The sequence below is a fragment of the Microtus oregoni genome, unplaced genomic scaffold (genome assembly GCF_018167655.1).
Source record: "Microtus oregoni isolate MIOR12 unplaced genomic scaffold, Mior012 000014F_ref0000157, whole genome shotgun sequence".
Taxonomy (NCBI): domain Eukaryota; kingdom Metazoa; phylum Chordata; class Mammalia; order Rodentia; family Cricetidae; genus Microtus; species Microtus oregoni.
Window position 1 is genome coordinate 50594139 of NW_024543073.1, and position 116603 is coordinate 50710741.

At 52.0% G+C, this 116603-nt stretch overlaps 5 protein-coding genes across 13 annotated transcripts; 2 read left to right on the forward strand and 3 right to left on the reverse strand.

Moving 5' to 3' along the window:
- Positions 1 to 2370: 2370 nt before the first annotated feature.
- On the forward strand, positions 2371 to 9789 carry Podnl1 (podocan like 1). Its single transcript, XM_041663338.1, has 10 exons — positions 2371 to 2415; positions 2551 to 2769; positions 3402 to 3495; positions 3774 to 3838; positions 3953 to 4062; positions 5084 to 5240; positions 5497 to 5612; positions 7132 to 7789; positions 9332 to 9480; positions 9552 to 9789. The coding sequence occupies exons 1-10, from the start codon at positions 2371 to 2373 to the stop codon at positions 9697 to 9699; spliced, it is 1761 nt and encodes a 586-aa protein (XP_041519272.1). The 3' UTR covers positions 9700 to 9789.
- A 405-nt stretch (positions 9790 to 10194) lies between these two features.
- Positions 10195 to 28277, reverse strand: Cc2d1a (coiled-coil and C2 domain containing 1A). Of its 5 annotated transcripts, none has more exons than XM_041663377.1 (29): positions 27996 to 28277; positions 26452 to 26559; positions 24765 to 24877; positions 24608 to 24673; positions 24231 to 24365; positions 23923 to 24136; positions 19591 to 19709; positions 19339 to 19411; positions 18144 to 18260; positions 17922 to 18052; positions 17780 to 17852; positions 16777 to 16910; positions 16233 to 16344; positions 15973 to 16145; positions 14517 to 14639; positions 14376 to 14434; positions 14180 to 14296; positions 13334 to 13407; positions 13196 to 13254; positions 13030 to 13081; positions 12483 to 12582; positions 12310 to 12400; positions 12053 to 12190; positions 11907 to 11968; positions 11229 to 11292; positions 11021 to 11147; positions 10813 to 10889; positions 10669 to 10716; positions 10195 to 10603 (listed from the first exon to the last, which is right to left on the reverse strand). In XM_041663377.1, exons 2-29 carry the CDS (start codon positions 26549 to 26551, stop codon positions 10583 to 10585), a joined length of 2772 nt encoding a protein of 923 aa, XP_041519311.1. In that variant the 5' UTR covers positions 26552 to 26559; positions 27996 to 28277; the 3' UTR covers positions 10195 to 10582. The 5 variants fall into 5 exon arrangements, with proteins under 5 accessions (XP_041519311.1, XP_041519309.1, XP_041519310.1 ...); XM_041663375.1 differs by having other exon boundaries at positions 26452 to 26587; XM_041663376.1 differs by having other exon boundaries at positions 18144 to 18215; positions 26452 to 26587; positions 27996 to 28276.
- Positions 28278 to 28392: 115 nt separating this feature from the next.
- Positions 28393 to 88445, forward strand: Brme1 (break repair meiotic recombinase recruitment factor 1). 4 transcript variants are annotated; one of them, XM_041663553.1, is made up of 9 exons: positions 28393 to 28729; positions 29159 to 29212; positions 37193 to 37367; positions 40516 to 40594; positions 43450 to 43551; positions 46261 to 47373; positions 50115 to 50212; positions 51677 to 51769; positions 52051 to 52436. In XM_041663553.1, the coding sequence occupies exons 2-9, from the start codon at positions 29179 to 29181 to the stop codon at positions 52175 to 52177; spliced, it is 1821 nt and encodes a 606-aa protein (XP_041519487.1). In that variant the 5' UTR covers positions 28393 to 28729; positions 29159 to 29178; the 3' UTR covers positions 52178 to 52436. The 4 variants fall into 4 exon arrangements, with proteins under 4 accessions (XP_041519487.1, XP_041519488.1, XP_041519490.1 ...); XM_041663554.1 differs by lacking the exons at positions 51677 to 51769; positions 52051 to 52436 and adding an exon at positions 87396 to 88445; XM_041663556.1 differs by lacking the exon at positions 51677 to 51769.
- Nanos3 (nanos C2HC-type zinc finger 3) lies at positions 53609 to 57218 on the reverse strand. Its single transcript, XM_041663558.1, is given in 2 exon segments — positions 53609 to 53676; positions 56570 to 57218. Coding segments are annotated over 2 exon segments (537 nt in total). The 5' UTR covers positions 57039 to 57218.
- A 1254-nt stretch (positions 88446 to 89699) lies between the features above and the next one.
- On the reverse strand, positions 89700 to 114208 carry Zswim4 (zinc finger SWIM-type containing 4). Of its 2 annotated transcripts, none has more exons than XM_041663163.1 (14): positions 114041 to 114208; positions 112181 to 112279; positions 109442 to 109798; positions 107760 to 107908; positions 107533 to 107683; positions 106283 to 106450; positions 105349 to 105702; positions 103287 to 103424; positions 102771 to 103025; positions 102282 to 102417; positions 99182 to 99336; positions 96478 to 96641; positions 92639 to 92720; positions 89700 to 91478 (listed from the first exon to the last, which is right to left on the reverse strand). In XM_041663163.1, exons 3-14 carry the CDS (start codon positions 109569 to 109571, stop codon positions 90619 to 90621), a joined length of 2742 nt encoding a protein of 913 aa, XP_041519097.1. In that variant the 5' UTR covers positions 109572 to 109798; positions 112181 to 112279; positions 114041 to 114208; the 3' UTR covers positions 89700 to 90618. The 2 variants fall into 2 exon arrangements, with proteins under 2 accessions (XP_041519097.1, XP_041519096.1); XM_041663162.1 differs by having other exon boundaries at positions 112181 to 112382.
- Positions 114209 to 116603: the final 2395 nt, after the last annotated feature.

Consider the following 116603-nt stretch of genomic DNA (forward strand, 5'->3'; position numbering starts at 1 on the left):
ATTATCAGGCCTGACAGTAAGTGCCTTAACCCACTGAACCATCTTGCCAACCTGGTGTGTTTTTTGTTTGCTTGTTTTGTTTTGTTTTAGTTGGGGTCTCATGTAGCTCAGAGTAGTCTGAAACTCATGATTCCCCTGCTTCCTCCTCTTGTGCTGGGCTCACAGGTGCTATCACAGAACGCTTCCCCATGTTTCTGGTCACAAGATGCATTCCAGAAGACAGCTGTCAGCACGTCCCAGTGACGTGGGTTTAGATGGAAATTACAGCAGTGTACAGTATGGCAGACCACACTTTCTGTCCTCTGAATCACTAACCAGATACGGAAAACAGGCCCAGGGCACAATAGAAAAAGCACATGGAATTAGAAATTATGTAACCCAATGTCTTGGTTAAGGCTTCTATTGCTGTGATAAAACACCACGATCGAAAAGCAACTTTAGAAAGTATTTCATCTTACAACTATCAGGTCGCATTCCATCACTGAGAGAATTCAGCACAGGAACTCAGGGCAGGAACCTGGAGGCAGGAACTGGTATAGGGTCCATGGAGAATGCTGCTTCCTAACCCAAGCCTCAGGTTTGCTCAGCTCCTGCTTCCTAACCTAAGCCTCAGGTTTGCTCAGCTGTTTTCTCATATATCCTACAGCCTCCTCCCCAGGTTGGAACCACCATCAGCTGGCTTCAGCTTCCCCTTTTGTCAAGGTTGTTCCAGAAACGCTGTAGAGTTCAATAAGCTCGTACAGCTAGGTGGGCGCCGTATAGCACAGCCCACTGTCCCAGCTGAGGGAGACTAAGGCAGAAAGATCATAGTTGAGGCCAATGCCTGCTGCATAAGGCCCTGCCTCAAAAACAAGCAAGGTGTCAAAAGTATGTAAAAAAGACCCCTTCCTCAAAGGGCTGGCAAATAAAACAGCCAAGTTAGAGAGCTGGTTCAGAGCTCTTGATGTTCGCCCAGAGGACAGACCACGGTTCCAAGAACTCATGGAACACCTGGAGATCTGAGCAGGTGGGGAAGCTTGAGCCAGTCAGAGAGGAGGCTAGCACACAGCCTTCTCCTGCACGCAGCCTTCCTCTGCACGCAGCCCCTGCGAGTGTCTGCCCCACTGTCCCTCAGTAGCAGGACTGTGAGCTACAAGTGTTAGACGAAATGAACCTTTTTCTGCCGTAAATAGCGTTGGTCAGTGATAGAAAAGAAACTAGAACTCCCAAGCAGCTCTAAAGGTGCTGTGGGGTATTTGTACACTGTGTGAAAATGTATTGCTGTGATTGGTGGAATAAAGAGCTGAATGGCCAATAGCTAGGCAGGAGAAGATAGGCCAATTTTTGGGGAGAAAGAGAAGGAGAAGTCCAGGTGCACAGATTCTCCAGCAGACTCGGATGAAGTCGGATGTGCCTTACTAAGAAGAGGTCACAGAGTTACATCGTGGAACATAGGTAAAAAATATGGGTTCGTTAAGTTGGGGGAAAGCCTAAGTTAATGCCAAGCTTTCATAATTAAAAGTAAGTCTCTGGGTCGTTATTGGGGAGCTGATGGCCCCATAAAATATAGTCCTACAAGAAAGTTTGCTATGTAAAGGAAGCTCTTTGAGATTCAGAAGTTGGCTGAGCAGTGGTGGTGCACGCCTTTAATCCCAGGACTTGGGAGGCAGAGGCAGGTGGATCTCACTGAGTTCGAGGCCAGCCTGATCTACAAAGCTAGTTCCAGGACAGCTAGGGCTGTTGCACAAAGAAACGCTGTCTTAAAAAAAAAAAAAAAAAAAAAAAAAAAAACCTCAACAACAACAAAAAGGGAAGTTGAGGCCAGAAACCCGGTTCAAACAGGCTGACCAGCCGCTGGCTCACACGGGGCTTTACTATGCAGTGAAGGATGACCTCAGCCTCTGCTTCCCTTACATTTATTTCCCTCCAAGGGCCATGACTGTTTCGGGGGTGGGCTGTAGCTGCCAGCCAGGCATGAGAAGGGAAGCCCAAGCCTCCCTTGAGACCCCCTGGTTGACTTCATCTCCTTGGGGACCCTCCACTGCCTCCCCCATCCACTGGCACCCCACAACCTGCCTGTGGTCAGCCCAAATACCAGATAGGGTGAGTCTCAGCCATTCTCAAACATTCCTCATCACTGTGGCTCAATTTAGGCTGGCTGAGGTTATGAAAATAGAGCGGGGCGGTTGGAGCAGGAGGGAACCGGAGGGATGGGTTAGATGAGCCTTGCCACCCTATCCAGCCCTCTGCCTGCCCTGTTCAGGGAGGGGATGGTCATCCCCTCAGGCCCTGTGGTGTAGCTGTGTGTGCATGTGTGTGTGTGCGCGTGCGCGTGTCCTATGTTGAGAGATGGAGGGCAGCTGTAGTCACAGGGGAAGTTGGAGGAAGTGAATGCTGGACCGGAGCTTGAGGAGAGGCAGCACTGAGCTGATTATGGTAAGATGGGCAGGGAGGGTCTGAAGTGGTCTGCCCACCCCTGACTGGCTCTGGTTGCTGGTTAGGTGGCCAAGCCTACCCAGCATGGGGGAACCCCTCACCAGACTGGCCTGTTGATCCCTTGCTTTACCCCAGAGGCCTCAAGAGCTGCTGCTGCTCCTGATGCTGAGGTGGGCTATAGCATACATGGAAGACCCTGCCTTCCCACACTTGGGTAACAGCTCACAGCCCCTGCCGAGAGCCTGTCCTTGGCGCTGCTCGTGTCCCCGAGATGACACAGTGGACTGTGCTGGCCTGGGTCTGAGTGTATTCCCAGACAATATCACCAAGGCTGCTAGGCACCTGTCCTTGCAGGTGAGGGCCCAGGTAGGATCCAGATGGGAGGTCCACATGTCAGAGCTGAGCCTGGCCTTGCTCTGGGTCTGCTAAGCCAGGCCAAGGCCAGACATAGAAGCACTGTGTCCCAAGAGCTGAGTTCAGGGTCCGCATCTCAGAAGGAGTAAAGTTGTTTTGATCAAAACACTGAGTTCTGAGTCAACCATTGTGATGTTGGGAGTACTTTGGGAAGATCTGGGGCAAGATCTGGGAAGATCTGTTGGTAAGGATTCTGAGGCAGGAGGATGGACACGAGTCTGAGGTCATCCTTCACTGCATAGTAAAGCCCCTGTGTCGGGGAAAAATGGCTAGGGAAGTGTCAGAGGCCAGGTTGGAAATTAGCAGCCTGTGGGGCGTGGGGACTCAGGGTAATTGTATTGATTGAGGTGTAGTAAGGGGCCCAGTGCCTTGCAAATCTCAAGGTTGTTTGGGGTCAAGGAAAGGGATGTCTTTTTTTTTCTCCTCCTCTTCTTGCTTTTGGAGACATTAGGGATTAACCCCAGGGTCTGCGGATGCTAAGCAAGGGCTCTGCTGCCGGGCCACACCTCTAGGTTACTGTTGGAGGAGTAAGTGGCAGGCCTTGGTGTGAATGTCTTTACTCCACTCTGCAGAACAACCAGCTGCAGGAGCTCCCCTATAACGAGTTGTCTCGCCTCAGTGGCTTGCGCACCCTGGACCTGCACAGCAACCTCATCTCCTCAGAGGGTGAGGACCTAGAGCTTGGAACAACCAGGTCCCAGCCCCTCTCCACATCCGCTGTTTGCCAGTTGTGGCCAGCTCTTTGGGGGTTTCCACAACTGCTGAGCACGGTGGAATTTCAAGGGTTGGGGGATGGTAGTGGCTGTGGCTTTTGAATAAGGACAGGATGTGTACAGGGGGGGGGTGGGCCAAAGCCTGGGAACCTCTGCTAGTCCCGAGCCTTCGGAGTTGGGCTGCTAGATATACCGGTTCCCTCATACATTGCCCACCGTGCTCTCACCCAGGTCTGCCTGATGAGGCCTTTGAGTCCCTCACCCAGCTAGAGCACTTCTACGTGGCTCACAACAAGGTGAGCCTGTGAGGGGGTGCATCCTGGCTGGGGTCACCCAGCATGCAGGACCTGGGTGTGGGGCTGGGGAGGCGGGAAACCCGGCCCCGGGACCAGATGCTGTTGCTGTTGCAGCTCTCTGTTGCACCCCAGTTCCTGCCACCCTCCCTGCGTGTCGCCGATCTGGCTGCCAATGAAGTGGTGGAAATCTTTCCCCTCACCTTTGGGGAGAAGCCTGAACTCCGGTAGCCTTAGCGCTGGCTCCGCCCCCATCCTCTGATTCCAGGATCCTGCCCCGCCCCCAGAGGCCAGGGAGAAAGAGGCCTGCTCTGGGAAGCGTGCACACGGCTTTGCTTAAGGAAAAACAGAGGGCAGCCCTGTTTTGGAGGGTCTGAGGCACGGCTCTGCACTGCGGGTGGGGAGTCAGAGAAGGCTGGGTTCTGTTCTTGGAATCTTGGGACAGGGCTCTGCGCTTGGTGGCAGGGAGGAGGGCGGGTGTCAGGGAGGACTCAGATCAGTTTTTTTTTGTTTTGTTTTGTTTTTTTTGATTTTCGAGACAGGGTTTCTCCGTAGCTTTTGGTTCCTGTCCTGGAACTAGCTCTTCTAGACCAGGCTGGCCTCAAACTCACAGAGATCCGCCTGTCTCTGCCTCCCGAGTGCTGGGATTAAAGGCGTGCGCCACCACTGCCCTGCTCAGATCAGTTATGGAGGGTCTCGGGCCCTCAGCTCAGTTTGTGGAAATATGTCCCTAAACCCCAAGTCAGATGGGCATCAACTTTGTTTGGGGAGTCTAGGGTTGTGGCCCTGCAGTGGATGGGGGTGGGGGGAGCTTGAATGGTAAAATAGGGTCCCATACACTGTATCAAAAGTCTAGACTAAGCCCGGCAGTAGTGTCTCAGGACTTTAATCCCAGCCCTTGGGAGGCAGAGGCAGGTGGATCTCTGAGTTCGAGGCCAGTCTAGTTTTTCAAAGTGAGTTCCAGGATAATCAGGGCTACACCGAGAAACCCTGCCGCAAAAAAAAAAAAAAAAAAAAAAAAGTCTAGACTAGGACAAATACCATCTACTTCAGCAGACACATACACACTAGGACAAATGCCATCTACTTCAGCAGACACACACACACACTTGCACACTCGCCCTGTCTCTAGCCTCTCAGACAGAAGCTGAGGGCAACTCCAGCAGCAGTTGAGGGGCAGCAGTGGCAGCGTTGGGAAGGGTGGTGTGTGCATGCCTGGGCTGGTAGCCGCAGCCTTACCCTTCTCAGGTCTGTATACCTCCACGACAACCGACTGAACAACACTGGTTTGCCACCTAACACCTTCCTCGGTTCGGAGGCCATTACCACCCTAAGTCTCTCCAGCAACCAGCTCAGCTACCTACCACCCAGTCTGCCATCCTCCCTGGAGCGGCTTCACCTGCAGGTACCCTGCCCACCACACACACACATGCCTGGGCCCAGGTCTCTCAACGGCAGCCTGCGGGATTTCTTTGCCTGCTCCTTTCCCATCCTTTCAACTGCTCCCCAGAATCCCAGCTGTTAGAACAATAATTTAGAAAGAAGCAAAACTTGGCTGCCTTGCACAAACAAGACAAGTTCTCAAACCCTTCTCTCAAGAGCCACCTGTGGCTGCCCTAGCTGTCCAGCCAGATCTCCACTTCACTCTCTCCTTCCTCCAGAACAATCTTATCTCCAAGGTGCCCAGAGGAGCCCTGAGCCTCCAGACGCGACTCCGGGAGCTGTACCTCCAGCACAATCAGTTGACAGACAGTGGCCTGGATGCAACCACCTTCAGGTAGGCACACAGCAGTTCTGTGCTGACAGCTGCCCCCACCGGGGACTTCAGTGAGTACCAGTGCACCCCCAGCTTCCATGAAAGGTACTAGTTTGGCGGTGTCTCTGTCTCCTGCTACCGGTTCTTGAGATTCTATTACCTAATAGTTGTGTTTTCTTTTTCTGTGTGTGTGGGGGGAGATGGAATACAGGGTTTTCTTTCTTTTTCTTTTTTTTCCTTTTGAGATAGGACTTCTCTGTGTAACAATCCTGGCTGTTCTTGGAACTTGCTTTATAGACCAGGCTGGCCTCTAACTCATTGAGTTCCTCCTGCCTCTGTCTCCCAAGTGCTGGGATTAAAGGCGTGCACCCAGCTGGAATCCAGGTCCTTGTATATGCTAGGAAACAAAACAAGTCTTCCATCTACACCACCACCATCACCACCACCCCTGCCACACCCACCCCCCCCCACACACACGTTCTAGACAGGTCGACAGCCGTACCTCAGCTTTTGTTTTGCTTGCTTTTTGTTGCTTTTGTTTTGTTTTTTGAAACAGGGTTTCTCTGTAGCTTTGGAGCCTGTTTTAGATTTTATTTATTTATTTATTTATTATGTATACAATATTCTGTCTGTGTGCATGTCTGCAGGCCGGAAGAGGGCACCAGACCTCTTTACAGATGGTTGTGAGCCACCATGTGGTTGCCGGGAATTGAACTCAGGACCTTTGGAAGAGCAGGCAATGCTCTTAACCACTGAGCCATCTCTCCAGCCCCCGATTTTTTTTTTTTTTGACAGGGTCTCTCTGTGTAGCCACGGCTGTCCTGGAACCCTCTATAGACCAGGCTGACCTCCAACTCATTTAGCTCTGCCTTCCTCTGCCTCTTGATTGCTGGGACTAAGGATGCATGCCACAATGTCCAACTTAATTTATCTTTATGTGTATGGGTGTTTTGCCTGCATGGACGTCTGTGCATGTACGCAATGCTTGAAGAGCTGTAGGGGGGTGGCAGATCTCCCAGGACTGGAGTTCAGGCAGTCGACAGCCGCTGTGTGGTGCTGGGATCCTAACACTGGTTCTCTGGAGGAGCAGCCAGTGCTCTTAACTGCTGAGCCATCTCTCCAGTCCAGCCCTAGATTTTTTGAAAGAGTCTGGTTAAATGCAATCCAGGCTGGCATGGAACTCACAATCCTCATGAGTGCTGGGATTCCATACCTACACCCATGGGCATTCTGGCCTTCCATATGTATTTCTGTATCATATCAATCACTCTCAACCTGAAATCTCCAGTTTAACGGAATTCTAAAACCATTCCCTTACTTTCTGGTAAGATCTATAGGGGTTCCCCCGCGCCCCCACCCCACTCTTTTTTTTTTTTTTTTTTGAGACAGGATTTCTGTCCTGGAACTTGATAGATCAGGCTGGCCTTGATCTATTTGCCTCTACCTCCCAAGTGCTGGGATTAAAGGCATGAGAGCCAACAATGCCCAGCAGGGGTCTCTTTCTTGAAGTGACCATTCCATCACCCCTCTCTTCCATCAGCAAACTAAGCAGCCTTGAGTATCTGGACCTGTCCCACAACCAGCTGACCACAGTGCCTGAGGGTCTACCCGAAAACCTGACCATACTGCACCTGGGTCGCAACTGCATCCGGCAGGTGGAAGCGGTGAGACTACACAGAGCGAGGGGCCTGCGCTACCTGTTGCTGCAGCACAATGAGCTGGGGGCCTCAGCGCTGCCCGCCGGGACGCTGAGGCCTCTGCGGGCCCTGCACACGCTGCACCTCTACGGCAACAGGCTGGAGCGCGTGCCCCCAGCACTGCCCCGCCATCTGAAGGCCCTGGTGATGCCCCATAACCGCGTGGCCGTGCTAGGTGCCCGGGATCTGGTTTCCGCGCGAGCCCTGGCGGAGCTCAACCTGGCCTACAACCGCCTGGCCAGCGAGCGCGTGCATCCGGGCGCCTTCCGCCGCCTGCGCGCCCTGCGCAGCTTGGACCTGGCCGGTAACCAGCTGAGTCGGCTGCCGGAGGGCCTGCCCCCAAGTCTGCGCTCTCTGAAACTGCAACGCAACCAACTGCGGGCCCTGGAGCCAGAGCTGCTGGCTGGCCTGAAGAAGCTGCGGGAACTGAGTCTGGCGCACAACCGGCTCCGCGTGGGCGACATCGAGCCGGGCACCTGGCACGAGCTGCAGGCACTGCAGGTCAGGGGTTAACTACAATATGGTTATCTCCGCCCCACTGTTGGCCCAGCTACTCCCCAGTTCTGAGCCCAGGCATGCCACAGAGCCCCATGGGGGCAGCCTGAATGGCTAAAATAGACCCTGTTTGAGTTGTTGCTTGTATGTCCCCACCTCCTCTATTCTACCCAGCTTGGTACAAGACAGGACCCATATGTAAGCATTGCGGCTCAGATGGAAAGGGATTCTGGCATTCGGGAGCCAAGGAATACTGAGTACTACAGATCAGATGGAAGCGTGCTCTGGCAGTCAGGAGCCAGGGCACAGGGCACAGGGCACAGTAAGCTTAGCAGCTTGCAGCCCTGCTCTAGGGAGGGTTTCCCCAGTGTAACAGCTCTGCTGGGGCAAGAGAGGGCTTCCCCAGCCAAGTTGTTACAGCTCCGCTGCTCAGCTCCATTCTCCATGTAACAACTCTGCTCTGCTAGGGGAAGGTTTCCCCAGCAAAAGTGTTACAGCCCTGCTCCAATCCCTAGTCTCTGGCTTCCCCCACAAAGTTGTAACAACTTCTCAGCTCTGGCAGAAGGTCTTCACTCAAACCTTACTCAAGAGATTTATTGGGAAGGAAGAGCCCAGGAGAGTGGCTGCCTCTGCCAGAGTGCAAGAAGGGCAGCAGCAACCAGAGTGTGAGCAGGGCTTATACAGGGCTTCCGGAGGGCGCAGTGTTTCCAGGGAGATTTTCAGGGTGGGAACTGGTCAGATTCCCTAGCTCAGATTGGCTAGATCTCTGTTCAAGGATTGGTTTGTTTCTCTGCACAGGGTTTGGGGCTAAAGCATTGGGTTTCAGGGCCAGGGTGGGTTTCTTTGGCTGGCTCCTTTCCCCTACACCTTATCTCTTTCTGACCCTAAGCATCCTAGTTAGGGCAAAGGCCGTCTAGGCAATCAGTGTGATAGAAGGAAAGGAGCATGGCCAGATACGGGGACTGCACCTGGATCCACAGCTCAGGGAAGGCTGAAGTAGGAGGGGTGAAGCCAGCTGAGGCTACAGAAAGAAGAAAAGGAAGGGGAGGTGGGAGAGGTCTGGAGGAAGGGAAAGGAAGGGAAGAAAAAGCAAGGGTGTGAGTGAGGAGGATGTGAAGGTCCACCATCCTCAGATCCTTGTGTCTTGTTGAAATCAGCTGGTGGGGACCACATCTACCTGCACATCTCATAAATATAACAAATAGATCAGGCTCAGCAGATCTCTATGAAGGGAAGGAATTTGGCAACCATTATCAAATAAGAATCTGGAGGAAGGCCGGGCGGTGGTGGCGCACGCCTTTAATCCCAGCACTTGGGAGGCAGAGGCAGGTGGATCTCTGTGAGTTCGAGACCAGCCTGGTCTACAAGAGCTAGTTCCAGGACAGGCTCCAAAACCACAGAGAAACCCTGTCTTGAAAAAAAAAAAAAAAGAATCTGGAGGAAGCCTAGCTGGGCATGGAAGAGGCAGAGGACTGGGGAAGAGGGCTGGAAGCTCTTTGGCTGTGAGACCCAGGTCCTGAGCCTGCCATGGTGCTGTCTGCCTGTCAGGTGCTGGACCTCAGCCACAATGAGCTATCATTCGTGCCCCCTGACCTCCCTGAGGCCTTGGAGGAGCTGCACCTGCAAGCTAACCGTATCAGCCACGTGGGCCCAGAGGCCTTCCTCAGCACACCCCACCTGCGTGCCCTCTTCCTGAGGTGAGAACGGGAGTCTGGATAAGATAGTAGCTCTTCCATCACTGTCCTGACATCCCTGCCTCTCTGCACAGGGCCAACAGGCTTCATATGACAAGCATTGCGGCCGAGGCCTTCCTGGGGCTTGTACACCTACGTGTGGTAGACACCGCAGAAAACCCAGAACAGGTCCTGGTCCAGCTGCCACCCAAGAACAAGGGGGCCCTGAGCCCCAAGGGCTAGCCCTGAGCGCTGATGTACTGTGGACTAAGGAAATTCTCAGTTGGGGCCTTGGAGGCTGGGCCTGTTCTGCCCAGAGCTGGCCAAAGCACTAGGAACAGGTGTCTACTAGGGGTGGGGGGTGGGGGCTGAAGCAGGAAGCATGCTGACTTGAATATTCTGGGGAGCAGACTATGGTGATGGGGAAAATAAACTGGACCCCTTTCCATGTTCACACGAACTCAGTGTCCTCTGGGACCCATCTCTTCCATACACCTCAAAGGACTGCCCTTTCGTCCCTGAGACCAAGTTGGAGGACAAGACTCTAGAATTTGAAGTCAGTCAGTTTGGTCCCACGGCCAATGACTGATATGGATGACCTGAGACAGGTAATTAAACCCAAAAGGCCCAAGCCACAGGCTCACCCAGGCCTTTCCAGGGAACTGGGCTGAGTGGGGAGGCCCAGGCCAGCCACTGAGTGAGTCACATCAGGGAAAAAAAGACAGAGCTGAGATGGGTATGGCCTTGGCTGTTTATTCTGTGTTGGCCCTGGGGGGGATCCCAACTGGGTCAGCACAGCCCCTGGAGAGTCAGCTGAGTTTGACAGCCACAGTGGCATCTTTGGAGAGGGCTGTGGGGTTCAGACTGGGGAGGGGCAGGAAGTAAAGTGCTTGCAGGGCCCTCTGGGCTTGTGTCCCAGCCACCCTCTGCTCCAGATGCTCCTGGATGTGCAAACAGGATTCTCCAAGGCCTGCCCAGCCACACGGGATGAGGGTGCTGTCGCGATGTCCCTGGGGCCGGCCTGGACAGGGTGAGTCCAGAACCAACTGTCCGCTGATTGTCTGCTCGGTGGCCCTGGAGCTCTGCCTGGCACTGGACTTTGGGGCCCGTAGTCCAGAGATGAGCCTCACCTGCGGAGTCGCTGCAGCTGGGGGAGACATAGAGGGTCAGGAGACCATCATCACATATGCCCCCAGCCCTCTGGCCACTCACCTCGCTCTCCACCAGATTCCGCCGGTACAATGCCTCCTTCGCAGCCTCCTAGAGGAAGAGACCATTAGCTGACAGTCCAGTTAATATAAAATAGGGGCAGAGTCTACCCCATACCTGAGCATCCACCACACGGGGCCGGCTTACCCTGCTTCCGTCATAGCCCAAGCGCCGGGCGGCCTCTGTATAGAAGTGCAGCTGGCGCTCCAGATGGGTTGCATACTCTTGAGAAGTGGCAGTGGGGTCAGGGTCAGGCAGCTGCTTCTCCCCACTTGTGTCTCTGTCCCATTCCATGGGGATCCTCAGTTCCCTACCCCCTGCACACGGGTCTCCCCAGCCCCACTCCTGCTCCTACCCTTGCGGATGGCAGCACCCCCCTGCTCCAGCTGTGCCCTCTGCCACTGGCTGCGCTGCACCACGTCCTGGTACTGCTGGGCCACTTCTGGAGGCACCGGCCGGCGTGCCTGCCTCAAGGCTAGGATCTGGAGGGTACAAAGGGGACTCTGAGCCAATCTGAAGTCCACTCCTAAGCCCACCACACTGAGCCCAGGCCAGGCACCCACCTTCCTTTCTAGCCGCTCTTGGTCAAAGGCCAGCACACTCAGGCTGTGTAGGGGACGTGCTGACCTGCAGGGCAGAGAGGAATGACAGGCTACAGAGGAAGTGGTGGGGATCCAAAGGAGTCAGCTGGGCAGGGGATCTCAGAGGGGCCTTAGAGTCCAGACCAGGGAAAAGCAGACCTGGTGCTAGAGGTTCTGGGGCATGCTGTCGCCCAGCACTCAGGCAGGGGGATCATGAATGAGTGAGACCTGCTAGAGGGAGACGACAGAAGTGGACATGTCTGAGAGGAGGACAGAGTGAAGAAAGAGGGGCTGAGTATGCTGACAATGGGCAAATCACAAAAGGACACGTAGGCCGGGCGGTGGTGGCGCATGCCTTTAATCCCAGCACTTGGGAGGCAGAGGCAGGTGGATCTCTGTGAGTTCGAGGCCAGCTTGGTCTACAAGAGCTAGTTCCAGGACAGGCTCCAAAGCTACAGAGAAACCCTGTCTTGAAAATCAAAAAAAAAAAAAAAAAAAAAAAAAAAAAGACACGTAGAGGATTCTAAACCCAATTCCCCAAGGGGAGGATTCCAGACCTGCTCTGAAGCCAGACAGGACATGGTCTGATGGGCCATGGAAGCCAAGGAAGGAGCTGAGAGACAGGAGCATTCACCTCAGTGTGACCTCGCCCAGACTCACCTGTTCCCTGAGTCCCTCCAAGAGGTAGCGATGGGAGGCACCTTTGCTTTGGGACCAGTGACCTGTTTCAGTACAGAGAGCCAGTCTAATGAGTACTGAGGCCCTGAGCCCAGCCCTCTTCTCAGGGGTGGCTGAGCAGGACTCACCGTGGGCACAGCTGCTGGGAGGTGGTCAATGACCAGCCACCTCTCCGTTGTAGTCTCCAACTGCTGGGCTGTCAGTGGCTCCCGGATCCGGACCATCACTTCAAGCCGCCCCCCAGTGGGCCGGCGTCCATCCAAAACCTAGGTAGGAATAAGAAGGGGTGCTATGGGCAAAAGCAGCGATCTTACACAGGAGCTGGGGTGACACTGGTGACAGCAGACCAGCGTGCTCCAAGTCTACATGCACTCACTGCCCTCACCTCCAGGATCTCATGGACTTCACACGCTGTCTCCAGCATATCCAGTTTTAGCTGGGCTGTGCCCAGCACCCTGTCAGTCTTGAACAGCCCCCTGTGTGGGAAGGTGCAGGAAGCTGTGAGGCAGGCAGGCTGCTCCACAGCCCTGAACCTAGAACCTGCCATCTCTGGCTTACCCCTTGTGGACCACTTCGAACTTGATGCCCTTGGTTTGGATGGCCCTTCGGAAGCCACGGTGGCCACGGTTGATGCAGAGTTTGAACTGTTCTTTAAATTCTATGCAGGGAAGGAGGGAAGGATGAGAAGAAACTGGCTGTGTGGGAGTGTGCACTGGTTGTGGTGTGTATGTGTGTTACTGTAGTGGTCAAAGCACCACCTCAGGTGTCAGCCTTCACCATCAGCCTTGTTTGAGACAATGTTTCATTTGTGCACCCCAGCCTAAGTGGCCCACAGGCTCCCTTGTCCTCACCTCACCATAGGAGTGTGGGATTACAGAGGCATGTTACTGAGCCACCTTTAAGTTGGATCTGGAGATTCTAATTCACACACTTCAGCTTGTACTGCAATTGCTTTACCTACTGAGCCATCTTTCCGTGGGTTTTTTTTTTTTTTTCCTTTTTCTCTGAGGATGCTGGGACCTGGGACTTGTGCATATACACCTAAGCTACAACCCCACTCTGGCCCCAATTCCAGGTCGTCTTCTACAGCAGACCGGTGACTCACCAGGGGAGTCTGTATTTTTGATCACACTGGTCTTGTCTTTTTGAGCTTCTTCCTGTATCAGGGAGGAGGAACGAATGATCAGATCCGAATGATCAGATCCGTGCTATACCTGGACTTCCTGCTTGTCTTGCTTCCTGGTCCCCACCCACTCAGAGATTGCACCTACCACATTGGGATAAGGGAAGTCAAACCGGACAAAGGCATCCAGGTCACTAGGGGACAGTCCTGCAGGGAAACAAGGGTCAGACCTTGGGAAAGAGACCAGCCCACCCTTGCTTCTGAGCAGAGCCTCCGCCACCCTTACCTGTGGGTGTGGGCAAGTTGATGCCCTTCACAATAAATAGAAGCATGTCATTGTTGCTCAGGTCCGGAAAGATCCTTTCAGTAAGCAGGGAAACAGAGGCGGCACTTCAGCTTCGGCCTGTAGCTCTCATTTCCCTCTAGATTGTGGGGGTGTCACTCTAGGGTTCAGGCTGTGGAGTTAGGCATTCCCTTACCTGATTTCTGGGCTCTGTTCAGTGCTCATACATTTATTTGATACTCACTTCTATTTATGTTTCTGTATTTATTGTGTTTATATACATGTGCATGTGTTCGTGTGCATGCATGCAGGAATGCTATGTCATACATGTGAAGGTTGGAGAAGAAGCTTTGAGAGTTCTCTTTTTCTTTGAACTCTTGGCGGCAGGTCCTGTACTTACCTACTGACCCACTTCACTGGCCCTCGTTCGCCAGTGTTATTTGTGCACCTGCTGTGCACATGCAGTGTCTTAGCTGGGCCATGTACTCTGTATTCCTGGACCAGCCAGGATTCCAGCTGCTGTGTAGCACAGGCTGGCCAAAAATTCACTATGTAGCCAATGATGGCCTTGAATTCCTGATCCTCCTACAGGTACTTCTGGTAGCTCATTCTACCGACAGAGCTACACACCCAGCCTCTTCCTCTCATTTAATAATCATTGTCTGAGTGTCTCCAAGTGTCAGCTGGGGACCCAGTCAATGCAGCACTGCATGCGTGCCCAGAGCCTTGGCATGTCTGTGCTCCTACCGTGCATTTACTCTTGCCCAGAGTTGAGTCCTGCAATAGCTTGCAGAAGTGTAGATAGATCCCTCCCCAGCAGTACCCCAGCCAGGGGGCTTTGGGCCCTACTTGATAACACTGAAGGTCCTCTGCTCAAAGCGGGCAGCAGGTGTGGGCAGACTGCGGGCAAAGGCTTGCTTTAGGGTATCCATGCTCCGCTTACAGTCTTCTGCCAGCTTCTCGAACCTGCAGGAAAAGGTATTGCTTGGGGCCCTGGTCAGCTGGGCTGCCAGCGCAGGTACCTGTGAGGTAGGTAGGCACTTACTTGATAGTTTCAGCAATGTTACCCAGATGGGTGAACTGTGTGGCGTGGTTCAGACACATCTGTGGGGAAAGCGTTGAATATGGATGGAAGGCCAGGAGGAACAGTAAAGGGGACGGGATAGGGTCATGGGTGGGACCTCACTTCATGTTGCTGTCTCAGGAGTTTGGTAAGCTCCCCATAGCGCCGCACAGCCTCCTGAGACAGGCCTGGGCCAGGCCGCTGCACCAGCACAAAGTCGTCCTTGTTGACAGGAGCGGGTGGCACCTGTGGAGGATGAGGCTGGTAGGCAAGGGGCTGCTGGTCCACGAGGAGCAGCCTGTCTGGGGATCTGTCCTCTTCCCTGCCCCTCTATCTCTGGTGTCTGGGGTCTCCCTTCAGTTCCTACACTACCTGATGTAAGAAAGCCATCCTCTGGGCATCCAAGCCCTTGTCTGGGCAGCCCCGTACACGTGAGGTCCTGCTCTGTGGCTGGGGGACTAGGGATGCAGCAGTGAATAGAGACAGCCAAGCACGGTGGCACACCAGTGATTTTAACAGAGACTGGGCCAAGAGCATAGGAAGGTGGAGGACAGCATGGGCTACACAGTGAGTTCAAGGCCTCCTGTGTACAGTACAGAGACCCTATCTTTATTATTATTTTTTTTAAATCCGAACTAGAAATATATGAAGAGGGAGTTAGTCCAACAACTGTCCAGCTTGGGGTGCGTTCCAGGGTGAGAGGGCAGGTGGGAAGGCCCTGAGGCTGGAGTGGGGCTGGGGTCTGAGACGGAGGAAGTGAAGGGTAAGGCAGATCATGCAGAACCATGGACCACAGGAAAGCTCTGGATTTACCTGTGTGCCGCTGTGGTCTCCCTAGCTAGCATGTGTGGCTCACAAGGGTGGGAATAGTGGTCTGTTTGGTTCAGCATTAGGGTCCCAGGACCCAGGGTGTGCTCCGTACAGATTTCCTGTCATGGATGCTGCTGTCTATCATAAAGGTATTCGGAGATCCTGCCCGATTTTCAGGTGGGAATCAGTCTTCAGGTCTCCGAAGACTAAAACAATGTTCTGAGTGAACAGGGCTACCTCTGGCAGAATCTGTTAACTGTCTCCCAGAGATTCGAGTCTCTTCCCTAGTGATGGCATATAGCATTGCTCCAAGCCCCAGAAACCTTTGCAGTTCAGTATGGCCACATGGCTAGCTCTGGCCAATGGGAGATAAGCAAAAGACCTGGGTTCTGGAGGCAGCAGGGGTGTTTTGCTGTAGAGGAATAGAGGTCAGGGCGGCGGTCCTGGGGCCTGCAATAACTCCTTTAAGCCACTCTGTCCTTTTACTCCACCCTTTCCATGGGCAGAAGGCAATGGGTCGGTGATCCATAGGGATAAGACCCTAGGAAGATGAAAAGCCTGGAAGCCATAAAGGGGGCCCGGGCCCCTCAGGCACCCTGTTATAGAGCCTAGCTTGTCCTAAGCTTACATGCAAGAAATAACTGTATCCTTTCAACTACTGTCTTCCAGGGCCTATTTGTCACAGCAGCTTAGAGGATGACTAATACTTTCTAGGTCACATAGTTGCTAAGGGGCCCACAGGCGGTATGTGTGAGTATAGAGGTCTCACCTTGGCAATGTCCACAGGCAGCCCGCTGCGAGAGGCCTCTAGCATGGGCTCTAGCCCTTTGGCCTGGCGCAGATGCATCTTGGCGCCCTCTACGTCATTCTTTTGCTTGGCACGCAGTGCAGCCTGCAGGAGCTGCTTCTTACGACCTTCCAGGAAGGCCAGTTGCTGCTGGGCTGTAGGTGGGGAAGCTTCAGCGGGGGCTGCCCAGCCCATGGGAGTCAGGTTGGCCTGGGTGTAGCCAGGGCAGGTGGGGTACTTACCCCTGGTGGATGTACCCTTGGGAACTGCTTTGCCTGTTGTTGCTGGTCCTGATGCGGGCGCTTTGGAGGGTGAGGACTTCAGCTGGGTTGTGGGGGCAGCAGGGGTATTTTGCTGCAGAGGGATAGATAGAGGTTGGGGTATTCCCAGGGCCTGCAATGACTCAAAACCAAGGACCTGTCTCTGTGTCCTCAACAGGGTGGCCTCAAACTCATTATGTAGCCGAAGCTGGCTTTGAACTCCTCTCCAGGGCTGAGATTCCAGGTATGACCCACCGTGCCTGGCTCAGTCTCAGCACTGTCCACATCTACAGTCCTCCTACTACCTACTCTCTGCAGTGGCTCTGCATAGGGCGGCTACTCTGCACCCATGCTGTAGATGAAAGGACTAAGGCTCAGGGAGCAGAATGGTCTGCCCACAGCCCCATAACCCCACAGCCAAGAAGGGGCAGGCCTATGGTGTGGGGCTGCCTCACTCCTACTTGGGCCCAGGCCTCCCTGGGTTGTGTCCTGTTGTCACACTCCACCTCAGCCCTGACCCTTGCACCTTTTTAGGAGCCTCATCCTCTTCCTCCTCTGAGCCTTCATCATGGTTAGCAAGCTTCATGGCAGTTTCCAGAACCCCTGCCAGGCTCTGCTGGGTGGGCTCTGCATTCTCCAAGCCCTGAATTGGGGGGAAGCCTGGAGAGCAGAGTGACCTGGTCAATGCGTTCCAACTATTGTGAGGGTGCCATCAATCCCTCCTCCCCTAAGGAACCCAGGCCTTTCTTTTTGTTGGTTTTCTGAAACAGCCTCACTATGTAGCTTGGGTTGGCCATGAACTTGCAATCCTCCTGCCTTAGCCTCCCAGTACTAGCATTATAGGTGTGTGCCATGCCAGTCTTCCTGCTTTCTGCATACCAAAGATGGACTCTGGGGCTTTGTGCATGCTAGTGTCCGACCACCGCTGGACTATCCAGCCCGCCCTGAGACGGAGTGGAGGAGTGTGGGGTCCTCTAAGTGCCGGACTCCTCCGTCCTTCCCATGGTACTTCCTTCTCTTGCTGAACCTCCAGGTTTCAGGCAGGTTCTAAGAGACTCTGTCGAATGGGCCTCAGCTGGGAGAGGGCTCCCAGAAGTGGAAGATGACTTTCCATAGGTGACAGGTGGGCAGCTGACAACTTAAGAGGTTTCTACTCTGAGGACTGGCGGGAGGCTGAGGGAGGTTTTGGAAAGTCAAAGCCTGCAGCTTGGCGGGGTGAATGGAATGAAGTGGGGGGGGGGGGGGAAGACAGCTGGAAGACAGAATAGGCTCCAAAACAACCTCTTGACTTTTGAGAACTTTCCGGTTTCCCTGATATAAACATTTTTGTCATGACTCACTTCATTCTGGTTAAGAGGCTTGCAAAGCTCCCGAGTGCACAGCCATGGCTATATGAAGCAGCCTGCAGGCAGGAACAGACCAGCAAAGGCCCAGCGGTAGAGGGTGTGGGATGGGGGGACTACCTTGGGATAGACCTTACCTGGGGGGAAACGTACTTGGGGTAGGGCCTTCCTAGAGGTGTAGCCTACCTGGGGGTACTGGCAGCTCGGTCACATCCACAGCTCGGCCTGCCTTGTGGGCTCGAATGGCATCTTGGTATTGCTACAAAGCACAGAGGTGTTAGGAGGACCTGAGAGAAGTCCCAGGAGCACTCATTGGACCCCTACACACCTTGACAATGCGTTCGTGCATGCGTGCCTTCCGCTGATCACCCTTGGCCTTGGCCTGGGCTGCAGCCACATGGTACCGCTCCATTCGCTGCTCCAGCGCCTCCAGGAGGCTCCTGGGAGGTTGGGGAACCTCTGGGCCAGAGGAGGTGGCAAGCAGATTAAGGGTGGAAGGAAGTGGAGCACAGACCCCGTCTGCCCACCTCCAAGGATCTCAGCAGCCTACCTGGTCTGATGGGTGCTGAGGCAGGGGTCAAAGGTTGTGCTGCTGGCAAAGGGGGCTCTGGAGACAGCTGGTCTGGAGACAGAGAGGCCCAGCCCATTGAGAGGCTTGCTTGGAGATCTCGGGCAGCACCAAGATGAAAAGTAGGAGTAGGAGGGGGCATGGGCGGATAGGGTCCTCACCAGGAGGAGGAGGGGGCACGGGAGGATAGGGTCCTCACCAGGAGGAGGAGGGGGCACGGGAGGATAGGGTCCTCACCAGGAGGAGGAGGGGGCACGGGATAGGATCCTCACCAGGAGGAGGAGGCACGGGATAGGGTCCTCACCAGGAGGAGGAGGGGGCATGGGATAGGGTCCTCACCGGGTGGAGGGGGCACGGGATAGGGCCCTCACCAGGAGGAGGAGGGGGCACAGGAGGATAGGGTCCTCACCAGGAGGAGGAGGGGGCACGGGATAGGATCCTCACCAGGAGGAGGAGGGGGCACAGGAGGATAGGGTCCTCACCAGGAGGAGGAGGGGGCACGGGAGGATAGGGTCCTCACCAGGAGGAGGAGGGGGCACGGGATAGGATCCTCACCAGGAGGAGGAGGCACGGGATAGGGTCCTCACCAGGAGGAGGAGGAGGCACGGGATAGGGTCCTCACCAGGAGGAGGAGGGGGCACAGGAGGATAGGGTCCTCACCAGGAGGAGGAGGGGGCACGGGATAGGGTCCTCACCAGGAGGAGGAGGGGGCATGGGATAGGATCCTCACCAGGAGGAGGAGGGGGCACAGGAGGATAGGGTCCTCACCAGGAGGAGGAGGGGGCACGGGAGGATAGGGTCCTCACCAGGAGGAGGAGGGGGCACGGGAGGATAGGGTCCTCACCAGGAGGAGGAGGGGGCACGGAAGGATAGGGTCCTCACCAGGAGGAGGAGGGGGCACGGGATAGGGTCCTCACCAGGAGGAGGAGGGGGCACGGGATAGGGTCTTCACCAGGAGGAGGAGGGGGCACGGGAGGATAGGGTCCTCACCAGGAGGAGGAGGGGGCACGGGAGGATAGGGTCCTCACCAGGAGGAGGAGGGGGCACGGGAGGATAGGGTCCTCACCAGGAGGAGGAGGGGGCACGGGAGGATAGGGTCCTCACCAGGAGGAGGAGGGGGCACGGGAGGATAGGGTCCTCACCAGGAGGAGGAGGGGGCATGGGATAGGGTCCTCACCAGGTGGAGGGGGCAGGCGGGAAAGGTCCACCAGTTCCCCACGGCTTAGAGCCTCCAGGACAGGGTCGAAACTCTGAAAGAAAGAATGAGATGGGTGGGGAAGGGGCTACCAGGATCCCAGGGGATGTTCTATGCCCTGCCTCTCCCTGGGGTCACCCTCTAATGCCCTCCAATACTGAGACATGATTCCGGGCAGAGAGGAAGGCAGCGGACTAGAGGAGCTAGTAGCCCCACCTGAGGGTTGGAACACACCTTGGCTACCCTCAAGTGTCTGGTGGCCGCAGCAGTGTCGCCCTGATGCTTGGCATGGAGGGCAGCCAGTTTGTACTCATGCTGGAGGCTCTGCAACTGGGCGAGGGGGCTGCAGGGACCTAGAAAGAAGAGGAACACTGACCATCAAAATCCCAGCAAAATTCTTACAGACCTTGAAAGAACGGTACTCAGCTTCACATGGAAAAGCAAAAAACCCAAAACAATCCTGTACAATAAAAGAACTTCTGGAGGCATCACAATCCCCGACTACAAACTCTACTACAGAGCTACAGTACTGAAAACAGCCTGGTATTGGCATAAGAACAGACAGGAGGACCAATGGAACTGAATAGAAGATGTGGATATTAATCCACACATCTTTGAACACTTGATTTTTGACAAAGAAGCAAAAAAATATCAAATGGAAAAAAGAAAGCATATTTAACAAGTGGTGCTGGCATAACTGGATATCAACATGTAGAAGAATGAAAATAGACCCATATCGATCACCATGCACAAAACTCAAGTCCAAAAGGATCAAAGACCTCAACATAAAGCCAGCCGCACTGAATCTTATAGAAGAGAAAGTGGGAAGTACACTTGAATGCATTGGCACAGGGAACCACTTCCTAAATAAAACCCCAGCAGCACTGACACTGAGAGAAACAATTAATAAATGGGACCTCCTGAAACTGAAAAGCTTCTGTAAAGCAAAGGACACAGTCAACAAGACAAAATGACAGCGACAGAATGGAAAAAGATCTAACTAACCCCACATCAGACAGGGGTCTGATTTCCAAAATATACAAAGAACTCAAGAAATTGAACACCAAAAGATCACTTAATCCAATAAAAAAAATGGAGTACAGACCTAAACAGCGAACTCTCAACAGAAGAATCTAAAATGGCTGAAAGACACTTATGGAAATGTTCAACATCCTTTGTCATCAGAGAAATGCAAATCAAAACAACTCTGAGATTCCATCTTACACCTGTAAGAATGGCCAAGATCAAAAACACTGATGACAACTTATGCTGGAGAGGTTGTGGAGAACACTCCTGCATTGCTGGTGGGAGTGCAAGCTGGTACAACCTCTTTGGATGTCAGTGTGGTGATTTCTCAGATAATTAGGAAACAACCTTCCTCAACACCCAGTAATACCACTTTTGGGTATATATCCAAAGGATGCTCAATCGTGCCACAAGGATGTGTGCTCAACTATGATCACAGCAGCTTTGTTTGTCATAGCCAGAATCTGGAAACAACCTAAATGCCCCTTGACCAAAGAATGGATAAGAAAAATGTGGTACATTTACACAGTGGAGTACTACACAGCAGAAAAATATAACATCTTGAATTTTGCAGGAAGATGGGTGGAGCTAGAAAACATTATTTTGAGTGAGGTAACCCAGAACAGAAAGACAATTATTACATGTACTCACACTCATAGGTGGTTTTTAAACATAAAGCAAAGAAAGCCAGCCTACAAATCACAATTCCAGAGAATTTAGACAATAATGCGGACACTAAGAGAGACTTACATAGATCTAATCTACATGGGAAGTAAGAATTGAGTAAATTGGGAGCATGGGGACCTTGAGGGAGGGTTGAAGCGGGGAAGGAAGAGGCAGGGAGGGAAGCAGAGAAAAATGTAGGGCTCAATAAAAACCAGAAGAAGGAGGAAGAAGAAGAAGGAGGAGGAGGAGGAGACAACGACGACACAGAAGACCAGGCCAAGCTCACCTCACACTGTCTTATTTGATTCTCACCACTGAGTTTTGAGCCCATTATATAGATGGACACCTGAGGCTTAGAGAGGGCATGCTTTCTGCCAACATCACTCGGCTTTCAGGTGGCATGAGGGACATTCAATCCTAGACCTGGAGGTTCTGAGCAGTAGAGTTTCTCCCCCCAGAATTCTTTTTATTTATTTATTTATTTATTTTTGAGACAGGGTTTCTCCGTAGCTTTTTTGGTTCCTGTCCTGGAACTAGCTCTTGTAGACCAGGCTGGCCTCGAACTCACAGAGATCCACCTGCCTCTGCCTCCAGAGTGCTGGGATTAAAGGCGTGCACCACCACCGCCTGGCTCCCCCAGAATTCTTTAAAACCTGCTATAAAAGTTGGCAGTGGTGCACGCCTTTAATCCCCACACTCGAGAGGCAGAGGCAGGCAGATCTCTATGAGTTCGAAGCCAACCTGGTCCACAAAGTGCGTTCCAGGACAGGGCCCAAAGCCACAGAGACACCCTGTCTCGAAAAAAGAAAAACAAAAAACCCTGCTATATCCCCTTTTAATCTGTCAGAGATCTTCTTAAAGTTTAAAAGTAGCCAAAACTATTAAAGTACCTTAAAACTATGAGCATTATAGAGATGACTGCAACTGCGTGCCTTTTCCTGCTTTGTGGCATCTGGTGTTTTCAGGGCTGATGGTGGAGTGCAGGGCCTCCCACGTGCTAGGCTAACTATACCATTGGCTCCAGTCTTTCTGACCAGGAAATGCAGCAGGTAAAGGCATCTGCTACCACCTGGTGGCCTCAGTTTGAACCCTGGAGTCCACATGGTGGGAGGAGAGAACTGACTCACAAGGATTATCCTCTGATCTTTGCCAAGCATTCTGTGGCATGGACAACCCCACCCCCAATTAAAAAATGAAAATTTAGCCAGGCAGTGGTGGTGCACGCCTTCAATTCTAGCACTTGAGAGGCAGAGCCAGGCAAATCTCTGAGTTCGAGGCCAGCCTGGTCTACAGAGTAAGTTCCAGGACAGCCAAGACTGATTCACAGAGAAACCCTGTCTCAAAAAAACCAAAATAAATAAAGTGAATTTAAAAGTGATTGGAAACTCAACAACATTTACTTTAATGAACATGTTTAGATTCATTTGTTTCACGTGTACGAGTGCTTTGCCTGCAGACGTGTGTGCGCCACATGAGTGCCTGGTGCCCTTGGAGGCCAGAGAGGGCCTCAGTTCCTTTGAACCTGGAGTTACAGACAGTTGTGAGCCACATGTGGGAACTGGGAACTAAACCTGGGTCCTCTTCAAGAGCAAAAATGCTCTTAACTGCTGAGCCATCTCTCCAGGGGTGGTGAGACGAGGTCTTATAAAGCCCTTGCTGGTCTGGCCTTGAACCCAAAGTGATCTGCCTCCAAAGCACCAGGACTAAAAGGTGTGTGTCAGCATGCCAGGCTCTACTTATTTTTCAAATTAGAGTAAAATACATAACACTCACTTAAAATTTTATACTTTTCTTTTTGGGTAGGGGGGTAGGAAAAGTGGCGGACACCTTTAATCTCAGAGCTCAGGAGGCAGAGGCAGTTATATCTCAGTGAGTTCACAGCCAGGTCTATGCCATGACTCCCAGGCCAGTCAGAGCTACACAGTGAGACCCTGACTCAAAATAAATAACTAAAAAATTTTAAAAAAGCTTTCAAAAATTCTTATACTGTCATGTGGTGGTCAGCTGACAATTTTGTGTACTTGGTTCTCTTTCCACCTCTTCTGGGCCTCAGCCTTTATCCACTTCCCAGGTCTCTCTTCCTCCTGCTGAGGTGGGTCTTCCTATAGCACCAGCTGTCCTCCAAGTGCGATCCTCCTGCATCAGGTTTCTTAGTCCTGAACTGATACGTATGTGACAACATGCCTGGCTCATTGTGTCTTCCTCAGCTGCTTTCTGAGACAGTCTCTCATTGAACTTGGAGCTCACCAACTGGCCAGACTGGCTGGCCAGAAGCCCCAAGCATCCTCCTGTCTCTGCTTCTCACTGCTGGGACTGTAAGACATAGCACCATGTCCCTTCCTACACAGGCACTGGGATCTGGAATCATAACCTCATTCTTATACAGCAGGGACTTTACCTGCTGACAGCCATCTCCCTACCTATTAACTACCTTTTTTAAAGACAGGACTTCTCTGTGTAACAGCCCTGGCTGTCCTGGAACTCTTTAGTGCATAGTCTGGTGGCCTTATACACATCCACAAAATAGTGCAGTCACCCCCACCAACTCTATAACATATTTCTCCAAACTAAAACTCCACCTCCGTTAAACACTCCCTCCTGATCTCCCCCCAGCATGCCACCTGCCATTCCACTTCCTGTGCTCATGGGTCTGACAACCCTGGGGCCTTCCTGGGGATGGGATTAGTGTCCTGTCTTCTATAGCATCTTCACTCAACATCATGTCCTAATGGCTCTTCCATGTGAGAGCACGCTAAAAAAGTATGACATTCCCCTTTATGGTCAAATAATATTGTAAGCACAGCCCATGTTCTGAGGTCTCTCAAGAGCCCACATAGACCCTGCTGTATTACCCTGGCCCTTCCCACCATTTACCGGGAGGGTTGGCAGGGGTTTGTGTGGTGGTAGATGTGGTCTCCAAGGTGACGCTGGACTCTGCGGCTGGCAGGTTCACAGGAGCCAGGTGGGGAGTAGCATGGGTGTGGCTGTGCCCGGCTGCTGGTCCCTTCCCCAGTGTGACAAGTGGTGGGATGTCTGCTTCATTGATGATGTTGCCCTTCCTGGAAGAGGCCAGCAGGTTTTCCAGTGTCTGAAACAGGGTGTGGGCATGAGTGAGAGGAATTCGGAGCTCAGCGCTCCTGGGTCCAGACAGAGTCCTAGCACCCTGCCCTTGGCCTGCTCACCTTGAGCCCCCGGTCATAGCGTCGCATCTTGGCACTGTCCCCAGCTTGCCTGGCACTCTCCACTGCAGACTGGTAGAGGGCTAGCCTCTCCTGCAACATGGCCTCTACTCCTGGGTTGGAACCTGAAGGCTTTGGCTACAGGAAGATTGGGGTTCAATCTGGGTGGTAACCCCAATTAGACCACCTTAACCGGCCCCTCATAGTATGAACACATGTTTCCCCTGGAACAATCTTTCCTACCCCTAATGGTGGAGACACCACAGTTCAGAGGTTCAGAGGTAGCATGTCACCTGTGCCCAAGGTCACATGTAGAAGGGGGGAGAGGTGAGCCTTTAAACACAGTGTGTGTGTGTATGTGTGACTTAGGGAAGACATACCTGGGCCACAGACTTCAGGGGCTCCACAGCCTTCTGTTCCTCCCCAAGGACCTCGTTTAGCTCTGCCTGCAGGGATACATGGCCAGGGTAGGAGGAAGAGGTTGCTGGCCAGGGCACTGGGATGGTAAACTGCCACGTGTCCTGGCCCTGTGCTCACCAGCAGGTCCTCATCAGCCTCCACATCATCCTCATCAGTACCCTCTTCATCCTCATCCAGGTCTCTCATGCAGAGCCGGGCCATCTTCTCAATAGCCTCCATTGGCAAGGGACCTGGAGGCAAGAAAAAGCCTCAGCTAGAGCAGGATCCTCCCAGAGCCTCAGCCAGCCACCCCACACTCAGGGCCCTGAAGAACAGACCCCTTTCCCTGAGCACCGTGGCGTACCACCATTGCGGAGCCCTTCGAGACTGCCGCCACCTGCCGCCTGCCAACCCCAACCTCCAAGCATTCGTTTCTTCCCTGTCCAGTCTCAGCTATGCTGTCAGGCACCCGAGTTCGAACCTCAGCTCTGTAATGCTCTCACTGTATGACCTTGAGCGGTTACTTCACTTCCCTGGGCTTCAGGAGAGCAATAACCTAACAGTAGACTGTGGGAACTAAAGGTGAATTAAATTCTGGGAGCAGAAAAGCCTACACCGCCCCTGCCTCATCCGCAGAGAGCAGCACCTTCCTCTCAAGGCTTGCACATTCTTGTGCTTGGGATATGATCAAGTAAAATAAAGGCTTCCATGCAGCTCGTCGGACAGGCTGGACAGCCACACGATAGCTAGCAGGTCACCTGTGTGGCAGATACAACATGGATACACTAGACAGAATGACACTCATCCTGGAGAAGGCAGCTCAGATGTTATCCTGGCATCCAGAGCATCATGCAATTTGGATGTAGGTAGGTGAAAACACAGAAAACAAAAGCACCAGTCAAGCAGGCTTTTGTTGGTGTGGTGCGTATGTTTAAGGAAACAGTACTCTGTACAGTTCTGTAAGAGAGTGTTTTGGCAAATACCGGGAAATACTACTAAGGTTGGATTTTATATTTATTTAGCTTGCATGTACACATGCATATGTGCAAATATTGTGCCACAGCGCATGTGTAGAAGTCAGAGGACAATTTTCCAGGGTCATTTCTTTCCTTCTACCAGATGGGTCCTGGAGACTGAACCCCCAGGACTGAGCACAGGGCTGTCAGGCTTGGGGAAAGCTTCTTTACCCACTGAGCCATCTTGTTGGCCCTCTGCCCATTGTTTATTAACCAGTAACCCACAACCTTGCCGTCTGTGTGCTTCTATCTAAAGATTTACTGTATGTTGACCAGTGCACACACCTAAACGGGTGACCAACAGACCTGCAGCTCCCAGCTAACACGCATGTTACTTCCCAAAGGAACAGGGTTACCACCCCAGCTTCGAAACACCCAGCAACACTGTGCTTAGGGCCACTGTGAATACTGAAGTTACTCAGGGCTGGGAAGATGTCTTGGGGTACGAGTGCATACTGCCCTTGCAGAGGACCTGAGTTTGGCTCCCAGCACCCACACGGGGTGGCTCACGACTACTTGTAACCTCAGCTCTGAGAATTTGACACTCTCTGCCACCTCTCGTGTATGTCTGTCTGCACACATGTGGTATACTCATAAAGACTCACAAAAAATTCTTAAAAAGGAAAGTTGTGGCAGAAAACAGATTGGATAAGGCTCAGCTGCATCCACAACTGACCCTGTCACCTAGACCCCAGACTCCAGGAAGCGGGGGATGTCTTGTTTTTCTCCCCCATTTCTAACCCAGTGCCCAGCTCCAAGTGCTGTCCACAGCAGAAGTTCCAAGTTCTCAAGTGTGTTGAGCATCTCACCTTTGCCTCTGAGTTTCTCCAGGGCCTGGGGCTGGTCCCCCACCAAAGCCAAGAACTCAGCCTCCAGTTCCTCATCATTTACCCCATCCTCAGGGATCATCAGGCCGTCTGGGGAAAAATCAACCAGCAGGCCGAGCTGTGGGTATAACCATTGTCCAGTTAGACCTTCCATACACTATTCAGCCCCAGGTAGCCAGGACGGATCCAGAGAGTCCCCACGGAAGGTAGGAACCAAATCTCTAAAAGTAAACTGTTTCTTGGGGAGACTAGGAGGCTGAGACACACAGACCAAACCACAGTGATTAAGCGCAAGGCTCGGCAGCAGAGAACCTGCCTAGAATGGACCAGAGTGGGGCTGGTAGATGCACTCATCAATAAAGTGCTAATTCTAACCCTAGCATGTGCAAAGCCTTGGGTTCCATTCCCAGCATGGCAAGGGAAAAAAAATAAATAAAAATGAAAGCCCTGACCACAGCATTGAAACTGGATCTTTTCTAGAGACCTGCCTTTCTGTTTTGGCTAATGACCAATAGAATATGATGAGTTACATAAAATTACCCTTGCCGGGTGGTGGTGACACACACCTTTAATCCCAGCACTTGGGAGGCAGAGGCAGGCAGATCTCTGTGAGTTCGAGACCAGCCTGGTCTACAAGAGCGAGTTCCAGGACAGGCTCCAAAACCACAGAGAAACCCTGTCTCGAAAAACCAAAAAAAAAAAAAAAAATTAAAAAAAAATTACCCTTTCTATAGGTCCAAATTGGCCAAATACTAGCAATTATGTATGGCTCCACCTACTGGGAATAATGATTAACATACTATGTCCTAGCATTTTCCATAGATATCTCAATAAGTCTTTACAACTGTCATGCCATTTAAGGACTCTTCCAGGCCTCCATTCCACAGGTGGGAAGACTGAGGCTCAGAGTTACAAATATATCTGTCAAGCGTACCAAGGCCAGGAGGGAACCGGTAGTCAGAGAGATTCAGACCTGAACACTGAGTTAGGCCCTGGGCTCTCTGGTTCAAAGTTGGGACAAATCAAAATCTCACAGGCTCTGTCTGGATCTGGGAGCATGACGTTGGGCCAAAGTCCTGGAGGTTTTCCTGTACGCCTCTGGACCGACATTTCTGTCTGGCCAGCCTGTTCATTCTTCCGACCTTGGTTAGATGACTTCGTCTCCCTGAGTCGCGGTGTACTCATCTATACAATGGGAGTAAGGAGTGTGGCCTGGCCCAGCTGATTCAAAGGCTTGAAAAGCTGGTCTTATTGCTGTCTCTTCCAGGCTGAAACTGCTGCAGCAACAGGTGTTCCCTGTAACCAGGGTGGGGAGCCAGAAGCTGGATGGCCCAGGCCAGTAGGCCCTACAGTAGGGAGCGAGCCTCACCTCGGGGGGGCGGGGACCTAGGCTCACCTGGTGGCGAGAATCAGGCTTTTCTGGGGGTGGGGCACTCCCTGCGGGTGTGAAGAAGGATGAGGAGAGACCTTGAGGAAGGGTGGGAGGAGACCGCCTCCCCCAGGTGGGCAGAGGGGCGCACACTCACCTGGCGGGCGGTGACAGCGCCTCGGCCCGGGGGTGCCGGGGGTCCATTCCTCTTGTGCATCTTCCCGGGTAGAAGCCCGTTCTACCAGCCCCTGATCCTTGGCCTTGCCCTGCCTCTTCCCTGAAGCTGTGTCTCTGAGCTCGCCGCGTTCCTGAGCTCGGAATCCCTCCTCCGAGCCCGGCCCCCGGGATTCGCGAGTTCAGGCAGTCCGGCTTCCGCCTTGGCCTTCAGGACACGGCCGCAGGATTCGCGGGATCTCAGTCACTAAACTACAATCCCCGGCAGGCAGTACGGGGACACGCATGCGCCTGATATGAGGCGCGCGCGGAGAGGAGGAGGAGCATGCGTAAGGCGCGGTGAGGGTGCTGCGCGTGCGTGGGGCGGGAAAGAGGTGGAGGGCTGCAGGTGTGAGGGCGCGGCGGCGTGACGGGCGTGACCGGCGGAGGGCCGTGGCTCTCGCCGCTGTGCCCTGTTCTGTCTCGCTTTGTGGGAGTGCGGGGGGTGTTACTGCTATCGGTCACTTGGGGCAGGTCGCGGGGAGCGCTGCGTCCACGGTGCCGGACCTCAGGCCTTTGGGTCCCCCAGCGCCATTCGGCCACACGATCCCGTGTCTGACAATGTGGTCATTTTCTCAAAATGTCACGCAAGTAATTTAGGCGATTTATTCCCCGTCAGATGCAAGCTGATCTCGTCCCTACTAAGGACAGAGTGACTTCGTCTCTGCTGTGGCCCAGGTTGGTTCTGGCTTGCCTCGAGTCCCACAGCCCGAAGACCAGAAGTGACACCCCTGCCTCAGGTGGCCCTGGTTAAAGTCACTTTGGTGGTTCACCAGTGGTCTCTCAAAAGCTTCCAAGTACCCCACACCCCAGATACATAACTTTGGGCACTGTGGGGGTGGGGTGGAGCACAGTCGTCTCTATCCCAGAGACTAGAGTCCCGAGGAGGACAAAGATAGTTCCTTCACACAGGGAAAGGGTGGGAATTCCTACCTGACCATTGCCCAAGATGGCTATGACCTGGTGCCCCAGTCCGCGTCCTGCAGGAATTAAGCTGACTCCCCTCATCGGGCCGCCAGATGGGCCCTGTGGAAGAGGGAGACCACTGGGTACACGCGGGAACATAAAGTGCTGGCAACAGCTATAGAATTTGTTTGTTGCTTTCAGATTTCTCAGGGAAAGATAAAATGTATAAGAAGAAGAAGAAGCAGCGGGACTCAGGTATTTGGTTTATTAAAATTGGCATTATTATTTTATTATGTTTCATTTTGCTTCATTGACACAGGGTTTCTTTGTGTAGCCCTGGCTGTCTTGGAACATGCTCTGTAGACCAGGTTGTCCTCAGATTCATGGAGATGCAGTAGTTGCCTCTGCCATCACTACCCAGGACACCACCATTGTCTGCCTTCAAATTGGCTTGTTAGTATTCATTTATTTGAGGTACTGGGCCTAGAACATAGACCTTCCTACATGATAAATACTCTGCCATGAAACTACATCTCTGTCCCAAGTTGACCGTTTTATTTTTGATGTGTGTTTTTGATGTGTATTTTTGATGTGTGTTTTTGAGATGGGGGTGGATTCTTGCCATGTGTGCTGTTTTATGTCATTGTGTCTCAAGCTGGAGTCATTTGGGAAAAGGTACTCTCGACTGAGAAAATGCTTCCAAAAGATTTGCCTGTAGCTAAGTTTGTAGTACATTTTCTTGATTAATGCTGAGTATGGGTGGGCCCAGCTCAGTGGGGGGGACATAGTGCATGGGGGAAGGCAAGTAGTCCTGAGTTAGATAATAAAGCCAGGAGGCTGCTTCCCTCCACAGCCAAGTGCTTCAACTCCTGCCTCCCTTTGATGACGGACTATGATGTAGAAGTGTAATAAACCCTTTCTTCCTTTCTCCCTCCATTTTGCTTTTGCTCACAGTAATAGAAATTCTAACTAATATATCTTGTAGCCCAGGCTGGCTTTGAACTTATCTTCCTGCCTTAGCTTACTGTGCACTGGGATAAAGGCCTGTAGACCAAGCCCAGGTGTTTTGCTGTTTCTTTTTTGTTTGTTTGTTTTTGTTTTTGTTTTTTCGAGACAGGGTTTCTCTGTAGCTTTGGTGCCTGTCCCGGAACTAGCTCTCGAAGACCAGGCTGGCCTCGAACTCCTAGAGATCCGCCTGCCTCTGCCTCCCGGGTGCTGGGATTAAAGGTGTGTGCCACCACCACCCGGCTGTGTTTTGCTGTTTTATAAATAGAAAAGTTCTCACTCTGGGGCTGCAAAGGTGGCTCAGTAAAATGCCTGCCAACAAAGCAAGAGGAGCCCAATCTCCAAACTCATTTTTAAAATAGCAGGCATGGTGGCCTGTGCTTGTGGTCCCAGTGACTTGCTAGCCAGCCAGTCCAGCCTCCTAGGCGAGTTCCACATCAGTGAGAGACCCTCATAAAACAATGTGGGCTGAGCAGTTGGCTCAGTGACTGACACACATGCTGTGCCAGCACGAGGACCTGGGTCTGGATTCCTAACATTCACACAGAAGCTGGATATAATGGCGCCTGTCTGTGACCCCAGCACTAGAGGGGGAGGAGACAGCTAGTCTAGACACAACAGGGAACCCTAGGTTCAGGGAGAGAGTAACCCCAGCACTAGAGGGGAGGAGACAGCTAGTCTAGACACAACAGGGAACCCTGGGTTCAGGGAGAGAGTAACCCCAGCACTAGAGGGGAGGAGACAGCTAGTCTAGACACAACAGGGAACCCTGGGTTCAGGGAGAGAGTAACCCCAGCACTAGATGGTGTGGGGGGGAGTGGAGACAGCTAGTCTAAACACAACAGAGAACTCTAGGTTCAGGAAGAGATCTTATTTCAAAAAAAATAAGATGTAGGACTAGAGAGATGGCTGCTTTTCCAGAGAACCCAAGTTCAGTTCCCAGAACCCACATGGAAGCTCACAACCAACTGTATGTAAACCCTGTTCCACACCCTCTTCTGGTCTCCAAGAGCATGCATGTGGTAGTGGTGCATAGACTTACGTGCGGGCAAAATACCCAAACAAGTAAAATGTAAACATTTTAGAAGTTAGAAAGGAAGACCCCTAATACTGACCTGTGACCTCCACATACTCACTTGTGATATTTTATTTGTTTTTTTTTAAATATTTATTTATTATGTATACAATATTCTGTCTGTGTGTATGCCTGCTGGCCAGAAGAGGGCGCCAGATCTCATTACAGATGGTTGTAAGCCACCATGTGGTTGCTGGGAATTGAACTCAGGACCTTTGGAAGAGCAGGCACTGCTCTTAACCTCTGAGCCATCTCTCCAGCCCCGTGATATTTTATTTGTATTTTAATAAATGAAGCTTGCCTGAAGACCAGAACACAAAACAGCCACACAGGCCAGGCAGTGGTGGCACACACCTATAATCCCAGCACTAGAGAGGAACATAAAGAGGGATGAGACAGGAACTCGCTCTCTTCCAGTCTGAAGATTTCACGGAGGTAAGAGCTCTCTAGTGGATTGGCTGCTTTTCTGATCTCCAGCTTGAACCCTAGTATCTGTCTCTAGGTTTTTATTATTCGTGCTACTCTCACTCACACCCAGGCAAGGGCACTGGCACACATGTAGGTAACACACAAAGGTAGAGAAGGCTCTTGAAGAATGACGCCTGGCATTGTGTTCTGGCCTATGCACCTGTACTCCCTCCCACACACTATCTGGCTGAATCTGGTCCTGAACTCCTCTGGGTTCGGGTAACCCTCCTATCTTAGTTTTCTGAGTAGTTGGGACCACACATACCACCACCATACCCAGCTCTCGATAACACTTAATTGTTGCTTTTCACCAGGATGCTAATACAATGACCTTAAGCTCCTGAAAAGATGGTGAAGTTTTAGTACGGGCAAGTAAGAATAACAGGAATTACGGAGGCCGTACAGTAGAGCGAAAGTTCTCTAGCATCTCCTCTAGCCACTGGTCCTAAGGCCAGGGGACCAAGAGGTCTTTCCCACTTCATTCCGGTTTCAGGACGATTCCTGCACAGGGCCAATGCCAGATCAACTGCTGTGTGGCTGTTTGTAATCTAGATTTCAAAAGATTGGCTGGTGGGGCTCTGCTCCCCTCACTGTGGGTAAAGTAGTCTGTGCCTCAGTTCCCAGTCACATAAACGGGTTACAGGAAATGCAGCTGCCTTGATTTGTGTTTGCAGTGCTGGGGATGCACCAGGGCCTCGTGCTGCCAGCCAAATGCTCTACCACTCTGATTACCGCTAGCATAAAAGCCAGATAAAGGTATCCCTCGGTCTTCTGACTGGCCCTGGGTATGTCTTTGGGTGTCAACTGCTGACCCCCACTCATGGCAACTGTGACAGTGTCATCAAGGTTAGCCATCTCATGACCTGTTGACCTTGCCCTGTCTAAATAATAAAACCCACCTGTCGACAGTGCAGTTCCCTGCTAGAGGCCACCAAGCAGCCACTACTTGACTCCACCATCTGTGTGCCTTCATGAGAGAAAAGGGACCCTCTTGGTTCCTGATGTCCTAAACTATCATGCGTATGTATATTTGTGGGTGGAATTTTTTGTTGTTTTTGTTTATTGTGCACCTGAGTATTTTGTAGGGAAATACCGTGAATGGTAATGAGAAAAATATGCATTTCCCCCTTCAAACTAAAAACTTAAGTCTACCATTTCTTGATTGCACTGAAAAAATAACTACCTAGACTTGTGGTTTTCCCATTGCTAGCCCATCCTCCACCAAGTCCTTGCTCTTCCACACCTCTCTCCTGGTTCCTCTCCCTGGATTCTCAGTTTTAAGGAACCCAGGATCTGTCTCCCTTCCCCCTAGTGTGAGAGGCCACCATTCCCCACACTGACTGGTCTAGCAAAGTTCCAGTGGGACCTTGAAACCGATGAGTGTAACACGACTAATAAAAAGCCCAGAGACAGCCTGGCGGTGGTGGTGCACGCCTTTAATCCCAGCACTCGGGAGGCAGAGGCAGGTGGATCTATGTGAGTTCGAGACCAGCCTGGTCTACAAGAGCTAGTTCCAGGGTAGGCTCCAAAACCACAGAGAAACCCTGTCTCGAAAAACCAAAAAAAAAGCCCAGAGACAGATACAGGGGTTCAAGCTGAAAGATCAGAGAAGCAAAGCAGCCAACCACTAAAGAGCTCTTACCTCTGTGAAATCTTTAGACTGGAAGAGAGCGAGTTCCTGTCTCATCCCGCCTTATAGTCCTCTCTAGTGCTGGGATTAAAGGCATGTGCCACCACGGCCCAGCCTCTATGACTAACTAGTGTGGCTGCTGGGATTATAGGTGTGTGCCACCATCCTGGCTTGTATGACTGACTGGTGTGGCTACCTTTGCACTTTGATCTTAAGACAAGGTTTATTTATTAGATTATAAGCAAAATATCACCACAGGTAAGGCTGGGACATGGAGATTTTGAGAGGATGTTATAATTCCAGTATAGCTAATAGTTGGTTGCAGACTTTTTTCAAAAAGTAAATGAATTTTCCATGATTAAATATCATAAAATTTATGACAGAATATAAGATGTTAACATATTTTAAGTCAATAAATAAGGTAAAATCCAGTTTCCAGGCATTGAGGGATGGTTCAGTTGATAAAGTGCTTGCCTTGTAACCATGAAGACATGAGTTCAGTCCCCACACCCATATAAATGCTAGGTATGGTGACACGTGCTTGTATTCCCAGTAGTGGAGTGGAGGAGCAGAGACAGGTCCATTACTGGAGCTTTTGGCCAGCCAGCCTAGCCTTCTAGGTAAGTTCCAGGTGAGTGAGAGACTCTCTAAAGCAAGGGACAAAACCTGTCTTAGCTACTGTTCTGTTGCTGTGGGAGACACCATCACCAAGGCAACTTAGAGAGCACTTGATTGGGGGCTTGCTTACAGTTTCAACGGGTGACTTCAAGACCATCAGGGTGAGGGTGTAGCAGTAGCTGAGAGCTTACATCTTCCACATGTAGCAGGCCCAGAGGAGGTGGCAGGGAGAGGAGAGAGAAAGACTGAAACTAGACCTGCTGCGGGCTTTTGAAATCTCCAACAAGACCACACCTCCTAATCCTTACCAAAACGGTTTTGTCACCTAACCAGTGCACAAAGGCAGAAGTAGTTTACTTTTGAGTTCAAGGCCAGCCTGGTCTACAGAGTGAGTTCTAGTACCTCCAGGAGCTACGTAGAGAAACCTTGTCTTGAAAAAACAAAACAAACTAATCTTCTCTCTTTTCTGTGCTGAGTATGAACCCAGGCCTGCCCATACCAAGCAAGCTGCTGTTTGTGAGCAATCTCAGGCAACCAGACAAAGCTATTTATTTTTGTCTTTTGTGGCGGAGAAACATAAGGAATTCCTGAGCCCACAGCGCTGGTTGGAGAGCATGGGCAGTGGTGTGGACAGAGGATGGACACGTGCAGGGTCTTAGTGAGGGCGCTGCTCCGCAGATGCACAGCAGCCGAGCAGAAGGAAGGGCTGGAGGGCTGGGGCATGGCTTAGCAGTAGAACACTTGGCTAGCATACCTCAGGTCCCCAGTTCCATCCTGTCCCTATAGTACGTTCACGTTCATGCAATAGGTGTAGTGCGTGTGCCTCTGTGTAGAGGTCAGTGTCGGGTGTTTCCTCAGTCACTCTTTGCTTTGAGTCAGGGTCTCACCAAATGGGCCAACAAGATCCAGGGATTTGTCTTTCTCTGACGCTACAAAGTAGGGACTACAGTCTTAGGCCACCATTCCTGGCTCTTTTTTTTTTTTTTTTTTTTTAGACAGGGTTTCCCTATAGCTTTGGAGCCTTTGTAGACCAGACTGGTCTCGAACTCTCAGAGATTTGCCTGCCTCTGCCTCCTGAGTGCTGGGATTAAAGGCATGTGCCACCACTGCTTGGCAGACTTTTTTTTTTTTTTAAAGACAGGGTTTCTCTGTCTGTACAGCCCTAACTGTCCTGGAACTAGTTTTTATAGATCAGGTTGGCCTCGAACTCACAGAGATTTGCCTACCCTCCTGAGTGCTAGGGTTAAAGGTGTGTGCCACCACCACCCAACTCTGTTCCTGGCTCTTACATGCATATTGTAGATCTAACTCAGGTTCTCATACTTGAATTGTGTAGCAAGTCTGACTGAATTCCAGAAAGAAAATATTCCGGTTTGGTTTTTCTATTTTGTTGTAGGAAGAAGCCCAGTATGCAGTAGGTGCTCTATAAATGTCCAAAGGACTCTTATAACAAGCGTTCTTTTGGAACACTAACCAGCTCCCAAGTCATGACACAGAAACTTGTTATTAGTTATGAATGTTCAGCCTTATCTTGGCTCTTGTTTTAATCTGATTCTCTTTATCTACATTTTGCCTGAGGGCTTTTTAACCTTCTTCTTTCTGTGTATCTTACTTCCCTGTTTCCTGTGGCTGCCTGGCTGGTGGCTGCCTGGCTTCTGACCCAGGTGTCTCCCTTTCTTTCTCCCTTATTCCTTGAACCTAGACTTCTCCTCCTCCTCATTCTCTCTGCCCACCAACCCCGCCTATCTACTGCCTAACTATTGGCCATTCAGTTATGTTTTTTATTAGAACAGTCAGGAGCCTTAGGCAGGCAAGGTGAAACAGCAACCTGTCTTTACTTAATTAAACAACTGCCATTGGGTTTTTATTGTTGTTGTTGTTTGTTTGTTTGAAAAATGGTCTCATGTAATCCAGGCTGGCCTCAAACTCTCAATCCTTCTATCTTAGTCTCGCAAGTGCTAGAACTAAAGGCATGCACCGCCACCTGACTTCTGTGTGCTCAGCGCTTTAGACTACTGAACACTAGTGCTGACTTGTACATTCCTCTAGTCAAAACAGGAAGAAAGAGAAGGACAAGCTCAGCTTGTGTGTGGCTCAGTCATAGGGGAACAGGTATAAAAAGCCGAATGATCCTGTTCTGTCCTGTAGCGCCCGTGCCACTACAAGACAGTACGGTACGTGAGCCAGGAACTAAGCTGGAGACTTAAAAACACAGAGACACAGACAAAGCCAAGGACATGGGTCATTCTTGATATGAGAATGCCTAGAATGCCCAGTTTATGTGCTCAGGGGAAGCTTATATAGGGATCCTTAGCCACGCCCAGCTCTCGGGATCTTTCAGCTGTGGGTCTCATCAGCCTGCCATCAAGGTCTCAGAGCAGCTGCAGGCAAAGAAAGTCAAGGGGCCAGGGCTCTATAGTTCCCAACATACAGGAGATGACCTGACGCCTTCCAGAGGCTAGCAGAAGTACTGTCACTGTCAAGTGAAAAGGAAAGCCATGGGTAAAAACGGGAGGGTGGTAGGGACCTCAGACATGGTTCCACCATTTGAACTGAGACCTGCCTCACTTCTCCCAGAGGAGAGGGGTCTTGGTCCCACTTGTCCCATGTGGTTTGGAGCCAAGGTGCTTCAAGATGTAATCTCAGGAGCCGGAGGATGCTCTATTCTTTCATAGGACCTGAGCTCAGTTCCCATCTCCCACATGAGACTCACAACTGTCTGTAATTTCAGTTGCAGAAGCTCTGATGCCCTCTTTGGCCCCTGTAGGTTCCACATATGGACATGAAACACAGACATACATGCAGATGAAATACCCATATACATAAAATAAAATTTTAAAAATAATGTAAATAACAGATTCTATAACAGTCATGGCCAAATTAATAGATTAAAGCTGAGGTGATGGTTCAGTGGTGAGGTGGCACACTTGTAATCCCAGCACTGGGGAGGCAGAGGCAGAGTGTTCCCTGGGCCTAGCCGTTGTCTCAAACAATAAACTGAGTGACTCCAGGAAATTACACTATATGTTCACCCCTGGCCCCCATGCACATGCACATGCACAGACAGGTACATTTGCACATGGACACATAAAGCTCTTGAATCAGCTTCCAAAATGCAGACTACCTATCATTCCTGCATTTTGGAAGCTGGGGCAGCAGAACAGAGAGTTAGTTCATGGACAGCCTGGGATACAGGTAAGATCCTGTCTCACCGGAAAAAAAAAGAATCTAATTGTATGACCACATGAGAGAATGGGTCCTGGGTCTTGAATGGGGCTCCCTCCCATCTCCCCATCACCAGGTTAGCACCAAAACTGGCCTTCCTGCCCTCAACACGGACCCACTCACCTATAGTCTAACTGTGGCCCTCCTGTGCTAAACTGACAACCGTGCTATGCCTGATCTGCATCCCTGCCCCTCACTTCCCTCTCCAAACCAGGGGACAGCCTCCCTTCCTCAAAACCATCTAAGAACCCACGGCTGAAAGACCCCCAGGGAAGTCCCCAGAGCTCCATGCTGATGCAGTCACACCATTCCAGAGAGTCGGAAGACAGCCCAGAACCTGCTGCCTCTGTAGAGCCAAGTGGGGAGGAATCACAACCCACAGCTTCCAGGTAGGTGGCGCAGAACTGGCCCAGCTCGGTTACAGTTAACACCGATCCAGGCTGGGAGGAAGCTCAGTTGGAAAGGCACTTCTTTTCACAAGCACGAAGACCGGAGTTCCACCTCCAGAACCCATGTGAAAACATCTCAGCATGGTACTGAGGAGGGAGGACAGGTGGACCCCTGGGGCTCACTGTCCAGCCAGTATAGCCTAATTGGTGAGTTTCAGACCTGAGGTTGACCTCTGGGTGCATGCATGTTCATGCACACGCATAAAAACAGGCCAGTTATGACGACACACACCTTTAATCCCAGCACATGGGAAGCAGAGGCAGGTAGATACCTATTAGTTTGAGGCCAGCCTGGGTTACATAATGAGACCGCATTTCCAAAAGAAACGAAGAGATGAAGAAGGGAAGGAAGGAAAGGAAGGAAGGAAGGAAAGAAGGAGAGAGAAAAGTGGAATTAGGAGGAGCAAAATGACTGGTAACTGATGTCTTTGAGGAAGACAGTGTGGGCTAGGTGACCACATTTACTGAGTTAAGAATATTGAGGCTGAATTAAAAATATTGAGGCTTGGAGCTGGAGAGATGGCTCAGTGGTTAAGAGCCCTGACTGTTTCAGAGCACCCGAGTTCAATTCCCAGCACCCACATAGCAGCTAGCAACTGTCTATACCTCCAAGCTCTTACATAGACATACATGCAGGCAAAACGCCAATGCAAAAAAAAAAAAATAAATAAAAGTAAAATAAAAAAAAAATATTGAGGCTTGTGCTCAGCCCAGTATAAGTTCTCCATGTATGTCTGTCTGATTTCAGGTCACAGCAGACTTGCTAACAGTGGCACCATGAAGCCACAGGTGTTGGCTCTGCAGACTTGTGTGAGCCACACATCACCTAATCCTCCCTCCCAGAAGGTCACAGAGATTTAATCCTCTGCTAAGCCAGTGGGGATACACTGCTGTGAGGCCTCCCAGTCTACAAACATAGGGGAAGGGACAAGAATTCTATCCATCTTGTGTTATTTTTTTTTAATGTTCACTAAGAAATAGCACCTATGGGGCTGAATAGATGGCTCAGTGATTAAGAGCACAGGCCTTCCAGAGGTCTTGAGTTCAATTCTCAGCAACCACATGGTGGCTCAAAACCATCTATAGTGGGATCTGATGCCCTCTCTGCGATAACAGTGTACATGCAGAAAGAACACTCATATACATAAAAAAATAAATCTCTCTTTAAAAAAAGAAGAAATACCACATATAGAGAAAAAGACAAAAAGAAAACCAATATAAAACAAACAGCAAAATGTGGAGAAAAATCTTGCTGGTGCTCCAGAAGCCACACAAATGACCTCAGTGGGACAATGAGGACTACTGAGAACTCAAGAACAATGGCAATGGGTTTTTTTTTTTTTTTTGAGACAGGGTTTCTCTGTGGCTTTGGAGCCTGTCCTGGAACTAGCTCTGTAGACCAGGCTGGTCTCGAACTCACAAAGATCCGCCTGCCTCTGCCTCCCGAGTGCTGGGATTAAAGGCGTGCGCCACCATCGCCCGGCGGCAATGGGTTTTTGATCCTACTGCACGTACTGGCTTTGGGGGAGCCTAGGCAGTTTGGATGCTCACCTTACTAAACCTGGATGGAGGTGGGCGGTCCTTGGACTTCCCACAGGTCAGGCAACCCTGATTGCTGATGAGGGAGAGGGACTTGATGGGGGAGGGGGAGGGAAATGGGAGGCGGTGGCGGGGAGGAGGCAGAAATCCTTAATAAATAAATAAATTAAAAAAAAAAAACAAATGACCTCAGTGTAAAACTTGTTATTCCCTCTGCAGTGCTGGGATGGAATCCAGCCTCTTATCCGTGTTCTACCGAGCTACCCCAGCACCTAAAAATATTTTTAAAAATATTTGTTTTGAAGCCAGGCGGTGGTGGCGCACACCTTTAATCCCAGCACTTGGGAGGCAGAGACAGGTGGATCTCTGTGAGTTTGAGGCCAGCCTGGTCTACAAGAGCTAGTTCCAGGGCAGGCTCCAAAGCCACGGAGAAAGCCTGTCTCAAAAAACCAAAAAGAAAAAAAAAATGTTTTGAGACACAGTCTTACTGAGCAGCCCTGGTTGGCCTGGAACTTGATCTGTAGACTAGATTGACTTTGAACTCAAAGAGATCTGCCTGCTTCTGCTTTCTGAGTGCTGGGATTATAGATGTGTACCACCATGCCTGGTTAGAATTCTCTGTTTTCTTTTTCTTCCCTTTCTCTTTCCTTTCTTGGTGTGTGTGGATGGGAGCTGACTTGCAGCACATCATCTGTGTGACTGTCAGAGGATGTCCAGGACAACCTATGGTGTCAGTTCTGACTTTCCACTTGTTTGAGACAGTGTCTGTTGTTCTGCTGTGGACAGGCCAGCTGCCTTGTCACAGGGTGCTGGAATTACAGTTCTTGTACTACTCCCTTAGCTTTTACATAGGCCTGCTTGTGTGGCAAGGGCTTTTATCCATGGAGCTACCGTTCAGATTCTTTTTTTTCTGTTTTTTTTTTCTTTTTTGTTTTGTTTTGTTTTTTGTTTGTTGTTTGTTTTGAGACATGGTTTCTCTGTGTAACAATCCTAACTGTCCTGGAACTTAATTTGTAGACCAGGATGGCCTCAAACTCACAGAGATCGCCTGTTTCTGCCTCTGCCTCCTGAGTGCTGGGATTAAAAACATGTGCCACCAGGCCTGGCCCAGATTCTTATTTTATTGCCAAGTAATACTGCACTCTGTAAATTTCACCCTTTCAAAGCAGACGATCTGGGCACCTGCCTAGCAGGCGCCAGGCTCTGGGTTCCATCCTCAGCCCTGTGTAGGGGAAATGGAACTGATGTATTTTTAAACCCTAAGAAGCAATTTCCAGGCCCTCCCTGGAAGATTCAGAATTACTTTTCGTTTAGGTTCTCACCTCCCTTTGTTCTTGAGAAAGTAAGTGTGTAGGGATATGTTGTGGTATATGTATTTGTGCCTGTGTGTGTATAAGTGTGTCTGTGTGTGAGCATGTTTTGGGGATAGAACCCATAGCCTCTCATACTATGTGAGCTATGCTGAACTGCTGGAGCTGCACCCATCACATTGTCTTGGTATGTAAGTAACATCTAGAAGGACTTCTCTGTTTTCCCTCTTCTCACCCAGCTGCCTTGTGGAGGACACAAGAGCTGCCTCTGACCTCCTGGAGTCACCAGAAGAGCTGACCCCCCTGCCTCCTTCCCAGGTGAGCCTCCTCTTGTAAGGTCTATATCCTGTCTGCGGCCAGCAGCTCTTCACTGCCCACAGGGATGCAGGGACATCCTTGTGTGAGACTACAAGAAAAGAAATCAAAGCAAGGCATGGTGGTGCATACCTTTAACTACAGAACTTGGGAAACAGAGGTGGGTAAACCTCTGAGTCCAAGGTCAACCTGGACCATATAGTAAATTCTAGACTAGCTTAGGCTATAGAATAAAGCCTTGTCTCAAAAAACAAGATAAGCTGGGGCTGGAGAATGGCTCAGCAGTTAAGAGCACTGATTGCTCTTCAGAGAATCCGGGTTCAGTTCCCAGTACCCACATGGTAGCTAACAACTGTCTATAACTCCAAGATCTAACACCCACACACAGACATACATGCAGTCAAAACACCAATAATTATTTTAAAAAAAGAAAAAGAAACAAGGTGAGGGGTTTGGGGATGTAGGGTAAGAGGAGGAACAGTTGGAGATGTAGCTCAGTTGGTACAATGCTTGCCCTAGAGTGCATGAAGACCTGGGTTTATCCCCAGTGTTACATAAAACAGGCATGATGTCCGTGATTCTAGCACTCGAGAGGAGAGGACAGGAGGACTAGGAATTGAAAATCAGCCTCAGCTATATATCAAGATCAAGGCCAGCCTAAGTTATGTGAAATCTTATCTCTGACAAAGAAGCAAAAAATATCAAATGGAAAAAAAAGGAAGCATATTTAACAAGTGGTGCTGGCATAACTGGATATCAACATGTAGAAGAATGAAAATAGACCCATATCTATCACCATGCACAAAACTCAAGTCCAAATGGATCAAAGACCTCAACATAAAGCCAGTCATACTGAACCTTATAGAAGAGAAAGTGGGAAGTACTCTGGAACGCATTGACACAGGGAACCATTTCCTAAATAGAACCCCAGCAGCACAGACACTGAGAGAAACAATTAATAATTGGGACCTCCTGAAACTGAAAAGGTTCTGTAAAGCAAAGGACATGGTCAACAAGACAAAATGACAGCCTGCAGAATGGGAAAAGATCTTCAGTAACCCCACATCAGAGAGAGGTCTGATCTTCAAAGTATACGGAGAACATAAGAAATTGGACACCAAAAGAACACATAATCCAATTAAAAAAAAATGGAATACAGACCTAAACAGAGAACTCTCAACAGAGGAATCTAAAATGGCTGAAAGACACTTAAGGAAATGTTCAACATCCTTTGTCATAGAGAAATGCAAATCAAAACAACTCTTAAGATTCCATCTTATACCTGTAAGAATGGCCAAGATCAAAAACACTGATGACAACTTATGCTGGAGAGGTTGTGGGGAAAAGGGAACACTCCTGCATTGCTGTTGGGAATGCAAGCTGGTACAACCCCTTTGGATGTCAGTGTGGTGATTTATCAGAAAATTAGGAAACACTCTTCCTCAAGACCCAATAATATACCCAATATTGTGCCACAAGGACATGTGCTCAACTATGTTCATAGCAGCATTGTTTGTCATAGCCAGAACCTGGAAACAACCTAAATGCCCCTCGACCGAAGAATGGATAAGGAAAATGTGGTACATTTACCCAACGGAGTACTACACAACAGAAAAAAATAACAGCATCTTAAATTTTTCAGGAAAATGAATGGAGCTAGAAAACATCATTTTGAGTGAGGTAACCCAGACACAGAAAGACAATTATCACATGTACTCACTCATAGGTGGTTTTTAAACATAAAACAAAGAAAGCCAGCCTACAAACCACAATCCCAGAGAACTTAGACAACAATGAGAATACTAAGAGAGACTTACATAGATCTAATCTGCATGGGAAGTAGAAAGTAGAAAAAGACAAGGTCTCTTGAGTAAATTGAGAGCATGGGGACCTTGGGGGAGGGTTGAAGGGGGGAGGGAAGAGGCAGGAAGGGGAGCAGAGAAAAATGGAGAGCTCAATAAATATCAATTAAAAAAATGGTCAGCTGGGCCGGGCGGTGGTGGCGCACGCCTTTAATCCCAGCACTCGGGAGGCAGAGGCAGGCGGATCTCTGTGAGTTCGAGACCAGCCTGGTCTACAAGAGCTAGTTCCAGGACAGGCTCCAAAACCACAGAGAAACCCTGTCTCGAAAAACCAAAAAAAAAAAAAAATGGTCAGCTGGGCAGTGGTGGCACACGCCTTTAATCCCAGCACTCGGATGGCAGAGGCAGGAGGATCTCTGTGAGTTCGAGGCCAGCCTGGTCTACAAGAGCTAGTTCTAGGACAGGCTCCAAAGCAAAAAAAAAAAAAAGTCAAAGAAAGAAATAAAAGTAATAATAAAAAGGAATCTTATCTCAAAAACCAAAATTCCAGTGGGGGCACAACTTAAAATAAGGAGTAGCTTATAAGGGCAATGTGATACACACCTTTAGTCCTAGCTCTCAGGAAGCAGAGGCAGCCTGCTTTACACACTGAGTTCCAGGATAGCCAGGGCTACGTAGAAGAACTTGTCTCAAAAAAGAAAAAAAAAGGGGCTGGAGAGATGGCTCAGTGGTGAAGAGCACTGACTGCTCTTCCAGGGGTCCTGAGTTCAATTCCCAGCAACTACATGGTGGCTCACAGCCATCTGTAATGAGATCTGGTGCCCTCTTCTGGCATGTAAGCATACATGGAAGAAATGTTGTATACATAATAAATAAGAAAACAAATAAATAGTACGGGTTTAAGGGTTGGTCTGTAACTGAGTAATAGAGCACTTCCTAGGATGCAGGGGTTTAATCCTCAATACTGAAAGAAAAAAACGGGGGGGTATGTTGGGGCTGCTGTTCCTAAGACCCCATTCTCCCACACTGCTGCTTTATTCTTGTGTCTCTTTACAGAACTCAGGTGGAAGGTTTGTCCCCCAGTTTGCCAAACCAAAGAAGACAAGAAGAAAAGCCAAGGCGTGGGAAGAGGTTCCAGAGAGCGACACCGGAAGCCAGGTAAGAGCCTCCCTTCCCTTAGTCGGCTGCTCCTGCTGATTAACCGTGGTCTTCCTTGATGCTGCCCCTGACTTGGCAGTCACACTCAGGCTCCTGGTATGCACTGTGTGCTAAGCAGCACATCTGAGACCACTCTGTACCATGGCTCAGTTTACATGGAGATAGTCAAATTCAGAAAGGTAGTATATTTTTCCTGACAGCTTCCTCTGCTTCTTGGGGGCTTCTGTACAAGTCAGGAACATTTAAAAATGTGGGGGCTGGAGAGATGGCTCAGCAGTTAGAAGCACTAGCTGCTCTTCCAGAGACTCCAGAGTTGGAGTTGCAGGCAGTTGTGAGCCCCCTGAAATGGGTGCTGAGAATCCAAGTCAGGTCCTCTGCAAGGATACTATACACTCTTAAATGCTTGGCCATCTCTCCAGCCCTCAAGAGTCTTAGGATTGCCCTTGCCATCATGAATCCTGGGGTTGACAATGTTGCTGATGCCACATGCCCCTGGAGGAGAGTACACAGTGGCCTTTGCTGCAGCAGTGTTTGTAATAGTCCCCGACTGGAAACATGCTGGGTAACGGTCAGTGGGTGAACATTAGGGATGGGGATGGCTCAGTGGTAGAGCACTTGAGTAGGCAGTACACAAATGTCAATAGATCGCACAGAACCCTGGGTCGTCCATTCTCAACACTGCTTAAACTGTAGAAATGGGAGGATCAGAAGTTCAAGGCTATCCTGGGCTATCCTGAGCTATGTACCCTTTTGAGATCAGATTGGGCTTCATAAGAACTAGTCTTGGGAGGGGTCGGGAATTTGGGGGGTTGGGATTGTAGAGTTAAGGCAAACAGGTGGTTGACAGGTAGGAAAGGCAGAGTGGATAGCATGTGGGAGAGGTGGAATGCAGCTATTTTTTTAATTAGTTTTGTTTTATTTCTTTTTGTTTTTTGAGACAAGGTTTCCTCTGTGTAGCTCTGCCTTCCTGGAACTTGCTCTGTAGACCAGGCTGGCCTTGAACTCACAGAAATCCACCTGCTTCTGCCTTCTGAGAGCTGGTATTAAAGACATGTGCCACCACCACCTGGTTTAGAGTGTAGATTTTTTTTTTTTTAAGAACAAGCAAATGAACCTGGGAAGTGGTGACACACGCCTTGAATCCCAATTCAATTTGGGAATTACCGAAAACAAAATAAGAAACTCCCAGTACTTGGGAGCCAGAGACAGGTAGATCTTTATGAGTTCCAGGACAGCCAGGGCTACAAAGAGAAACCCTGTCTCCAAAAAACAAACAAATGACAAAAAACAAAAACAAACAAACAAACAAAAAACCAGCCATAGTTGGGCACATTGATGCATACTGGTAATTGCAGACCCAGGTGTCTGAGGCAGGAAAATTTCGAGTTCAAGGCCAGACTTTACTACATAATGACAGCCTATCTTTTCTTTCTTTTTTTTTTTTTTTTTTTTTGAGACAGGGTAGTCTCAGGATAGACATAGACCTGACTGTGTCTATCGTCAACAACAAAAAGTGCAGCTTATGGGCAGGCAAGATGGCTCAGCCTGTAACAGTGTTGGGAGACGGAAGCAAGTGTCTGAGTTTGCACCAGCTTGGTCTATGAAGCGAGTGCCAAGCCAGTCAGGCTGCACAGGGAGACTTAGTTTCAAAACCAGTATACGCAACAAGCGCAGCCTGAGTAGCAGGTCACTGTTGCCACAGCTGCTTAGCTTCCTCATCATGGTGGCACTTTCTGGAGGGAGAGATTCTTAGACAGGTGACATGGAGCCAAGATTGGCTCCTAAACTTCTGATTCTCCTACCTCTGCCTAGCAAGTGCTGGATTACAGATGTGTGTCACACCGCTGGAAGGTAGGTCTTCCCCAAGCTCACATCACCCCATCATGACATTGTACTAGAGCAACTCAGGGTGTCAGCATTGGAAGACGTGAGTAAAAGGCACAGGGAACTTTCTGCAGCAGTTTTTACAACATGATTGCAGTGACCTCACAGGAGAAAAGCACCTACTTCACCATCATCATCATTGAGCTCTCGAGACAGAATCTCACTATGTGGTCCAGAACAGCCTCAGACTCTGAACCCCTCCTCAGCCTCTCAATGTGATGATGTACCGTGTGCCACCAAGTCCAGCCCAACCCCAGCTTCTTTGTAATGGCGTTTTTATTACCTGTGTGCATATGTATGTATAGGAGTGTGGGTGTTCGTCAGCCACGTGTGAATGTGAGGGTAAGAAGTCAACTTTGTGAAGTCTGTTTTCTCCTCCATGCCGTGACAGAAAGTGCCACTCTACCCACCGGGCCTTCTCACTGGCTCTGGTGTATCTTATTTAAGTTGATAAGAGGCTGGTGTGATGGATCAGCAGGCCAGGTCACTTGTCACCAGATGTGACAACCTTAGGACCCTCGTAGAGAGCAGAGTGAACCGGCTTCCACAAGTCGTCCTCTGGTCTCCATTTGTACATTGTGGCAAGTGTGTGCATACACACATATAATGTAATAAGCTGATGTGTCTGGAAGCAGAGCCTTTAAACCCTTCATTAATCTCTGGGGTGAGGGTAGAACTCAGAGCCTTGTGTAACTAGGCAAGTGCTTGCTGTACCTAGTGGTGGGTCCAACCATCTTATCCTGAGGACAGGGCTAGTATCAACTAGAGAATTCTTCAGAGTGCTTGATTATCTGAGGCGGGGACTGAGTCTTCTTATTTCCACAGGAAACACGGCCAGAGCTGGGTACCCTCCAGGCAGGAAGCCAGCCAAAGGAGGAGTCCCTGAGGTTCCCTCTCCACGATGCCCAGAGGCCAGAAGACCAGACATGGGCAGATGGTGCCTGCCCAGAGGAGAGGACCATCTCACCAGATGCTGGAAGCCTAGGGAACAATGACTTTGAGATGCAGAGGGCCAGGGTTCAAGACAGTACTAGCCAGGAAAGGCACCTGTCAGATGGTGATGCCAAAGGGGGAGAGGCAGATGGCAGAGCCCCACAGGAAGGAGGTGCCCAAGGAGGGGAACCCCAGGAAGAAGGCATCCTCTACATTTCAGCACCAGCTCCTGCCTCAGACCCCATTGTACCTGTCCCCATGCACATACTCAGCAGCATAGAAGCAGCACCAAACTGCAGCAGCCTAGCAGATGTCTCTCTTACGGACAATGTCATCACAGCTGTGAGCTTAGATCCCTCTGTGCTGCAACAGAGGGCTCCAGAGGTGGCTGGGCTGCCAGGCTCTCCAGATGGACAGACCCCTGGTGGAGACTGCACTGGGACTCTGCTGGGCTACACACCTCTTGCTGAGGAGACCACAGCAGGCAGAGAGCAGGTCAGGCTGAAAGAGGGGTCCCCTGGTGACATCCTGGCAAGCCTCACTGAGACTGAAGTTCTCGAGAAAGAAGAGCCCATGGTGGATGCTGGAGATCCAGGCCATATAGAACAGGAAATGGGTCCCGCTGTCAAGACCAAGGACCCTGACTCTGATGGACAGTTGCCAGGAGGGATAGGAATGCTGCCTTTACAGGCCCAGCCCATGAACCAAAAGGTAGTGGAGTCAAGCAGCCTAAACTGTCATCGAGACTTTGAGGGCCTCAGCTTGTCCCCTCATACCTCCTCTCGGCTAGAGCATAGCTATGCAGCTAGTGACCCTCCCCAGAGGAAGGCCTGTCATAGCAGTCCAGAAATTCCCATAGACCTGGCAGGACAGCAGCCATCAGTTCCCAGTTCTAGAGATCAGGCTGCATGGCAGGAGTCCTCAGCAATGGAACTAGACTTCCTGCCCGACAGCCAGATACAAGATGCCCTGGATGCCCCCAATGTGGAGGCCCTACCTGAGCAGGTAAGAGCCTTCCTGTGCTCAACACACACACACACACACACAAACACACCCTACACCCTGGTCAGTGAGGTTCAAAGGCAAGATGGTGCTTATGGCCAGGCGGTGGTGGCGCACGCCTTTAATCCCAGCACTTGGGAGGCAGAGGCAGGCGGATCTCTGTGAGTTCGAGACCAGCCTGGTCTACAAGAGCTAGTTCCAGGACAGGCTCCAAAACCACAGAGAAACCCTGTCTCAAAAAAACCAAAAAAAAAAAAAAAAAAAAAAAAAAAAAAGATGGGGCTTAAGTGTTGACACTTCATTTATGCAGCATAGGCATATGGAGGTGGAGGACACACAGCAGCCTTGAGCACGGTGGAGTCAGGTTTTCCTGAGAGGCATACCTGCTGGCTATCCGTGTGGGCCTGACTTATGTGACTGGGCCCTGCTGTAACTAGAGCCCTCCGCTGTGCTACCCATGCCCAGCATCTGCTCCTGGCTGGCAAGGGGACGTGGGAAACCACTACGAGTCACACTCCTGAACTGGACAGAGCCCTCGCTCCCTTGAGATTGCTGGGAATCTTGGGAATCTTGACAAGATTTTCCTGCAGACTCGTGAGAAATCGTGCTTTGTATTATTGTTCCTAAGGGTCTTGTCCACTCACAGCTGCTCAGAAACAGCCTTCTGTGCCTCTGAGCCAAGGCCAGCCATTCAAGGTCACTTGTCAACCCTTCTTCTTGGGGGAAAAAAAACAGCCCTGCTCTCTGGACCTGACAAAGAGTTGTTTGCCACACCCTGAGACTAGGCAGGGTGTGGTACAGAGGCTGAGGGAGGCCAGGCACCTGCTGGAGTGGAGAAGTCTGTGGTGTGTGTGGTCTGCTGGAGTCTAAAGCTGCTCTGTCTTGGAACAGAGCTTGGTTTTGTCCAGTAGACTATGCGAGTATCCTCCCAAAGAGCCACAACCTCCTGTTGAAGATATTTAGCTAGTCCATGTTAACACTTTGAGAGAAACTTTTCATAAGACATAATCCCACAATGCAAGCAAAGAACTGTATCTAGTGCTCAATGCAAGAAACAGGCAGCCATGCTTCAAGGCTGAGTTCCATCCGAGTACCAAAGGGATGGAGAGAGAGCCTGCCCTCCATCCTTGTTGGGGAACTTGTTGGGCTATACTTCTCAGGACACTGGGCCTGTGGTGTACGCCAACGTGACTTGTCTTAGTACTGTGAGAAGCCAGCGTTCCATCCCACTTCTGTAAAGAAAATCTATCAGGACCAAAGGAATCTGGCATTCAGCTTGCATCAGACAACAGACAGTGCCAGCCTGGGACACCGGGTATTTCTGAACAAGTCAGGGTGACCCAGGCACTGAGCATGCTCCCACTAGAAGGCCATCAGCAGCCCAGCTCAGCTGGAGGGCAGAGGCTCTATCTCCCAACATAGGGACACCTAGAACCAGGAAAGGGTCTCCTGCTGGCCTCACAGCCATTTCCACAGAGGGCATGACTGTAGGTCACTCTGCAGTGACAGTCTCAGCCTTGCACAGTGCTCTCCTACCAGAGATGTGGTGGCTTTTCCTCACAGCTCCAGTGTTGGTCTGAAGCTGGCAAGGTGGCATGGCTGAATGGTATGCGTGGGGCCTAGGGCTCCATCCCTAATACTTCAGGAAAACAGATCTTTTCATCCCTCCTAGGGTTTCATCCCTCCTTGGGCTCCATCCCTAATACTTCAGGAAAACAGATCTTTTCATCCCTCCTAGGGTTTGGGCATCAGCTGGACATATTTGGATGAGGCTTTCAGGGCTTCAAATACCATAGCCCCTTTTTTCAAAGGCAACACCCCCACAGGCATGCTAGAAGTGCGGCCCCTTTTAGAGGGAAACTTCCCCACAGTTGAGCAGTGCAGTAGAATGGGCAAATGTGAACATCCAATTTCATTTCATTTTAGATGGTTTGGCAGGTTGCCCTGGCTGGGCTCAAATGACCTTCCCAGGTCTGTAACCCCAGTCCAGCACTGTCCTCTGATGAATTCCCATGCCAGCCTGTTCCAGACTTTTCCATATAGGACTCTCATGCTTCAGGCAGGTAACAACACCTCCTTTCTGTTTCTGCCACTTGGGTTCCAAGACTATGTCTCTGCAGGCCATGTTGACCTTAGACCTCCAGAGTTACATGTGCCCAGCTCCAGGGTCTTTTTTTTTTTTTTTTTTTTTTTTTCTGAAAGGAGGCAGAGTCTCAGTCTCACAGTAACCACATTCGCACGCCTGGAACCCAGGAGCCTGGAACCCAGGAGGCCCCAAACTCACAGCACCAATCCTGCCCTCACCCTAAGTTTCTAGGATTACAAGTGTGTACCACCATGCCTGGCCATGGTTTTTGTTTTTTTCAAGACAATTCTCACTATGTAGCTGTGGCTGTCCTGGAACTCGCTTTGTAGACCAGGCTGGCATTGAATTCACAAAGATCTGCTTGCCTCTGCCCCCCTCCCCTCCCCCCCATACAGGGGTTAAAGATGTGCGCTACTACACTCAGCTTTGCTCCAGGATCTCTGAGATACCTTGGGACATGTCCACAGGGACTGGGGTAACACTCATCAGTGTATCACGAGATGTATGGCAGCCTGTTGCAGGAACAAGGAAGGAGGGCAGAGCAGCTGTCTGGAGCTCCTCCTGGGCATTGCGCTTCCTCAGGAGCTCAGCTAAAGGGAAGTCTTAGGTCTCCCTCTGCCAGCTTGGGTGATTCACACACTGTCCCTGCTCTTTCCAGGGTTCTCCTGCAGGGAATGTGCCAGGCCTTGGCTGGCCTGTCTCTAGCCCAGATGCCATCGGAGGATCCCCAAAGGTAGTGACCAAAGCTCATCCCAGGTAGGCTTCCCAGTCTTTAATCCAGAATGATAGCTGGGCCTGCTATCTATCCTCTCTCCCCCTCCTTCCCTCCCTCCCTCCCCCCTGTTTTTTGAGACAGGGTTTCTCTGTGTAGCCCTGGTTGTCCCAGAACTCACTTTGTAGATCAGGCTGGCTTCAAACTCACTGAGATGCACCTGCCTCTGCCTCCCACCCAGCTTAAGCCTGTCACTCAACCACCATGTACTATATATCCTGGGAACTCAGGTGGCCCATGGTCCACACTCAAAGAAGTGCCTGTCCTTAGGAGCTGAGTCCCCTGGGGCAGTCCCTCCAGCACCTTAGGGTGGTCCTGAGCTCCATAAACTGGTGTCTAGTCAGGGCTAGGAACTGTGAGTAGAAACAAGTCTGAGGGTGCCCAGCTCTGGCTCTGGGCAGGTACCCTAGGGACTACCCCACCCTTTCTCCTCACTGCCCTGTCTGGCCCTCACAGGCCTTCCCTCTGATTACCTTGCATTTGAACCTGACCATGTCTCTGCAGAGGCTTATCAATGATTTACTGTCAAGGTTCTGTTTCCATCAGGCAATCACAAAAGAGGGCTAGAATGGCACCCTGACCTCCTTGGCCCCTTTCCCTCCTCCAGCCTTCTGCCTGCCACTTGTCAACAGTCCCTCCCCTACGTTTCTCCCTCTCCTTCAGTGTGCCAGAAGCAGGTTGTTACTGCTAAATATCCCAGTCAGTGCTGCTCCAGTGTGGATCCTGGGTCCAGTGGGTGGCCTGGGGCTGAATGAAACTCTAGCCAGCTAAGGGCCCAACAGGCAGCTACCAGCAGGTGCCTGGAGCCTGTATGGCAGAACCGGGATTCGTGAGTATAGGGATTCAGAGGGAGACAGTTGTTAGCCTGAGCTGACAGGGTCCTTAGTCTGCCTGTACATATATATAGGTTGCACATCCCTATGGGAAATGTGGCATGTCCCTTCCAGATTATCTTGAGTGCTAGGAATTATGGGGAGCAAATGGGGTAGCTCATCTGGGTAGTGGTGGCGCACGCCTTCAATCCCAGCACTTTGGAGGCAGAAGCAGGCAGCAGGCGGGTCTCTGTGAATTCAAGGCCAGCCTGGTCTACAGAGCAAGTTTCAGGACAGTCTCCAAAGCAACAGAAACCCTGTCTCGAAAAACCAAAGTGTGTGTGTGGGGGGGAGGGGTCTAAGGAGTTAAAATCTAATGATCAAGTTAACTGGGAAAGAATATTCCAGAATCCTCAGAGGCACTGGGAGAATAGCCAGGTGGTGCCCCATTGGTGAGGAAGGCCATGGCAGCAGCCCAAGCATGGCAGTATGTGGTGGCAGGGTTGGAGGGAGGATGTTCTTGGTGCAGGGAGGGGCAGTTGGAAATGGGTCGGCCATTATAAGCCCCTCAAACCCAGTGAATGGCTGACTCCGGAGCACTCGGGCCATTCCCTTCTTCCTCCTCCCAACAAACAGACCGGCTGCGGGGACCTGGGCCCAAGAGGCCTGCAGGATGCAAGATGCCACAGACACAGTGCGTGGCCTCGTGGTGGAGCTCTCCAGTCTCAAGTAAGGGCAGCTCAAGTCACCAGAGACGATAGGGAACAAAGCAGAAACTGAGGCAGGACTACCGGGGAGGGGGGGAATGGATATCTGGTAGTCCTGCCACATTCCACCACATTTGTGTGGTAGAATTCCTACTGTCACCTCTGACCTGCAGGGCTCAGGCTTTTACGTTCAAAGGGCAGGATGTGCCTGCACCTGTGAGGAGCCACCTGGCAGGTGTGGTTGGGTCGGCCCTGTGCAGCGGGAGCCCCAGCTGGTACTCCTCATTTCCCTTTCTTCTACAGCCGGCTGATTATGAGTACCCACCGGGAACTGGAGGCCTTCAAGCGCAGGAAAACCAAGCCTCTGCCTTACCTGACAAAGGGGTTGGGGAGCCTTGCTAGAGGGGATCAGGGCTGGAGGGACCTGTAGGCTGTTCCAGCCTGGACCCCCCCAAGCTCTCTAGGCCTTTGGGGGTCAGTTTATCTGGGCTCCGTATGCCAGAGGCTGAGACTACCTGAGCTTCAGGACGTCCTCTGACAGCAGGCCCTACCACAGGTGCTCATCCAGCTTCTAGAGCATCCTGAGATGAGATGCAGTTGCTTTTCCGTTTGTTTCGGGAGGCGAGAGGTGCTCTTTGTTCTTTTCCCTGTTTTGTCCATGTTAATTTTGGGAAAGAGGTGAATAAACGGTGCAGTCATAGCCCGTGAGTCCCAGCTGTGTGGTGGAGACATTCCCAGCTCGTATGTTCTGCCCACAGACCACTCTACCGTCTCCTCCACCTGCAGAAGGCTAGGTGTAGGGCTAGCCAGAACACAGGTCAGGGGCTCCCCACAGCTCAGTGTCCCAGGTTTCCAGGAGAATGGCTGTGTACACACTGGTCACATCCAGACACAGGTGGAGGGCACAAAGACAAGGTCCCAGGCAGGGTGAGACCCCAGCCTACTGCTTAGGAACGAGCTCTGATCATCTGCCTTCCCTCACCCTGCCTCTGCACATGACAGTGTCTGGCTGCGTCGAGGGCAGTCATCCTGTTTGCTGAAGTACATGCCTAGGAGGCTCAGGCCTCCCCACTGAGCCTCTTCCTAGGGAACCCTATGAGACAGGCAGGGCATGACTAACCCCACACAGTCCCTCCCGGCTCTGGGCTCAGACTCTGGATGCTGGGTTATGCAAGGAGCTGCTGCTGTCCCAATGCCATTCACAGACCCGAGGCTACTAAGAAGCCCTTTCTTCTCCAGTCACCTTCCTCTTCCCTGGCTCCCAGCCCACCCCAGACCAGGAACAAGGAGGGTCCCGGGAAATCTAATTCCTGTTCTGACCTCAGCCCCAGAACAGGGACTGAGAGTGAAGCCTCAGGCCAGTTAGATGAATGCAGGCAGAGCTCTTCCCAGCACCCCGCAGGACATCTCGCAGTCAAGCCCGTAGCTGCACTTGTACCAGCCTGTTTCCCTCGAGCCCTGTGTGCCTTCAGTGCAAGGGGCCCCTGTTTTGCTTATCAGTATGCAGTGTGGGTAGCTGGGAGTTTACACACCTCACAGCTGCCCTAATGGTGCCTGCTTCTGATTCAGCTCCCCAAGGTGACCCCAAGATTTAAAGAGCAGTTTGTTAGGTGATAGGGAGTGATGATGTGGTCTGTAGAGTGGAGGGGTCCCTGCCAGCCAGATTCACACCAACTTGTCCCCAGACCGGCTCCACTCTTCACCATTTATTGGGTGCTGTTGCAACAGCGCAAGCAGAACTGGGGGGCGGGGAGGGAGGCTGGCGATCTCCAACAAGACTGGCCAGCCTCAGTGCTAAGCAAGGTCCAGTCTCCAGCACGCCTTGGCAAGGGTACCCCATCGCCCTCCCCACTCCAAGCTCCTAGGCCGTAGTGGAGGGACTTCAGGCCGAGGGTGAAGGTCCAGAGGGCTTCCTGCCACTTTTGGAACCTGGAGGTTGAAAGCAGAGGAGAGAAATGTGAAATGAGTGGCTCAGGTGGGTGGGCAGGGTACTCATGGCGGCACTTAGGGCTGCCCGGGCTGCTGCGCCACCTGGTGGCCACACCTGGGATTGTCATCCTGGGACCTAGAGCAAAGCACAGAAATGCCACTCAAGTGGTATCTCAGCCAGGCTGCATGGAACCTTGCATTTCTTATACTCTGAATGCAATTCTCAGCTTGCTGTGGCAGCATGCTAGTGAGGGCACCCTCCAGTACCAGGAAGGTATTCCTGTCCCTTCAGAGTTCTGAAACCACCATCTTCATATAACTCCTCATCGTGAGCTTCTTAGGGCTGAGTCCCTTCAAGATCCCACTGGGAGGGATAGGGCTGTGGAGCCACATGCAGAAGGCCCTGGGTTCCATCTCCACATCAGACCAGTAATATAAAACTCTTAACAGGCAGGCATGGGTTCATGTCTATTCCAGCATAGGGAGGCCGAGGCATATTCAAGTCCATCCTGAGCTACAGAGAGAGACTGTCTCAACAACAACAACAACAAAAACTTCACAGAATGGGATTCTCACCTGCAGATAACCCACCTCTAACCAGAGTTCCACTGCAAGGTTAAGGGAGACACCCCAGTCCACTGCCACCCTCCCGGAGCTCCCAGACTACCCAGGGAGACAAGCACACAGCCAACAACCAAACCATGGTGAAGCAGCCAGCAGAATACCTGAGTGTTCCCACCCACAAACTTTCAGTTTCCCTCAGAGGCCTCAGAGGAAATGAGGCCCGCAGAGCCATTAGACATGCAAGCACCTGCTATCCCAGCACACCACAGGACAGCCTGAGCTACAAAGTGAAGTGCTGTCTCAGAAAGAGCGAGCTAGCTTACCAAAACCCAGCACCTTTGCAGAGGCCCCCATCTGGTTCCCAGCACCCATGTGGTCAGTCACTCACCACCAGCTGCCATTCAGGTTCCAGGGCTTCACATACCTCTTCAGGACTGCTCACAGGTGGTACACAAACATACATGCAGGCAAGACATTCATACTCACGAAATAAAATTATCTGCATCTCAGCTGGGTGGTAGTGGCGCACGCTTTTAATCCCAGCACTCAGAGGCAGAGACAAGCAGATCTCTGTGAGTTGGAACCCACCTGGTCCACAGAGTGTACAGAGTGAGTTCCAAGACAGCCAGGGCTACATAGAGAAATCCTGTCTTGAAAAAAAGAAAGGAAAGAAGAGAGGGAGGGAAGAAAAAGTAAGGAAAGAAAAGAAAGAAATGCCAGGACATCAAGAACTGGGTGCCACACTATATATAGCTAGACCCTTGCCTCTGAAATCCTGGCCCTAGGGTCCATTAGCATGCAAACCATTAAAACTAAACAGGGCCATGGAGAGCTAGTTTTGTAGTTAAGAGTGTTGGCTGCTCTTCCAGAGGACTGGGATTAAATTCCTAGAACCCACATAGTGGCTTCTAACCATCTATAACCAATTCCAGGGGATCCCACAACCTCTTCCGAAGCCCACGGGCAGGCAAACCACGCACACACCTCAATCTTTCAAAACCTTTTGGGTTCAGGTGCTAAGGCCTGGCCTTGGAGGGTGCTGTTCTGCATTTGTTGGGGAGATGGGGAGGCCCCACACTGTAACAGCACAGATCCACTAAGCAAGTTCCTGAGGGGTCCAACTACAGCCTCTCCATCCTGTCCCCCCATTCCCACCCTGCTGGCTTGGAGCAGAGTCTTCAGGTCCATGACAACCATGGGGCTCTGGACCCCTTCTGAGAAGCCTCCTTGCTGTGTTTATGGTGTGGAGGTCAGAGGACACTTGAAGGAAATGTTTTCTCCTACCACACGGATCCCAGACATCAAACTTGGTGCTTCAGCATTACAGGCAACCTTTACCCAGGAGTCTTTATGCTGGCATGGCACCCCAACCTTTTTATGTTTCTGAATGCGGAGCAAACTTGGGGTCTCTTAAACACTATGCATGAGCCCTAACTCCCTTAAGTGCCACCTCAAAGATCCAACTATTTCTAACCCCACAGCACACACTCAGTCAAACGGACTTTATGATAATAGTTTCCAAGAAGCTTGGGCTACACTTCCCACCTCCTACACCAGAAATGAAGGAATTAAGACTCCTACAAGTCACCTTCTCCAGGAAGTCCTTCTGAGTGGGACCCCTTCTTCTGCTCCCTGTTCAGCACTGCCTTAAATGCCACTCTCCTGTCTACCTCATTCACTACTAACCCAGCGCCCAGGGCAGAACAGGCATGAAAGTGTTATTTGGCAAATGAACAAATGATTTCTGAGTTCAGGAAGGGTTTAGCAGCTTCCCCCAATCTTCACAACTCCTGATCCCCAAGTAGAAATCAGAGCTCACCACCACACCCTAGAACATCTGCCTCGGTTGCTCAGAGGGAGAATGACTTCTGTTTTCTTTTTCCAGACAGGGTTTGTCTGCATAGCTTTGCTCTGTAGACCAGGCTGGCCTCGAACTCACAGGGACCCACCTGCCTCTGCCTCCCCAGTGCTGGGATTAAAGGTGTGTGCTGCCACCACCACCTAGCAGGAGAGTGACTTGTTAAAGACCACACAGCAACATGCACCCCACGCTCCTGAGCCATGCTCCACCACACAGTAACACCCCACACTTCTGAGCCATGCTCAATGCCATACAGCAACATACACCCCACATTCCAGAGCCATGCTCCACACCACACAACATGCACCCCACGCTCCTGAGCCATGCTCTATGCCACACTTGCAGAATGCTTTCAGCTCTACACAACTGGCTGCTTAGCTTCCAAGATACTGGCACCACACATACTTAAACACCCTAAAGAGCTGAGAGCCTAGAATGGGTCCCTTCTCCACCCAGTCCCTACACCACCTGCATAGACACCTGCTGCTGTTTCTCCTCCAGGGCGGTGGCCAGCATCCTGTGACTTTGCCTTGTCAGGCCGGGTCAGCTTTTTGCCTGCAGAATTCCGAGTGGTGTAGCAGTAGACAGAAGTGTAGCCCTGGCCGGTGAGTGGGCAGAAGCGTCGAGTGTGGGCATGCTCCTGAGTGGCCCCACACTGGGGACACACATAATCCCTCAAGATGGGACACAGCACCCGGCCGGCCTCATCCTTCAGGACGTGGGATTGGTAGATGGCACGGGACTCGCCATTGTGCTTGCAGAAGGAGCACAGGCGTTCAGGAGCTGCTGAGGATTCCTTGCTGGCCTTCTGGCTTTCTGGGCTTGGCTTGGGCTCTGGCTTGGGCTCCAGCCTGACATCAGGCTCTTCTTCCTCATGCAGAGCCCCAACCAGGCTTGCTAGGCCCAGATAATCTGTCCACAGATTGAAAGTCCCCATGGCTGGGCAGAGGAGCAAATTGAGGGAAATCGCTGCCTGGCTCCCGCTTCTACAGTCCCTGAAGCTCAGGCTTCTCTGGCTGCTTTTCTACCTTGAGGGGATGTGAGTGGGTGGAGCGGGCAGGCTCTGGGGGGGGTCCCTCATTGTCACTGGGGGCTTCTTACATACCTGCCCAGGGGGTATAAGGTGTTTGTGTGGGCTGGAGGTAAACCAGGAGCCACTGAACCCCCAAGGCTTCCCCTCTCTGTGGGAGGTGGCCAGCTAGGTGAAGAGCTGGGGGCTGGCTAAGAACTCTGCCCCAGGGCGAAACACACTGACAGTGGTTTACTAATTTTTTTCCTCTTCCTTCCCCAGGGGTGGAGAAGGGACCAGGTGGCCTTGGAGTTAGCAATCCTAGAATTTAGGAAGGGGCCTGTGCATGGAGGGGGTGGGGCAAGGACTGGGTTCCAGGGCTCTGGCTTCACTAAGAAACTTTTATGCCCACTTCAGTGGCTGGGAACTTAGTCATGAAGTATGAACGACAAACAGAAACAGAAGGAGGACATGACTGCCCCTGCGAGGTGGAGAAGGTTGACTGTAGATAAAAGGGACAAAACAGGCAAAGGCAGAGACATCTGGAGAGTCCAAACGGGACATGACCAGCAGATTGAGCCAGGTCATGTGAGGAGAGGGGGAGGGGAACCTGGAATGGTGGTGGAGGGGGTAAAAAAAAGAGCATGTAACCAAAATGGCTGGGTTATGTAGGAACCAGAAAAGCTGGGGGAAGGGTGGCCCAGCAGAGTCCCTTAACTAGAGAAGTTCAGGGTAGGTGACAGGGTATGCCAGCCAGGAGGACCTTTAACAGGCAGGGACTACAGAGGGACACTGGGAAAACCTGGCAGCCGGAGTCAGCTCTGATATGTTAACAAGCACCTCTGCTGTCTGTCCTTTTACAAAGTGGAGACTTCCTCCTTGAGTTAGCTTAAAGGTCTGGGAGAAACGAAGAAAGGGAAAGAGCCCTCAAGCACAGGAGGGCAGGCCGTACCCCAGCGCATGCGAGCCCTCTGACCCCCAACACTGCTTGCAATGAGAGGAGGCCTCAGCCTGAGCCCCGAAAAGTGAAATGTGTTTGATCCACCCGCCTACCCATCTGTCTGTCACATGCCCCTCTACCAATCCACCCATTCCAGAAGTCTCACTGAGCAAACATCCACCCTTCCAGGAATGGTTTCTGCCCACTGAGTCCCCACTTTATTTCCCAATTTCAATCTGTCCATCAAGATCCCAGATACCAGTCCATCTCCTCAAGGGGAGCAAGTGACAGGCTAAAGAATTTGGGGATACCTAAGGGGTCCTGTCCTCCTCCTCATCCCTGGGACTGTTGTATGGCCCAGCCACAGTGACATTCATCCCCCGGTGGGTCTGGCCTCCTCCTCACAACCCACCGACAACAATGAATGTTGATTGTGACCTTTACTGTGGCCTGAGAGGGGATGCCAGGCTGCCTGGGGCATCTCCCAGATCTAGAAGGGTCAGGATGGTGATGGGGTAGACGGCAGTTCCAGGCCTCGGGGTCCACTCAACGGTCGATGGTTTGTCTGAGCTGCCCAAACTCACCGACAGGTTGAATGTTCCCCCAAACCCTTGGCAAGTTTCTTGGAAAAGTGGAGTGGGCAGAGGCCCAGAGAGGTGATGGAGAAGCCAGCGTCCCCTGGACTCTCATGGAACCAGCCCTCAGTTATTCAGCATCCACTGTCTTTTTGGAGAAGACAGCACAAATATAAATCATAACGTTAAAAACGTGGTCCCTGCAACAGAGGCGACAATGTCTCAGTTCATGTACTTTATTCAAGGGATGCACCCAAAATAGTGCCCCTGACATCTCAACACTGAGGCTTAGAACTGCTGCAGCTCCTGGCCAGCCCCTGCTAAAGAGTGAGATAAAAAGAAAGCCTTCCAAAGCGGTCCTGAGGTGCAGATTCCCCATCTAATTCGTGGGGGGCGGGGCTGAGGCCAAAAGAGCACTGAGGGAGATTACTAGCCACCCTGGAAGTCTGCCGGCCACCAGTTCTGGTCTGAGAGGCGACTGAGCCGTAAACAAGTTCCTTTGAAACAATGTAACTGCTCCTCCACGGGCAGTGAGATAAATAAAGCAGCAATACAATGTAGACCTTTCTACTTTCCCATGGTCCCTAAACTTGTTTCCTCTTGAGCCCACCTCCCGCCCTGCCCTTCGCAGCCCAGCAGTGGGCTCAGAAAGGAAGGCAGCACTGCCCTCTACCCCTCCCCCCCCACGTCCTCCCCACGCCCCCACATACACTCTGGGTCTGAAGGCTTCTAAATGGTCTGAGGACAGGACAAGATTTCTTAGGCCTCTGGCTGGGGGGGTGAAGCATCTGTCCACGTGGGCAAAGGCCCTGGGCCGCATCCCTGGCACTGCTAACCTGAGGTCCTGACACTTGAATGAGGGGTGTGGTTACCCTCAGGGATCTCCTGAGGTCACCAGTTTATGTAGCCCCAGACCACAACCAGACTTGCCCTCAATTCAGGCCTCTGCCAGCGTCCCTAGGACCCTCCTGCAAGCCGGTCCTTTGAGATCTGCCTCCAAACTCAACCACCTGAGGGGTTAGGGCCCACTGTCTATCACCTTAGTGCGCTTCCAGAGCACCCCCAGAAATCCTTTAGAAGCTCAGTTCCTTCTAAGGTCCACCCCAACCCGCAGACCCAAACCAGACCCCCGAAACCAGCGAGGCTCAGGAAGCACTCCCACCTGGTAGTGCCCTGACGCTACTTCCTCAGCCCAGTTCCAGGAGTGGTCACATTCCCACCCCGGAGGCAGGCCCGTGTACCTGGCCAGCAGCCCCCCTTTGAGGCCAGGAGCTAGGGGCAAACCCTGCGTGGGAAAGACGGATCTCCTGCCTTGGATGCTCTCCGCTCTGAGGAGGTACGAGCCTAGATCCATCAGAGGAAGGTGAGCCGCAATCAGTGACTTTGTACCGGTCGCTACTATACCCCTGGGGAAGGGAACGCCGCGAGTTCAGAACAGTTTTTAGGGGGCTTCAGAAAGCTAAAATGGATGTGCAGGCGGCACACAAGACACTCTGAGCAATTCAGGTCATCTCGCAGATACCCCTCTTTTATTTCTGTAAGTGCATTCTGCTTACTCGCCCATCGGAACTCTGGATTTTATCCTTACACAACGGGAGGTGTTTGCTGTGGGAATTCCCAGCAGGACAGCGTGCCTGTGGGAGTCTGGCCTGGGGGAGGGGGCGGAGTCGCCAGGCCCCGCCCCCTCCTGTCTCTTTGTCTGCTGGCGTGGTGCAGGCTTCCCGCCCTGTGTCTGTCTGCGCTTGCTTGCCCTTTGTCAGCGGGGTCGCCTGTCTGGGTCTGACTGTTCCCTTCCTGCGACTGTGTGTCGGTCCCTTCTCTTCCCGGTGCGGTCCGTGAGGTTGTTGGCAGCCATGCCCCCTGGTGTGTGGGGCTCACAGCCCTGCCCTGAGTTCCTGGGCTGGGGGCTGATCGCATACTTCCGGCCACGTGTCTGCGGGCCTAGGGTGCTTGGGCGGGAGGTTTGACTTTGAAGTCCCTTAGGGTGGGGGTGGGAAACTGTCTCCTCCCATTCTCAACCCCAGGTCCTGGTGCCCTGGGCAGCACAGCGAGAGGGTCTGTCTGGGAGTAACCTAGGTGGGCCCTGCCCTTGCCCCTGTATCACTGTGGGCAGCTAGAACGCTGGGCAGCTGGCTCATGTCCTAGAGGTCAGGTTGAGGTGAAATGCCAGTGCCAGCCAGATGGGGCTAGCTCTACCATCAAGGGGCAGGATTAGTGAAGGGTCAGCTATCTGCTGTATAGTGAGTGCTCTTGGGGTCTGCAGTGTTCAGTGTGCAATGCCTGTGTGTAAGTCATGGGGCAAAAGGGAAGAGCAGGTAGAACCTGGAAAACAGAGGGCTCATTATTGGGGTACAGTGACAAGACACATGGGGATCTTTATGGGGTCACCTGGCCCAGGCTGGCTACACCTCCAAATGGCTTCTCAGGTACCCACCCTTCCCACCCAAGCTTCTCCAGGGTCTTTTGAATGGAGGCACTCAGGCAGGAGCTCCTGTGTCTTATCCAGCTTATGGACAGTGGATTTGCCAAAAGCCCAAAATTCCAGATTGGCTGGATGGGAAGCTAGGGCTGTGGGTGAGAGGGGCCTGGCTTCTCCTGGGTTGGGAGCTATGATGAGGGCTCATTGGAGCTCCAGACACTTGTGAAGTTCAAGGTGCAGGGTGGGCTCGGGCCTGCATCAAGGTGGCTGTCCTTACAAACTCACACCTGTTAATGGGTTCCTGGGGAGTTTTCTGCTCTAAGCTTCTCTGGGCTAATGGAGCTCAGTGGGGGGTGGGGTGAGTCTGTGTGCGCGCCATAGTGGGTGGTGCTACGAGTGTGTGGGTGTCAATGTATGTACATCCCTCCTGTGGGTTTGTTTGTGTGTAGATGCCAGCATTATTGTAGGTGGGTGTGTCAAGCTCCAGTTTAATTGCAGGTCGCTGTGTGAGCAGGTGTATGTGGGCGGCTGGGCTTTACTAGAGTAACTGGGTGACTCTAGTCTGTCAGCGACGGCATCCCTCAGGCCCAGCCCCACTAAAGGCAGGGAATTCACTGAGTCATAGGTGTGTCCCCAGAGTCCGTTGCTGCCTGGCACACAGTAGCTAGCTGCTCAGCAAGTGGTATGGACCTGTCTATCACCTCTGTGCTTATAGATAAAAGCCTGAGATCATCTAGTGAGAAACCAGCAAAAAAGAGAAAGGGCTGGGTGTGGTGCTGAACACCTGTATCCCGGCACTCAGGAGGTAGAGGCAGCAGATCTCTGCGAGTTTGAGGCCAGCCTGGCCTCTCTACAGTGAGTTCCAGCTCAGACAGGTTCCGCATAGTGTGACCCTGTCTCAGTAATGACAGCAAATTTTTTTTTCTTCCGTTTTTTTGAGACAAGGTTTCTCTGTTTAACAAACAACACAGGCTGTCCGGAACTTGATCTGTAGACAAGGCTGACCTCAAACTCACGAGATTCGCCTGCCTCTGCCTTCAGAGCGCCGGGATTAAAGGTGTGCGCCACCACCAGTCTTAACAACAAAATATTAAACTGTTGAATATCTGTGGCTCCACCTGTGCGTCCTTTCTCTGTGGGTCTCTCCGTATGCACGTAACCAGCGATGTCTTCATGTGTGTCATGAAAGCATTAGGGTAGGAGACTCTGGGTCTAAGTTCCATGGGTGGTTTTTGTTTTGACATCGGCACCAAACCCCAGGGCCTTATCGTCATGCCGGGTTAGCGCACTGCTTTAACACTAATGCCACGTCTCTGGCTGACTGTTGGTTTTGATGTCCGTGGAGGTTTGTCTGTTTTTTGTTTGTTTGAGACAGAGTCTCCCAATGAATCCCTGGTTGGCCTCGAACTCATTATATAGAACAGGCTGGCCCAGTACTCAGCTCTGCCTGCCTCTGTCTCCTGCTGGGATTAAAATTGCTCCATCACAATTGGCCTCCACTTTTTTACTTTTTTTTTTTTTTAAAGACAGCTTCTAAATTGCCCAGGTTGGCCTCAGATTCACTGTGTAACCCAAGCAGGCCTTGAGCTACCCTCAGCCCCCACCCACCTCCCAAGGGCTATGAGGAAAGGCCTGTGCCACCATGTCCAGCTCCATAAGGAGTCGTGGCTCTATGGGTAACTCTGTGGGTATCTGTGTCAACTTGCACACCTGTGTTCTGGTGACTGTCAGGACTGCTGGGACCTGCTTTGGCCTCATATGAGGGGTTTCCTTATTTGGAAGTGGGTTTGCAAATCAAGTTACTAAGGGGACCATCCTGCACCTGGGGTTATTAGTCCTTCTGGGTATGTGAGTGACCAGGTGAGGATGGGCACCACTAGTGTGTCTCTATGTTGTGCCACTATCCACTGGTGACTGTCCCTTTGCAGGGGTATTTTCCCAGCCTTTGTGCAGTGTGTGTTCGGGTGTCAGTGTGCGGTTGACTATGTGCTTAGGATTTAAGATTATTAATGGTGTAGTGTGTGTCTGTGCCACACTGTGTGGCTTTTAGGACTTTGTCTGATGACTTGAGACTAATTTTGGTTTGGCAAGTGCGTCTGTGAGCAGTGGGGGATGGGTGGAAAGAAGATGGGGAACCCAAGTGTGATGGGGGTACTTTCTCAGCCCCCAGTTAGCCAAAGAGGTGGCTTCTGCAGCCCCCAGCCCCAGCATGCATGCCCTCCGGGGCGAGGTCCCTGGGAAAGGCGCCCGGCCGCTTTAAAGCTAGGGCTCCTCAGCAGAGTGATCGGGGCCATCTTTCCTTTCTACGGCCACTTTTGGAGGGCGGGTTCCAGTCGGCAAACCTTGTCCCCCGCAATCACCGTGCAGATGCGGTCCGTGCCCGCGGCCGGAGGCGGCCTCCCGCCCCGCGCCCGGAGAACAAAGCGCCCCGGCCCCGCGCCCCGGTCGGCCCGGCCCAGGCGCTCGCAGCCGTGTCCCAGTGCAGGCGGCGTCCCGGGCCGCACGACCGGGAACAATGGAGGCCTCGGCCGTGGCCGTGACCGGCAGGTGCGCCCCCCGCCCCGGTCCGCGCTCACCTCATCTCCGCCGCCGCAGCGCCCTCCGCTCCGCCAGGGCCCGGGAGCCCGCCTGGCCGCCCGCGCGGGAAGGCACCGAGCGGTTCGAACCCGCGGCCACGCGCCCGCGCCCCCGAGGCCCCCGCGCGGCGCCGGCCGGTGGGTCCAGCTGCGGCCGTGCGCGCCCCGGGCCGCCTGCAAGCCCCCGCGCTGCAGGCTGTGGCTCGCGGGGGACTCGGGGCGCGGGCAGGGACCCGGGCTGCACGCAGCCCTCCAGGCGCGGCGGGAGCACGCGCGCACAAAGGCACGCGGGCCACAGACAGAGAAGGTGCGCGGGGGCCTTGGGGCGTACGCCTGCCGGACGAAGGGGGTGGCGGCCACACACGTAGGGATACCTGGGAGCGGCAGACGCCACTCTGAGGGACAGCACGGAATGTTCTGAGAACTGAATATGCCCAGCCAGAGCCCAGTTTCACAGCTCACACCCCACCATGTACACATAATTGGGTGCACAGCCCAGAAAAAAAACCCTGAAGCTGAAGTCACAAAATCAGAACACGGCTGGTGAGCTAGTCCACACCTCTAAACCCCGGAACTCAGGAAACTGAGGCAGGAGTATCGCAGTTTCAAGCCAGCCTGGATTAGAGTGAGTTTCAAAGGAACCTGAGCTATAATGTTGCAAAACAAACAAAAACCAAATAAGCCAAAGAGCATGTCCACTGAGACCAGCAGACAATCTGCGGGCACACACAGTTATTGAGAACACAAAATACCCATGCAGCTTTCGTGATTACAGAACAGGGGCAGGCCCACCAGGTTCTTGGTAGGAACTAACACTTGTTTCTGGGACCATGGGACAAAAAGAGTGCATGCAGTCTGGTTGTGCAAGCTCCTTTTGGGATGAGGCACATACTGGGTCGAGGAGGGCTCTGGGTCTGCCAGAGCCTCTAAAAGTGGCAGCTACCCCCAGCAGCGCACCGGCAGGAAGCACTGGCAGAGCCCCTCCAGAATCACACACCCACACATAGTTCTGCCACAGCCTCAGCTGCTTGGAGAAGGTCAGATCAGCCTGGGGTTGAGCCAACAGATGACACTCGTGTGTGTGTGTGTGTGTGTGTGTGTGTGTGTGTGTGTGTATGTGTGTGTGTCCCACCCAAGCCCCAGGGTTGAGGACTTTGAGACCCCTCAAACTCAAGCCTTCACCTTTGTAGGGCTTCAGCCCTGGTGGTCTTCCTAGCCGTTGCCTACCTTCCTTTAACTCCTTACTGCAATCCTGCCTCAGTTTCTCCTTGATAGGCTCCCCCTCCAGACATCCTCCTTTTAGAAAGACAAGTCTCAGCTGGCCCAGGAAAATCGTCTGTGGGTGGGAAGCGAGGAATGTGCGAGCACCTAAATGGGCATTTAGAGTGAGTTAGTCGAGTGTTTACCCAGCGTGCAGAAAGCCCTGGGCTAGATCTATCCTAGCACAGCACGAACCAAGCACGGTGGGACACAGGATCAGAAGCTCAAGGGCATCCTTAGCTACGTGGAATTTGAGGCCAGCCTGAGCTGCCTCCGTGCATGAGGTCAGCTTTGTTGACACCTCTGTGTGCCCCACCCCGCAAGAAATTAAGACTGTCCTTGAACTTCTGATTCTCGGCCTCCACTCTCAAACGCTCGGGTCACAGGCATTGCTACCATGCCTTTGGTGGCTTTGGGGTGGCTTTGGAATACACGCCCATTCCCTCGCTAATTCCACTCACTCAGTTTTGGGAGACAGCATTGGGGTGGTTTGTATTTTCCCTCAGAGCTTCGAAGGCTGACATCTCAGAGCCAAACCAGCAAAATCAGTGAAGGGGATATTGTCCTCTTCGCAGAGAAGACAACTGGGACACAGAGAGGCTAGCCTTCTGCCCTAGGCGGCACATTCACAGTGGGAGTCTTGTGTTTTTTTCTGTCTTTTCCCGGTTGGGCTCGCCGGCTTGTTTAGTGTCCTGTAGGGGGCAGCAGACTCCAGCGCGCCTCAGTTTTTGGGTCAGGCTGCTCTTCAGTGAGCTTTTCCTCCTACAGCAAACGAGGACTCTACTTCGACCTCCCGCCCCAATCTGGGAAACAACCCACTCCGCTTCCCCCACCCCCACAACTAAAACGCTGAAAGAGCTCTTCTGAAATAATCCCACCCCTAGAAGTGACGTCTGCACCAGACTCATTCTGAGGCGTCTCTCGGAACGTCTGGCTTCCCTTCCTGTGGTTTATTTACTGGGCCTGGGCAGACGCCTTTGCATTCCGGAACCGGTTACTGTCCTGGGAGAGGATTTCTCATTGCTAGCTAAGTGAACAGTCTATGCAACGGTTGTCAGACCCCCACCCCCCACCCACCCCACCCCCAAGAGCCCACGAATGAGAACCACAGGCAAGCCCGTGCTCGGGCTGCTGTTCGCACGGGGAGAACTCCCCGTTCTTCCCGTTTGAGCTCTGCGAGGTTCCCCGCCTCCTTTGGGTCTCCTTGGGGACCCAGATGTGGCCGCCCTGTACTTCAGCATCTCCGTCGGCAGCTCTGGGCGTAGCCCACGGGCGTTCAAAAGCATGAGGCTCGCACACTTAGAAGTCATTCGGGAAGGAAGGAGCTGCCTTCTTTGTACCCCCTCCCCATGGGGTCCAGGCGGCGACACGAAGGAGGCTGGCCGTGAAGTCTCAAGCCAGCTTCTGCCACTTGCGCTGCCTGCAGAGACGACAGCACCATCCTCTCAGCTGCAGAGGCCAAACATTTAATAACGTGCAGCGAATTCTCAAGTTCGGTTTCCGGTTTCCTGTGTATGCATCTAGAATCCTGCTTCCCTGAGCCCCGGCCAGGTCCCCCATAGCATTTCTCTTGGACAAGTCCATTTGCTACCTGCCTGGTCTTCTCCCCCTCTCCAGCTGTTCCTTTGTGTTCACCAGGGGGCGCTTGAACCACCCAAACCTGCTCAGAATTTTGCACTGTCCACCGGGCCCCTGCCAGCCTTCACTTCCTCCATCGCCCACCTCTCCCTCCGGCCTCCTGCCAGGCCTCTAGGTGAGCAGTCTTGACACAAGCTGTTCATTCCACCAGGGTCTGTATACCCCTGGTGCTCGGACCCAAGATCTGCACCACTACTTACTTGCTCTGAGCACAGTGAAACCTGGCGCTCCCCTTCACTGGTGCTCCCCTTGCGCGTGACTAGCTTTCCAGTGAGCCCCAGAGGTCCTTTTGTCTCCACTTCCCCAACATGGGGATTGCACACATGTGCCAATGCCCCAGCTGTTAATTTTTTTTTTTCTGCATCCCAGCGCTCTGGAGACAGATGTAGGTGAACCTCTGTGGAGTTGACACCAGCCTGGTCATATAGTGAGTTACTTGTGTATGTGTGTGTGTAGGCAGATATGTATGCGTGTGTCTTCAGCGGGGTGTGTGTGTGTGTGTGTGTGTGTGTGTGTGTGTGCGCTTCTCTCCTTCCTCTATGAGTCCTGGGATGAGACTCAGGACGGCCTGGTGGCAACTGCTTCCGCCTGCTGAGTTCTCACCAACCCACTGCCCTTTTGTATGGTGCTTCTGTGAACACTTTCTTTTTTTTTTAAATATTTATTGATTTATTACGTATACAATATTCTGTCTGTGTGTATGCGTGAAGGCCAGAAGAGGCCACCAGACCTCATCACAGATGGTTGTGAGCCACCATGTGGTTGCTGGGAATTGAACTCAGGACCTTTGGAAGAGCAGACAATGCTCTTAACCTCTGAGCCATCTCTCCAGCCCTGTGAACACTTTCTTGAATGGGCTATCTCCACTCTCTTTTCTCCTTCCCTACCCTCCTTTCTTTTTCTTCCTTTTTGTCTTCATCTTTCTCTGCTTTCCTCCCAAGCATCTGTGTAGCCCAGGCTGCCCTTCCTTCTCTTCTGTGTGTCCTCTGTACCCATACATGGCCTCCTCCAAGTCAAGGATTTTGGTTTGGTTTGGTCTTTTCAGGACTTGGTTCAGGGACTGAACCTAGGTCTCATGCATGCTAGCCGAGCCCCACCACTGAGCTGGAGCCCCAGCCCTTCAGTCTTCACCTCTCGCGTGTAACTAAGAACATCTGTGAGCTCATAATCCATAATTCCCAGCGGACAGAACAAATGTGGAACCTGCCTGCATCCCCGGGAGAGGGGCAGGCAAGCCGCGGGCTTGAGACTTTCTCCTCTGAGAACTCTGGAGGCACAGGAAGTGTGGGAAAGGCTCAAGATCATGTCTGGAGGACTGAACAACCAAGGAGGGACGGAGAGGCCCTGGCTGAGGGGGCTGGGCTGCGGAGAGAAAGCGTGGGGCTCTGGAGGTTACAGGACAACTTTTCTGAGTCCCCTTCCATTGCGAAGGTCCTGGGGACCAAACATGCCATCAGGCAGATGATCTTACCCTCTGAGCAATAGCGTCGGCCAGCTTTTATTTTTCGGACAGATATATTGAGATTATTTAATATACACTAAAATTTACACTTTCTACAATACTAAAGTTTCACTTTTTAATTTTCATTTTTATTACTATTTTGGTGTGTGTTCTTGAGAAAGTGTTGACTGTGAAAGTGTTAGGCCTACCTCTAACTCCTGATCCTCCTGCCTCAGCCTCCCAAGTATCCAGCTGTGTAGCGGAATTTCAAGCACCCGGTGGCCACATGGGTAGTGCAACAGGGCTAGCTAGCAACGCTTGGAGCCCCATCTGTCCTCATGTGGCTCCTTGGTGCGGCATCACATCCTGCCCTCCCTGGAAACTTCAGTATTGGCTTCCTTGGGGATTTCTCTCCCTCCCTTCCTTCCGTGGGGGTGGGAATGGAATCCAAGGACTTATTGTAGCTACGCCCTTTCATGTTAATGCCTATTTCCTAAGTACTGCTCCATCCCACCTTCCACAGAAAGACTTGTACTCCGTGTGAGACAAGTTAGTGCCTGCTCAGAATCTCAGCTGCTAGGGGAGGCTGAGGCAGGAGGATTCAAAGTTCAGGCCAGTTTGGATTAAAAAGTGAGTTTCAGGCCAGCCTGGAAAACTTGGTTAGATAGATCCTGTCTGTCTGGAAATTTTCTTTCTTTCTTTCTTTCTTTCTTGTTTGATTGGTTGTTTTGTTTTTTTTCGTTTGTTTTAGACAGTTTCTCTGTTGTAGCCCTGGGCTGTTCTGGAACTAACTCTACAGACCAAGCTGGCTTGAATTTACACACTTCTGCCTGCCTGTGCCTCCCAGAGTACTGGGATTAGAGGTGTGTGCCACCACACTTGGTCAAAAATATCAAGTTTAAAAAACAGTTGGGGTTACTGGGACCTGGCTCAGAGGTGACTGTTTAGTGTGTGAGCCCGGATCCAGTCCCCCAGTTCATCATCACCACCCTGGTGTGGGCTCTGTTTAGTGTGTGTGAGCCCGGATCCAGTCCCCCAGTTCATCATCACCATCCCGGAGTGGGCTCTGTTTAGTGTGTGTGAGCCCGGATCCAGTCCCCCAGTTCATCATCACCACCCTGGAGTGGGCTCTGTTTAGTGTGTGTGAGCCCGGATCCAGTCCCCCAGTTCATCATCACCATCCCGGAGTGGGCTCTGTTTAGTGTGTGTGAGCCCAGATCCAGTCCCCCAGTTCATCATCACCATCCCGGAGTGGGCTCTGTTTAGTGTGTGTGAGCCCAGATCCAGTCCCCCAGTTCATCACCACCACCCTGGAGTGGGCTCTGTTTAGTGTGTGTGAGCCCGGATCCAGTCCCCCAGTTCATCATCACCATCCCGGAGTGGGCTCTGTTTAGTGTGTGTGAGCCCGGATCCAGTCCCCCAGTTCATCACCACCACCCTGGTGTGGGCTCTGTTTAGTGTGTGTGTGTGTGTGTGTGTGTGTGTGTGTGTGTGTGTAGGGGAAGCCCAGCCAATCACCTTGCTTGAAGGGCGGGATCCCCTGAGGTTATTATTTACTTATAAATATTGCAGTTGTGCTCCCTGCTTTCGCTTCTGTTTTCCTGCTCTTCGTTGGAACCTTGGTTTTGTAAATTATTCCCTTCTTCCCCTCAATAAAACTTATATTAAAGTTAGCCTGGGGCTGGAGAGATGGCTCAGAGGTTAAGAGCATTGCCTGCTCTTCCAAAGGTCCTGAGTTCAATTCCCAGCAACCACATGGTGGCTCACAACCATCTGTAATGGGGTCTAGTGCCCTCTCTGGCCTGCAGACATGCACACAGACAGAATATTGTATACATAATAAATAAATAAATTTAAAAAATAAAATAAAGTTAGCCTGATTAATCCTATTTGCTGATCGATTACGCCGCATCATTTGTGAGCCCGGATCCAGTCCCCCAGTGCATCATCACCATCCCAGAGTGGTCTCTCCACAGGTCAGTATTGCACAGACTGGGGAAATGTTCCGGTCCATGCTACAGTTGCAGGTGAACCTACAAGGTGAGGAAGCCCCATCCTTGAGACCCCATTATACACAGACACTGAGAGCCCGGGTTGTAGGAACTATCTGGTGTCTAGAGAGAAAACAGAAGTGACCACTAATGAACTCAGGGTTTCTTTGAGGGTGGTAGAAAGCTCTAAAATAGATTGTGGGCCAGGGTGTGACACCCCAGCCTGGTCCCAGCTATTTGAAAGGCTGAGGCAGGAGGCTCCCATGATATCTAGACCTCAAAAGGTGTTAAGTTGGGAGCTTAGGCCCCAGCCCCTAGCATCTATCCTAGCCCCCCGGACCCTGAGAGTTAGCACTCTGGACTCCAAATCCCAGCAGGCCAGGTCCTGACCCCTCCCTGGAGGGGGGCTTAGGACCACTCCCACAGAATATTTAAGTTAACTCCCAAAAGAGGAACACATGGTTTCTTTTTCTTCCTCCTGGTGGTTGTGTTTGTTTGCGGCCCCTGGGGCCACCCCAGAGTGTAGAACTCCCATTAAACCTGGATATCTCTTAATTTGGCTTGTTTTGATCTGGCTTGATTGGGAAGTTGTGTTGGTGGAGAGCTCACATTAGGAAAATATTTCTAGGGCTGGAGAGATGGCTCAGTGGTTAAGAGCACTAACTGATCTTCCAGAGGTCCTGAGTTCGATTCCCAGAAACCACATGGTGGCTCATAGCCATCTATGATGAGACCTGGCGCCCCCTTCTGGCATGCGGGGCACACATGGAAGGAATGCTGTACACATAATAAATAAATAAATAAATAAATAAGGAAAATATTTCTAACAATAGGGCTGGCATCTTGGCTCAGTGGTTAAGAGCAATGGCTGCTATTCCAGAGATCCCAGGTTCAATTCCCCTCACCCACATGGTGGCTCACAGTTCTGTGATCTGATGCCCTCTGCTGGACTCCAAGAGTACTGCACACACATGGTGCACAGACATACACTCAGGTAAAACACCCGAACACATAAAAATAATATTTAAAAGTGCCAAATCAGCCAGGTAGTGGTAGTACACACCTTTAATTCCCGCACTCGGGAGGCAGAGGCAGGCGGATCTCTGTGAGTTCGAGACCAGCCTGGTCTACAAGAGCTAGTTCCAGGACAGGCTCCAAAACCACAGAGAAACCCTGTCTCGAAAAACCAAAAAAAAAAAAAAAAAAAAAAAAAATCTTGGTTGGGACTGCAGAGATGACTCAGCAGTTAGGAGTACTAGATGCTTCCAGAGGCCCTGAGTTCAGTTCAGTTCACATACACACACATACACACACACACACACACACACACACACACAACTTTGTGGTCCTGACCTTCTTGGAACTCAGTGGACCAGACTAGCCTAGGATTCAGAGATCTGCCTGCCTCTGCCTCTGGAGAGTGCTGGGATTAAAGATGTGTGCTACCATGCCTGGCAATAAATTTAAAAAATAAAAACATCCATGAACAACTATTTTTTTGATGCTTTATTAAATTTCTCTTTGAAAACGTGTTTTGCTTGCACGCATGTCTAGGAGAGAGCATCGGATTCTCTGGCAGTGGAATTTCTGAGCATTGTGAGCAGCCCTGGAGCTGGGAATTGAGCCCAGGTCCGACTGCCCAGCCACCTCTCCAGCACTCCCCACCCCGCCGCTGGCCTTTTGAGCCAGCCGGGGTCTCATTCTGTATCTAGGCTGGCTTGGAACTGCTGTGTAGACCAGTCTGGCTTCAGACATGCAGAGAGCCACCCCCTGAGTGTTGGGACTAACGGTATACACCCCACAACTGGTTGATTTTTTTTTTCTCTTCTTTTTGGAAACGGTTTTCTGTGCAGTCCTGGCCTGTCCTTCAACTCTCTCTGTAGACCAGGCTAGTCTCGAACCCACAGAGATCCTCCTGCCTCTGCTTCTCAACTGCTGGGATTAAAAGGGTGCGCCACCACCACCACCGGCTAGTAGCTCCTTTTTAAACCTTGAACCCATGTGGAGATTTCTTGGTATCCTCAGGTCTGGTATGGTTGTCTGTATCCAGCCTCAGAATGCTCCAAAGTCTCAAGGAGAGAAGTCCCCTCAGACTAGCGTGGTCCTGAAGGCAGAGAGATGCCTGCAGCACCCGCTTTTTCTTCCGACATCAGACAGCCTGACTCAATTAGGCCGCTGTGTGCGTGGGCCCTGAGAAAATGATCCTTTGCTGTCCTGGCAGTGACTCAGGGCCAGGAAGCCCCCTCTCTGGGAATGCCAGGCCCTGGATGGTGACTTTCCACACATGTGGCAGGCACCCAGGCGCAGGCCAGGCTACTGGGGGCAGCCCAAAAGTGCCCATGCCCATAACTAAGACCAGAGACAGCCTGGGGGCTGGGAGGGGATGCAGAGCTGTACTCAAAAGGTCCTTTGTAGGAGCGGCTGGTGGGGGAGGTGCCGGGGACCCCGCCCTGTGACTCAACCCCATTGCTGGGCAATGACTCATGCCCAGGCCCCCTCCGGTCGCCACCCGCAGCAGGTGCTGCCCGCTCCAGCTTCCACAAGTGTCCTCCACAGTCTCTTCCATAGCAACTACTTTGGCCTATGACCCACACCCACTTCCGGGAGTACCCACGTTGCTTGTACAGCCTTGTGTTGCCGGGTACAACCATGGAGGGCACCTACACCCTGCTCCTCCTTGTAGCAACGGGCTGGGCTGCTGGGGTGTGCTCGCCTTTGACTCACTTTTGATAGATGGAACTCTCAAACTGGCCTGGAGGTAGCCTCTTCTTCCTCCTTTAGTAGGTGGGGAAACTGAGGCTGCGGGACTCTGAGCAAGCAGGAGACTCAAAGTGGTCTGTGGAGGCACCAGAAATGGTTGCTCCATTTTACTGATGTAAAAGGTAAACTGAGGCAGCAGCTCAAAGCCCAGGCCTGCCCTGCTGCGCCCCCGCCGCAGTCCTCTCGTCGCCGCCAGCCCTGGGCTGGCTGCCAGCCCGCCCGGCGCCCGCCCGTCCGCGTCACGCCGCGGTGAGTCACCGCCCGCCCCGCCCCCGCGCCAACAAACAGCGCGTTACCCGGCAACGGCCGCCGCCAGCCTGCTTCGGTCTGGGTTCGAGCCTCCAGTCAGGACAGGAGCCAGGCTGGGGCGCTCCCCTGGTGGTCTTCCCTTCGTCAGGGTTCAGATCACGCCAGCAGTTCAGATGTGTGCAGAAGGTTAAAAGGTTAAGAGAGACTTCGGTGGTCCCGTTGGGGTTCAAGAACAATCAAATTCTCAAACCAGAAGCGTCCCTGGTTCTGTGTTGGAAGGTCGATGGGAAGTGGACCTTGACAGTCAAAGCAGCCTGCTTGAGTAGGGATGGCAATCCAAAGGCTGCCACGGGGGCATATCCTTTCCCCGAAACTCCCGGGTCTAGGCAGGTATTGGACATCAGTCATTAACAAATTAATTGGTACAAATTAATTGTGTTTTTTTGGGGGGGGGTGTTGCTTGGTTAGATAGGGTTTCTTGTAGTACAGGTTGACCCGGAACTTCTATGTAGCTAAGGATGCCTTCCAACTCCTGGTCTTTCTGCTTCCAGACCTGAGCCACTATGTTTGGCTCATTTAGCTGGCTAATTTGTGACGTACCTGGGCATTCCTAGCTTAAGAAACAATCTCAAAGCATTCCCATCTCTTGAGGATACTGAATAGAATCCCAGATGGATGGCTGAGTGGTGGCTGAAATTATGTCTGGAATCTTCTAGAGTGTGTTAGGAATGAATGCCAATTCCACACTGGAGTTGGGTGCTGCTTTTGAGCTCTGGACACAGAGAATTAAACATTGTGCCTCCTGGGTCACCTTCCCTGAGGAGACCCAGAGAGGGCTCCCTAAGGGTCAGTGTCAACCACTCTAGGCTCCCAGCACCCCATAATAGCCATCACCTACCTGGCCTTCGGTCGGGACATGACCCACTTGCCTGAGATGACTTTTGTCCCACTTAGTTTAGGGGTTGGAGAGATGCCTTAGTAGTTAGGAGCATTTGTTGCTCTTACAGAGGACCTGAGGTCAGTTCCTGGCACTTAAAACTGGTGCCTCACAACAGCTAGTAACTCCGCTTCCAAGGGATCTGATGCCCCCTTCTGGCCGTTGAGGGCACCTGCATTCATGTGTGCACATACACAACCATGATTTTAATTTCTAAATTTTGGATTTATTTGTACAAGCGTTTTGCCTGCATGTATGTATGTGTACCCGTGTGGAAGTCAGAAGGTGTGAATTCCTAGGAACTGGAGTTACAGGTCGATGTGCTCTTAACCCATGAGGCATCTCTCCAGCACCCCATATACTCATAATTTAAAATAAAATCTTTTTTAAAATAATGAAAAAAACATTCAGCTGCAACATGATGGTGCATGCCTGGGATCCTGTCACTCTGGAAGGCAGAGGCAGGAGGACAGCTGTAGCAAGTTTTCTTGTTGGACTATCTTTGGCTTGCCAGCTCGCAAATAATAACCCAGAAACTTATTTTTGATTATGAAATCTTGGCCCTATTCCCAACTAGCTCTTAAAATTAACTCATATTTTTTAAATCTATGTTCTACCGTGTGGTTTCATTACCTTTTCTTAGCACGTTCAACTTGCTGACAATATCTTGTGCTTAGATTTCTCCTCCCAGTCCCCACCCCTGCCCAGAAGTCCTGCCTATTCTCTCTTGCTTAGCTATTGGCCATTTCGCTCTTTATTAAACCAATCAGAAGGCGACTTAGGCAGAGACACATATTTACAGTGTAAACAAATATTTTGCAACAGACTGCTTCAAGTTTGAGGCTAGCCCTTCGCAATATGGTGAGTTCCACCAGGCCCAGACCACACGGCAAAGTCTTGTCTCAATTTCCTCTTCAAATAAAGAGTAATGTTTAGTTAGCATCGATGGTGTTATACAACTGTAATCCCAGAATTTATAAAGCTGAAGCAGGAGGATTGCAAATTGGGGATATATATACTGAGATAAGCAAACAGGGCTGGGGGTGTGGCTCAGTTTGTGCAGGGCTTTCTTGGCATGCACAGAGCCCTGTGCCAGCCAGCACCACATAAAAGGTGGTAGAGCCGTGCAGGACCTGAGGACGTATGATGGAACAGGAGGGTCAGATGTTCGAGGTCATCTCTGGCTACCTACGGGGTCTGAGGCCAGCATGGGACAAAACAAGCCTTCCACACTAAAAATCCAGCATCTAAGATAAAATCCTTCCAGATACCAGGGCAGAGGTGTACAGGACAGGAGGTGGAGCTGAGGAGCAGGCGGGGGAAAGGGGAGCCAGGACTGCCTTGGGCTGGATTCCACTGTATCTTTTCTTTTTTTTTCTTTTTTTTTCTTTTTTTTTCGAGACAGGGTTTCTCTGTGGCTTTGGAGCCTGTCCTGGAACTAGCTCTGTAGACCAGGCAGGTCTCGAACTCACAGAGATCCACCTGCCTCTGCCTCCCGAGTGCTGGGATTAAAGGCGTGCGCCACCACCGCCCGGCTCCACTGTATCTTTTGAGAATGGAGGGTGGAAGGGACTAGATCTGGTGGGGAGCAGGGGGCTGACGTAGTTACAGGTGCCTTTAATCCCAGGCAGAGGCAGGCAGATCTGTGAGTTCAAGGTCAGCCTGTTCTATAGAGCAAGTTCCAGGACAGCCAGGGCTACACAGAGAAACCCAGTATAGGAAAGAAAAAAATCATGCTGGGTGTGGTGCACACCTTTAAATTCAGCACTCAGGAGGCAGAGGCAGGAGGGTCTCTGTAGTTGAGCCTGGTCTACAGAGTGAGTTCCAGTTAATCAGGTTTACACAGTGATTAAAAAATACATTAATTTAGCCGGGCGATGGTGGCACACGCCTTTAATCCCAGCACTCGGGAGGCAGAGGCAGGCGGATCTCTGTGAGTTCGAGACCAGCCTGGTCTACAAAGCTAGTTCCAGGGTAGGCTCCAAAGCCACAGAGAAACCCTGTCTCGAAAAAGCAAAAAAAAAAATACATTAATTTAAATAAGAGCTGGGCAGTGGCGGCACATACCCTTAATTCCAGCAGAGACAGGAGGATCTCTGTAAAGTCGAGGCCAACGTCTGAAAAACCAAAAAAACTAAAACCAAACCAAAACATAAATTAAGATACAACGCACTTCCAGTTACATTTGAATTTATGATATAAAGTAGGTCACTTCTGGTATAAGTTTTTGTCTCTGTTTAGTATGTCTGCCTACTAAAGCCAGGACACTTACATATTCTTTGTTGTTTTTTCGAAAGGATCTCACGATATAGCTCTGGCTGTCCTGGAACTCACTATGTAGACCAGGCTGGCCTCCCAAGTGCTGACTGGGATTAAAGGCATGCACCACGATGCCCGACTCGCGCTCAAATGGGAAGCAGACCTAAAACAAGCCTGCGGCTTGGGCCTGTAATCCCATCACTTGGAAGGCTGGGAGGGAGGAAGGTTGCCAGGAATCGTAGCACGACCTAACTACAGCCTGAGTTCCAAAGCCAGCCTGGACTATACAGTAGGAGCCCCGGTCTTTCAAAACACGCCCTCCCTGCCCAGCGAAACAGAACTCCTCCTTGTATTTGGAAATCAAATGGAGTTGCATGCTTTGTGTTCTGGAAACCCCACTTAGAGGGGGAATATCAGGCACACCTGGAGCTAAACTCACTTAATTGGATTTGGCCCCAACCTGGACTCCCTCCCTGCACCTGGCAGAAGGCAACAGATGCCAATCTGTTCCAATCTTGGAGGTTAGGCGAGGCCCAGGAGTAGGGGTGGGGGATTATCACTAGTTTTTAAGTCCCTGGCTGATGGGTTTGGCGGGTTCGGTGGGCCCTGGTCCTCCCTGTCCCTGTTCGGGTTGTTGCCTGTCAGGGCTTCTTTTACCTCCTACCGCAGCCGGCGACAGGAAGTGCACACGCGTGGGAGCGGCGGGGGCGTCCGCGCTCAGTCCCCGGGTCCGGACTCCTCTCGCAGAGCCCTGGGACAGGGATCCCCCCCCTCTCGGGCCTCGGGACCCCCGTGCCGAGCCCCGCCCCTGCCATTGTTTACTCCGCCGCCAACTCCAGGAAACTTTGCTCGCGCCCGCAGTAATTTTATTTGGGAAAGTCGGTCGGTTGCTATAGCAACCACACTGACGTCAGAGGGGCTGGGGCCCGAAATCCCCCGGAAAGGAGGGGGTGTTGAAGAGGGGAGACCCCGAGAAGGGCTCCCTTTAACCCTGCACGCTCCAGCGCCTAGTGGCCGCTGGCAACCAAATTAAACATCTCTCGCCTCCCCTTCCTTACCCTGGCCAGGGCTCCATGTCAGTTACTGGTGCTGGGTTAGGCCTGGGGCCACTCCTGTGTCACCCACCCCAACATCGTCGTGGTAACTGCCCGTCCCGTGGGCCACTCCTGTGTCACCCACCCCAGCATCGTCCTGGTAGCTGCCCGTCCCGTGGGCCACTCCTGTGTCACCCATCCCAGCATCGTCCTGGTAGCTGCCCGTCCCGTGGGCCAATCCTGTGTCACCCACCCCAACAGCGCCCTGGTAGCTGCCCGTCCCTTGGACCAATCCTGTGACACCCACCCCAGCATCGTCCTGGCAACTACCCAGCCCATGGCCACCCACCCCTCCAGAGATTCTGGCAAAGCCGTTGATCTCCAGGGGACTCCCCTGGGCCGCAAAAGTCAGGCCACTGTGCCCGGCACTAGGCCCCACACCGGCGGCTGAATGACAGAGCTGGGCGCCCTCCCCGGATGCGGGGAGCGGCAGTGCCCCAGCGAGGGGGCAGGGATCTGGTGGGCCCGGGACAGTCCACAACACAGCCGGTCGCCACGGCGACAGGAGGCGGGCTGCCTGACTGCCTGAGGAGCCAGCCGCCAGCCAGTGGGGAGGAGCCTCCGTAACCGCAGTGACGTGCGGCTGCCCTGTTTGATGTCTCTGTGCTGCGTTGCCATGGGGCCCGGGGCGCCCTGCGTGTGCGCCCGGATGACCTGTGGGGCGACCTTCAGACCTGTCAGGGTCCCTTGACGTAGCCCTCCCCTGCACCACCAATCTGGTGGGATCTAAGATGTTCCATTTCCATGGGCCAGAGCACGGCAGAACCAGAGAATCAGCGCCCAGACAGTTTGTGTGTGTGTGTCTCTGTGTGTGTGTGTGTACACGTGTGTGTGCGTGCACATAATCTGGTCGCAGCCTGTCCTGACCTCTCCATTCTCTTCCATGACAAAAGAGTCAGTAGCCGAGTTTGGTGAGCTGAGATCCCATTGGCTTCTGTCTTTGGTTAGGGCCGCTACCCCGGGGCAGACAGTGAGGGTCAGGGATACTAGGAACCCCTTCTCTGGGGCTGGGGGTTTCTGCGAAGCCACTCAAGAGAGTGATAAACCAGTTCACTCACTGGTGAATTTTGGGCGTCCCCAGGTCAGGTGTGATAGTTTATGCCTGTCATCTGAGCACTGGGGAAACTGAGGCAGGAGGCTCATGAGTCCCAAGTGAGTTGAGGCTGGGGTACACAGTGAGACTGTCTCAAAACAAAGCAAACTGGAAAGAAAAAAGACGTTCCCAGAGGACAGATGAGACTTTGGTGTGATGGGGTCTGCATATGGTCACGTAGATTCCCCAGAGACTGGTCGGTGCCTGAGGCTGTGCTGCTTCTGTATGAACTGTGTCTACATAGGACACCAGGGGAATCCCGTGCGTGTTCTCTCCCTCCCTCCCTCCCTCTCCCCCCTATTTATTTAGAGGCTGGATCTCATATAGTTCAAGCTGGTCTCAAACTCACCATGTAGCCCAAGGGTGACTTTAAACTGCTCCTCTGCCTCTACCTCCCAGGCTCAGTCACATTCTGCAGTCCAGGCTGGCCTTCAACTCGTCATTCTCCTGCCTCAGCCTCTGGAGTGCTGGGCTGACTACCTGGAACCCAACCTTTGTCCTCATTTACACCTCTTCAGGAGGCCATGAGGCCATCTCTTCCACCTTCCATGGCCCGCCCTTAGCTGGAGAATTCTATGCCACCCCAAAATCCTCCCTAGGGCCCCAGCCGGGTGGGCCGCTCTTTCCCCTCATGCCCCAACCTGTCAGATCCTGCAGTCCGGGCCGGCCTGCCTCTTGTGCCCCACACGGAAGGAAGGAAGCTGCTGAACCCCCAGGGCTTGGGCCTCTGGGGTGACAACTTAGTGCGGCTTCAACCCCAATCCCATGTGCACCCCAAAGTGTGGGAAAGCTGAGCTGAACCCTGTGACATTGGGTCACCCGAACCTCCAGGGCCCGACCTGGCATGTGCCCATCACCCATCTTCCCTAGCATTATTCAAAGGGCACAAGATGGGGCTCTGTGGCAGTCTTTGGAAATGTTCGAAGAGTTGGGGAAACTGTGTCCAGAGTGTTACCTCCTGGTTCTGGGGAGGCCCTGATGCGTGTTGTGACACGGTGCTCAGTGTGCTGCTCCGGGGTCCGTTCGCTTCTGTCCTGCCCTTCAGAGGGCCGAGTGACAGTCAAACATGCCCAAGGAGGTTAGCGTGGCAGCACGGCAACCTACCCCTCCTTGGCTGGGTTTTGTTCCTGGCCCCTTACCTGGGCACCAGTCCAGGCCCCGAGGCAGGGCCCCGTCCAGGGGAACAATGCCACCGTGTTCCTGACGGTGGAGGGGAGGTCTAAGGATGAAGAGGGAAAAGCACACATAGAAAAAGGGAAGGATGGGGTGGGGGAGGTGGCTTTTTCTAGGGGATAGACCCATAGCTGTGGAGTCTCCCAGAGGTCCCTGGTGGGTGGGGGAGGGTGCCGGGAAGCCTGGAAAGGGAAGGAGCTCAGAGTCAGGGGTCACCGGGCCTAGAGTCAGAAATTCTTTTTCACAACAGCAAGAGAGGGTTGAGTGAGATAAAAGGAAGAACTTCCTAGACTGGAGAAGGTACTGTGGAAGTGAAGATTCCTGTTGGGCAGGACCCCAGAGTACCCAGGCTCATGCCCATTCCGGATATGGAGAAAGTTGGGCCTGAGTTGGGGGACAGGAGAGAGAGCGTGGGGCGGGCCGCCTCGGGGGCACATGACGGCGGCGCCCGCCCCGCCCCGCGCCCGCCCCCTGCCCGGCCGTGGGGGGAGGAGACGCGGAGGTTTTAAAGGCGATCTGGGCCGGCCGGCGGGGTGGGGCGCGGCCGGCGTCGTCTCGCCCGCGCGCAGCCCTGCTCCCCTCCCCCGCGGGGAAGTGGGATCCGACCCGGGAGAGACTCGCGGGGCGCGGGCGACGACAACTTTCCCGCGCGGGCCGGGGACGAGAGAGGGGCCGCGACCGCCCGGCCCCGGAGGCAGGAGCTGGATCTCGCTGCGGGCGGGCGACAGCAGGTAGACTGGCGGGGGCTTGAAGGCCTGACCCCGGCGTGGAGCAGCCGAGGCCACAGCCCTTGGTCCTCCCGAGAGGTCCGGTGTCCTGTGCTGGCCCCAGACTGACCTCTAGATTTGCAGGCCACCGAACCCCTGAGCTGTGCGTGACCTTCCCGCCCGGCCAGGCCCCACTGGCCATCTGAGTGTCTAGGAAGTGTCCTGGCACCCTGTACCTGCCCCCTTCCCAGCCTCCAGCCGCTGCCCGCCTCTGGCAGGGTGGCCCTAGAAGGTAAGTGTAAGGACTGGAGGACCCTGGCACCGGGCTGTCCCCGCCAGCCCAGCCCAAAGCCGGCGCGACCCGACAGGTGCGCAGGCTTCCAGGCGAGGTGATGCGGGCTCGCCCGGGCCGCTCACCCACGCACTGTGCCTGGGCCAGCCTGGGCACATGTGTTCACACCACCACAGTGCCGGGAAGGGAGGAGCCCCGGCGCCGGTGCCCTGGGGAGCATCGCAGCTCTCTGTCTTTGTCGGTGGGGTCCCTGAGAGCATCCTTAAGACCCCCCTAATTGGTCAGGCCTTGCTTGAGGACCTAGTAGGGGGCCTTAAAATAGCTGTGGGCCCAGCCCAGGGCTGGCACGCGGCGCATATGCGTGACAGGGCGTGTCCAGGGGGTCGGGCCTGTCTGCGCTGGCCCGGCCTCTGAGCCTGGCAGATTCTTGCTTGCTGGAGAGAGGCAGCCAAGGCGAATGCCCCACGAGGCACCCCCCATGCCATGGCCACCCTATGCCTGTTGCAAGTGGAGACCAGATGTTCTCAGCAGGCCCCAGCTAGCCTCCTCCTTCTACACTGCCCTGCAACAGGCCTGCGTGGGAACGGGAGGGTCCCACTGGAGTCCAGGCTGAGTCAGAACAGTATGTGGCCCAGGAGCCCAGTGGAACTCACTGCAATACTCCTGCCTCAGCTTCCTGAGTGGCAGCACCATGCCTATCCCATTCCGACTGAGAGCAGCTTCTGTCTAGTTGTTTTGGTTTTTGTATTTGTTTTTTGAGGTAAGAGTCCCAGGCTGGCTTCAAACTTCTGGTGCTCCTGTCTCCACTGCTGGTGTTGCTAGGATCACAGGCCTGCACCACTCCTGGCCTCCAGAGTGCTGGTGATTGAACCCAGGGTTCGTGCACGCCAGGCAAGCCCCCTATCTGTGCTACATCTCCATCCCTTTTTACCTGATGGAGACAGGGTTTCTTGTAGCCTGGGCTGGCCTCAAACAAAACGGACAGTGGTCTTGAGCTTCCATCCCCTGCCCGCATCTCTCAAGGATGATGGACGTGGACCACTGACCCTAGCTCTGGCGTTCCTTATGGAGGGACTGTAGACAGTGCTGACTGAGACTGTCTCCACCTGTTTCCCATCTGTAAGTGGGAGTATTTGGAGAGGCAGTGTGACAGTGTGGACCTCTCCCCTCTAGTCTCCCTCTGGTCCTGAGTGGACGTAGAGGCGTGTCATGGGGAAGGGTTGAGGGTGGTGGTGTGGGCGTGAGAATTCTTGGGCAGGGAAGGACAGCGCCATGCCGGGCATGGTTGAGTCACACTCTAGCGGCGCCTTGCCTCAGGCTGCTGGAGCTGGCGCCACCCTGGGTGTGGCTACTGAGCTGTGGCCCTGGGCAGAACAGGGTTGGGTGGCCAGGATGGGCACTTGGGCCTTGAGGGGCTGGGGGAACAAATTTGGGATACTCCTTGGTGACTCCCTTTGGTCTCTAGAGTTGCCTTCCAGGACGGGGGGTCATCCAGCCACAAATACGTTTTCAGGGCTCAGGAACCCTAAGCCTGGGGCCTGGGAATGGTAATTATTAATCCCATTTAACAAAACGTTTTTGAGGCATGGCCCTATGTAGCCCCATGTTGGCCTGGAACTGAAGTAGCCCAGGCTGGCCTTGAACTCCCGGTCCTTCTGCCTCCACCTCCTGAGTGCTAAGATTTCCTGCAGACGCTATTATGCAGAATTTTTGCTTAGGATGGAACCCGCTGTGCCTCCTGCAAAGTAGCAACACTGTACCCCAGTCAGTTTTGGGGGTTGAGACAGTCTTGAACACATGGCAATCCTCCTGCTTCAGCCTCCTGGATGGTAGAACCACAGCCATGCCTCACAGTACCTGGCTGGTTCCTGGAAGTTTTGGAGTGTTAAGGGAGTGAGCCAGGATCTTTCAGAGTAGTGATGGAGGGCCCACTTCCATCTCCTGTCCCAGGCCAGGGCCTGGGATGAACTTCACCCAAGGGACTCTGATTGGCTTGAGGGAAATTGAAGAGTTGGGGATGTGACTCAGTGGTAGAGCACTAGTCTGGCGTATGCCAGGCGCTGGGTCCGTCTTCAGCACCGCAAAAGGAATTTTAAGAAATGGAGTAGGGGATTTGGTTGGACTGTGTGGCTGGCAAGCAGCGAGGGTGGGACGTGGCTGTCGTCTTTCCCTATTTATACCAAGTGATTCAGCCCTCCCTCACCCCTTCCTGCACCCCCTCTACTCCCGGGTAGGCACCGGGCCCACCCACTTGCTCATGCCCTGCCCCCCAACCCGAGCTGGTTGTCTGTCCCTGCGCGGGGACGGGCGTGGAGGGCAGGCATCTGCGCCGCAGGTCGGGTTGGCCCCGGCCCAGCCGCCAAGCTCCTGGGAAGAGTCTGGGCCATTAGCGAGCGCTGGTGACCGGGGCGGGGGCGGGGCGGGGCGGGGCCAGCAGCCCTCGGTATTTTCCGATCCTCGCTCTGCTCAGCGAGGGTGGAAAGTATTTGAGGATCAAGCTTTGGGACGGCCGCAGGGCCTCTGCCCTGGTTCCTTCTTGGGGTCCACAATGGGTCCTCCAGAGATGCCGGGGGCCTGTAGGTTATGGGAACAGACCGACTGGGGTGCCACTGTCCAAGACCTGCCCTGTTCCCCAAGTCCTCCAGCGCCAGGACCTCTGTCTGTCCCTTTGGGTCCCGCCTCCTATGAGACAGAGAGGCACAGTTTTTGGTACAGGATGTCCCAACTCCTGGACACCTGCGTGGTAATGCCCCTCCACGCCAGACACAGACCTCTGATGTGTGAGAATGGGAGTGGCCTTGGCCGCAGCCTTGGCCTCTTTGTAGGGGAAACCCCACAGGAAACCAGCCTGGCCAAATGGCCGCCCTTCCCGTTCTAGTCCCAGGGACGAATATGCTGTCTCACTTCCGGAGGTGACTGGGGAGGCTGGCCAGCCTGAGGCCCTGGGCTGCCCCCAGACCCCAAAGGGACAGAGCTGGACTGGGGTGTGGTGGGAAGGAGGGTAGCCAGCATGTGCGTGCGTGCGTGTGTGTGTGTGTGTGTGTGTGTGTGTGTGTGTGTGTTCAGGGAGACACAGCAGGACATCTCTCAACCCCTATTCCTCAAAGAGAGGTAATGCTAGATATAGCCATTAGGAGCTAGATTGTCTTGTCTGTCATTGATGATATGACAGAATCCTTCTGTTTTGATGTCCCATATCACCAAGCACTCTCCCAGTTGTGTACGAAGTAGAGATTTTCTTTTTTAAGATTCATTTTACTTTTATTTTTGGGTATGTGTTGGGTATGTGCATGTATGTGTAGGCGCTAACAGAGGCCAGAAGAGGGGGCCAGTCCGCTGGAGCTGGGTTCTCAGCACTATGCAGTCTAAACCCCTGAGCCATCCTCCCAGCCCTAAGATTTCGTTCTGAGAGTTCCATATATCCCAGGCTGGTCTTCAGCTTGCCCTGTAGCCAAGAATGACTTTGAATTTCTGATGTCTCCACCTCCTGAATGCTGAGATAACATGCTTGTACCATCACACATCATGATACGGTCCTGGGGATGGAGCCAGGCCTGGTGTGGCGGGCTAGCAAGGGGCCACTGAGGATGGAGCCAGGCCTGGTGTGCCTGGCCAGCAAGGGGCTGCTGGGCCTCACCCCGGTGCCGCTGGGCCTCACTCTCAGTTGCTTTTTCCCCCCTAATTTGAAATAATTTAGCTGGGCGGTGTGGCGCACACCTTTAATCCCAGCACTTGGGAGGCAGAGGCAGGTGGATCTCTGTGAGTTCAAGGCTAGTCTGGTCAATGGAGCCAGTCCCAGGACCACCAGGGCTGTTATATAGAGAATCTCTGACTCAGTGTTTTGTCTGCATGCATATCTGGTACCTGCACAGTCCAGAAGAAGGGGTCAAACTCCCAAGACCCGGAGTGCAGACAGTTGTCAGACACTACGTGGGACGTGGGTGCTGGGAATCGAACTTGGAACCCCTGGAAGAGTAGCCAGTGTTTTTAACCACTGAGCCATTTCTTTAGCTCCATTTTTTTATTTTTTGAAACAGGGTCGCATTTGATAGCCCAGGCTGGTCTCTAGGTTGAAATCCCCCTCCATCCCTCCTGGATTCAGCAATTACAATTCCATGCCATCATTCCAAGGTCTGAGATAATTTATTATTGCTATTTTGCAGATGAAGAGATTTGTCCCAGAGAAACTGTGTTCTTTGACCATGTCAACAGCTCACTTGCAGGCAGACAATCTCCAGAACTGAGTTCACATAGCCAAAAGCCACCCCCCCTCCTTTTTCTTTATCCTTTTGAGGGGGTCACACTATGTAGACCAGGCTGGCCTCAAACTCACGGAGATCTGCTTCTGCCTCCCGAGTGCTGCAATCAGTGTGCGCGGTTGTAAGGCTTTTATAAGACCTGGTCCTGGTGTGGCATGGGCTGTCTGGAAATCTTACCCTCCTCCCCATGAGGAGAGAGAGAGTGTGTACGTCTGTGTATATGGAGAACCTCCTCAAGTGCAGTTTCTCTAGAATGTGTGTGTCTGGTGTCCTAGGTCAAAGACACTGGCTCTCCTGGAGCTGGAGTTACACATGGTTGTGAGGCTACGTGTGGATGCTAGGAACTGGGTCTTTTAAGAGCAAGTGCTGCTAGGCATGGTGGTGGCACACGCCTGTAATCCCAGCACTTGGGAGACAGGGGCAGGGGGATCTCTGTGAGTTTGAGGCCAGCCAGGGCTACACAGAGAAACCCTGTGTGTATGTGGGGGTGAGGGGGTGCGTGGCAACAGGCACTATTAACCGCTCGCCATCTCCCAGCTCCTTACTGTGGTTTCTCAGACGGTATCTCTGGGACCGGACTGGGACAGGTAGCTGTGGAATAGCGGTTGTGAGCCCTAGGGGCCCCCAGCACTGGGGTTACTAGTGTGAGCTTTCGTGCCTGGGATCATGCAGGGCCTTGTGCTTGCATGTCAACCACTTTATTGACTGAGCGATCACCTCAGACCCTGAAATCTTTTCACGATTGTGTGTGTGTGTGTTGTCTGGTCTGTGTGTGGGTTTCTGCATGCTGGTGCAGTGCCCTCAGAGACTAGAAAGGGGAGCGAAGTCCCCTGAAGCTGGAGTTACAAGCAGTTGTGAGCTGCCTGATGTGGGTGCTGGGAATCAAACTTAGGACCTCTGCAAGAGCAGTACCTGCTCTTAACCACTGAGTCAGCTCTCCATGCTTTATCCGAGACACGGTCTCACCGTGCAGCTCTGGCTGATCTGAAACTCCCTACATAGTCCAGCCTGGCCTTGGATTCACAGAGATCCGATGGCCTTTGCCTTTCAAGTGCTGGGACTAACGGTGTGCACCACCATTCCTGACAGTTTATTTTTATTGTATGAGTGCTTGCCTACATGTATGTATGTGTACTGTATGTGTGCCTGGTACCCATAGAGGACAGAAGAGAACATCAGAGGTCTTGGAACTGGAGTTATGGATAGCTGTGATTATCTTGTGGGTTCTGGGAAGGCAACATAGGTCCTCTGCTAGAATAGCAACTGCTCTCAACTCCTGAACCATCTCTCTAACTCTGAATTCAAAACCTTTTTTTTTTTTTTTTTTTTGGTTTTTCGAGACAGGGTTTCTCTGTGGCTTTGGAGCCTGTCCTGGAACTAGCTCTGTAGACCAGGCTGGTCTTGAACTCACAGAAATCTGCCTGCCTCTGCCTCCCGAGTGCTGGGATTAAAGGCATGCGCCACCATCGCCCGGCTCAAAACCTTTTAAAAATGTTTATGTATGTACGTATGTACTTACATGTGTGTGGCCACAAGTGTAGAGGTCAGAGGATGACTTGCAGGGGTGTTTTTCTACTGTGTGGTTCTCGGGTCTGAGCTCTGCACTGATGGCGAGTGTGTTTACTTGCTGGACCATCTTTCTGGCTCCTGAAGATTTTAATTGCCATTCAGGAAGCTAGTCTACATTGGGTAGCTCCTAGATTCTGAGGCTTGCCCTGGTGCTGAGTGCCAAATAGCTTCTTCTTAGTAAATGTACCCTGGCCTACCTGGTAGAGGGTCTTGCTTTTGTGTATGTGTGTGTTTTGTTTTGTTCTTTAAGTAGGCCTTTGGTTCTTGGCAACCTTCCTTCCTCAGTCTCCTCAATGCAGAGATGAACTTGAGCCACCAACTGCAAGTGTTCTTGGTCTACTTTACAGATGGGGAAACTGAGGCTTGGAAGGCCTCTGGGAAACTCCAGGAGCAGGGAGTTAAACTCTGTTGAGGTATTGGGATGGAGAGGCCTGCTTCTCCCAGCTTGGGTGCTGGGGTGGGGTGTGACTGAGCTGCCTGGGGAGGCACAGGCAGGAGGTGCTGGAGTTCCCTCTGCCCTTCAGGCTTCTAGGAAGTGGCGCCAGCTGGGGTGAGGTCACTTCCTCCCCTCAACCGCCCACCTCCCTCAGCTTCCTCTCTCCATGGCCCCATATGGCCTGCTTTGGGCTCAGGGCTGTGAGTGGGGAGAGAAAGAAACGGTGGAAACAAGCCAAGAAGGCTTTGCATCCTCTTTGACCTGTTAGGCTTTCTGGGCGCCTTCGACTTGTAGGGCTGGGGCTGGAGGCTCTCCTGTGCACCCAGCATCCTGTGGACTCACTCCATTCTCCCTACTGACACTCCTATGGGGAGGCTCCTTCTCTCCTGGAAGCAGATGGAGGACTGGGGTGTAGTTCAGCAGGCAGAGCTTAGGTTCTATCCCTAGCACCATGTAAACTAGGTGTGGTGAGGTGAGCCTGGAATCCTAGACTCCAGAGGTAGAGACAGGAGAATCACCAGCCCAGAAGCTGCCTCAGTAGTGAAGTGGATAACAAAAGACAGGCCGGCAGGTGGGAATGTTCCCAGTCTCATTCTCTCTCTTCTTTCTCCCCTTAGGTTGCTCCACTCCGATCTCACCTGCTGTCCCCTCATGTGCCTCGGCCGGCTGGGGTTCCTGGGGATGGGATTTGATGCCAGTCACAAATCACATTGCCAGGGATTTCCAACTGACCCTGTGCTCTGCCTTGGGGACTCCTGTTGCTAAGGATGCCTGTCCTGGGTACCGGGTGATGGAGGAGCCCAGCATGACAACTGGCCTGAGGAGCAGGGCTTAGCTGCTTGTGAGCAAGGTCCACAGCAAGTCGTGTTCACAGTGGCTAAGTTCCGCCCCGCTGGGCCCCATCTCCTCAGACGCTACTGCCCACCCTGCTCTGCCTCCTCCTCCCTGGGCTCTGCCTCCTGTGCCTACTGAGCTGAAACAGTTGGTTCCAATGCACTGGCTCAGTTCAGCAGGAACAGGAGTCCAGCCCCCTAGGAGCTGGCACCCTACAGAATGTCTGCCATGACCCGAGACCTGGATGGAGTGGGGGTGACCAGCTGTGCCTGGGCCCAGCTCTCTGCTGCAGGCCCTTCCTCTAAGCCTGCATCTGGGTAGCCCACCCCATATGGCCACACCTTGAGATTTTTGTAGTTCCCAGAAAGAACAGGTGGATGAGTGCGTGGCAAGTCAGTTGTGTCCCCTCAGGGCCTCCAGCCCCTTCCTCTCCCAAACCCAGTGGGGCCCAAGCACCACCCTTTCTTTGCACACCTTCTCTGTAGTCAGTTACCCAAGAGGAAGCTGCTTTGGGCCTGCTGACTGTTAAATGCCAACTCTCAACTTCCGCAACAAGGCACTGGCCCTATCCAGCGTGCCCAGCACCCCATGAAGCCTGCAGCATTCCACTGGTGACAGTGATGCAGGGAGCAAGGTCCACACGGCTCTCCAAGGACATGGACAGACTTCCCTCTCCCCTGGGTATTGCGGCTTGCTGTTGGCACGGGGCTGGGTTACTTCCCAGATCACCAGTCAGTGGGGGGGGGGGGGGTGAGGTGAATGGAAGCTTAGGTGGAAGAACAGAGGTGAAGCTTGCATTTGATGTTGTGCCTGTTTTCTATTAAATAAAAACTGCCCCGCTTCATTCTTTAAGGTCTGATGTCTCTTTATTCCTGCCTCCCACAATGGACTGCTGGCTTTTTCCCCCTCCTATTCTGAGACAGCGTCTTTGTGTGTAGACCAGGCTGACCTGAGTCAGTCCTTCCTCAGTGTCTCGAGTTTGGGGATCCTAGGTGCACCCCTATGTCCCTAGGTGCCCCACGTCTATGCCCCACCCTGGCTCCTGACCTCATCTGTCCCCAACCCTGTTCCACCTGCTCCCAGGAAGGTGTAAGTTTATTTCTGTGGTCAGAGGGTGCTGTGTGGGACCTGAAGATTGAAGATCCTGGGCAGGTGACATTTGGGGACGGCTTGAACTGGAGGGATAATTCAGGCCTGGGGTGTATGAGAGAATGAATGTGAAAAGGAACTTTGGTTTGAGTTGTGATATGAAGTCATTAGGTGTAGCAGGGCAACATTAGTGGCTGGCAAACATGTGCTACACTCCAGTTCCGTGAGGGAGTATTGTGCGATTGCAAATGCTGAAGCAGTGTTCAAGAAGGTTATCTGCACACGCCAGGACGCACTGCTCAGCACGGTGCCAGCGATTCAGGCACCTTGAATACTGAGGGACCTGCTAGGTGGGGTTGACTCCGACTGGCTCTTGAGCAAAGGCGCACCAGGAGCCTAGACAGAGTCAGCTCCAGTAGTGTCCGACCTCGCGCGCTGCTGCAACAGCGCCCCATAGCGGCCAGCGCGCCACCCCCTAAGTATCCTCGACTATGAGCGAGTTTGTCAGTGGCTAAAGAATACAAATACCCAAGAATGAGAAGAAAACCAAGACAACGTCCCCGGGATGACCCCATCTGAGACCTGGGAGGCTCAGTCGCTCAATGGGCACCCCGCTGCGGGCCCAGGAGTAGCCCGCCCGTCAGCTCCAGGCGTCCCCAGCAGCACTCAGTACCTGACGCGACCTCCCGAGCTCGTTATCTGGAGCCAGGCGCCCCCTGGTGGTCATTTCTTGCGGCGTCCGGGCCGCCAAACTGGCTGCACTTTGCTAGAGGCATTGTGAGCGTCTGACTCAGAGGTTGTGACTTGCTGCCAGGGAGAGATTGCTCTTTGTGTCAACACATGCTACTGGAGAAAGCCAGCAGCCCTCCTGTCCCACTCTTGAAGCTGTGCCCAAAAGCCAAAATGGATTTTTTTTTTTTTGTTAATGGAACAGCCCTGGCCCTGGGTATGTGTGGGGCAATGTAACTCAATCTCAAAGTTAAAAAGAAGTTGTGCTCAAATTTTTTTTTTAAAAAAAGGAAAGGAGTACAGTACAGGATTCAATAAATAGGAAAAAAAGTTACAAAACGATGCCAACTTTTTCCTTAATATACAAGAAAGAAGACTGGTTCATTTGGGGTGGAGGCGATCCCTTCCTTAGGCTAAGGCCTGGGGTAAAGGGATGCCCCTATCAGCAGCCGGGACTCAAGAGGGAGAGAGATGCAGAAATGGCTAAACTAAAGGAAGTGAGGAAACAGAGACGGCCACGTAGAGCTAAAGGAAGACAGGGTGGGATCCCTGGCTGTCTGTCTATGCCTCCCACACAGGTTGGAGGGCAGCCTGGTTCCTGAGTTGTGTATCCAGTTACTAGTGGTGGGGTCTGGGCAGCAGAGAGCTATCCCCAGCCTACCCTGTGACCTTGGTGCCCAAGACAAGACAGGTCCTGGCTGGACAGGGTGTTTGGGGGTGAGGTATGTGGCAGAGGCCCAAAGCCTCTTGATTCCTTCAGTGGGGATGAGGCATTGACTTGTGCTGGCGGCTTGGGCTGGAAGCGCAGGGCAGTGGACAGGACCCCTGAGCTGTAGGAGAGGGGATGAAACACGGGATTTAATACCTGATGTGACGTCCCCAGGCACCTGGGTGGGCTCTGGAGGATCTGCTATACTGAATTTAAGAACTAATTTCTGGAAAGTTCTACCTCCAGCCCTTCTCCTGGTAGCTCCGGCTAACCATGTGAGTTTGGGAGAGCCAGAGCTTGCCTCTTGACTGTGGGGTGCCCAGGCATACCCCTGCAGGCCTCTAGTTAGCAGTATGGCTTCAGACCCTCAGATCTCCCATTGGTCTGCACACTCGTAGGCACACACTTGGAATGGTGTCACCACCTGCCTCCCACATTCCAACACTTGATCCTGAAGTAGCCATGCTAGCTGCAGCCCCTCAGCCAAACCGCTCCCGAACCAACAGCATTAGCTTCTTCTTCCCCTTGTAGGTCTGCTTAAGGCTCTCTAAGAACTGTGCAAACTGGAGGTGCCCATCTGGAGCCAGAAGGAAGGTCTCTCGGGCTTTGCCCAGAAACTCAATGAAGTCACCATAGTGACGTGGGCTGATGTGGGTGAGGCGTGAGTGGCTGGTGGTGATGTAGGCAGCTACTGCAGCATCCAGGAGCTGGCAGAGTGGTGCCCTGTCAGTCCCTAGTGGCTTGGTAGCCCTGCGGGCCCCCAGTGGGCCCAGACCGGGTGCTGAGAGTGTCCAGCGGCGCAGGATGTCTGAGAGCATAGGTGCGCAGTGGATGCTGCGGATGATGAGAGGGACAATGGCTGACAACTCGTGCCGCCCCAACGAGTGGCTGAGCGAGCAGGCCCACAGCACATCGTTGACCGCAGGGTGGCTGTCTTGGTTGAAGGCAATGCTGAGTTGTGCCAAGGCTAGTGTGGCCAGCTTGTAGGCCCGCAAAGGTAGGCCTCGATGCTCCATGTATCGTGCTACAGTGAAGAGATGGGCATGGCCGAGGCCACTGGCTGCGGCATCCAGCACAATCTGGTAGGCGGCCTCGAAAGCTGCATGATTCTTTTCACACAGGGTCAGGGCTGGCAAGGCGCAGTTCTGGGGGTCTTTCATGGAGCACTGCAATGCCAAGGTGCGGGCACATGCCCAGAGCTCCTCTCGCCCGGCTGTGTCTAGCTGCAGTCGCAACAAAGTGGCATGCGTGGTGCCTGTCACTGCCACAATAGTGACTGCCTCCACTGGGGTGAACAAGGAGTACCAATTCTTCATGATGCTCATCAGCGCTGGTGGGCCTGGGCGTGGGAAGAGGGAATGACACAGGATGTGTGTATGTCTGTGTGTAAGACTCTGCCATTTCCTTTTCCACCCTTCAACCACCAGCTCTAAATCTTCCCAGCTTCACCATGCTAAAACTTTGTGTGTGTGGGGGGGTCTCACTATGCAGCCCCAATTGGCCTTAAACCCAGAGATCCACCTGCCAGTGCCTCCAAGCGCTGGGTTAATAGGTATGGACCATTACACCTAACTGTTCTCATGGGACAGGAGAGATGTTCAGTACTGAAGAGCACTGGCTGCCCTTCCAGAATCTGGATTTGATCCTAGCACCCACATGATAGTTCACAACCATTGGAGATGCCAAAGAATACTCTGGCCTTCAAAGATACCAGATACACATGTGGCACACAGATACACACACAGGCAAAACACTCATACACATAAAATTAATTAATTAATTAAAAACAAGGTCCTTACAGTCCAGGCTTACTTCAAACTTGCTATGTAGCTAAGGGTCAACTTCTGGTCCTCCTGCCTCTGCCTTCCACATGCTGGGATTAGACATGCACCGCCATGTCCGGAGAACACAGGGCCTAGTGCATGCAAGGCCTGCACTCTATCAAATAAGCTGCAACCCTTTTCTGCTGGTGCCATGGAGCTGCAGCTAAGAACTCTGTCCCTGCCATGTGATCACCCTGTTGCTGAGCCACACTTCTAACCCATGGAGTCTTGAGATGGGGTCGCATTATGAACCCAGGCTGTCCACAATATGGGGACTCCTGATTCAACCTCCTCAGTGCTCCAGGTGAACCACTATGTCTGCAGAGAAAAATTTCCCAAAACCATGGAAGTGGCTAGCATCTGGAGCTTCCTCCCCACTCCTAACCACTTCAGTCTGGCCAACCACCAGACTGTGTACCTCCATTATCCCATGTGATGCTCCCTCCCAGGCTGGCCTAGAGCTGGCAATGGGGAAGGACCTGCCTTTTTGTTTTGTTTTATTTGCTTTGAGGCAGAGTTTTACAATAAAGCCTTAGCTGTCCTCAAACACCCTATGTAGCCCAGGCTAGCCTCGAATTCATAGATCTGCTTGGGTTAAAGGGCTGCACAGTGTTCCAGTCAGGGTCAGTTTTTCTGGGGCCTGTCTGGTTCCTCAGTGGCCCCTACAGGTACTCACCAATCTCTGTGGCACAGCTAACTAGCCAGCGCACCATCTCTCTGCGCCGCCAAGTCATTGTATTCAGTGTCATCCGCATCACCTGCAGGGAAAGAGGAGGGTGGGTCCTCAGAGCCCTGCTGTGTCGGATGGCTTAGGCCAAGGAGGCTGGAGGCAGAGCTACTGCAGCAGACCTGGGTGAGAGGCCTCATCTCTCTGGCCTCAGTTTCTGGCTCTATAGAAGAGGGATAAAGGAGAGATCAGATCGCCCAGTGGTTAAGAGCACTGACTATTCTTCCAGAGGACCTGGAACCCTTCCAGCAACCACATGGTGGTTCACAACTGTCTGTAACTCCAGTTCCAGGGGATCTGGCTTCCTCACACAGACATACATGCAGGCAAAACACCAATGAACATAAAATAAAGATAAATTTAAAAAATGGAGATAAAAATATAGACTAGGAGGGCTGGGAGAGGTGCTCAGTGGTAAAGAACACTTGCTGCTCTTGCAAAGCGCGGGAGTTTGTTTTCCAGAACCCATAGCAGGTGGCTTACAACCACTTTTACCCCCAGCTCCAGGGGATCTGATGCCTCTGAGGGCACCAACACATATATGCACATATCCACAGACAGGAAACTCTCTGTGCACATGTATGCACACATAACTCACACATAATTAAAAATAAAATCTTTCTTAAAAAATGAACCTGGCATGATAGCACACTTTAGTCCTAGCACTCAGGAAACAGAGGCAGGCAGTTTGGGGTTCAAGACCAGACTGGTCTACAGAGCAAGTTCCAGGACAGCCAGGGCTACACAGAGAAACTCTGTCTTGAAAAACCAAAAGGGAGGGGGGAAAAGAATTGGGAAGATGGCTCAGTTACAATTAGTACTTGCCATGTCAGCATGAGAACCTGAGTTTGATCCCCAATATCCATGTAAAACAAAGATCAGGGGCCGGAGAGATGGCTCACTGGTTCAAATGCTTGCTTCGAGTTCAGGTCCCAGCACCCATGTCCCAACTCCAGCTCCAAGGCATGCCCTCTTTTCTGGCCTGCATGTAATGTGCATACTAACACACAAGCACACATATGCACATAAGAATAAATCTTTAAGAAGGATCCACCGCATGGTGGTGCTGGGAAAATAAACCAAGACGACATGGCTGAGGCTCTCTGCAGTAATACTGACTACCACTGCTGTGACCTTACGGCCTCACTCAAAATCCTACTTATAAGGAGCTAACCAGCTCCTCTTTCTAGAAAGTTCCATACCTTAAGTCAGAAGACGTTTTCCCTGCAGCTCCAAAGCACCTGCCCTCTGTGGGTCCCACCTTAAAGAAACCTCTTACCCATCTGTCTGCCGAGGCCCCAGCTCTGGGTCAGCCTCTGTAAGCTTCCCCTCACCAATCTCTAGAGCTATCAGGGTCGGGAAGGACAAGGCCTACAGTGTAAGCTGTCCTAGGTTGTATGTGTGTGCAGGCCTCGCATCCACAGAGTGCACGCACATGAAGGTGGAGAGCAACCAGGGTGCTGCCGCCCAGGAGCTGTCCACTTTGTTAGTGTCTTTAACATTTCTTGGTTTTGGCTAAGTGGTGGTGACACACGCCTTTAATCCCAGCATATGGGAGGGGGAGGCAGGTGGATCTGAGTTTGAGGTCAGCCTTGTCTACAGAGTGAGTTCAGGACAGCCAGGGCTCTAAGAGAATCTCTGTCTTAAAACTCCCCCGAGTTGTTCCTAATTGTGTGTATGTGCATGTCAGTGCAGGCTCCCATAGAGGCTGGGGTTACAGGTAGTAGTGTCTGCTAGACGTAGGTGATAAGAACTGAACTTGGGTCCTTTGGAAGAGAAGTTCTTTTTTTGTTTGTTTGTTTTGAGACAGAGTTTCCCTGTAGTTTTAGAGCCTGTCCTGGAACTAGCTCTTGTAGACCAGGCTAGCTCTTGAACTCATAGAGATCCGCCTGCCTCTGCCTCCCGAGTGCTGGGATAAAAGGCATGCACCACCACACAGTGGAATAGAAGTTCTTAACCGGCAAGCTGGCTCTCCAGCACCACCTTGGCCTCACCTATTAGGCTGCACTGGTGGATCTGCTTGTCCCTACCTCCCCAGTGCAGGATTACAGGGTCTTCCTCCCTCCCTCCCTCCCTCCCTCCTCCCTTCCCTCCCTCCCTCCTTCCCTCTCTCCCTCCCTCCCTCCCTCCTTCCTTCTATACACGGTTTCTCTGTATAAGAGCACTAGCTGTCCTGGAACTCATTCTGTAGACCAGGCTAGCCTTGAACTATAGAGATTTGCCTGCCTCTGCCTCCCACGTGCTGGGCTCAAAGGTGTGTGTTACTATATCCAGCTGATTATAGCTTTTTTACATTTTTTTTCTTGGTTCTGGGGACCTAATTTTCCAAACAAGCACTTTATTGACTGAGCCACCTTGAGAACCACTCTTAGGTTCTTTGGTTTGTCTGATTGTTTTTGAGGTTGGGTCTGTGGTCCGACTGTCTGCAAACTCAGATCCTCCTGTTCTATCTAGGATGGAAGGTGTGTGTCACCACACGAAGCTGTTTTTCACATACTCCGTCTCTGCAACTATCTGGGGCCCCATAACCAGGCTCATACCTGTCTAGCCCTTCAGTTTCTAGGTACCCTGAGGCCCAGATATCCATGTCCTCTACTGGTTACTCACTGGGCTGCACGCAGGCTGGCCTGGTCCTTGCCATGGCAGGACAGTGATATTCAGCTAGAGGCCTGGCTGACAGAGCTCAACCCCAGGAAAGTCCCTCTTTGAAGCTGCAAACCCCCAGCTAACATTACTCTGTATACATCACTCACTCCCAAGGGTGTTCCTTATTGGCTGACTCTGTCCTATTCATGGTCTTCGTTTTATTTATTTAGTGTGTATTGGTGTTCTGTCCATGTCTGTCCATGTCTGTGTAGTGACAGCAAAGGCCAGAAAAGGGCATCAATCTCTGATTCTGGAGTTATAGACTGTTATAAACAGCCATGCATGTCTTGGGAAGCAGACATGGGTCTTTTGGAAGAGCAGTTTACTGTTGAGACATCTCTCTAGCCTCGTGGTCTTTCTTTCTCTCTCTCTCTCTCTCTCTCTCTCTCTCTCTCTCTCTCTCTCTTTCTTCCGATACTTTCTCTGTGTGTCTTTGGCTATCCTGGCACTCACTCTGTAGACCAGGCTGGCCTTGAACTCAGAGATCCTCTGCCTCCCTGAATGCTGGGATTAAAGGCACACACCACCACTGCCCGGCTCATGGTTTTTATTTTAACCAAAAGCACCAAGAGGCAACCTCAGGATCTATTTCTTTCTTTTCTGATTAAAATGTTTTTATACTGGGGATGGAATACAGGACACAGTAAAACCCACTATAGCCCTGTGGAATCACACCCCAGCACCTGGTCTGTGTTCATGTTTTGATTTTTATGGGTTTATTTGAGACAGAATCTCAAATAATACCTCCAGGCCTCCAACTCTCTACATAGCCAGGGTTGACCCTGAACTTCTGATCCTGTCTATACCTCCTGAATGCTAGAATTACAGGTATGCACCAACACACCTGGCTTATGTGATGCTGAGGCTGAAACCCAGGACATTAGGCAAGCATTCTAGCAGCACTCTCTGGTCCTCTTCTGTCCCCTCCTGGGTCCATCCCCTGGCCTGCAGACCCTGCCCTGCCCTGCCCACCTGGGCCCTCTTCGTCTTTAACCAGTCCCGGAGATGAGCCTCAAACCTAGAGTGATATCCGTCACTCAAGTTTGATCTATAACTCCACCCTCAGAGGTGTGACTCCTGTGTCAGCCTTTGCCCCAGGAGCAGGGTTCCCACTCATTTCCTGGTGACGTTAGCTGGAGTACCTGCAGCCCAAGCTCCAGTGCGATGCCCAGCAGCATGGTGTCTGGTGGCGCGCTGGCTGGTGTGGCTGTCTTGCAGGCGTCCTGTGCCAACTTGAAGAGCAGGGCTGGAGAGTGGATGTTTTGCTGGACGGAGCCCAGGACTGCATGCAGCCACTTGGTGTCTCCTGGGTGGAAGGAGTAATAGAGGCCACAGTTGGAACACCAGCATAAATGGAGCTGAATGACCTGCCAAAACAATCCTCCACACAGGACCTCGTGTGTATGGCAGGGAACAGGCAATGCTTCTGTGAAGAGGCAGCTCTAAGATGCTATTTTCTCTGTTTTGAAAGGCTTGGGACGAACCTGGTGTGTACTAACCATGTACTCTACTCAGGAGCTATCTCCATAGCCCAGTGCTGCCTTTACCAGAATCCTCACCACTGTCCTCGATTCCACACTCGCATCACTCTGCCCTTGTCATACCAGTCTGCAGTGTTCGGTATGGAACCCAGGGCATTGCACAGGCGAGGTCAGCACCCACCACTGAGTCACACTTCCAGCCCATCACTGGGGTATTCTAGGCAGGAGCTCTACAACTGAGCTTCACTCCCAATCTCTGTCCTTCTCTTGTTCCTCAGACACAACAGGTGAAACCCAGCCTTAGGGCTTCTGCTCTGGTTACAGCCCTCTACCCAAGACAATGGAGATTAAACTGTGGCCCTTTCTCCTTCAAATTCCTGTGCCAAGAAGCCCTGTTGGGATGGGCATCTGGGTGAGATGAGGTCAGAAGGGTGGGGCCCTGTGTCTCATGTGGATCTGTGTTTAAGCATCCAGCAGGTTGAGGTGGGAGTGTGGTTCAGTGGCAGAGTGCTTGGCCTAGTTTGTACAAGGCCTGGATCCCACCTCAGGTACCACAGGAAAAAAACAAGGCTGCCTGCTTTAGTGTCCTATGTGACACCAGAACCTTCTTTGTGTATGATAATCTCTGTTTATTGTTTGCCAGGTTTTTTTTTGTTTTTTTTTTTTTTTTTGGTTTTTCGAGACAGGGTTTCTCTGTGGTTTTGGAGCCTGTCCTGGAACTAGCTTTGTAGACCAGGCTGGTTTCGAACTCACAGAGATCCGCCTGCCTCTGCCTCCCGAGTGCTGGATTAAAGGCATGCGCCACCACCGTCCGGCTTGTTTGCCAGTTTTGTGTGTTCATGTGAGTGTGAACACACGTATATGCATTTATGTGGAGGCTAGATCTCAAGCTTGAGTGTCATTCCTCAGGCACTGTCCACCTTTTAAAAAATATTTATTATTATTATTGTGTATGGGTGATTTGTCTGGTGCCTGCAAAGGCCGGAAAAATGTGTTAGATGCCCTGGAACTGGAGTTACAGATAGTGTGAGTCAGTGCATAGTTGGTGGGAATTGAACTCTGGTGGTCTGCAGGAGCAGACAGTGCTCTTAACCACTGAGACACCTCTCCCGCCTTTTTCCCCCAACATTTCTTTGAAACAGGGTTTTTCTTTTCTTTTTGAGACAGGGTTTCTCTGTAGTTTTGGAACCTGTCCTGGAACTAGCTCTTGTAGACTAGGCTGGCCTCGAATTCACAGAGATTCTGCCTCTGCCCCCGAGTGCTGGGATTAAGGTGTGCACTGCCACCGCCCAGCTAAAACAGGGTTTTTCACTGGTAGGGAGCTCACAATTAGATCAAGGCTGGCCAGATGGCAGATGCTGGGAATCCTCTGTCTCCCCTTCCCCAGTGCTGGATTGACAAGTGTATGCCATCACACCTAGCCTTTTTTATTTTACTTTAGAGACAGGGTCTTATTATGTAGCTCTGGCCAGCCTGGAACATACTGTGTAGACCAGGATGGCTTCAAAAGCACTGAACCACACCTGCCTCTGCATTTACCTCCCAACTACAGGGAATAAAGGCAGGTGTACCTAGTCTTAGGCCCATCTTTATATGGGATCTGAGGACTAAACTTAGATGCTCCCTCATGCTTGTGTGATAAATGTTTTACCAAATGAACTGTCATTTCCCTGGCTCATTTGTTTGTTTGTGGTGCTGGGGAGGCTTAGGACTTCATACATGATAAGGAGGGTCTCTACAACTGTGCTCTAGGGCCTGGCCAGTTTATTATACATCTTCACAGAGAATAGGACTTAATTTTGTTGGCTACCACCTCCGAGCACTGAGCAAAGACACTGCTTGTTCCTTACAGGGAATGTGCAAGCAGAAGTGGAAAAGGAAGTCTGGTAAAAGAAACAAAGCGGGTATGGTAGGACATGAGAGTAAGGGTAGAAGATCATAATTCAAGGCCACTGTGAGCTACACAGCCCATGCCAGGCCAGCTTAGAATTCATCGTGAGACCACATCTTAAAAGAAAAATGGGCTGGAGAGACAGCTCAGAGGTTAAGAGCACTTGCAGAGGACCAGCGTTTGATTCCTAGCCATGCCTAGCACCCACATGGCAGCTCACAACTGTCTATAATCCAGTTCTAAGAGATCGGATGCCCTCCATGGGCAAAGCACATACACGATGCACAGACATATATTCAGGTAAGCATTCATACACATAAAAAATAAGTGAAATCTAAACATAAAGAAAGAAAATTAAAAACAAAAACAACAAAGAAATGGAGGACAAAAGGTGAAGAAATGGAAGAGGAACAAGAACAAGAGGAGGTCAGGGGAACACCAGGGCACCAGAAGGTCGGCTGTCACTGTCCTCACCCTTGGCAGCAGTCAGCATGGTGGAAGCCAGTTCACACTGGCGGGTCTCCAGGTGGCCGAGGATGAACCAACGGGGGAAGCGGTTGCTCATGATGGAGTCCAGTGGGTTAGGGTGAGCTTCTCCAGCTGGGAATGTTGTCTCGAGTACAGGCAGCCTGGGACAGGGGAAAAGCAAACACAGGGTGAGCTGGGGCTGCCACTTCTTCATCTGTCCCTGCCTAGAATCTTCAATGAGGCATTGGAGGAGGTGGACCACGGTTCAGTTGGTAGAGTCTGCTAAAGACTCTAGGCTCCACGCCCAGCACTGTAGCAAAAAATGCCTAGGATTTTATTTATTTATTTATTTTTTTGGTTTTTCGAGACAGCGTTTCTCTGTAGCTTTGGTGCCTGTCCTGGAACTAGCTCTTGTAGACCAGGCTGGCCTCGAACTCCCAGAGATCCGCCTGCCTCTGCCTCCCGAGTGCTGGGATTAAAGGCGTGCGCCACCACCGCCCGGCAATGCCTAGGATTTTAATGGCTACTATCATACAGAGAAGATATATGTATATATGCTGGCAAGGATGGGGAGAGAGGGGAACTTGTTGCAGTGCTGGGGTCTGAGCTCAGTATTCGAACAGTTGCCTAGTAAGCACAAGGTCCTGCATTTGGTCCTCCGCTCTAAAAACAAAACAAAACAAAAAAAAACCCCAGAAGCTTTTTATCTACAGTTGCCATGTGAATTAATATAACCATCATAGAAAGCAGAAGTTCCTGGGGAAACTAAAAATAGAACTACCATATAACCCAGCAATCTCACTGCTGGGCACATGTCCACAGTAAATAGTATGTCAAAGAGACAAGATGCTACCACAATTCACAATGGCCACGTGTGATAGTCAACACACATGAACACGATAAACAGCTACAGAAAATGTAACACTTACCTACAAAGGAATACTATTCAGTCCTAAAAAAGAATGCAACACCACCACTTGAGTCTGGAACAGGATGGCATTACATTCACTGGAATAAGTCAGGCGCAGGGAGGAACACCACACCACTTCAGACACAAACGGAAGCTAAGGCAGATAAACAGGCCAGCCATGGTGACCCACACATGCCCTGGCAGCACTCCAGAGGCTAAGGCAAGAAGTTTCAAAGTCTCAGGCCAGGGCCTGGAGAGATGGCTCAGCAGTTGAGAGCACTGGCTGCTCTTACAGGGGACCCAGGTTCAATTCCCAGCACCCACAACTATCTGTAACTCCAGTTTCAGGGGATCCAACACCTTCACACAAACTACATGAAGGCAAGACATCAATACATAAAATAAAAATAAATAAATTACTTTTTTTAAAAAAAAGTACTTTAAAAAAGTCTTAGCCAGGTGGTGGTGGTGCATGCCTTTAATCCGGCACTCAGGAGGCAGAGACACATAGATCTCTATGGAGTTCAAGGCTAGCCTGGTCTACAAAGCAAGTTCACAGAAAACCCCCTACCCCCCCAAAGACAGAGAAAGAGAAAGAAAGAAAGAAAAAAATAAAAACAAATAACAGATGATATTCTAGAAGGGACGAACAGAAATTATGTTGGAGCTTCTGGTGGGGGATTGGGAAAAGTTGGGTCATAGGTGACAGAATACATGTGTGTCTTTATCATCCATCTAACTCTAATCATTCACACACTCCCCACTACCATCCCTTCTCTTTCTCTCTCACCATGTATCAACTACCTAGGTTCTGAGATCCAGTCTTGTTATGTAGCCCAATCAGGTGTGAGATTTGAGATCTCACCTCAGACTCAGTGTGCTGGGATTACAGACCTCTGTCATCATTCACACCTGGCTGCTAAGAAAATGCATTTAAGATGGGTGTGGTGGTGTATACCAATAGTCCCAGCACTGCAGAGGCAGAGGCAGAGGCAGGCAGATCTCTATGAATTCAAAGACAGCTTGGTCTACAAAGTGAGTTCCAGGACAGTCAAGGTTGCATAGAGAAACCCTGTCTTGAAAAACAAAAACAGGGCTGGAGAGATGGCTCAGTGGTTAAGAGCACTGGCTGCTCTTTCAGAGGTCCTGAGTTCAATTCCCAGCAACCACATGGTGGCTCACAACCATCTGTAATGAGGTCTGGTGCCCTCTTCTGGCCTGCAGGCATACACACAGACAGACTATTGTATACGTAATAAATAAATAAATTTTTTTTTTTTAAATAGAGAGTTTGAGGCCAGCCTAGGCTATATGACTCTGCTTCAAAACAAAAACAAACCCCATCAGAGGACCAGACATTGTTTAGATGCCCTGGGAATCCACCAGTTTGTGACAGGAAGGAGCTATGTGTATGTATACACCCCTGTATCGTTCCCTCCTCTCACTGGCTCCCACCACACTGGGAGCTCAGAAGGTACATTTCCTTTATATGAGCTATCACAGAAGAGAAAGTGATGACATCACTCCTGCAGATGCTCTGGGAGCCAGTGTGCCCACAGACAGTCAACAGTGGTTCCACTGCCTGGAACATCCCTCCTACGCAGCCCTTCCTAAGCTCCCTTCCACTGTCTTGAGCATCTTTCTGCCAGGTTCCCTTGAAACCCTGCATATGAAACTGCAGCTTTCTGTCCAAGTCCTCCCTCTTTATGCTCTCGTCTCCCATCTCCTGGAGCACCATCTGCACAAGGCAGAATGCACTGACTGTTTTGCTGGTACTGCAATTACAACCACTATTTGGTCCACAGTTAGGGCACAAGCATTTGTTGAATGACTTAATGTTGCCACTAACCTATGTATATTTTAAACATGAACAGAAATATTAACTGCAGGAAAAAATACATGTGCAATGCTGGGCACTGACCTCAACCTTAGAACACCCAGGTCAGCAGGGTACTGCTACATCATGACCCCAGTGCAGGAAACCAGCCTCAGATAGGCTGACATAATCCTCCTAGAAAAGGTCTGCACTCTGAGCACGTGTGTGGTCTGTAGCTGTGCATCGTTCTCAAGTTCACCATACTACACATTTCCATTTAACAAACACTCTGCTGCATGGGCCGCGGACCTCATTAACCAGACTGAGACCCAGCTTGGAGATGGGGCTCATAGCTCCTCACTCCCTCCTCCTGCCCTTACCTCATGGCTCGGAGTGCCAGGCGAAAGGCCAGATCTGGGTCGTGGGGCAGCAGCGCAGCGAACAAGTATCGGGCACAGGTGTGCATGGGTACGCTCTCTCGGAAAATCACTTCGCCGAAGCCACTGAAAGGGCCTCCTAAAGGGACAAGGTGACTTCAGTCTCCACTATCCCTGAACTCCACATACATTTAGAGGGGCATAAGAGGGGTCCCTAGGCAACACCGCGTGGTGAAGAATGAGGCTACAGAATGAGGAGGCACGCCAGCCCCAGCAGCAGCAATAAGGGGAGAGGACTTAGCAAGGAACCAATAGGGTCAGAGCATGGGCGGGGCTAAAGTATGGGGCGGGCTTTACAACGCGGTGGGGTGACAGGTGTTAGCAGCAGAGTAGGCTTATTCTTTAGATGGTGGAGGAGCAGACCAAGGCCATGAGGCACGACCTCACACCTAATCCTATAGGGCTATGAGTGTTGGCCGAGACCGGACTTACCTTCCAACAGCAGCCCAGCCTGCTTGCGCAGAACTTGCACCAGCCGCTCATCCAGCTCCACCTCCTCCAGCAGGGCCAGCAGCTGCTCTTCATTGCGCACCACTTTGTCCTGGGCATACAACCCCTCCGGAAGGGCCCGCTGCTGCCCTAGCCCCAGCAGTGCCACTTCCAGTGCCAGAGCCAGGTAGGACTCCCCAGGGCTCCCTGGCACTGGCACATGCTGGTAGGACAGCTTCCGCTTCTCTGTGGGCAAGTCTAGGGGAGATGCATCCAAGGTCGCTGAGGTTTAGATATGCTCCCACCCTTCAGCCCCAAGCTGGGTGACAGACGTGGAGAGAGGTTTAGGGAGAGTCCCAACTCTCTTAGCTCCGGCCATGGCCGCCTCATTTTGAGAAAGCTAAGCCTAATGGCTCCTGGCCTTGGGAGGGCACACAGCCAAAGCTGAGCTTGCTATGTGACAATATCTGGCCAACAGAGTGGGTATTGTTCCTCCTGCAGGGGTCCTCGGGTGGGTACCTGGGTAAAGAGAGTGAGGCTCCTCCTCCAGTCGACAGGCCTCCAGCAGTGCCCTGCAGAGGCAGCCAATGGGATCCAGGGGATGGCCCACCCAACCTTCAGTGCTTGTGAGGCAAGTAGCACCTTTTTGGAGCAGTTCTGTATGGGAAGAGGTGGGCTCTATGCAGCCACCCACTCAACTCTGGAGGCTTTTTCTCCCACCCCACACCAACCCTCTGTGCTATCTGCCAGTCTGTGAGTTACCCCCTCTTCCTGAAACATGCAAAGCAGTACTCTCTTCTCCTAGCCTTACCCCCTCCCCATCTCTGCAGCCAAGCTCAAACACCTTGGAGACCCCTCAAGGGGCAGTATGAAATTCTTCTATGATAGACACCTGAATGCTCTGTAAGGCCGCTCATCCACTGACCTCCCTGATCTTGGAACTCAGCCTGTGCTGTTCCCTAAGTCATCTGGAGATTAGCTCTGACACCTCCATTACAAAGCCCATTTCTCCCTTACACACTTGTCAGCATCACTGCCAAGAACTCAAGACAGTGGCTTTCTTCTGTCCCCAGATTTAGATACAGCATCTTTCCTTTTGTTCAGGGTGCTTGTGTGCATGTGGTATATGCATGTGCACATGTGTGTGCATGCCCCATAGATATACTGAGGATAAAGTTCTGGGTTCTCTTCCAGCTTGCTCTATCTTTTGTAACAGGAGCTCTTTGATGAACCTTCAGTCCTAGAGCCCACCTTCTCAACTAAAACGGCTGCCAACAAGACCCTACGATCTGCCTGCCTTCAACTCCCAGCCCTGGGAGACAGTGACGTGCCCAGCTTTTATATTTTCATGAAGCACTATCACCCAGCACCCTACCTACTGAGCCAATTCTTTGCCCTGCTTTTTTATTTTATTGTATTTGAGACAGGTTCTCAGATGGTCTAGGTGGGCCTTGACCTCTGACCTTGAAGTTCCGACTCTCATTTCCCCTTCCTGAGGGCTAGAGTTAGAGGCAAGGGCCACCATACCTAACTTGTAAAGTGCTAAGGTATAAAATACATGCTAGGTAGGCACTCCACCAATGAGCCACACCATAGCCCTTTTGTTATGTTTCAAATGTTTGTTTGAAACTCAATTTGTTGCCCGTGTTTAAAAGTGAGCAAATTCTACATCAACTAGTCTATTCTCCAGGCTTCTCTCTTTCCACCCTACGACCATATTCTTGAGGGTCATGCTGTGGAAACCTGCTTACTACAAGGTCTGGAAGTGTCTACATTTCTCAGCCTCCCTTGCATGAAAAATGGATAAACAATGGGAACGCTACCATTACTCTGTGGCAGCTGCCCTGCGTGTGAATAGTGGTGGCCAAGGCAATGTGCAAGAGGAGGTTCTGGTGGCCAGTTGTGGTGTCTTCTTGGGAATTGGCTCAAGAGCTGCACATACCTATTAGCACTTTGACCTAATTCTTACTCTTTTCTGTCCCTTTTCTTTTGTTGCTGGGACTGAGACCCAAGGCCTCAGGCATTAATAAGATGCTTCTACCACGGCTGTTTTGTTTTTCTTTTTTCAATATTTATTTATTTACTATGTATACAATATTCTTCCTGCGTGTATGCCTGAAGGCCAGAAGAGGGCACCAGACCTCATTACAAATGGTTGTGAGCCACCATGTGGTTGCTGTGAATTGAACTCAGGACCTTTGGAAGAGCAGGCAATTTTGTTTTGTTTTGTTTTTCAAGATGGCGTTTCTCTGTGTAGCCCTGGCTGTCCTAGAACTCACTCTGTAGACCAAGCTGGCCTCGAACTCACAAAGATCCACCTGCCTCTGCCCCCTGAGTGCTGGGATTAAAGGCATTCACTACCAATGTCCTGCAAGGCTTCTACCATGTAACTGCACCTGACGCATAGAATTCTCCCACCACACAGTGCTTCAGTTTCAACCAGCACTTTTTATGATAAAATCCTTTCTGTCTATGATACAGAGAGTGGGAGCTGGGGTGGTACCCAGACCTTCTTTGCCATCTCTCATGGGCTAGCTTGTGTCTTGGGCACCTGGGTTCTAGAGCCTGTACCCTCACTCACCTTTTTTTTGCTGCTTGTAGTTCTCAAGCTGGTGTCGCCGCTGCAGCCGCAGAGTGTTGACTATGGCACATGCTAGCCGCAGAGCCTTGTGGGGATAACCATGGGCACGCAAAGTATCCACCCGTGCACAGGCAGTAGGGAAGGTTTCACCCAGCCAGATGGGGTGGCCCTGAGGGTCAAAGGTTGGTTTGTCACCTCCCATATTGCCAGTGAGACTTGGGCCACAGGAATCACTGGCCAGGATCCTCTGCAGGTGGCTGTCATTCCAGTGCAACTCCCCAGCCTGCAGTGCTCGGCTGAACACTGTACGACGGGGACTGGTGGCTGTCACCTCCTCCTCTTCATCCTCTGAGCCTACAGGAGGATACCAATGTAGTAATGGTGGTGCTGTTGAACAAACTGTAGTCAGCTTCTCCTACTAGGTGCCAACTCAGGGTTCTACCCTAGGCAGGTGATGGATATGAATTCTTGAAGCAAATCCTCAAAGGGAAAGTGGGGGCTGGCATCTGTCACAGCACTGGCACAGGTTACAGACATCTCTTTCCTCCCTGCTAGCCATTCTTGTTCCGTCTCTCCTCAGTCTCTTTGCTTCTTTCTAATCGCTCTTTTGTTTTTCTTCTTCTCCCTCTTCACTTGTTTTGCCCACACCCCCATCACTGTCCCTTCCCCACACCCCTGCTGTTGGGCTCCTGTCCTTCCCTATCCGTCGTCTCACTTTTGCTAACTGGAGGTCCAGCAAGTGCTGTGTCACCATCCTCAAAGACATCATTACTTTTGCCCTTAGCACTTGCTCCTTTGGCTGGAAGGACAACCAGTGGGGCCCCCTTCCGTATCTCCTACCCTCTCTCTCCTGGGACACGGTAACTGTGACAGGTTGAGCTGTAGTGAGTTGTGATGATTTTGTCAGAAACAGGTTGTAGGGCCCTTCTCTTACCTGTCCTGGAGGTCAAAGTAGGCTGTAGGCCGGGGATGTCAAAGGAGTAGTTGCCCTCTTCCAGTGGGCACACATCTAGCTTGTCCCATGCGCCAAGCAGCTGCAGCCAGCCTGAGCGCTCATCTGGTTTGCAGTGGGGGCTCAGAATGACGCAGACCCACAAAGCCCCTGAAGAGCAGAGAGAGGCTCAGCATCTAGGTCAACATCATGAACACAGGCTAAGAAGCAACTGCTGCAGCCTAGGCACACGTCCCACCTGAACATGGGCTGCAACTCAGTGTCTCCTCACATTATGGTAAGGAAATAAAATAAAATATGGCCAATGAGAGAGGAAAAGTGCTTGTAACCAAGAATAATGATCTGAGTTCAGTCCCTCGGATCCACATATGGAAGGAGGAAACTAAGCCCACAAAGCTGTCCTTTGACTTCCATGTGTATACTATGGTATACCCACACATATACACACAAATATAAATAAATGTAACTTTTAAAAAGAGAAAGAGAGAGAAACTGAAATATGGGAAACAAACTCCACTCGCCCTGGGTCACACCACATTTAAGTCGGGGCTCAAGCCCGGGTTTGGTGCCTCGTGAATTTTAGTGTTGCTTCTTCCCCACTTTCCACATCTGACACAGGGCACTGCTATAGTGGTGACTACAAAGCCCCAACACCTGGGAGGTGGAGAAGAAAAAGACTAAGAACTCAGGGTCATCCCTGGCAGTACTGTGAGCTTGAGGTTAGCCTGGGTTACATTGAGACCCTTTATCAAAAACAAAACAAAACTGTACAGAAACGATATGCATAGACTCTCTGTAGACACTGTATGGTTTTATAAGGGTCTTGAGCATTCCAGATGTTTGTGTCTTAGAGGATTTGGGACCAATCTTCCAAGGACATCAAGGGACAAAACTGTACAATAAACACCCATGCATGGATGCATTCTCCCATCTACCAACCCATCCATGCATGTATCTATCTAGACTTACTGAAGATGGAATTCATGATCTCATACATGCTCAACAAGCCTGCTACAACTGAGTTATATCTCCAGCTATAACCATGTAATACTACTCCCAGAAGAGCCAAGAGCCAGATTTTGTGTCTTGTTCTTTCTGGGAGTTCCAGGACCCAGTAGGGTGGCCAGAATGCTGGGAGTCTTAGTAGTGTTAAGTGGAGGCAAGATTTGGGTACAGATGCTAATATGAGTGGGAGCCGGGGTGTGGGTTTCACCCCAGGGTCTAGGCCTTACCCAGCTCATCCCACAGCTGCCGGCACTTGTCTGTCATGCCAGCACCCTGTTGCCGCCACAGGGCCAGGCGAGGGTCCTGCAGGAACTGCTCAGTCATGAGGATTAGCATGCGTGCCCCATTAGAGTCCCGTGCCCGCAGCATCTCCCGCACCTATGCAGAGCAGCAGGCGGTAAGAAAGGGAAGGACACAACAGGACCTCTGCCCTGTCCACCCCCAGCCTTGGCACCTTGCTGAACATGGAGCGCAGCTGCTGGCTGGCCCCATAGTGGCCACCATTGGACAGCAGCTGCTTCACCTGCTCCTGGATCTGCTCCTCATCTAGATGCCAGCAGTTGGCATCTTCTGTGCCCGCACCTGCCGTGGGATCTGGAGCACCTAGGGTGAAAAAACAAGTGTAGAGTGAGAGAAAGGGTGTCAATCCTCCCCCCGTCCATTCCTCCAAAATCAATACTCTGTGCCTCCAGAAGCAACCCCACCAGGGCTTCTGCCTGGTCACACTGGCCATCCACCTATTAACTCACCACCAGTCCACTTGCCACTTCCCTCACACTCACTCATTCAGCCTTCGCCCCTCATCCCATCCATCCATATAACTGTTCATGAATACATCTTAGCCAGGCGGTGGTGGTGACCGCCTTCAATACCAGCACTTGGGAGGCAGAGGTAGATGGATCTCAGTGAGTTCGAGGCTAGCCTGATCTACAAAGGGAGTTCCATGACAGCCAGGGCTGTTACACAGTGAAACCCTGTCTTGAAAAACCAAAAATAAATCTGCCCATTGGTTCATCCATCTGTCCATTCACCTAACTGTACCAAACACTACAAGCCCCTCCATTCATTTAGGTACTCAGTCCATTCATCTGTAGAAACTGTTTGTATTCACTCATTTACTCCTCCTCACAAACCACCAGCCACTCCTCCATCCTCTCATCTGGAACACGGCCCATCCATACTAGCCAGTTTCTATGCATCTCTTCCCCTCCACACCAGTTCCTCCATGTCCACAGCCTAGGTTGACCACTCAAAATACCCACCCTATTCATCTGTCAATCAGCCACGTTGTCCACCCACCAAACTACTCCAGCTCACGCATATGCTTCCCTCAAACTCACATGTTCCTCCCAAACACCTACCCATCAGTCCCTGGTGTATGCACCTGTCTTTCTTCCTTCCTTCCCTTATTTCTTCTTTTGAGTTTTCAAGACAGGGTTTCTCATGTATCCTTGGTTGTCCTAGAACTAGCTCTGTAGACCAGGCTGGTATTGAACTTACAGAGACCCACCTGCCACTGCCTCCTGAGTGTTGGGATTAAAGGTGTGCACCACTACTGTCTTGTTTCTTTTTGTTTTTTAAGACAGGGCCCCACTCTAGCTCCAATGGTCACCCCACTCACCTGCCACTGCACTCAGCTACCCATCTGCTCATCCCCCACGCCCTTCCATGACATCAGTTCCCCCTGGTGATGAATCATAACCTCCTGGAACCCACATGGCGCCATGACCCACTATAGCACCTACTACATCTACCCGCTATCTTCCCACCACTACAGCCAAGCAAACCAGCAGCAGATCCTCCCCAACACCTCCTAGATCCATCCATACCTCGCCATGACACTCACCTTTCAGCCTTTACCCTGGAATTCTGAGATACCCCACCCTCTGTGGGGCACCTCATACTAGGATTGAACCCTCCTGCCTTTGCACACTGCTTGACTTCAGGGTGTCACTGTGCTTCAAGCTACCTCAGCCTTCCCAGTCCTGAGTTGACTGGCCTAAGCCCTATTTCAGGTGCCCTATAGACCCCTCCAGATGTGCCTCTCTCTAGGTGTGTGACATCCCCCAAAGCAGGACATGGATGGTACCCACTCTGCTGGCCTCTGCATCACGGCCCCTCCTTCTCTCCACTCACCATGAACCAGGTTGATCTCAGAGCCCAGAAGAAGGATCTCATCAGCAAGGCGCTGGGCAGTGGGTAGCACCTCAGTGTGGTGTGCACTGATGAGATACTGGACGAACTTCTGAAGCTGATCACGGTTCATCTGAGAGAGGGTCTCAGAGATGGGCAGCCGCAGCTCCACCTGGTGTGCATGGCGGATGCGGTACAGTGACAAGGCCACCACATGTGCACAGTAGAAGAGGTCTCGGTTGTCACAGCCACAGCTCACAGATGTGATCTTGCAGCGGTCAAAGCTGATGGAGACGTGGTAGAGATGCTCTGGCTCTCCTGGGGCCCCCAGTTCTCGGATGTTCCCACTGAGGTGGAACCCTAAGAAAAACACACACTGTGGAGACCGGATCACCCCAAGACCTGGATGCACAGCCCTGCTGAGAAAATCCAGTGCAAACCATCTAACCCATCCCATGCCTCAATTTCATCATCTGTCCAGATGCCGCGACGACGATCTTGTGAGGTTCTAATAAATGAATGAGTTACTTATGATAAGCATTTAGAATGACTTGACATAAAGTTAAGTCTCAAATAAATCTCTATTTTCTTGGGGAGGGGGTGCCTCAATTGTTCTTTGCCTTGTTTATCTTTGTTTTTTTTTTTTGTTTGTTTGTTTTGAGACAAGGTTTGTCTATGTAGCTCTGTTTCTTATAGAACTGCTATATAGACCAGACTGGCCTCAAACTCACAGAGATGTGCTTGCCTCCTGAGTGCCAAGACTAAAGGCGTGTACAACTATACTGGGTTTCCACCTGATTTTCGAGACAGGTTCTCCTTGAACATGAAGCTAGCCCCTTTGACTAGGCTAGGCTAGACATGGAGATCCTCTTGTCTCTGTCTTAGTGCTGGGGTACAGGCATGTAACACTGTGCCTTGCTTTTACATGGATGCTAAGCACCTGAATTAGGTCCTCTTGCTTGAGCAGCAGGCATTTAACCAAATGAGTCCTCTCCCCTGTTCCTTTGTCCTTATTCTAATGATCACTAAATAGTATTATCAGTGTAGACACAATGTTTGAAATGCTTTAGGTTGAAAGCCCTTGGCTGCTATAGTTACAACTGAGCTTTAGAAGCTCTGTACTTCCTGAGAAGATGCCAAAGGCCTGTGGCACTTGAAGGCAATGGGATGATGGAGCAAGTTCTGGGCAGTCCTGAGTGTCTGTCAGGCTCATCCGACTGGTTGGGCAGCCTGATGCAACCTGCGTCATGCAAGGCATGGCTTCCTCATACCAGGGGTAGCTATGGGGCCTGTGGCTAGGTTATGCCCAGGCAAAGGGGTACAAGGCTGCCAGGCAGGGTCACCACGGCTGAGCCATGATCTGCTACCATGGGAAGTCAAGAACAGTCTTATTCATTTTTTAGCGAATCACTACTCCTCCTCTTCTAAGCTTGATGCTAGGTCTAAGGCCTTTTCCCTCACCTTCCTCCCTGTTTCCCCAAACCCAGCCTTCTCTGCTCATTTTCTTTCCGTCTGCTTCAAAACCACTTGGGCCCACTGCCTGAGGTCTGAGTCCACTCTCCTGGCCTTAGCCTTGTCATTTTCTCCATCAGCACATAATAGTTGTGCACATTCATGATACACGATGTGGTAACTCAATAGGATATACAATGCATGGTGCTCAGATCAGAGCAACTGGCTTTTCCTGCTCCTTCAACAGTGATTATTTCTCTGTGTTTGGAAGCTTCCAACTTCTTCCTTTTAGTTCTTTATAAAATACACAATAAATTTTTGTCAACTATAGTCACTCTACTGTTCCACACGTGGCTGCAAACCTTTGATCACAATCTCTCCCAGGACACAGCTGCCCAACCTCAAACTCTCTGACACCGAATTTGTGTGACTGGTTTCTCCCTGGGTCCGGCCACTGAGGCCTATGATCATCCTGTTTAGCATTGAGACAGGGTCTCACTATGAAGCCTTAGCTGGACTGGAAATCATAGCTATCTATCTAGTTCTGCCTTAGGCATGTGCTATCGCTCTGGGACCACTTTGGTTTTTGAAGCAAGTTTCACTGTTTTGTCCAGGGTGGTCATGATCTTGAGACCTTCTGGTCCCAGTCTTCTGAGCACTGGGGTTACAAGTGTGTACCACCATGTCTAGCCTTAGCATCATTTGTGCCATGCAACACAGATGCTCTGTCTAAGGTCAGGAACTGGCCCTTCCTGGGACCCTGCTTCTTCTTTCTTTTTCCACCTCTTCTATTCCTCAGCTTAGCTGTCTGAGGTCCACCTTTCCCCTCCAGTGCATAATCCTGTCTCCAAGGCTGGTGTGAAGCCCAAGTTCTCCAACAATTGTCATCATGTCTCAATCCCTCTAGCAGGCCCCTCTGAGATCCAAAACCAACTCCACCTGTCCTCTTCCTTACCTGGGTCCTCCTGTCAATGCCCGTTCCTTCTCTACCCCACTTTCTAGTTCACCTTCCTCTCCCTGAGTCTCCCGAAGTTTTGATAGATCTCTGACATCTACTATATACCTAGCTTTATATAGTAGGTATTTAGTATAGAACCCCCCCCCCCCCATTAAACTAGGCTTTTACTGTGCCTCTTCATCACTAGCCTCTGCCTCCCCAGTGCTGTGCCCAAAGAATGCCACAGTGTCTCACTCAAGCACATCTGGGCCTTGAAGCAGGTGGACTGGGAGCTCCCCCCTCCATCCCGCCCTGACCCCTCTGCCTCCTCCAGGATAGAGATGCTCACTCACCCACTTGTAGCACTCGATCCACAGCCCCACTCTGCAGCAGGTGCAGCCCACGGGTAAATGGCACCCGGGTGTCTTGCTCGCCTTCTGGGGGCTGGTAGCCTAGTGATGAGTACATACAAATCTCCCGTTCACTTCGTGGAAAAGACCAGAACACAATGCGCTTCTGAACTGGCTCTGGCACCCGGGAAAAGCGCTCCTCCACCTGTGGGAAGAGCTGGTGGGTCAGGACCCTGGGCTGGAACCCTGGCCATGCTGTTTACAAGGCCCCCCTGATCTCTCTGAGTCTCTGTTTTCCCACATGTAAAACAGGAATGTGAAAACCAACCATGCTACAGAGACTGGGGAGATAAAACGTATATACCAATGAGTCCTTGAAAAGGTAGTGCCCCTTGAAATCCCCACTACTTAGGAGGCTGCACTTGAGCCAAGTAGTTCAAGGCCAGCTTGGGTAACACTGTGAAACTCCCAGCAACAAAACAGCTTTCAATACAATAGTATTTACTTACAATAGTGTCTGGCTCATAGTTAGCATTCTACAAGCTTTTACAGCCAGTTTCCCAGGGGTCTGGGGTTAAAGCCCTTCTATAGCTTGGGCATTGAGGGGACAAGAAGAAGTCAGATACAAGTGTAAGAATAATCAAGGACATGAAGTCCTAGCATTCTCTCTGTTCAACCCTTAGAGATGGCTTCTTATCCTCACAGGGACACAAGATGCTGAACCACAGCACAGGGTCAATGTCACAGCTTCGGAGTTTCTCTGTGTAGCTTTGGAGCTGCCCTGGACTCGCTCTGTAGACCAGGCAAACTCATCTCTTCAGGATCTCTAAGCCAAGGAGCTCCAGCTCCCAAGACCAGGTCCACCCTGGGGTTTCTTCCCCTGCCTCTTCCCTGAGAAAAGCCCCTAGGAGGAAAGGGCTGTCCTGACGTGTCTCCCGTGGGCTCCAAGGAACAGAACCAGCTGCTTGAGGCTGTGTTCCGATCTGAGCTGGCTAGTCACCGACTGGGCTCCCTTGGACAAGTTTCTCAACCTCTCTGTGCCCCAGTTTTCTCAATGTGACAGCAGCTCCCCAAAGGGTTCCCAAAGCTCGGCAGAGTTCTCTCAGCACCTGGCGGAGCCACAGCAGATCTGTGGGCGCCCTGACGATGGTTTTAGGGTTATTCTGAGCATGTCACACAGGGCCCTACCCAGGTTTCCAGGAGAAGGGGGAGTCAATGACTGGGCTGCTGACTAAGGAGGGATTTCCCGGTCGTGAATCAGCCCGTTCCATCCAGTCAGCCGAAACCCACCATCCTAACTCAGGAAGAGTTTCCGAACACAGAACACCCTCAAAGTTAGACTAGAAGTCGCCAGTTTGGGACTGTCGCCCATACCCTCCCATCTCCTTGGGGGACACTAGGATAGGGGAGAGGGGGTTTGCGGGGTTCTACCCACAAGTCACAGAGTAGGGGGTTCCAGGTGTTCGGGCCCAGGTACCCCAATCTTGGCTCCTGAATGACTGGAAGGAGGGGGGAGGAGGGGCGGAAGGAGGGGCAAAGAGCCCTTCCCTCAGTGACCCTGCCTCTTGTCCCACAGTCGGGGTATCTGGGGAGGTCAGGTGGGTCTGGAGGCTGGAGCACGGGGATACAGGGGCGTCTTGGGTAGGCCCTGCAGAGACTGGGGTCGTCTCCCTGGAGGGCGGAACAGGGACACGGAAGGCAGGAATGGAGCAGTGCGAGTCTCTGGGCAGGTGTCCCTCTCAGGAGAAGCGGCCTGAATGGGGACCGGGTGGGCCGCGGGCGGAGAGGCGCGGGGCGCGGGGGGTGGGGCTGGCCGCTGGGGAGGGGGCGAGGTGCGAGGCCTGGGGCAGGCCGGGGCCTCACCTGCTCGAAGGCCCAACTCTCGGCCACCCGCTTGGCGCTGAGGTCCAGCAGCGGCTCGGGGCGGCCGCGACGGGCCCCGGTCCCAGGCTCGTCCCCCGCGGGGCAGCCCCGGCTGCGCTTGGCCGCCGGGGGCTCCATCCGGCCGCGCCGGCCGGGAGACGCGGCCCCTTTAAGACTCTTCACAACAATGAAGCCGTCTCTGCAGCCGCTGCCTCCTCAGCCGAAGCCCCGCCCCCGCCGTCCTACCTCTTCCTCACCATTGGTTGTCTCTTCAGACCCGCCTCCTAAGAGCCGCTGTTCATTCGGTATAGGCCACGTCCGTCTTTCCGGTGCCATCCAATGAAAGGTCGCAGGGCGAGGCGCTGTCCATCACGGAGCGGAATGAACCAATCAAAGCGACGGGACCCCACGGTTCGGCCTTTTGAGGAGTTTCGGGGCGGCCCCACATTCATTCACAACATTCCTCCCCCGCCCCCGTGGGCCGGCCTACGAGCCTGGAGGCTGGGGCTGCGCCTACACACGGCTTTGTTTACGGAGGGTCGCTTCCGGGCGCCGAGGGGCCCCGACTGACGCTCTCTGCGCGGTGTGACCCCAGAAACTCACGCAGCCTCTCTGGGCGACCGTTACAGTGTGGGATGCCTTAGGAGCCGGCTGCGGCCGGCACAGCCTTCCTAGCAGCGCCGTGGGCTCGTGAGCTGCGAGCTAAGACAGTTTCTACATCCGAGAACTGAAATGGCCCGTTGCGACCATTTCGATCCATGAGTCGTTAAGTTCGACTTGATGCGTGTCAAATGCCCCACCTCGAATCGGGAAGCCAGCCACCGTCTTCTCCACCCTGCCCCATAACATAAGAGAACCCTGCGTTTTCCTACCCTCGCGGCCCCTCCACCATCATTTTTTCATCCGGTCCAGTATGACACTCCTCCCTCCTCTCCCTTCGCTCAGCAAAGTCTCATTTTGTAACCAGGGCTAGTATCCTGATTGGAGAGCCTCCTGCCTCATCCTCCGGAATGCCGGGACGTCAGGTTTGTGCTGGGGTAATCTGGGCTCTGAGCTCCGTGGAGCGATATGCCCTGGGGGGACACGGAGCAGCGCCCAGCATACAGTAGACACTCCTCCATCCTGGACCTGTTGACCCAGCCACTTTATGCTGTCATTCCATTTAGTTGACTCAATCCTGAAGGCAGGAAAAACCCAAACTGGCCCCCAGAAGCCGGCTAGGAACTCTGGTTCCCCTCCAGGCCTCACAACTGCACTATCTGGCAATGGTCCACTGTTTCCCTCTGGACCTACTCCCTACCCCACGATGGCAACCAATAGCCGCTAGGGGTCTGTGAACCCTTCAAACAGGGCTGGTGCAAGTGGGGTCATACGGTAGAAGTAAATAACACATTGAAGGAACTGGAGAGACGGCTCCGGGCATCTCTCTTAAGAGCAGTGGTTAATCTTCCAACCACAGAACCAACAACAGTGGCTCACACTGCCCTAATCTCAGCTCCAGGGGATCTTACATCCTTAGAGGGACCCCGTCTCAATAACAACAGCAGCAGTAGTAATGTCCTAGTTATCCCTAACTACCCCTTCCCCCTCAACGGGGTTTTTCTGTGTGGCCCTTGTTGTCCTGGAACTCACTCTGTAGACCAGGCTGGCCTCGATCCATCTGCCTCTGCCTCCCGAGTGCTGGGATTAAACGCGTGCGCCGCAGCCACCACCACCCAGCACAGATTGTTTTCTTATATAACTAACCCACAACAACTTGTCCAGGGATAGCTCTGTTCACAGCGGACTGATCTGCCATTAATGAAAAAATGCCCCTACAGTCTTGCTTATCAGCCAAGATGATGGAGGCATTTTCTCAGTTGAAGTTTCTATTTCCCTGGTGACTCTAGCTTTTGTCAAGTTGACAAAAAATAAAAATAAGTGAAACAGAAAAAAAACCCCAAAACTAACCAGCCCAAACAAAGAAATCTTTATTAGGTTTTTGAGACAGGATCTCTCCACATAGTCCTGGCCGTTACCTCACCATGTAGACCAGGCTGGCCTCGAACTCAAGAGACCTATCCTCCTCTGCTGCCTGATTAAAGGCATGCACCACCACAACCAACCTGAAAAAGATTTTTTAAAAAGACTTTTAGGAAGCCGGGCGATGGTGGCGCACGCCTTTAATCCCAGCACTCGGGAGGCAGAGGCAGGCGGATCTCTGTGAGTTCGAGACCAGCCTGGTCTACAGAGCTAGTTCCAGGACAGGCTCCAAAGCCACAGAGAAACCCTGTCTCGAAAAAGCAAAAAAAAAAAAAAAAAAAAAAAAAAAAAAAAAAAAAAAGACTTTTAGGGTAAAATAAGATGACTAGCTCAATGGTTCTCAACCTTACTGATCCTAGACTCTTTAATACAGTTCCTCATGTTGTGGTAACCCCCACCAACCATAAAGCTATTTTTGTTGCTGTTTCATAACTGTAATTTTGCTACTGTTATGAATCATAATGTAAACATTTTGGGAGACAGAGTGTTGTCAAGGGGATTGCGACCCACAGGTTGAGATCTGCAGGCTTAGTGGGTAAAG

Coding starts and splice junctions, on each gene's coding strand:
- Podnl1 (XM_041663338.1), top strand. CDS start 2,371: ATGCTGGACCGGAGCTTGAGGAGAGGCAGCACTGAGCTGATTATG. Junction 3,496..3,773: donor CAACCTCATCTCCTCAGAGG/GTGAGGACCTAG, acceptor GCTCTCACCCAG/GTCTGCCTGATGAGGCCTTT. Junction 9,481..9,551: donor CTGCGTGCCCTCTTCCTGAG/GTGAGAACGGGA, acceptor CTCTCTGCACAG/GGCCAACAGGCTTCATATGA.
- Cc2d1a (XM_041663375.1), bottom strand. CDS start 28,055: ATGCACAAGAGGAATGGACCCCCGGCACCCCCGGGCCGAGGCGCTGTC. Junction 13,408..14,179: donor AGGACCTTCAGTGTTATCAA/GTAGGGCCCAAA, acceptor GCTTACTGAAAG/GATCTTTCCGGACCTGAGCA. Junction 12,401..12,482: donor TTCGAAGTGGTCCACAAGGG/GTAAGCCAGAGA, acceptor CTTCCCACACAG/GGGGCTGTTCAAGACTGACA.
- Brme1 (XM_041663553.1), top strand. CDS start 29,179: ATGTATAAGAAGAAGAAGAAGCAGCGGGACTCAG. Junction 47,374..50,114: donor TGGAGGCCCTACCTGAGCAG/GTAAGAGCCTTC, acceptor TGCTCTTTCCAG/GGTTCTCCTGCAGGGAATGT. Junction 51,770..52,050: donor GTGGAGCTCTCCAGTCTCAA/GTAAGGGCAGCT, acceptor TTTCTTCTACAG/CCGGCTGATTATGAGTACCC.
- Zswim4 (XM_041663162.1), bottom strand. CDS start 114,178: ATGGAGCCCCCGGCGGCCAAGCGCAGCCGGGGCTGCCCCGCGGGGGAC. Junction 105,703..106,282: donor TACTTTGACCTCCAGGACAG/GTAAGAGAAGGG, acceptor ATCCTCCTGTAG/GCTCAGAGGATGAAGAGGAG. Junction 99,337..102,281: donor CTGGCACTCCGAGCCATGAG/GTAAGGGCAGGA, acceptor CCCCTGTCCCAG/GCTGCCTGTACTCGAGACAA.